The sequence below is a fragment of the Erinaceus europaeus genome, chromosome 3 (genome assembly GCF_950295315.1).
Source record: "Erinaceus europaeus chromosome 3, mEriEur2.1, whole genome shotgun sequence".
In the NCBI taxonomy this organism is placed as follows: Eukaryota; Metazoa; Chordata; class Mammalia; order Eulipotyphla; family Erinaceidae; genus Erinaceus; species Erinaceus europaeus.
The window spans coordinates 167,539,532-167,683,710 of NC_080164.1; the positions used below are offsets into that span (position 1 = coordinate 167,539,532).

Sequence of the window (144,179 nt, forward strand, 5' to 3'; positions counted from 1 at the left end):
CCTGAGGAAGATGGGTCCTGAAATTGGGGCAGCTTGGAAGGTTCCTACTCATGACCACAGAAGGTGAGCTCAGATCTACAGGGATGCAGAGATCACATAGGCTCCTAAGCTGAATATGGGCCTCAGATCACATCAAACTGATGGGGTTTACAATCAACAATATGTATACCCCTTTCCCATATTAGGGAGCTACTCTCTTCCCTGATCTAGCTTTCTGGTCCTTTTTCCAGTCATGACATCATCTCTCCAGACAGTAACTTCATTCTACACCCATATCAGATGTCAGGCTCAGGAAAAAAAAAAAAAAAAACTAGTATAGTCATGGGCTCTTTGGAATATAACTAAAATAGGACTACTAACTATCTATAAAATGGAGACCCCCCCCAACTCTTCATATGAACTATTCTAGCCTTTAGGTTCATGATTAGTAAACAATTTGCTTCTATATGTTAACCCTATTTTTTTAGCCACCAGGTTCCAGATGCTAACATGATGCCTGACTTCCCTAGACAGATGACCCCACCAATGTGTCCTGGAGTCCCGCTTCCCCAGAGCCTCTGCCCCACTAGGTAAACAGAGAGACAGGCTGGGAGTATGGACCTGCCAGCGTCCATGTTCAGTGAGAAGCCATTATAGAAGCCAGACCTTCCACCTTCTGCACCCCATAATGACCTTAGGTCCATACTCCCAGAGGGATAAAGAATAGGAAAGCTAACAGAGTAGGGGATGGGATATGGAGTTCTGGTGGTGGGAATTGTGTGGTACCCCTCTTATCCTATGGTTTTGTCAATGTTTCCTTTTTATAAATAAAAATTAAAAAAAATATTGTCAAGCTGCCTCCCCAAGCATATTTTTTCATTGTTTATTTTATAGAGAGTGGGAGGGGGAAGATGAGGGGAGAGAGTCACCACAGTATCACTCCACCACTTATGGAGCTGCTATGTGGCACGTAGACTTAAACCCAGGGCCCGTGCTTGGAAAAACATCTGCTCTACCATGTGAGCTAGCCCCAAGCTCTAAATTAAGGATTTCATGGTGGGGAGGTCACCCCAGTTTATCTGAGTGGGCCCAGTATAATCACAAGGAACTTTATGAAGGAGTCTGGGGGTGGGGGTTCAGAGACTAAAAAGGAAATGTAGAGATGGAAAGAAAAGATTAGAGGAATATGCTCTGAAGATAGGGGAAGGGACCACCGGCCAAAGAGATTAAGTGACTTCTAGAAATGGCAAAAGACAAGGAAAATGATTCTTCAGATCCTTCAGAATGGGAAAAGCCCTGCAAGCATCTGCTTTGAACTTGGTGAGACTTTGTGTGTGTGTGTGTGTGTGTGTGTGTGTGTGTTCCAGGGTTATTGCTGGGGTTCAGTACCAGCACTATGAACCCACCATTCCTGGTGGTCATTTTTTCCTTTTTCTTTCTATTTTTTTATTTGATAAGATAGAAATTGAGAGGGGATGGGGAGATAGAGAGGGAGAAAGACAGGCACCTGCAGGCCTGCTTCACTGATCATGAAGCATCTCCCTTGCAGGTGGTGAGTGGGAGCTGGAACCTGGGTCCTTGCACATGGTAATGCATGTACTTAACTAGGTGTGCCACCACCTGGCCCGTCCGTTATTTTTTAATATAGAGACAGAGAGAGAATGAAGGAGAAATCACAGCCTCGAAGCTTCTTTCATTGCAGTGGGGGCCAGGCTAGACCCTGGGTCCTGTACATGGCAAAATATTACACTATCCAACTGAGCTCTTTCACTGGTCCTGATGAGACCGAGTTTAAACTTAGAACTGTAAGATGATGAATTTATGTTGTCTTAAGCTGACACTGTCTTCTAGAAACAATAAAACCATCTTCCTTAAACGTTAAGATAAATCGTCCTCCATGATTATCCGTCCAGCTGACACAATGTGTAAACTCACTGACTTTTGCCATTCTCTCTTTATGACAAAAGTTCAGGGTCAAGTTGAAAAGTCCAAAACACAAGGGCAGGGATTTCACACAATATAAAGAATGACAAGCCACACTGTTTTCAAGGAACCGTGTGGCGATTAGTTAAGAGTTTGATTTGCAGCCATAGGCTATTATTTAACCCAACGCCAGCAGTCAGCAGCTTTTCAGGACTATAGCACAATGCAGTCACTTACTTCAACCATGGTTAGCATGACTTTGATGACATTTATCTCACCTATTAAATGCCTTCTGCTATTATGGGATGCCTGTATTAAATCAAGTAGGCGTGATTAGGATGAATTAGGTGTGAGAGGTTATTTTCTAAAACAGCAACTTTTTTTTTTTTTTTTTTTTTTTTTTACAACCGAATAGTAGAAGTTATGGTATCAACATTATTTTACTTTCTTCTTTCTCCCTTTTATGAACTCGGGGTTGAGGAGAGTGATGAGTAGGAAAGGAGGGGCAAAGAGAAAAGGAAATATAAGAAACCAGATTCTTTTTTAAAAATGAAATTTTTATTTGTTAGTCAAACAAGATTATAATCTACAAGATTTTACAAGATTTACAGGATTATAATCTGCAGTATCACACCACAACCAACACCAAAGTTCTGCATTCCCACCCTCTGACCTCCCAAAGAAACCACCAGAGTTCTCACAAGTCTTACAGTTTGACTGAAGAATCCAGATTCTTTTTTAGACCAAGGGCTAAAAAGCTGATGTGACAGTAGTAATAGTGACAATAATATCATCTTTTACTTATATAGACCCTGCTAGTGATTTTGCTTGCCCTTGTTATTTTGATTTTTAAAAATTTTCATTTAATCTTTTCATGAGAAGGAGACATACAGAAACCAGAGCACTACTCGGCTCAGGCTTATGGTGGTACTGGGGATTGAACCTGGGACTTGGCAGTCTCAGGTATGAGAGTTTTTTGCATAATCACTATGCTGTCTCCCTAGCCCTTTTATTTTGTTTTGGTTTTTTAAAAGAGACAGAGAGGCAGAGAGAGTGAAAGAGCCCACAGAACTGAAGCTTCCTTCAGTGTGGTGGAGGCAGGGATCGAACCTGGGTAACACTCATGGTAAAGCAGTGCACTCATTGAGCTATTTCACTAGTCCCATCATTTAATCCTCACAACCCAATAAAAGAAGTATGGTTGGTCACATTTCATAGTAAAAGAAGTTGAGTGTCATTAGATCAAGGCCATCTGGGAAGGAAACACCTAAACTAGAACTGAAAACAAATTAATGGAGACTGCAAAGGCTTTTTCTTTTTATGATAGAGACAAAGAGATTAGGAGGCAAAGCCGAGCTAGGAGAGAAGAAAGAGAGACAGCAGCAGACTTGCTTCACCACTTGTGAAGCTTCCCCACTGCACGTAGGGACCAGAGCCTTGAACCTGAGTCCTTGCACATAGTAATGTGTGAGCTTTAACAAGTGTGCCACTGTCCAGCCCCTGAACTAGAATTTTGGAATCAAACTTCTCCAGGTCTCCGCTATTCAGCTTTCCTTGCCCCCTCCCTACCCCAAGATTGGCTTTCTGGCAATTAGAATGGGGAGACTACCTCAACTCAACAATGATCTATATGCATTTATAACACTGGCCATTGACCACATTCACGTCTGAATAAATAAATGAAGGTTGTATATCCAGCCCCTGTCTCATAGGGAACCCTGTACAATCCTGTTCTACCTCCTCTGTGTAACCTGCTCTTCATAGGTCAGGCTTTAAAAATATCTTATGATTTTTTATTGGGGGGCTAGTTGTTTACAGTACAGCTGTTGACATACAAGTACAATTTCTCACCTCACCAAGATAGGTGTCTGCCAAACATCCTCACCCCCAGATTAGGTCTGTTATTGCATACCAGGATCTCAAAGATCACTGTATGTTTCCCTTTCTGTTCTTGTGTATCAAGTTCTACTCATGAGCAAGATTGTTCCATATTCATCCATCTCTTTCTGGTTTAGCTCACTTAACATGATTCCTTTAAGCTCCATCCAAGATGAGATGAAAGAGGTGAATTTATCATTCTTAATAGCTGAGTGGGATGCATTGGATCGACCTTCTCGTGGTACATCCCGTGAGTACCCATTCATTGGGGAAACTGACGATCCTTCCTAGCTGACTGAATCCACATGGATCCCAGTCACTTTCAAAGCCAGCAACAAGCAGCTCCTGACAGCTTTCAACCTGACGCTGTTGACTGGCTACGGAAGAAGGGCAAACGCTAGAAGAAGAATAGTTGAGTAGTATTTCATCACACACATACACCACACCACACCACACCACACCACACCACACCACACCACACCACACCACACCACACCACACCACACCACTCCACACCACACCACACCACTCCACACCACACCACACCACACCACTCCACACCACTTTCTTAGCCACTCATCTGTTGTTGGACATCTTGGTTTTAGGTCATGGGTTTGAGCCCAGGCAACACATGGGAGCTTCATGATACTAGTGAAAACTCCAGGTATGGTGGAATAATTCTGTGGGATTTTCTCCTTCTCTTCCTCCTTCTCTCTTTGAAATTTAAAAAAAAAGCATTAAACACCAGTCAGAGACTGGTGGGATGTTGCGCATGTGAGGACCTGGAACCACAAAATAAACAAAAAGAGGCACAGCATGTGTGACATTTGATATATACAAAGCCTGGGTTTGTCCCTTGATACTACATATACTAAGGGTGTGTGTGTGTGTGTGAAAACAGCTCACTATGATTGTGTGTTGCTTTGCTTTGCATGTGACCCAAGTTCAAGCCTGGCCCCCACCACACTGAAGGAAGATTCTGTGCTGTGGTCGGTTCCTTTTGCTCTCCCTCTCTACCTAAAAATTATATATCAATATGTCGATGTATTTGTGTAAATAATATTTAAAGAAAGAGATTTTATTTATTCTCCCTTTTCAGCCTTTTAAACAATTATTGTCCCTTCTTTTATTTCATTTCATTTCTTCAATTATTTGTCCCTTCTTTTATTTCATCGAACTATGAATTTAGAAAGAAAATTCTAGACAGAGAGACAAGGTGCCCGGACACTGCGAACTCACATGCGCACTTCAAATGGTTTCTTCTGATGCTTTCATCTTCTATAACCACAGTCTGGAGTGATCAGAATCAGGACACTTAGATTGATACGACGCTGTTAGCCAAACTGCAGACGTTACTAGCATTCCACCCAGTTTTCCACATGAATGTCCTGTCCCAGGTGTCAGGATCCGATCCATATTGCTTTTAGTTGTCTGTCTCTGTAGATTCCAACAATTTGACAGGCCCTCAGTCATTCCTTGCTTTCAGATCTTGGTTCAGCTTTTGTCTCTTAGATTTATGTTTTTTATATTTCTTTATTGAGGGATTGTTTTGCAGTCGACAGTAAACACAATAGTTCGTGCATGCATAACATTTCTCAGTTTTCCACATAACAATACAACCCCCACTAGGTCCTCTGTCAGCCTTTTCCAGGACCTGTACTCCCCACGCCTCCCCCCCACCCACCCAGAGTCTTTTACTTTGGTGCAATATACCAAGTTTTAAAATTTTTTTAAAATTTTTATATTTATTTATTTATTTTCCCCTTTTGTTGCCCTTGTTGTTTTTTATTGTTGTTACAGTTATTGCTGTTGTTATTGATGTTGTTGTTGTTAGATAGGACAGAGAGAAATGGAGAGAAGAGGGGAAGACAGAGAGGGGGAGAGAAAGATAGACATCTGTAAACCTGCTTCACGGCCTGTGAAGTGACTCCCCTGCAGGTGGGGAGCCGGCGGCTCAAACTGGGATCCTTAAGCCGGTCCTTGTGCTTTGCATCACATGTGCTTAATTCACTGTGCTACAGCCCAACTCCCAAGATTCATGTTTTTTAATTCTTGTACTTGAATATAATTAATTTACTTTTTTTTGGCAAAAAAGCAGCACTGAAGCTTCCTTCAAGGTAGTAGGGGTTGGGTTCGAACCTGGGCCTCATACATAGCAAAGCAACACACTACCCAAATGGGCTATCCTCTAGCAGTAACTTCCACTCTTTATTGTGCAAGATACAAAGCCCTTCCCTTACACGTGTCTGTATGTTTGGTGTCATTCTTTTCCAAAGTGTTTTACCATCATCTTGCTTCCTGCTTTAATTGTGTTTTGAAAACTTCAAATGGGTGAATTTACTTTTGCAACTGGAGATTTTATAAAGTCTCAGTACATATAAAATACTTCAGATGCCAATATAAACTCTCTTTTTAAAATTTATTTATTTATTTTCCCTTTTTGTTTCCCTTGTTGTTTTTCATTGTTGTTGTAGTTATTGTTGTTATTGATGTCGTTGTTGGATAGGACAGAGAGAAATGGAGAGAGGAGGGGAAGACAGAGAGGGGGAGAGAAAGATAGACACCTGCAGACCTGCTTCACCGCCTGTGAAGGGACTCCCCTGCAGGTGGGGAGCTGGGGGCTTGGACCAGGATCCTTATGCCGGTCCTTGCGCTTTGTGCTACGTGCGCTTAACCCGCTGTGCCACCGCCCGGCTCCCATAAACTCTCTTAAGTGTAAAAGCAGTTTGGGGGCTGGGCGGTAGTGCAGCGGGTTAAGCGCACATGGTGTGAAGCGCAAGGATCTGTGTTAGAGCCCCCGGCTCCCCATCTGCAAAGGGGTCACTTCGTAGTGAAGCAGGTCAGCAGGTGTTTATCTCTCTCACCCTCCTCTGTCTTCCCCTCCTCTCTCAATTTCTCTGTTTCCTGTCCAATAGCAATAACAACAAGCAAAACAAAATGGGAAAAATGGCCTCCAGGAGCGGTGGATTCATAATGCAGACACAACCCCAGCAATAACCCTGGAAACACAAATTAAATTAAATAAAAATAAAAATAAAATAAAACCAGCTTACACTATAATATAAAGGATTAGTATGAAGAAAGGTAGAATTATAGCAATTATTTCTGTTTTAGATTGGTTACATAGTGAACATCTTTATGTTATGGCTCGAATCATGCCCCTACAAATTCATCCATGAAGGCACAAACCCTAGATTCTTCAGCATGGGACTTTATTTGGAAATAGTGTCTTTGCAGGCACATTTAGTTAAGGTGAGATTAGATTGGTTCAGAGTGGGTTTCTAATCTGAAATACCTGATGTCTTTATGAAAAGTCTACCATGTGAAGAGAAAGGGACACAGAGAGGGAAGACAGCGTGACAGCCTGAGGAGAAGGCTAGGTAAAAGCCAGGGGTTTCCACCAAAACACCACAAAGAAGCCAGGAGAGAGGACTGGTATGGTCTGTTCTTCAGCTGCCCTCACATGTAAGCAGCCGCACCAACAAACTGATTTCCCACCTCTCACTTCCAGGACGGAGGCAAACACTTAAGTTACTCTGTCTCTAGGCCATTTCTCATAGCAGTCCTAAGACACTAATATACCTGGGCTAGGAAAAAAAAAAAGATATGTTTATATTTAACTTCACCTTAATTTTTTATTTTGTTTTATTTTATTTGGCCTCCAGGGTTATCGGGGCTTAGTGCCTGCACCACAAATCCACGGCTCCTGGAGGCCTTTCTCCTCTCCCCCTTTTGTTGCCCTTGCTGTTTTTATCATTGTTGTGGTTATTATTATTATTGTTGTCATTGATGATGTTGTTGTTGGACAGGACAGAGAGAAATGGAGAGAGTAGGGAAAGATGGGGTGGGGAGAGAGAAAGATAGACACCCGCAAACCTGCTTCATCGCTTGTGAAGTGACCCCCCTGCAGGTGGGGAGCCAGGGGCTCGAACCAGGATCCTTACGCCAGTCCTTGCACTTTGCACCACATGCACTACTGCCTGACCCCCAACTTTTAAATTTTATTTTAAAGACTGTGGTTACTGGAAAAATTTAAGATGACATGTGGCTTGCACTATTTCCATTGGATAGAACTTCTCTAGGGGAGAAGCAAGGGTTCTGGGAACACAGCAGTCAGGGAGACTTGACCTACTTAGGGTCATCAGGAGAAGCTTCCTTGAAGAGGTGGTGCTTTGATCGAGATCCAGAAAGTCATCAGAACATAAGTCAGTGTCTTAGGACTACTTTCACTTGGAAGAAGATCTATACTCTTTTCTCCTTCTTTTTTACATTTTTTATTTGTGATTACATATTGTTTTTCAAAGTGGTAGAAATTGCTGAACCCCCTGGGCTCCGTCAATGGTTATTTGAATGAATGAGTGAATGAATGAACGAATGATATTACTGCGGGAACTCTCCACTGGTGCAAACTTTCCACGGGCATAAAGGAGAATTCAATTGCATGAAAAATCTAATAGCCATAAAGAGGTTCTTCTAGTGCCTGCCATGCATATTTCCATTTTTCAAAGCGTGGAAGAAAGTTCTTCACAGGTCTAGAAATCAGATATTTAAAGGCAGCAAGGCAAGGCTAGGCGATACATGTAAGAATCTGATTCTCTCTCCCTTTCCTTTAATTCTCCTCCTCCTCAATCCTCCTCCTCCTCCTCCTTCTCTTCTTTCTCCTCTTCCTCCTCCTCCTTTTCTAAAAAAAAATTTAAGCTTAATTCTAATAGGTTAGAGAGGAATTGAGAAGGAAGGGGAAGATAGAGATGATGAGAAACAGAGAGACACCTGCAGCACTGTTTTGCTTCTTATGAAGCTTCCCCACCTCACAAGTGGGGACTGGGGCCTTGAACCCAGGTCCTGCACATGGTAATGTGTGTACACTTAATGAGGTGTGCCACCACCCAACCCCCTTCTGACATCTTCCCGAGTCAAGTTCTCAGCTTTTGCACATTTTCTGCTCAGCGTGTTGAGTGCATGCCCTGTGTTTGGAGGGGAGAGGGATTCCACTTTTAAGCACGGAGTAGAATCTGGTGGATCTTGTTGGCTTTCAAGTCAACTAAGTCCTCAGGGAGGTTGCTGTTGCCAATAACATTACAAAAGCCAAGCCTATCGCCTATTAGGAACACCTGGAAGTCAGCCTCCACACATGGGCACAGTGTAGTTGTTTGGCTTGAATGATGACTAGGGGAATAGTCTAGTAATTTGAAATCATTACTTTTGGTAGCCAGCTCATCTCATTTTCCAAGCGTGCCTGAAATGCTGTAAGTCTGTGTGTATAAGATTAGTTTATTTACTCTAAGCTTTCTGTTAACCTTCTCCCCACTCCACACCCACTCTTATGCTTTCCATAAACCGCTGTTTTCTTATTAACTATTCCATGTCCACGGTTTTGTATTACAGCGCCCCTCAGCTACCGGATGTGGAATTGCAGGGAATGATTTGCACCTTAGATATTGAATGACTTGTTCCCAGGAAAGGGTTTCCTTGAGCAACTTTTAGGATGCTATTACTGGGGAGGGTTATTTCCTGCCTAAGAGTTTGCACAAATAGTTCCCACTGCCTTCTCTACCCTTACACATTCACACTCCCACTTAAGCTGAAAAAATACATGGTAAATTTCACTTTAATGTTTTTATTTTTTTTAAGAGTGTTGTTACTGGAAACTTATAAAATGGCACGTGGCTTGCACTATGTTTCCATCGGATAGAACTTCTCCAGGGAAGAAGCAAGGCTTCTGGGAGCACAGCAGTCAGGGAGACTTGACCTACTTTGAGACATCAGGAGAAGCTTCCTTGAAGAAGTGATGCTTTGAGGCTGGGAAGTGGTGCACAGTTAAGCACATATTCCCATGTACAAGGACCTGGGTCTAATTCTTCCCAGTTCCCACCCAAAGCAGGGAGAATTTCATAAGTGGTGAAACCTTGCTTCAGATGCCTCTCTCTCTCTCTCCTTCCATTTCCACCCCCTCCCCCCTCAATTCTTCTTCTCCTTCTTCCTCTCCCTCTCCCTCTCCCTCTCCCTCTCCCTCTCCCTCTCCCTCTCCTTCTCCTTCTCCTTCTCCTTCTCCTTCTCCTTCTCCTTCTCCTCCTTCTCCTTCTCCTTCTTCTCCTTCTATTCCTCCTTCTCCTCCTTCTCCTTCTCCTCCTTCTCCTCCGTCTCCTCCTTCTCCTCCTCCTCCTCCTTCTTTTTTCCTCCAGGGTTATTGTTGGGGCTTGGTGCTAGCAGTACTGATCCTCTGCTCATGGTGGTCATTTTTTTCCATTTTATTGGATAGGACAGAGAGAAATTGAAAGGGAGGGGAGAGGGGGGAGGAAGAGAGAGAGAAAGATAGACACTTGCAGATCTGCTTCAACACTTGTGAAGCATCCCCCCTGCAGGTGGGGAGCTGGGGGCTTGAACCTACACTTAGTACTATGTGTGCTTAACTGGGTGTGTCACTGCTCAGCTCTTATTTCTCTCTGTCCTATCAAATAAATAGTAAAAAATTGTTAAAGAAGATAATGAGATACCACTTTACATGGTTAGAATGTCACAGATGAGAAAGAATGGAAACAACAGGCTTGGGTGAGGACGTGAGGGAAGAGGGGGCAGCTGTACACTGTTGGCAAGAATGCAGTTGGTTCAGCCCTTGTGGAAAACAGTGAAGGTTCTTCAGAACATTAGAAATGAATCTTCCCTATGACCCAGCAATTTATTTCCTGGGGCTTTATCCAAATAATAATAATAATAATAATAATAGCCTATCCACAGAGAGCTATACATGCTATTTTCATAGCAGCACAGTTTATAATAGCCCAAACATGGAAGCAACCCAGCTGCCCAATAACAGATGAATGACTAAAAAGCTGTAGCACAGACACATGCACACGCACATGCGCATGCGCGTGCACAAACACACACACACACACACACACACACACACACACACACACACGAAGCAGGGCTGAGCTGCTTCCACATGAGGGTGAGTGATAGGTGGAATTGACAAGAAGGAGTCTCAGTCCTTGGAGTGTCTAAGTGGGAGAAAGTGTATCCCTGAGGGGTGTGTGTGTGTGTGTGTGTGTGTGTGTGTGTGTGTGTGTGGTGGGGGTGTCTTCCAAGGACCCTCCACCTGATCCTCTGGGCTCTGGAATTTCTGTCTGAAGGTACCCAATGTCCTCTCTGCCTCCTCTGGAGATGGTGCAGTTGAGGACTGTGGTGAGCCAGCTGGAATAATCAAAGTCTGAGCGACAGAGCGGAGACTTCGCCATAGGAGACGGCAGCCTGCCCACCTGCCATCCAGCAAGCAGAAGGGAGCCCGTTTCCCAGAATGGCTGGATCACAGCCTCATCAGCCCTGGAGCCACACGGCTGAGAGGCAGGATTCCTGTTCCCTGGCCTTGTGCAAGGGGTCAGCAATCAGAACAGCATGTGTCACCCTGGCCAGATGGGCTGTGTGGCTGAGTGTGCATGGCAGGGCTGGCCTGATACTGGGCATAGAAACACCTTCCCAGCCAGGTATACCAGGCTTGGCATCTTATTAAAACAGGAAGCTGGGGGTAGTGGGTGGTGGCACACCCAATGGAACTCACACAATTCCAGAACTCTAGAGTGATGAAGGTTTGGGGTTCTACTGTGGTGACATGAGACCCAAAGGCTGGTTCATGCAAAGCCCTTGAGGAGAACCATGGTTCCCTCTCCATGCCAAATAAAGACGCCCGAAAGATCTCTGTCTCTGTATGGCTCCCAAGCCCCTTCCCATCTCAGCATCTTTGGGTGCCACATCTGATGCCCAGTGTCACCTCCTCCCACTTAGCCCACTAGACAGAGCAGCACCAGACCCACTGTTTTCCCCTGGAATCCCTCCTCTCCCTCTCCTCTTCCTGCTGTGTCCTTCTCCTGGCCAAAGGTGCAATCGATCTCAAATTCATCCACTCCGAGGGTGTGGAAGTAATGTACAGCCTTATTTCATTGAGGTAGGAAGACAAGAAGAGTCTCCACACACGCACAGTCAAATGCTATACATTCCTGAAGATGCTTGGTCACAACTGTTCTGCTTTTGTCAATGGATCAAACTCAAATGTCTTTCTTTTCAACTGTAGCCATTCTGTGATTTTTTTTTTGGCATGTCTTTAGCTATTTGTATTTTAGTATTTATCTGTTGCCTATGTGTCAGTTTTGTGAGAGTGGGGCTTAACTTTCAGGCATCTTTGTAACCTTCCTCCTCTGCCCAGGGTCTGTCATGTTCAAGGAGCTCAGCAGATACACATTGAAAGTGCTTCAAGTTAACCAGAGAACTATGGATGAATGCACTTACATAAACAGTAGTGGTCAGTGTTGCCAGCAATTAATTTCTGGAAGGGGATCATTGAGAATACTCTTAAATACAGAAAAGATTGGAGGTAGGAGGTATGTTATAGCTTTTAGCTCACTTTTTTTCAGTTCAAGTTGACCAGCCAACTCCAGACACCATTTTGGTCCCTGTGGTAAACCCAGAGAAACACAGCTTGGAATCCATCCATGAAAAAATGGCCTTTCCTGGAGCTAGAAGTGAGTAGAAGTGGGACTCCTTCCCCAGTCTCCTCAGCTTGCAAGTCAGGGGTCCTCTTCTCTCTAGGACTCCCTAGATTTGAGTGAGCAAGGCCATGGTGTGAGGGCTGCCCATTTCTGCTTACTACCGGGTTTCTTCTTCAGGTCTCTGGGAATCCTCAAGGGGTTTGGTAGATATTGTGGAGTCTGCCTCTCTTAGTCTTATGACTGTCCTGCCCTGCCTGGTGTCTCCTCCTTTTTGTTTGTAGTCTTTACTCCCTGGTAAGACTTGTGATTACCAGTTTCCACTTCCTAAGGGTCCCAAACAGCAAACCACTGCAGATCAGTGTCCCAAGGGTGCCTAGAAAGAGCTAGAAGGGAGATTGACCTCATTTTTCAGGAGTCACGCACATTTAGCAAGTGAGGAAATAGAGAATGTTGAGCTGGTCCGACTGTACCAATTCCCATCATGCTATGCCCGTCAGAAGTCCTTTTCCAGTGGCCTGCACTGCAGCAAGGAAAGGAAGGTCCCTTTGGTTTTTCATGAAGAAATTCAGCTGTAATTATACCTCCCAAAATATTATAGTTGGATCGATCTGAGAGAAGGTTATTCTCATGGCAAATTTTCTGATTTCCCTGATGACTCTCAAAACAAGACACTATTGATGAACCATATTATTCTTCTCAGAGGGTAAAAGATAAAAATAAATAGTGCTGTCTTGGATTGTACACCCCAGGGAACATGTGCAGCATGTGCTAGAATGAACTGGTGAGTGGAGATGGCTGGGGGGGGGCAGGTTTACCAGCTGGCCCTTTCGCGGTCTGGAAGCTCCAGGATTGTCCTCAGTCTTCAAGGGTGACTGTGCCTTTCTTTTCCCCAGCCCGCGTCACTCCTCAGCAACTCTCTCTTGGCTCCTGGGGATTTCTCCCTCCAGCTGGTGGAAATCTGTAGAAGGGTTTCATTCTGCAGTTCTTTCTGTTGCATTCAGGGGGTGATCCTGGGCTGGGCCATCTTGGAGGTCACATGTACCTGGAAAACCCCGAGACTCACCCCCCCCCCCAGACATTTAAAGAAGGACCCTGGTTAGTCCACTGCCGGATTATTTCCTTGTGGAAAGATACTTTGGTGTCTGGAGACAAGAGGTCGTTTCCATGCCTGAGTCGTTTTAAGTATGACTGGGATGAACATGGTAATTGGACGCTTTTTTTATAAGTACTCTTTGCTCATTCGCTTCAGATATATGTGCCACTGTAGACCTGCTGGATCTTATACTAACTTTCTTTTTGATTTCTTAATTTCTGTATCCTTTCTAAAATGTTATTTATTGCATGAGAGAGAAGGAAAGAGAAGGGGGGGCAGAGAGAGAGAGAACAAACCAGAGCACTGCTCAGCTCATGCATAAGATGGTACCAGGAACTAAGCCTGGAGTCTAAGTTGGTGCTCTGATAGGCTGACCTATCTCTCCAGCCTGTGTTTTTAATTCCTCTTGGAATTTTCCTATGACTTTCTGTAATGGCTGTATCGTTTAAAAAAATTTCTTTATTGGGAAATTAATGGTTTACAGTCGACAGTAGTTTGTACATGCATAACATTAACACATTACAATACAACCCCCAATGGATGTGCCAATTTCCATTCCCACCAGTAGTGGGGACAGAGGGGGAAAAGAAATATGCTATCAAATAACTTGGTGTGGGGAGGACTGGAGAGATAGTATAATGGTTATGCAAATGACTTTCCTGCCTGAGATTCTTGAGTTCTCAGGTTCATTCCCCAGCACCACCATAAGGCAGAGCTAAGCAGTGCTCTGATAACAACAGAAAACAAACAAATCAAAGAGCCAAAATAATAAGAACAAACTCCAGGGGAAAGTGGAAGGAGGGGGTAGTGGGACTTTGGCTTTCTAGAATCTCATGGAGGATGTCAATAGGCTCTACCCTAATTCATCTCTAACCCTCACCCCAATCCCTCTAAGCGCAGCTCTAGGTTGGGGTAGACAAGAATGGCTTCATCCAGTGCTGTCTTTGACCTCAGCTGCCTACTGCCGAGTCAGTCACTCAACTCATCTACACCTCCATGTCTCTCTCTGAAAACATGTTCTGACCAAGGTTACCCTGAGGCTGCAGCTGAGACGGGGGTGGGGGTGTGGGGGGCAAGCAAACCCTTGTTAACACACACTGCTGTATCAATGTCAGATTTCACCACCACATCCCTAAGAACTATGTTACTTCTCTTGCTGGGCAAGGTAGAAATGTCAACACACTTTTGTTTTGTTTTCTTTTATTTTGCTATCAGGGCTGTTGCTGGGGCTTGGGGCCTGCATGTCTATCACTCTTGGTGGATATTTTCTTTTCCCTTTTGTTTCTTTTTCTGATAGAGAATGAGAGGAGAGAAAGTAAGATACCTGCAGAACTGCTCCAATTCTCTTAACGCTTCCCTGCTTCAAGTAGGGGCTGGGGGCGTGTATACTCTGTGTACACTCTGCTGGGTGTGCCACACCATCCAGCCCCTCTGAAGCTTTTAAATGGAGTTAACATTTGCAGAACCTTATCTGTTTTAAGAGTATGGGTTCACACCTCTCGAAATGTGTGTTACCTGGGTGCTAGCATACCACACCAAGCCAACGTGCCAATGTCTCCCCAGCACAGTTCACTGGACTGACCCTCTGCAACTCTTCTCTGCCCCCTCAGCCCTGCCATCCCCCCCTGAACACCCTTTACAGAAGAGGGAATCAAGATGTCCAGAAGATAAGCTGTGCTAAGATCCTACTGGTGATCAACAGTGAAGCTAGCATTCAAATAAGCTTTCTGAGGACACATTCCATGGTCCTCATAAACTATGTCACTGAGAAGTGCAATCAAGAATTAAAACAAACAAACAAACAAACAAACAAACAAAACTACCTTCACCTCTCAGCCTACAGGCCTGGAAACTCGTATTTCCAGCCACCACACCTGAAAAGCTGATTGACGTGACACGAACTAACTAGCCTGTGGGTCTGAGGACTGGTGCTTCCAACCCCACCCAGGTACCTGGGACAATAGTAGGTGACTCACAGGAGAGGACCCCACCTGCTACTGCCCCTAGAAACAGACTTGAAATGAAAGAACTATAGGAGTGGTGGGCTCGGAAATATGCATTTGTAGAAAAAGAAGAGAAAAGAGATAAGGAAAGAAGAGTGGAGAGGAAATGAAAGGAAAGGGAAGGAGAGGAGAGGAGAGGAGAGAGAAGAGAGAGGTGAGGAGAGTAAAGGAGAGGGGAGGGGAGGGGAGGGGAGAGAAGAGAGGAGAGGAGAGGAGAAGAGAGAGGAGAGGAGAGAAGAGAGGAGAAGAGAGAGGAGAGGAGAGGAAAGGAGAGGGGAGGGGAGGGGAAGGGAGAGAAGAGAGAAGAGAGGAGAAGAGAGGAGAGGAGAGAAGAGAGGAGAAGAGAGAGGAGAGGAGAGGGGAGGGGAGGAGAGGGGAGGGGAGGGGAGGGGAGAGAAGAGGGGATAGGAGAGTGGAGGGGAGTGGAGAGGAGAGTGGAGGGGAGAGGGGAGGAGAGGGGAGGGGAGGGGAGAGGAGAAGCTCTGCCTTCAACTCCAAGACTTCTAACTCCAACCTCCACACCTGAGGACCATGAAAAGTGACTTACTGAGGGACATGGAATGGTCTTGCCTGGCCTGTGAGACTGCACAGGGGAAGGTCTGGAAATCCTTTAAAAGCGGGGGCGGGGGGGGGGGTTGACCAGCAAACATTGGGGAGGTAGATTTGGGATGAAATATCCCTGACCCCACATTGTACAATGTTTGTGTGCTTTTAAATTATTTTTCTTTTGTTTGAATAAAGCTTATTTTTTCCTAGCACAAAGGAAGTAGTGGGGCTCATACACAGCATGGGCAGGTGAACCCAAAGATATTTATACTTTGAGTCCATTTCACCCTGTCCTACATCTGAGGTGCTCAGAGAAAGGCAGGCTGAGGGTCAGCTCCAAAGACAAGTTCTTGGTCCTCCCCTTCAGAGAAACTCTCTTTAGGAGACACAGGTAGGTGAATAGGAGAGGCTCATGGCTGGGTCCGGAGTGAGCAGAGCTATTGCTAGTCCATTTCCTGGTTCTAGGGACTTTGTCTCAAACACCCTCCTTGGTTGTTGGGATAAGCCTGAGGGCTCTATCCAGATACCACCAGCAGCCCTGAGGAAGACTGGTCTATGAATAAACAGTCATGGTGTTAAACATGGATGTATTTCAGATAAATCTCTCCGAACACATTCTCAGGTGTCCTGTAAAGTCTGCTAAACCCCACTTATCTTGAATTGAGTCTAGATTAAAATTAAATTGAGAGTAGAGACCCAAAGACTTCAACGGCAGCCATCTTGAGAGATCCTATGCTCTTTGAGAGTGCAAAGCACTGACTTACCCATGGCTTACAGAGAAGGTCTTAGAGGCTATTTACAAACTCATCATTAAAAACGTAAATGTGCTCATCTTGTAACTTACCCTTCTAAAGTAGAATATCTGTCCAAGTCTACTAAGCAAAGCCAAAGGATTTCTCATTAGACTGTTCACAGAGTTGTCAGTCTGTGACTAGGAAGTTTTCTGATATCTGGTCTTAGGGGAGTGACTTCACTCACAGACCCACTGGCCTGTGACTCACAGATGAATTGCTAATCAATTCAATCCCCACTCACCCCCAGAGCACCCTCTCCCAGTGCTAGGAACATAGCTTAAGGCATTTCTTGTGATTAACAGAAATCAAGTGGTGTATTAGTCAGGGCTCCCCAAATTAACAGAGCCAATGAGATACAAGCTTATTGTTGTGACTCAATTATGGAGGCTCAGTTCCATGCTCTGCTGTCTGCAAGCTCAGGAAAGCTGAGGGTGAAATCCAGCTTAGTCTAGAGTTGGAAGGGGCCTAGGGAGAGGAAAGGGGTGTAGGTGGGATGGTGTGTCTCAGGTTGAGCCCAAAGTCTGAGAGGCAGATGCTCTAATAGAGCAAGGAAAGAAGATGGATGTCCTAACTAAAACAGAGAGGGAGTCTGGCTGTCCATCCATCACCGTTTTCTGTGAGACCTGCTGTCTCCCTGACCTGCCCCTGCACCCTCCAGCATTGGTGAGGACAATCTGCTTTATGCATTTTCCTTTACAAATGCTAATCTCTTCCTGAGCAGCTCTGGAAAACACATCTAGAAAAAGTATGTTTTAATAGTTTTTCTGGGCATCCTATAGTGCCGTTAACAAATGCATTAATCATCCTAAGTGACTCTTGTGAATTAAAGTGACTTCACTTAACATTTTATTGTAAAATGAAGTGATTCAGACTGATTTATTTGTTTATTTAATTTATTAGCGGAGTACTTCTCAGTCCTGATTTCTGGTGGTGGTGGTGGTGGTGGGAGGGGATGAACTTGGAACCTAGGAGCCTTGGGCATGAAAGTCGTTCCATTTGATTAACTTTTTAAAATTAATTTTTAAATATTTATTTATAAAAAGGAAACACTGACAAAAACCATCGGATAAGAGGGGTACGATTCCACACATTTCCCACCACCAGAATTCTGTATCCCATCCCCTCCTCTGATAGCTTTCCTGTTCTTTATCCCTCTGGGAGTATGGACCCAAGGTCATTGTGGGATGCAGAAGGTGGAAGGTCTGGCTGCTGCTGAACGTGGGCATTGACTGGTTGATCCATACTCCCAGCCTGCCTCTCTCTTTCCCTAGTGGTGTGGGGCTTTGGAGAAGCGGGGATCCAGGACATATTGGCGGGATCCTCTGCCCAGGGAAGTCTGGTTGGCATCATGGCAGCTTCTGGAACCTGGTGGCTGAAAGAAGAGTTAACATATAAAGCCAAACAAATTGTTGACTAATCATGAACCTAAAGGCTGGAATAGTTCAGATGAAGATTTGGGGGGGTCTCCGTTTTGTAAGATAGTTAGTAGGGAGGAAGGAGGCTGGACAACACACTCTATGATCCACCTGAGGAAGATGGGTTCTGAAATTGGGGCAGCTTGGAACGTTCCTACTCATGACCACAGAATGTGAGCTCAGATCTACAGGGATGCAGAGGTCACATAGGCTCTTAAGCTGAATATGGGCCCCAGATCACATCAAATTGATGGGGTTTACAGTCAACAATATTGATTAAATTTTTTAAAATATATCTTATTTATTTTCTTTTAATGAGAGACAGATACACAGAGAAAGACCAGATGACTACTCAACTCTGGTTTATGGTGGTGCTAGGGATTGAACCTAGGACTTCAGAGCCTCAGGCATGAAAGTCTTTTGTATAACCTCTATGCTGTCTTCCCCAGCTCCCACCTGACTAACTTTTAAAAAGTACATTTGGATCCGACTAGTGGCTCCCCTGGTAAAGCAGACACAGTATTATACCAAGGACCTGGGTTCAAGATGCAAGTGGGAAGGTTCATGAGTGGTGGGGTAATGTTGCAGGTGTCTCTTTCTCTCTCCCCCCTCAACTCTATTTCTTTTGGTCTCTTATTTATTTACTTATTGTTGGGTAGAGACAGAGAGAAATTGAGAGGAAAGGGAGAGGTTGAGAGGGAGACAGAAAGGTACCTGCAGTTCTGCTTCACCACTCATGAAGCTTTCTCCCTGTAGGTGAGGACCAGGGCTCAAACCTGGGTCCTTGCACACTGTAGTGTGTGCATTTGACCAGATGCACCACTGCCTGGCCCCTCTCTCTGTCTCTTTATGGTGGAGTTGTCATACAGGACAGAAAAATAAATGAACAGATAAGTAAATAAATAGATAAAATAAAACATTTCAGAATAAGCAGAAGAAAATATATATTAAAAAGAAAAGATATGAAAAAAGAGCAAGTAACAATGAAATTGAAAAATCAAATTGGAGTAGAGAAGGACAGCAAAGGCACAAGTTGGTTCCCTGAGAAAATTAACAAACTTCACCAGGAGAAAAACAATCCCCCTCCCCTGCCCCCACTGCCAAAGGTACAGAATCTCATAACTTTCTTAGCAGCTGGAGAAGAAAAGGACATTTAAACCTGGAAAAAGAGAGGAGAACAAATTAGGTCGAAGCTGGGGACACTCACTGAGTTTTTCCTGCTTCTCACTTCATCTTGATTTCTCTGCATATTGTTACTAATGTCTTCATGAACTGGCTAGGCCTCACTGAGTACACACACACACACACACACACACACACACACACACACACACCAAAAGATACATTCAGCCAGCAAAAAGGGGGGAATGTCTTCACATAAGAAGGATTTTGGTCCTTTTTCCAGTTATGACACCATATCCCCAGACAATGCCTTGGGCCCCACCTGCATCGTAGCTGTAAGACTCAGGCAAAAACTAATAAAGTCATGGGCCCCTTGGAATATACCTAAAATAGACCTACTAGCTTTTTCCAAAACGAAGATCCCAAATCTTCATCTGCAATATTCCAGCCTTTAGGTTGGTTCATGATTAGTCAACAATTTGTTTGGCTTTATATCTTAACTCTTCTTACAGCCACCAGGTTTCAGATAATACCATGATGCCAACCAGACATCCCTGGGCAGCTGAACTCACCAATGTGTCCTGGAGCCCCGCCTCCCCAGAGCCCTGCCCCACTAGTGAAAGAATGAGACAGGCTGGGAGTAGGGATCGAGCTGCCAACACCCATGTTCAGTGGGGAAGCAATTACAGAAGCCAGACCTTCCACCTTCTGCACCCCATAATGATCCTGGGTTCATACTCCCAGAGGGATAAAGAACAGGAAAGCTATCAGAGGAGGGGATGGGGTGCGGAGTTCTGGTGGTGGGAAATGTGTGGAATTGTACCCCTCTTATCCTATGGCCTTATTAATATTTCCATTTTATAAATAAAAATTAAAAAACCCTTAGCGGCCAGGTGGTGGTGCACCTGGTTAAGTGCATACATTACAGTGCGAAAGGACTGGGGTTTGAGCCCCTGGTCCCCACCTGCAGGGGGAAAGCTTCATGAGAGGTGAAGTAGGGCTGCAGGTGTCCTTCTGCCTCTCTCCCTCTCTATCTCCTCCTCCCCTCTCAGCTTCTCTCTGTCTCTATTCAATAAAATAAATAAAATAAATAAAATACCTTAGTTCTAAAAAAAAAAAGGAGGAAGAGAAGGAGGAGAAGGAGAAGGAGGAGGAGGAGGAGAAGGAGGAGGAGGAGGAGGAGGAGAAGGAGAAAGAGAAGGAGAAGGAGAAGGAGAAGAAGTGTTTTGGGTCTTTATTTAAAACATGATGCCTATATCACTGGAAATACGCTGCCAAGATTTAATTCCTGTTTATATCAATTAGTCTGTAGGAAAACTGGTCTTGTTATAGGTCACTTGACTTCAAGTTGCAGTTTCCAAGAAGACTTTAGGTGTGAACTCACTCAGTGGTGTCAGGTGCATGTTATCCTTGGTTGGTGGAGAAGTGAGGCGGTTTCCTGTGTTCCAGCCCTGATTGCTCTAGTTGACTGATGTGCTTGTCACTAACACCGTCACCTGTGGATGGGAGAATGGAATGCTTTGGAATATTCTAGTCTAGATGACCTGTGAAATGGGAGATGGTGGGCTGGGCAGCAATGGCCCTGGTTGAGCGCATATATTAACATGTGCAAGGGCCCAGGTTCAAGCCTCTCGTCCCTCCCTGTTTCAGGAGCAGTGAAGTCGTGCTATAGATATTTCTTTTTCTCTCTGTCTCTCCTTCCCCTCTCAATTTCTCTGTCCCATTAAAAGAAATACAATAAAATAAATTGGATATGGTAGTATTCATCACGTGAGCCACTTGGAACAAATGTTGGGGAGAAGTCAAACTGTGTCCTATGATCATGAGCAAGGTTCAGTGACAACACCCCACTGATGTCCTTTATACTGAAGGTGTGGGACAGGATCATGGAATACCTCAGCCATGGCCAGTGGGCTGAGTGCCTTCCTGTGATTTAGGAAGCTGTGTGAGGTGTCCACAGGCTTTTCAAGAATATGATCGAGTCCAAGAGCCATGCTGGGGCAGATTCAGCATGGGTTCCAGATTTGTGGCCTTCCACTGAGTTCATGGAGAAAGAAAATGAATTGAGAAACCAAAATCAATATCCCCACTGGATCAGCAGTTAATCTCAAGAGTGGCATCTTGGGGCTATGTGGCCAAAGAGGAGTTGGCACACTCTATTGGAAAACAGTGGGGGCATGGTAAATAGCATAATGGTTATGCAAAGAGACTATAAGGCCTGAGGTTCTGAAGTCCCAGGTTCAATCCCCCCCCCCCCCACACACACACCATCATAAATCAGAGCTGAGTAGTGCTCTGGTTAAAAACAAAAGACAAATCTGTTTTCTTTTCTTTTCCTTCCTTCCTTCCTTCCTCTCTCTCCCTTCTTTCTTTCTTTCTTTCTTTCTTTCTTTCTTTCTTTCTTTCTTTCTTTCTTTCTTTCTTTCTTTTTCTAACCCTAGGAATTCCAATTTGTAGCCACTCAAACCAAATGCCTTTGAGGTTTGGATGAATGAATATACATTTTCTCTGTCGGTGACAGCAAGCACCAGATCCAGACATGTTAAATGTTAGAAAGATGACCCTCACTACCACCCAGCAGACCCCCACCCCCAGCCCCCTCTACCCTTGCTCCAGCACCCCACTCCTTTTTCCTTGGAAACCTCAGTTTTATTGCCAATTTCTGCTGATGTGTCTTTGTCTTCTTTCATCTGTTCACTTGTTTTATCACCGTCAGTTGCACACACAGGTGAAACCATCCAATATTTATCCTTCTCCCTAAAGCTTATTTCATTTTTCATAATACCTCTGAGTTTCCAGAACTTGAAATATTATGAAGTCAAAAAATAGATCCCCAAAGTGAAATCTTCGTAGATGCAAACACTTCTGTGAGATTTCTCTTGTTTCTGGCTAATTATACCTGAGAGGTAGCTTCTCCTTATTGTCTATTTCCAAAATGTCATTCACTCATTCATTCATTCATTCATTCATTCAAGTAACCCACATCACACTGAGAGCTCACTGGGGTGGAATAAGGATTTTATACCCCGTTTCCTTCTTACTTTTCCCACTAGCTGACAGCTCAGTATTTGGTGTGGATGTCACGGGGACATTTTAGAATCAACATCTCCAGCACAAACTCCTGAGACTTTGCTCGCAGTCAAATCCACCTTTCATGTTGGCCATTTCTTCTGATGACATGGAGGCTCCATCCACCCACTGACTTAAGCCTGGGAGGCATCTTGACATCTTCTCCACTTTGCCCAAGTACAATGTAGCCCCTAGTCAACTTCAACTCAAAACTGGCTGAATGAGCTGACAGGTGGATGAATGAGGGTGAATGAATGGGCCACACTCTGAGCTGCCTACACGAGCCACTCCAGCTTTGCTCTGTTTTGTGCCCTGTAGGAAACATGCTGGCTATAGTAAGTGCATATCCGAACAAGGATTTCTGCATTCTGAAAACTCTTGCAATTTCCTGGAAACAGATTGTGTCTCTCTGATTGTCTATTAGATTTTTTTTTTTAACTGTAGAAGATCTTGGAAGCAAACCAAACTGATCTGCATTTCCATTTTTTTATATCTTGATTTATAAACTGTACCTTATAATTTATAAGCACTCACTTACTCAGTGTCTCTCACAGAGTTAAAACAAATACCAGCCCTGCCAACTCTGCACCGGGACTCTTTTTCCTGCATCCTTTTGCTCAAGAACACTCTAGTTTCTTTTAGGTTGGAGAGGAGATATGGGAACTAGTCTTAGCCTGGAGTGTGTGTGGGGTGGGGGGAGGGAAAGGATAGCTATAATGATAACATGCCACATTTTTTTTTAGAGGAGAGCTAAGACTCACCTCTTTGTTTCATAAATGAGGGAGGGATGAGAAGCTGGGGTTGGGGTGTCTGGCAAAGAAGGGGAGCCTGTGAGTGGGGAAGCCAGATGTAGACTTTGTACTTTGGAATTCCTCACACCAAGGATTATTCCAGAATTTCTTCACCTTGGTAGGAGTGACTTTTGGGGCTGGGTCATTCTTTGGAAGTGACTACAGGATGCCTGGCTGCCTCACCCACCTGGCACCAGTAGCATTTGCCCCACTGTGACCACCAAGAACGTACCCAGATTTTGCCAAGTGACATCACTGGTTGAGAACCACTGTAGTAGAAGGTGCCCTGGCTGAAACCAGACATACAAAGTCTGGGAAGACTGGTTTATTCCACAGCCCTTCTGTCATGCCTACCCCACCCCCCAACCACACAGCTTAGCTGAGAGCCACTCTGCCCACACGATCACATTATCTTCTGAACCAACACACTTCCATCTTTGTATGCCCATTGCAAGGCAAACATGCCAATTTAAAATGCTGACTTCTGCAGCTGCTCAGCATGAGGAGAAAGACCTTACTTCTGTTTCTGCTGGAAGCTTCTCACAGCTACACCACGGCAAAGAGGTCGACGATTCTTTTTTTTTTCCCCCATCATATTCCAGGACCTAAACCCTTCCCCCACCCCACCCCACCGCACCCCACCCCACCCCAGAGTCTTTTAGTTTGGTGCAATACACCAAACCCATTCCAAGTTCTGCTTTGTGTTTTCTTATTTTTCAACTGAAAAAAATTATTATTAGTGACTTAATAATGACTGACAAGATTGTGGGATAAGAGGGCTATAGTTTTACAGTTCCTACCACCACAAGTGCCATATTCCAGCCCCTCCACTGGGAAGCTTCTAAACCAAACTTTCTGATGTTGGGAAGCACCCTTGTGCAATACCTTCCAAGTGGCAATCAGTGTTTTACTTTCTTGCTTATGTTACCCAAAGGTAGGTGCTACTTTTCACAGATGAGAAGAGCAAGATTTGGAGACATCTGAATTTGCCCATGCCCCACAGCTAGTAGGCGGCAGGTTGGGATTCAGAGTCAGGGCTGTCCAGTTTGGGGTAGAGTTTGCCTTCCCTGCCCTTCCTCTGCTCTAACATAGCAGAGAGAAAGGCTACCTGGAGCAGGGGCTAGCCACCAAAAGGAGCCCTGGTCCATTTGGGAAACCCAACAACTCAGAAAGTTCTGCACAGCTGCCTGTCCTGGAGAGGACCCTCCTGACTATGTCTTGAGTGGCCTTGGGCAGGAAAAACACATCTCTGAACCCTGTTCCCTGTCTGTCCGTCCCATCTCTACTAAGGGAAGACTTGCTGCTTGGGACAGGTGGGAGCATCCAATGATGAATCTTTCATTAGGATGTTGGGTAGATAGTGCCTGCAATGAATGAGTAAATGACTACATGAATGAACTGCTTCCCCTCTAATTCCCTCCAGCAAAGTCACTTTCAGTTTCTGAGCCCCCTTTATGTCACTCTGTGACACCTCCCCCCCCCCCCCATGAAGCCATGTACAGCTGTGTGTCTAGCTAGACTTCTAGCTCCTTGAAGATAGACACAGAGCCCAGTCAAGAATGTTCTCAAACTATTGCAGAAGAAGCTGCAGCACGGAGAGTTCCTACAAGAATAGCCATTAGCAATGGAGTTCTGACTTCTCAGGGCTTATCTTGACATAGGGAACTGCTTTCCTTGCATAGTCATCTGATGAGAGAGCCCTTGGAGTCCCACTCTGAGCACCTGGAGCTGTCTGTCTTCATTCCAGTCCCCTTTGGGCCCTTGTCTTTGCTTTCCCAGTTTACACTTGGTGAGAATCAAATGCAGCCTGGGTAAAGTGGGTTCAGTGAGGCTTGATTTCCAGTTCCCATCTCCCCAGACACCAACTCCCACTTCCTTCACCCAGTCATTTCTGAGAGATCTATCAGTCATGGCACTTTCTGTGCCTCAGTTTCCTCATCAGTAAATGAGGAACATTGTCATGGGCACAGGACATTCTCATAAGTTTCTCAGCTCCATCAGAAAGCAGCTGGCAGACCCTGCAGTAGCCAGGTGGCTGCTTTTCTTGACTGTGTTCCCTCAGTGGGGGGTGGGGAGGGGTGTGGGGGACAGGCCCCCACTGACCATCTCAAAAGACAACTGCTCCAAATCAACTCTTTCTCCAAAAGCACCAAGTGTCTCCTTCCAGAAATCTGGCCAATTCCTCTGGCCTTACCCTCCGCTCCGTCCCCCCTACCTCACCCTCAATCTTTGGCCTCTCTAAAAGGAGCTCAGGACCTCCACCACCCCCCTAATTCTTTTAAACAGGAGGAGGGACTGCGGGTTAAGCGCACACATATTACCATGCAGAAGGACCCAGGTTCGAGCCCCTGCTCCACAGCTGCATGGGAACCGCTTCCTCACAAACCGTGAAACAGGTCTGTAGGTGTCTCTGTTTCTCTCGGTATCTCCCCATCTTCTTTCAATTTCTCTGTCCTATCCAATAAAAAAGAAAGAAAGAAAGAAAGAAAGAAAGAAAGAAAGAAAGAAAGAAAGAAAGAAAGAAAGAAAGAAAAGAGAAACAAAAGGAGGGACTGCGGATAGTCGCCACTACTCAGCCAGTCCCCCACCATCACCCCAAGTTCTTTTAAACTGGAGGAGGGACTGCAGGTAATGGCTCCCCACCGCTCAGCCAACCCCCACACCCCTGCAAGACCCCCACTTGGGTAGCGGGTTCCAATCCCAGCCCCTTCCCCAGGGTCACTCAACTTTCCCCGCAGTTCAGGGCAAGGTCCTGCGAGGTCTGCAAGGGGGCGGCGCGGCCCCAGGCCCCCAGGGCCCGGCGGGGCGCGGCGGGGGCGGCGCCAGGCTCCCGCGCCGGAGCTCCATTGGCCAGCGCGGGCTGCGGGCTGCGGGCGCTGTGCGGGAGTGAGGCGGGAGCCGGGCCGGGCTTTGGGGGTGGTGGCGGGGAGGGTTGCCGCCGAGTGGGGGTGGCGGGCAGCATGCTGCTCGGCTGCGGCTCGGCCTCCCACACCCGCGGCGCCCGCGTCCTCGGCGGCAGCGGCGGCCCCGCGTCTGCAGCGGCGGCGCAGGGTCCGAGCGGGCGGCATGGCGCTGCGGCGGGGCGGCGGCGGGGCGCGGGGGCTGCTGCTGCTTCTGCTGGGCTGCCTGCTCCCGCCGGGCGTGCAGGGGAGGCGGCTGGCGCGCTGCCCCGCCACTTGCAGCTGTACCAAGGAGTCCATCATCTGCGTGGGCTCCTCCTGGGTGCCCCGGACCGTGCCCGGCGACATCAGCTCCCTGTGAGTGAGCGAGCCCGCTAGAGAGCGGCGCCCCTGGGACCTTGCTCCCCAGCCTCTCTTTGGACTCTTGGGTGGGTGGGCGGGGCATCACGGTCCCTGGGGAAACTGGGGGGGGGGTGCTGGACCCCAAGAGTCGGGGGACCCAGGCCAGCTTGGGTGGTAGTGTTTCTTTCTCCAAGTGCGGTCCGCGGGGCCACCTGCTTCAGCCCCACCTGGGGGGTGCTGGTGGTGGTGGTGGGTGCGGGGTGGGCTTATGCCATGCACATTCCTTCCGTGCTCACCTTAGCGTGAAGTGGGGTGTGTGTATGTGCGTGTGTGTATGGGGGGTGTTTCTGGTGGAGCGGCGCCCTGGAGTCTGCATTTGGCGTCCTCCAAAGCTTCTGCGGCGCATTAAAGTTTGAGAGGATGGGTGCGGGTGGCGGTGAAGACGTGCGGGGGGGGGGGTGATACTCCGATGCAGAGAGAGGGACTGAGTGAGCGCCCCCTTCTACCCCTGGGGTGGGGGTGTAGGAGGCCTCACTGTCCCAGAGCAGCTCGGGGCTGTGGTCCCCAACCTCCTGCCCCCCTGCCACTCCCCCACCTCAGGACCAGGGAAGGTGGGTGAACAGTCTGGGGACAGGGGTGGGGGGGTGTCCATGTGGCCTAGGAAAAGGGGTGCAGGATGGTTTGTCAGAACCCTGGGGTCACCCCGAGTGAACAAGTGCAGGGGATCAGCCTGACTCTAAGACGGGCTTCTAGCATCCTCTTGCACTGCCCGCTTTTGCTGGGAGGGTTGGGGCATCACCGCGCAGGCAGGCAAGGGCCCCTTGTCTTGCCCAGTCTCCCCTGGCTAAAAGATGCTCTCAGCGGGCCCTTGGCCACGTGACCAGCTCTCCTGCTGGCAGAACCTGCACTTCTGGGAGCCGCATTCTGCTGAGACAACTGCCCATCATTCCAGGCCAAGTTGATGGGCGATACTCACTTCAGTCCTAAAGGAGGGAGTGAAGCCAGAGCCCAGATGAAGTTGCTGGTGGTCTCAGGAAGGGGGAGAGCTCCCACCTCCATTTCTAGAAAGTTCCGGGGTGTGAGTTGGTCTCTTTCTGATTCCTGACATTGCTAAGTCAGGTGACCTGGAGAGTTCCAATAATCAGAATCCCCTTGGCGAATCCTTTAGACCTGCAGTTGCTTAATTGATCTGGCGTGCTAATGGAAGTCTGGAATGATCTACCAAGGTCCTTGCGTGGTCTCTGAGGACAGGGGACCCGGTGGCAAAAAGCAGAGCTTAATCTCTTGCCCAAGTCTGGCAGATGGCCTGGCCTCCCTCCCCTTAGTGCTCCGTCAATGTCTAGAATCTTGAGCTTCCCCAAGGCTTTCCTGGTGCGTGGAATCAGAAGTGCCGTGAATGACTTTCAGACAGGAGCTGCTCTCAAGGTGGGTGGGATGTTTAGTCCTGAAGTTTCGAGGGCCCATATGAATGCAGTGTCTACACAAACAGAATCATGGGCAGAGGTGAAGCAGTCACCTGTTTTCAGCTGGGGCCCTCCTGGAGTTAAGGAAAGGATTGTCTTTAAGGGGCTGAGATAACATCTGAAAGAGGGGGAGCTAGGCCCGTGGTAAGGCTTCTATTCCACAGACTGGTTTTCACATGGATCCAGCTCATTGGAAACTGACTGATCTCTTCTTGTTCCTGGCACCTGAGAAGCTCCTGGCCAACTGTTAGAAGCCGCATTCCTGAACAGAGAGCTGGGACAACAGGTGGGGGCCGGATCGATTTTGCTAGCCTCTCCTGAAAGACACCAGCCTTGTTCCCCTTTTCTGTTGCCCACAGGAGCTTGGTGAATGGAACATTCTTGGAAATCAAAGACCGAATGTTTTCCCACCTGCCTTCCTTACAGCTGCTGTGAGTCTGGGGTGGGGGCTGGGGTGAAGGGCTTCTCTCAGAGCACAGAGGACCAAGAGCAAGCCCTGGTGGCTCTCAGTGTTCATGTGGCCTGTGGTGTCCCCACCAAGCTGGGTCCCAAGGCTCTTTGCTTGGTTCATAATTTCCGCCAGTAGTCAAAGGCCATAATCTGCCAACTGGGGACAGGATTACATTGAACTCTGACCATTGATTACACTGAATTATCACCTCATCAAACCGTTTCGTAAGCTCCTCACTCTAAAAGAAAATCTGCATTAGCGGTTTGGTGTTGGCATACCTGGTTGGGCATGCATACATGTTACCAAGCACAAGGACCTAAGTTCAAGCCCCTGCTCCCCAACTGCAAGGAAGCTTCATGAATGGTAAAGCAGTCCTGAAGGTATCTATCTTTCTCTCTCCTTCTCTATATCTTACTTCACTCTTAATTTTTCTGTTTGCCTTTTTCTAGATATACATACACACACACACACATGCACACACACACACACACACACACACACACACACACACACACATATATATATATGAAAAAGAAATAGAATAAAAAGTAAAGGAGAAGAAAATGGCTGCCAGGAGTGGTAGATTCATCATGCAGGCAGGCACCAAGAAGGCCCAGTGGTTACTTTGGTGGAAAACAAATAAAACTTCTAAGGCTACATTGGAAGTAGGAGTATTGCTACACTAAGTACTTATGCAGTCATGCAACCTATTGTGAATTTGTTATATGCACAATTTTATTTAATCCTATGAGGAGGGTATTTCAATTTGATAAGTAATGAATTAATGTTATTATGATAGAGAAAGAAAGAATTAGGGTAAGAGAAGGGGAGGTAGAGGGAGAGAGAGAGAGAGAGAGAGAAAGATACCTGCAGCCTGATCTACTGCTCATGAAGCTTCCCCCCTGCAGGTGAGGACCTGGGGCTCAAACCCAGGTCCTTATGCATGGTAGTGTGTGCACTTTACCAGTTGCACCACTGCCAGGCCCCCGAGAAGCGTATTTTTATTCCTTCACTTGATAAATCAGAGAATGGAGGCTTAGGGAAGTTAAGTAACTTGTCTTGACTCACAGCCAGAATTCTAACCCAGGGCTCACAGCTGACACTTGCAACTTTTGTATGTACCAGCCACCTCTTGGCGGGCACCCACGTGGTGCCTGGTAGCCCAGGGCAGGGAGTGTTTGCTGGTGACATGTCCCAAGAGCAGCTTCCCAAAGCATCTTGCTGACAGCCACGGCCTGAGGCCTGGCTTCATTCCCCTTACCTACGTTGGTCTCTTCAGTTTGAGATGAGATCAGATTTAAATAAGCAACGTGATACAGAAAACCATAGAGAAAGCGAACAGAGAGCGCTCCTCTCAAACTCGGCGTTGATATTTTGGTCTTTAAACCTTATGGACCTACTTAGATCACTGTACTTAAACTTTAAAAATTGGAAATTTCATGGAGATTGCAATCCCATTAAGACATACTGTCCAGATGATACTGATTTAACTTTAGGTACTTTGCCAAATAGATTTCCTTGGTGACTTTTAGTCTTTCTAAACTCTTATTAACCAATCAGCTTAAGTGATGCTCTCTAAAAAAGCTATGTGGTGATAAAGGGCCTCCTGAGTGTTTCTTAAACTTGGCAAATTTTGTCTTATGGGAGTACATGATACAGTAGAAAACATTTTTTGATATTTATTTATTTATTTATTTGTTTTCCCTTTTGTTGCCCTTGTTTTTTTTTATTGTTGTTATTGATGTTGTTGTTGTTGGATAGGACAGAGAGAAATGGAGAGAGGAGGGGAAGACAGAGGGGGGAGCGAACCATAGACACCTGCAGACCTGCTTCACCGCCTGTGAAGGGACTTCCCTGCAGGTGGGGAGCTGGGAGCTTGAACTGGCTTATGCAGGTCCTTGTGCTTTCTTTGCACCACGTGCACTTAACCCACTGAGCTGCCTCCTGACTCCTTATAGAAAACATTTTTTAAAAGTAATCTTGTCTATGCTGTGTGACTTTGTTCAAGCCACTTAACTTCTCTGGGCTCAATTTTTTTTTTTTAAAGAACTGAATTAGCACCTCCAGATTTCTTCTGTGATTGCTTGTGCATTAAAAAGCTTCCACTGGGGAGTTGATGGTAGCGTAGCGGGTTAAGTGCAGGTGGCGCAAAGCACAAGGACCAGCGTAAGGATCCCGGTTTGAGCCCCTGGCTCCCTACCTACAGGGGTGTCGCTTCATAAGCAGTGAAATGGGTCTGCAGGTGTGTATCTTTCTCTCCCCCTCTCTGTCTTCCCCTCCTCTCTCCGTTTCTCTCTGTCCTATCCAAGAATGACATCAATAACTACAACAATAAGAGGCAACAAGGGCAACAAAAGGGAATACATAAAAAAAATAGATATTTTTTAAAAAAGAAAGAAAGCTCGCACTGACTAGATGTACTGAGGATTTGAATCCAATCAGAGCCTCTGCTTACCCTCAGATCTTAGCAGAATAGAAGAAACAAACATGGCTTTGTATATAACATTGATTTGACACCTTTACATTGAAACCCATCCTTTCTTTTCAGGTTGCTGAATTCTAACTCATTTACAGTCATCCGGGACGATGCTTTTGCTGGACTCTTTCATCTTGAATACCTGTGAGTTGTACTTGGGTTATATGTTGAACATTTGTGTCAGTAGAATTGCTACATGGCTTTCAGGTGGCAGTGAGCAGGGGTGGAGGAAGTGGAGAAATGCCCATTCTTGTTTCAGCCCTGACGTCTTGTCGTTTCCTCTCATATCAGCATGCTGGGACAGGAGGAGGTTGGAGACAGAGGGGAAGGCCTCAAAGAAGGAAGGATACCCATTCATTCATTCTCCACTGCCATTTAATTTGTCATGTAGTAAGCACAATCAGAAATTGCTCTGGATAGTGTTTCCCCTTATAACTAGGCATGGGTTTACTGATCAGCCAGAAGTGAAGGAATCTGAGAATTACTAATTTTTTTTAAGGATTTTTTTAATTCCCTTTTTGTTGCCCTTGTTGTTTTAGTTATTATTGTTGTTGTTGGATAGGATCGAGAGAAATGGAGAGAGGAGGGGAAGACAGAGAGGGGCAGAGAAAGATAGACACCTGCAGACCTGCTTCACCGCTTGCGAAGCGGCTCCCCTGCAGGTGGGGAGCCAGGGGCTCGAACAGGGATCCTTAGGCCGGTCCTTGGACTTTGTGCCACATGTGCTTAACCTGCTGCGCTACCGCCCGACTCCTGGTTACTAATTTTTAAGTGAAGCCTCGCTCTCCAGGGGATACAATTTTATGTTAGGAATTCAGCTCCCTGCCACGCCTTCTGCAGTGTCTCCTGGGAGCTGCTGCTAGGCGCCTACTTTTATTATTTTTTCTCCTTTAGAAAAAAGTCTTTTTCTCTTTTCAGATGTGCAGCAATGAACTTTGCTCTGATTTCTCCCCTTTTTTTTTTTTAACTTTTGCATGGTCTTTTTTCATCTTAAGTTCTTTTCATCTTGTTTCTTTTGAAAGAGACAGAGATATTGAGAGAGCAGGGAGAGCTAGAGAAAGGGAGAAAAAGAGAGACGTCTGCATCTCATGAGGTTTTCTTCCTGCAGGTGCGGACTAGGGACTTCATCATGGTCCTTGTGCCTGGTACTGTGTGCACTCTACTGAGTACATCACTGCCTGTCCCTCTGGCCCTTGCATATGTTTTCCCTCCAGACTTTATTTACATATTTTATTTGACAAAACAGAAAGAAATTGGAGGGGGACGGAGGGAAGATAGAAAGAAACACTTACAGCACTGCTTCACCAACAGTGAAGCTTTTACAGTGCAGGGGGACTGACGGCTTGACCCTAAGTCCTTGCACATGATAAAGCGTGAACTCAACTGGGCATGCCACTGCCTGGTCCCACCCCCCCTTTTTTTTTTAGTTTAATAATAGTATCTTGATAGAAGATATGATTATCTGTCTTTCTCTGTTTCTGTCTCTCTCTTGTGTGCCTGAGCCTCATGCATATGAAATTTTATTATCCTGGGCCAACATTTTCAGATACAGAGATGGACATACAGAAAAAGACAAAGAGAGAGGGAGAGAGGCACGTTATCACTGAAGCTTCCCCTAGTGAGAACTTCCACGTGGTGTGCCTAGGGCTCGAACATGAGCTGTGCATGTGGCCTGGCAGGCACCCTCCGGGTGAGCTATCTCACTGGTCTCTGGATGGGATTTCCTTGCTTAGCATTCAGAGGGGTTGCAAAGTGGGTCTCTGCTTTCCTCTCTGAATTTTAGCAGGTCGATGTCTAGGCTCTGAACATATCCTGGTCTAAGGACACTCTGTCTTCAGGAAGGAGTGATGTGCATCCTCTCATGCACTCTGGAAGTAGAAAGCACAGCCCAGTCTAAGTGCTGAGTATTCCAGAGTGGATAGTAGAGTCCACTCATGCAGGCCAGATCTTATCAAAGCGCCTTAGTTCATCTCATAGTCAAGGTTATTGAAAGAGATGTCAACTTACCAGCTTATAGGAGAACAGGCTTATCATCACACTCCAGGTTCAGAAACCTGCTGCCTACTAGATCCCTGACTTTTAAAAAACAAACATCAGATGGAATAAGAATGGAGAACTGTCTCACCAACCAGGGCTGTAGGGGTGCAAGAGGCCGGTGGGGGGAGATGGTGAAGGTCTCTCTTAGACCATCTCATCAAAGGATACTCTTCCATCTGATGTAATGTGATGCCATGAACTACAGCTTAGTACTCTGGGGCCCTAGAGGGATACTCTTAGTGCATCCACCCCACGTATTTCCCACAGATATTTAAAGCATGGACAGAATTATTCCTCCAAGCTCCTGTGCACTTGAACTGAGACATCATTAGCACGGGGAAGCATGTTTGTCCAGTGCCAGCTCTATTGCGCTTCCCTTTCCCAACCATTTAGGCATCTTGAGAATGTCTCTGCCTTGTCAGCTTCTTGTTCAGACATTAGACTGCATGGGGCGTGCTGAACTCAAGTTTGCTGGAAGCCATAGCTTCATGGAACTGTTCCCCCAGCAAAAACTCACATGGAGATAAGACTGTGGTTTCCTTTGGAGGGACAGCAATATTAACAAGCTCTGTGAAAAACGTAAGCAAGTTGGAGTGTGGAAGATGGTTGGAAGCCTTCCAGTCTTGCAGAGATATGAGAATGTCTTGCCTTTGTGTGGTGCTTTCCTTAACCCTCTTTATCCCCCCAAGATGTTTTCCCCTCATTGCCAGCTCTGAATCTGAGGATTCCCAGACTGTTCTTGGAAGGCATGCAAAAAAAAACAAAAAAAAAAACACTTGTTTATACACACACACACACACACACACACAAACACACACACACACACACACACACACACACACACACACACACACACACACACACACACACACACCATACCATGCTTCAAGGGAAATCTCGTGTAGCTGTCCCAGTGTTGATGGGTGAATTCTTTCAGAGTTTAGTCCCGAAGCATACCACCACCATCTTTTTTTCAGAGACCTGAGGCAGAGAAGCTGCAGCTAAACTTTTCTGCTGCTCTCTGTAGGTTCATCGAAGGGAACAAAATAGAAACCATTTCAAGAAATGCCTTTCGTGGCCTCCGCGATCTCACTCACCTGTAAGTCCTATGAAGCTTGCCTTGAGTTCTTGAATGCAAAGAGTAAGACTTACTTCCCTTCTGTCTTGTCCAGATTGAAACATTCTCTGCAGGAAACCAATCACCAGATTTTCCAAGAAGCTGCCGGTTTGCCAGCCAGACACCAGTCCATGTGATTCTCACCATGCTTTGCCTAACAAAGAGGCTGCATTCTGCAGGATGCATATGTGAATGTCATAAGATGCAATTATGCAGACCTAGACAGTCGAGTCTACTACTTACCAGGCTACACATAGTGTTAGCTGTCCTTGACCCAGACATTATTCGGTGATGGCTGTAACTCACACATTTGACAATAGTCTTCCATCCTCCTGAATCGCCATGTGGACTCTATCTGTGTGTGAAGCAGAGAGTGCTCTGCTCTAGGAGGGGCTTATGTCAAGTGAGGGAGAAGGGAAGGAAATGGAGATGAGCGGGAGGACTAATGTGTGCAGGCAAGAGACTGTTTCTCTAGTGTTTCTTTCTTGGTAGTCTGTGAGTCCCCATAGAATAGATTAGGCCAGTGAGGGCTTCCATGACTCAAGAACATACTGAATGCAGGTTCAACGTTAGAACAAAATGGAATAGAGACATTATTTTTTTTGTGGTGCTGCTCATTTGAATGCAAATAGCTTTTTCTTTTATGTTGGATTAATCTGCAGCTTAAGCTAAGCTCTCTGGGTTCTGTAATAGCTTTCTGGAGAAAAAAATAGTTAAACAAATTGATTTGAATTGGCAGATGAGAATGAGGCAAGTACCTGCACTTTGCAGATTTAGAAAGCTGGGCAAGCGAGTGACTGTATTGATGAAGACGGGGAAGCAGGTGTTGTCTTAGATGAGCAATTTCTTAGGCAGGGACCAAGTCTCAGGTGTATGAGAGATGTTTTGTGATTGAGTAAGATAATATGTCTCTGTGGTCAGCCTATCTGCAGACACAGGAAGACTGTGAAAGCTGGGACGATGATGGGGAGGGCTCCGGATGGGATTGTGGATAGGGAGTGACGGTGTTTGCACTGTGTGCAGCCCTGACTGATCCAGCCTTTAGAGAGTCACATCAAACATTCACGTAGAAACCAGTCTGTCAGTGGGCTTGGCAAACATTGGATTCTAGAAGTGCATGAAGCAGAAGCTCTGCCTGAGGTGTAGATGTGAGGCTCCTAACATCTGGATGAGCACAGTTGACCCTGGAGAGCACCACTGTGTTACGTTTTCTCCTTCTGCCCCTCCGCTTCCTCCTCCTCCTCTTCTTCCGTCTCCTGTTTCTCTGTCTTCATCCATATATATATATGCCTCCAGAGTTATTGCTGGGGCTTGGTGCGGGCACTACAAAGCCAATAGCTACTAGTGGTCATTCTTTCCCCCTCTCCATTTTATTGGATAAGACAGAGAGAAATTGAGAGGAAAGGGGGAGGGAGAGAGGGAAAGAGACACCCACAGACCTACTTCACCACTCGTAAAATGTCCCCTCTGCAAGTGGGGGGAGTGAGGGGCTCAAACTTGGATCCTTGCATGGGTCCTTGAGCTTAGTCCTATGTACACCTAGTTATGCCTTTGCCGTGCCCCCCGCCCCGTATTTCTGCTTCTTATTAAAGACCTGAGGGGAGTTTCAAGCCTCAACCTAGATACCAGATTCTTGCGTTTCTTCAGAGGCTAAAGAGAGCTCTAGACTTGAGTTTGCGTCACAAGGCTGTTATGGTGAATATTGCTCAGCCCTTTCGAGATTCTGTTCTTTTATCCTTAAAATTGGGGTGATGATACTGAACTTGGGAGAGTGCAGCACAGAGGAGGTTATGTGCAAAAGGCTGTTCAGCCTGTAGCCCACTGCCCAGGGTAACCACCCAAGGTACGGCTGGTGGGTGCAGCCCTCGTGACCAGCAGTGACACCGAGGACACCATCAGCCTGCCCTCTGCTCACTGAGAAGCCTCCGTCATCTCCCCAGACGCTCAGTCGTTGTCTGGGCGGTTTGTGCTACCAGGCAGCATCTGCTAAGAAGACAGCTGGGTGTGTCTGGAGAACAGCAGCTGTGGCCAGACCTACCCAGAAGTCAGGAGTGAGGGTCTTTGTTTTTCAGTAGAAGCCCTGGGGTGGTTGTGACAGGTGACTTCACTGCACCAGTGCCCCACTTGAATATGGGTTGTGAGGATGGAGGGGCTGTGGACGTGTGTGTCTGCAGGTGCATGGGCCTCTGTGGTCATGCTGTGTGTTTGTGCATGCTTGTGTAGTGTGTGTGTGTGTGTCACTTCCTTTTCTGTATGATATGCAGAAAGCACAAACAAGACAAAAGAGTCTTCTGCTTAAGATATTGGTGTGGGGAGACTGAGGTTGGGGGAGTGAGTCTTTCCCAGACACCTAAACACCTGTCATGGGGAGATGAGAAGTTGCAATCAACTGCACTATAAACCATTAACTCCACTCCTCAATAAAGGAGAGCTAGTGAGAGAGACAGACAGATGGGGTGTGTTGAAGTGCGCATGTCTGCTCGATGCTCACACCTACAGGGTGTGCCCAGCTCCCCAGCCTCAGGTCCTTAAATGGCCTCAAAATGTCAGGCTCTCAGTGGATCCCTGTGCTGTTCTTTCAGTCCTTCCCAACACTGGGCTGATTCCCTTCACTCTAGGTGTTTCTCTTGCCCAGGGCCTCATGGAGTCTGCCAGTTTCCTTCAAAGTCCAAATTGAGTTCAGCCGCCTCCGTGGAGCCATCCCTGACCGCCCCCCTTCCCTTCTATTCCTCTCACCTCCCCAGAGCTTTCCTGTAGAATCTGGCCACGCTGGCTGGGCGGCTGCCTTTCAGGGCTGGGAATCTCACCTCCCAAGCCCTCTTCATTAGCTCTGCTCCTCCTCCCAACATCCAGCCCTGAGCGAAGCCAGCAAGACCTTTGTTTTCTGATGGCAGATTCTGATCAGGTGGGTTCCTCGCTGAGTTGGGTTTCCCACTAGCTCTCTACTTCTGGGCAAGTCATGTGACTTTTACTCTTGGCTGCTCTAGGTGGGAGATGTACAGCCACTGTTTATAGCAGGAACTCACCCGCCCACCTCCCCAGCTTGTGAAAATTAATCAGAGAGAGTGAGGATGTATCAGCTCTTTCAAGTTCACTCCTGTACTTAAGTAAGTCACATCGGGAAACTGCTTGTATTTGTTAGATACCTGACTCCTTCTTTCTGTGACATTTTCTGACCCCTGCAGACACATTCAGATGGCAGGACACACAGACTAGGTTTCAAAGCATGAAGGAGCTGCCCCCAGCTGTAAAATCTAGGACATGTGTTTTTCTCTCACTCTTCTAAAGCCCCAGGGACAGCTTGCCGTTAAGTAGTTTTAGAAATGAAGTAAGTGGCATGGATTTGCAGGGAAAATGAAGTGGAGAATGAAGCCTTACGCACAGAGCGTGAGTGAAGTGGACATAGCTCAGCTGAAATTTCAAGTGAGGACTGGCTGTCGTTCCTAAGCATTTTTCATGTCCGGCTCCAAATAATCTGTATCTTAGCACTTCAATACATGTAGATTGGCTGATCTTTTACTTAAATAGTTACCTTTTAATTAGTCCCCACTCTGGAAAGCTGACCATTAAAAAACTGCTTTATGTTTTCATTTCAGGAAGTGACTGCTGGACTATTTTCAGTCCAATATCTCTAAAAATGTACAAGTAAATCATTTAAGAAGGAAAATAAAATAACAGATGAAATGGAATGTTAAACCATCTGCAGTTACCTAGATGGAATGGGGTGTAATTCCCCAAATGTAGTTCTCTCCATATTCTGCTGCTATCTTTTTGGAATAAATAAATAAATAAATAAAAGCGGCCTAGGAGGTCATGCAATGGATAAAGTATTGGATTGTCAAGCATGAAGGCCTGAGTTTGATCCCTGGTAATGCATGTGCCGGAGTGATGCCCTGGCTCTCTCCTCTTAAGAAACAAATTAGAACAGGGCCTAGTCGATTCATTTTATACAGGGAACATTGGAGTGCACCACTGTACATGTTCAGGAATGCTTTTTCACACCTCTTTCAAAGCAAGTTGTCACACCCCATCCATCACCAAAATCCTATTGGTATCTGGAAGTGAAATCATATTTGGGTAAAAATGGGCTATGTTTTTTTTACTTTAGCTGACTCTAAAGAGGGACATCCACTTCTTGAATCTTCTTTCTAGGACGGGTCATCCCAATGCTACCAGAGGCTAATTTCATGTACATAGTTTTGAAGAGGTTGGTGCTGCATTGCCAATTTTTTTCATAGTCATTTATATGTCCTGCTGGTTGCCATCATGGATAAAAGAAAACAAAAGCAGGCTTGTGTTTCTTGGCTGGCTCACATTATCAGAGTGTGGGGCCTGGGGAAATCACGGGCTCAATGTACATTGTCTCTATGTCAACAGTCCTGCGCCCTGGACATTCATCATCAGTGGGGTGACAGGGCACGGCAGAATCCTGATTTACTGGAGAAAGACACAGTGCTGTCCATTCATGTCTCCCTCCTGGAGACTGGGGGTAAGGGGGGGTGGCTACTCTGGGGCATTTTCTGCAGCCATGTGGTCCGGGAGGTGATGCAGTGATAAAGCTTTGGACTCTGAAGCATGAGGTCCCAAATTCGATCCCTGGCAGCACCTGTGCCAGAGTGATACCTGGTTCTTTCTCTCTCCTCCTAGCTTTAAAAGAAAGAAAGAAAGATCTGTAGCCACTAACAGAAAAATAAAATAAAATAAAATAAAATAAAACAAAAAAAAAACAATGCAGCCTGGTTTCTGGTCAGCCTTCTAATGAGAAAATGCAATTGATCGTTATCAGTCATTCCCTACACGTTGTGGTTCACTGAGTTCTTATAGTATTGTTAGGGTCAGAGCTGAGCATTCTCGTGGAAGAGTATTTACTGAGTTCTTTTTATAAAACCACCAGTAACAATTCACGTAGATGAAATGTTAAAGACCTTCTTGAGCTAAGACTGCAACTCAACAAAGATGTACTGAAAGACTGGCAGGTGCCAGGCAGTGTTTTTGGAGCATCTAGATGGAAAACAAACTAAAATCTCTGTCCTCTTGATCTTGATGTAAAAGAGAGAGTGCAACCAGTAGACAAGTAGATGAATATACACGGCAGGCCAGGTGTCATCGCGCGGTGGAAATCAGCGGTCTACAGAAGGGCCATGAGTACAGGTCACGGAAGGTGGTGAGCATTGAAGACAGACTTTGAAATGGCGATGGAGTCCATCTGATGGGTGGGCATTTGGAGGAAGGACTTTCGGGCAGATGTACAGCAAGCTCAGAGACTTTGAGGAGGCTGTGTGCCTGGCGTGTCTGAGGAAGAGCAGAGAGGCTGGTGTGAGACGCAGCCCCATAGTGAGCAGGAGTGCGCGTAACTTGGCTACGGAGGGTCAGACACCATCACAGGGACTTTGGCTTCTTTCTTTCTTTCTTTCTTTCTTTCTTTCTTTCTTTCTTTCTTTCTTTCTTTCTTTCTTTCTTTTTTCCTTCCTTCCTTCCTTCCTTCCTTCCTTCCTTCCCCCCTCTCTCTCTTTCTCTCTCTCTCTCTCTTTCTTTCTTTCTTTCTTTCTTTCTTTCTTTCTTTCTTTCACCGCTGGGGCTTGGTGCCAGCACTATGAAACCATCACTCATAGTGGCCATTTTTTTTCTTTCTATTTTATTTGATAGAACAGAGAGAAATTAAGAAGGGAAGAGGTGTAATAGAGACACCTGCAGACCTGCTTCACTGTTCATGAAGCAGCCTCCCTGCAGGTGGGGAGCAGGGACTTGAACCTGGGTCCTTGTGCATGGTACTGGGTGCACTCAACTGGGTATGCACCTGTTTGCTCCCCCCTCCCAGACTTTGGCTTTTATCTTGAAACTTATCCGACACCATCGCAGGTATAACAAGTGCACAGAGCTTTATAAGTGCTGGTTGTAAGAACAAAACAGAGTCTCCGTTGTGCTGTAGCATCTCGGAGCTCATCTCCACAACCCCCTTGTTCAGCCCAGCTCAAGTCATTTCTTCATCTCGGCATCCTTGAGCAAAGCCCGAGACTGAACCAGCCCGAGACTGAATAGATAATAATTATTATTTAGTAATTATTGTTATTAAATCATTTGATTTATTTACGAGCATGAAGGTAATAACTGCATTAAAATGGGGCTTTCTCGTTCTAGTTCTTTGGCCAATAACCACATCAAAGCACTCCCTAGGGATGTCTTCAGTGATCTAGACTCTCTGATTGAACTGTGAGTAATGAAAATGGAGTGTCTGGGTGCTTGTCAGAGTATTACAGTGAATCCTTTGCTTTGTGGTCATGCTTCTTTTCTGCTTTGCCTGTGTGCCTGGTTCTGTTTGTTTTGCTATCAGGATATCTGTCACTGGGGCTCAGTACCTACATATGAATCCACTGCTCCTGGAAGCTATTTCTTTCTTACTTTCTTTTTTTATTGGATCAAGACAGATAGAAGTAGAGGGGGAGGAGACAGAGAAGGGACGCTTTATGAACCTGCAGGTGGGGACCAGGAACTTGAACCTGGCTTTTAAGGCATGGTCGGTGTGCTCTACTGGGTATGTCACCCTCAGCCTCAAATTTCACTGCAGGCCTTTAACGTTGCAGCATTATTATTATTATTATTATTATCATTGCCTTCAGAGTTATTGTTGGGGTTCGGTGCCTGCACTATGCATCCATTGTTCCTGGGCCATTTTTAAAAGTAATTAATTATTTTTTGGGGATAGGACAGAGAGAAATTGAGAGGGGGAAGACAGAGAGAGAGAGAGAGAAAGATAGACACCTGCAGATCTGCTTCACCGCTTGTGAGGTGACCCTGCCTCCCCCCACACACACACATGGGAAGCGGGGGCTCGAACTTGGATCCTTGTGTTTCACACTCCATGCGCTTAACCTGGTGCACCACCACCTGGTCCCCTTGCATCCCAATATTTAAGACAAAGTTGCACATCCTGGGAAGCAGTGTATAGTTCATATAGTGTTGTTTTTTGTCTCTTTAGAGTAGTCTCTCCCATCTACAGAACTGTCTAGTATAATACTTCAACTAGATCTTAGTGTTTTGGTATGTGAACACTATCTTCCTCTAATGGCCCATTTCTGTCCCTAAGAACCTTTGTGGGGTCCTGTTCTCCCCTGACTTTTCCCTATTTCCAGTATGGCCTGGTGACAGTCACCAGAGGACTTGGGGACACCCCACCTCTGAGATATCTCTGCCATACACTGAAAGTCTTGGGCCCTGAATGTGATTCATTCATGTCAGCTGTAAGTACAAGAAATGAGATACATGAGGTGTAATTTTTAACATTTCATTTTTTGGGGGGTGGGGTGGGGTGGGGGGTTCTGGGTCTGAAATTCACCAGGATGCTCTTAGTTCCAGAGTTAGAGATTACTGCCAACACCTGTCAAACACGTTTGCTTGTGTTTTCTTCTGTGTTCTGTAGTGACTTAAGGGGCAACAAATTTGAATGTGACTGCAAAGCCAAGTGGTTGTATCTGTGGTTGAAGATGACAAACTCCACTGTCTCTGATGTGCTGTGTATCGGGCCCCCTGAATATCAGGAAAAGAAGCTGAACGATGTGACCAGCTTTGACTATGAATGCACCACGACAGGTATTTGCAACCTCAGGCCAGAGGCCCAAGGGTCCCTTTGCTCTCCTTTTAGATTTCTAGACAAGGAGTGAGGAAAGTGAGTGTAAATGTTTTCCATCAAAATGAGCTTAAAAGAGTGGCTGGGCAGTAGTGTGCTGGATTGAGTGCTCACCGTACCGTGCACACAGACCTGAATTCATGTCCCACCTACACGGGGGAAGCCCCACCAACAGTGAAACAGGTCTGCAGGTGTCTCTCTCTCTCTCTGTATCTCCCCATCCCTCTCAATTTCTCTCTGTCGTATCAAAAAAAAAATCAAAGAAAGAAAAAAGATAAAAAAGAAAGAGAAAAATGATTTCAGAAGAGAATTAAGTATTCTAAAAAGAAAGAAATTGATGGATAAGAAAAATACCTCAATGGTTTGAAGGAGTTGTTTATTTTGAAGTACACTAACTTTAATTTGGATTATTTAGAAAATTCAAACTTCTCTAAAGATTTGTCTTTAAAATTCAAACTATAAATTAGTAGGTTTTCCATAACAAAATTTCTAAATTCGGCTAGGTTCTGCAGACAGTGGGTGCAGGGGTACCCTCATGACTACTTCTTTTTTAAAAAATCTTTTCCCCCCCTCTTGTTGCCCTCATTTTATCATTGTTGTAGTTATTATTGTTGTTGTTATTGATGTCATTATTGTTGGATAGGACAGAGAGAAATGGAGAGAGGAGAAGACAGTGAGGAGGAGAGAAATACAGACACCTGCAGATCTGCTTCACCACCTGTGAAGCGACTCCCCTGCAGGTGGGGAGCCGGGGACTCAAACTGGGATCCTTATGCTGGCCCTTTCACTTGGCGCCATGTGCGCTTAACCATCTGCGCTACCGCCTGGCCCCCCATGACTAATTCTTGATTCACTAGTGCTACTTTCTTTTAGCAAAGTACTGTGGTGTGTGGTGGAAAAGACAACTAATAAACTCCAAGATTTTTAAAAAATATATATAAGTTGCTTACATAGTTTCAAGAAAATGAAGTTAACTAGTTAAATTACAACTTAGTATATAGAAACATAGAAATACTACCTAACTAGTTATCAAAAGAAACAAAACAAACAAACAGATAAACTCCAGAACTGGGGGAAATAGCACAACATTTATGCAAAAAGCCTTTTGTGCCTGAGGTGCCAAAGGTCCCAGGTTTAATTTCCCTGGCATCACCATAAGCCAGAGCTGAGTAGTGCTATAGTTAAACAAATAAACATCCAAAACAAAGCAAAACAAACACCTCTCTCAGGAAAAAAAAAAAAGAAAAAAGAAAAAAAACCCCACAAAATACTTCCATTGAGGGGATAAATATGAACAAAGTTTGATTTTGCTTACCAGGGCTTAAAGGTTTTAGAATATATGTTGTCCCAGGGCACAAAGATAAAATTAAAACATTAATTAGAAAGGAGATCATCTGGGACCGCAACAAGACAAGAGTAGAACGACTTCAGGAACACACCAAATCACCGGTGAGTGTAAATACGTGTGGCTCATGGACAGAGAGGAGCCTAGGGAGAGATTAAGTGGCTAGTAACAGTCCGGCAGTTTACCAGATAAGACACCACCTCCAGTCTGTTTCACCAACAAAAAGATGGCTGAAGGGAGGAGAGGACTCCCCTAAGACTCACCAAATGCAACTGAGTCTCCATTGCTGCTGCCCTCAGAAGCTGGAGCATCATGGGGGAGGCCCTGTGCTGACACCAGGGGACAGAGAACTAACCAGGAACTCAGGAGAAGATCTATACCTCAGTGGCCTAGCAGTGGGACTGTGAGAGTCTCTTTGCATAACCACTGGATTATCTCTGCCACACCCTGCTTTGTCTCTTGGTCCAGGAGTGAGGGATTAAGCTAAAAAACCTACCTATAGTTTAAAAGCCCTGAGGCTCTCATAGCCTACAGGGAAGAAAAAGAACCAAAGAGGCTTTTAAACCACTGTGCTCCAACTCAGGGATTAAAATAATATTGAAACAACTGTCAATTTCTACAACTGTGAACCCTTTAATTAACTTACTTAGACACAACTCAATCCAGGCAAGAGTGATCAGTAATTTGAAAAGTACTGAGAGAGGCACTTCATAACATAATATATAGAATGGTTAAACCAACAAGAAGAAATATTGGAGAAATGAACCAGGACAAGAGTACAGCTAAAAGCCCACCAAAGGTTGAAGCACAAAATAGTGAGGTCAACATCCAAACACTAGTTAAGGAAATAATCACAGGGGTGAGTAAAGAGTTTGAAAGAATTGTCATCAGAAATGCAGAAACAACAAATGAGACCCTGGAAGAAAACACTAATTATCTCAAGGTGATTAGAGAAGCTGAAAGCTGAAATAGCTGAGCTAAGAACACAAGTAGCTGAACAAGCTAAAATAGTATCAGAACAGTGTAACAAAATAGATGAAATCCAGAAAACAGTAGAGGGGAGAGAGAATAGAATAAATGAGGCTAAAGACAGAATTAGCAAGATCGAGGATGAATTAGAGACAACTAAAAAAGTAAGGGATATCAAAAAGAGATTAAGAGATACTGAAAACAACAACAGAGACCTATGGGCTGACTTCAAAAGAAATAATACATGGATTATTAGATTACCAGAAGGAGAAAGAGAGGGAGGGGAAGAAAAAATTCTTCAGACCATAATAGCTGAGAACTTCTCTAGTCTAGACAGCATAAAAGACATAAAGGTTCAAGAAGCCTGGAGAGTCCCTAACAGAATTAACCCAGACTTAAAGATACCAAGACACATCATATTTAGAAGGGAAAGGAATAAGGATAAAGAAAGGATCCTGAAGGCTGCAAGAGGAAAACAAAGAGTCACCCACAGAGGAAAACCCTTATGATTAGCAGTAGACTTCTCCACACAAACACTACAGGTCAGAAGATGATGACAAGATCTATATTGAGTCCTCAATGAGAAAGGCTTTTAACCGAGACTACTGTATCCTGCTAGACTGTCTTTCAGACTTGACAGAGGCATAAAAGCCTTCTCAGACAAGCAACAGTTGAAAGAACCAACTATTACCAAGCCTGCCCTGAAAGAAGTTCTGAAAGGTCTCCTATAAACACTCAGACCACCATAATAATGCCATATATAAGAAAAAAAAGCTGTAAAAAGCTGTAAAAAGCTACAAGAATGGCATTAAAATATCTTCAATCTTTGATATCAATAAATGTCAGTGGCCTGAATTCACCTATTAAAAGGCACAGAGTAGGAAGATGTCACAACCCAACAATCTGCTGTCTACAGGAAACCCACCTAACTTGACAAGACAAACATAGACTCAAAGTGAAAGGATGGGAAACTATCATACAAGCCAATGGTCCACAAAAAAGGGCAGGAACAGCTATTCTCATATCTGACATGATAGAATTTAAAATAAATAAAATTTAAAAAGATAGGAATGGACATTACTTAATGCTCAGAGGATCAGTCAGCCAAGAGGATTTCACAATTATTAACATCTATGCATCCAATGAGAAGCCATCTAAATACATCAAACATCTACTGAAAGAGCTACAGCAATATATTAACAGCAACACAGTCATAGTAGGTGACTTGAACACTTTACTCTCTCAACTTGATAGATCACTCAGGCAGAAAATCAATAAAGAAATGAAGGAGCTAAGTGAAGATATGGATAAACTAGAACTATTGGACATTTTCAGAGTCATTCACCCCAAGAAACTGTAACACACATTCTACTCAAGTCCACATGGGTCATTCACAAGGATAGACCATATGTTAGGCCACAAAGACAGCATAAGCAAATTCAAGTACATTGAAATCATCCCAAGTATCTTCTGAGACCACAGTGGAATGAAACTAACATTTAACAATCAACAAAAGATTAGTGGTAGTCTCAAAATGTGGAAGCCCAACAGTATACTATTTAACAACTACTGGGTCAAAGAGGAAATAAAGGAATAAGTCAAAATGTTTCAAGAGTTCAATGAAAATGAAGACACAAGCTATCGAAATATTTGGGACACAGCTAAGGCAGTACTGAGAGGGAAGTTCATAGCCATATAAGCACACATTAAGAAAGAAGAAAAAGCACAAATAAACAGCCTGACTGCACATCTTAAAGACGAAGAAGAAGGAGAAGGAGAAGGAGAAGGAGAAGAAGAACAACAAAGGAACCCTAAAGCAATCAGAAATACAGAAATCACTAAAGTTAGGGCAGAAATCAATAACATTGAAAATAAGAAAAACATACAAAAGATCAATGAAAGTAAATGCTGTTCTTTGAAAGAGTGAACAAAATTGACAAACTTTTAGCCAGACTCAGAAAACAAAAAGGGGAGAAGACCCAAATAAATTCGATCCTAAATGTAGAGGAGACATCACAACAGACACCGCAGAAATTAAGCATACCCTGCGAGGCTTCTATGAACAACTTATATCCCACCAAGGCAGAGAAACTGGAAGAAATGGATGATTTTCTAGATACCTATGAACTTCCAAAATTAAGTAAAGAGGAACTAGATAATATGAACTGGCCCATCACAGCTAATAAAATTGAAACAGTTATCAAAAACTCCCCCCCCCAAAAAAAAAAAAGACCTGCACCAGATGGTTTTACAAATGAATTCTACAAAACCTTCAAAAAACAGCTAATACCTCTACTTTTAAAAGTCTTCCAGAGGATTGAAGACACTGGAATATTCCTTTCCAGCTTCTATGAAGCCAACATCACTTTGATACCAAAAGCAGACAGGGACACAACCAAAAAAGAAAACTACAGAACAACGTCTCTGATGAACATAGATGCTAAAATATAGAACAAAATTCTAGCCAACTGGATACAGCAGTATATCAAAAAGATTGTTCATCATGACCAAGTGGGGTTTATCCCAGGGATGCAAATTTGGTTTAATATACGTAAATCAATCAATGTGATCCACCACATCAGTAAAAGCAAGACCAAAAACCACATGGTCATATCAATAGATGCAAAGAAAGCCTTTCACAAAATACAACATCCCTTTATGATCAAAACACTACAAAAATGGGAATAGATGAAAATTCCTGAAGATAATGAAGTCTATATATAGCAAACCTACAGCCAACATCATACTCAATGGTGAAAAACTGAAAGCATTTCTCCTCAGATCAGGTACTAGACAGGGATATGCCCACAGTCACCATTACTATTCAGTATAGTGTTGGAAGTTCTTGTCATAGCTATCAGGCAGGAGCAAGTAATTAAAGGGATAAAGGTTAGAAGAGAAGAAGTCAAACTCTCCCTATATACAGACAACATGATAATATACATAGAAAAACCTAAATAATCCAGCAAGAAGATTTTGGAAATCCTCAGGCAATACAGTAAGGTGTCAGGCTACAAAATTAACATTCAAAAATCAGTGGCATTTCTCTATGCAAACACTAAGTTAGAAGATGATGAAACCCAGAAATCAGTTCCTTTTAGTGTAGCAACAAAAACAATAAAATATCTAGGAATAAACCTCACCAAAGAAGTGAAAGACTTGTATACTGAAAATTATGAGTCACTGCTCAAGGAAATTGAAAAAGACACAAAGAAGTGGAAAGATATTCCATGTTCATGGGTTGGAAGAATTAACATCATCAAAATGAATATATTACCCAGAGCCATCTACAAATTTAATGCTATCCCCATCAAGATCCCAAGCACATTTTTAGGAGAATAGAACAAATGCTACAATCGTTTATCTGGAACCAGAAAAGACCTAGAATTGCCAAATCTTGAGAAGAAAGAACAGAACTGGAGGCATCACACTCCCAGATCTCAAATTGTATTATAGGGCTATTGTCATCAAAACTGCTTGGTACTGGAACATGAATAGACTCACTGACCAGTGGAATAGAATTGAGAGCCCAGAAGTAAGCCGCCACACCTGTGGACATCTAATCTTTGACAAAGGTGCCTAGATTATTAAATGGGGAAAGCAACCAGGAACTATCAGATACTTACTATTGGCAGAACTATTTTTTGCATAAATTTTAAAGACATCTTCAATGAAATGAATCCAATTACAAAGTAGACTAAGGCAAGTATAAACCGATGAGACTACATCAAATTAAAAAGCTTCTGCACAGCAAAAGAAACCAATACCTAAACAAAGAGACCCCTGACAGAATTGGAGTTCTTTACATGCCATACATCAGATAAGAGTGGAATTAAACTAACACTTAACAATCAACAAAAGATTAGTAACGGTCCCAAAATGTGGAAGCTCAACAGTACACTTCTTAACAACTTCTGGGTCAAAGAGGAAATCAAGGAAGAAATCAAAATGTTTCGAGAGTTCAAGGAAAATGAAGACACAAGCTATCAAAATATTTGGGACACAGCTAAAGCAGTCCTAAGAGGGAAGTTCATAGCTATACAAGCACACATTAGGAAACAAGAAAAGGCACAAATAAACAGCCTGATTGCACATCTTAAAGACCTAGAAGAAGAACAACAAAGGAATCCTAAAGCAACCAGAAGGACAGAAATTACTAAAGTTAGGGCAGAAATAAATAACATTGAGAATAGGAAAACCATACAAAAGATCAATGAAAGTAAATGTTGGTTCTTCGAAAGAGTAAACAAAATCAACAAACCTTTAGCCAGACTCACAAAACAAAAAAGGGAGAAGACCCAAATAAATCGAATAGTAAATGAAAGAGGAGATATCACAACAGACACTGCAGAAATTCAACGTACCATGCGAGGCTTCTATGAACAACTATATGCCACCAAGCTAGAGAACCTGGAAGAAATGAATGATTTCCTAGATACCTACCAACTTCCAAAACTAAGTAAAGAGGAAGTGGATAACATGAACAGGCCCATCACAGCTAATGAAATTGAAACAGTTATCAAAAACCTTCCCAAAAATAAAAGCCCTGGACCAGATGGTTTTACAAATGAATTCTACAAAACTTTCAAAGAAGAACTAATACCTCTACTTTTAAAAGTCTTCCAGAAGATTGAAGACACTGGAATACTCCCTGCCAGCTTCTATGAAGCCAACATCACCCTGATACCAAAAGCAGACAGGGACACAACCAAAAAAGAAAACTACAGACCAATATCTCTGATGAACATAGATGCAAAAATATTGAACAAAATTCTAACCAACCGGATACAGCAGTATATCAAAAAGATTGTTCATCATGACCAAGTGGGGTTTATCCCAGGCATGCAAGGTTGGTTTACTATACGTAAATCCGTCAACGTGATCCACCACATCAGTAAAAGCAAGACCAAAAACCACATGGTTATATCAATAGATGAAGAGAAAGCCTTTGACAAAAAACAACATCCCTTCATGATCAAAACACTACAAAAAATGGGAAAAGTAATACAACAATAAAACAACAAGGGCAATAAAAGAGAATAAATTAAAAAAATGGGAAACGATGGAAAATTCCTCAAGATAGTGGAGTCTATATATAGCAAAACTATAGCCAACATCATATTCAATGGTGAAAAACTGGAAACATTTCCCCTCAGATCAGGTACTAGACAGGGATGCCCACTATCACCATTACTATTCAACATAGTGTTGCAAGTTCTTGCCACAGCAATTAGGCAGGAGCAAGGAATTAAAGGGATACAGACTGGAAGAGAAGAAGTCAAACTTTCCCTATTTGCAGATGACATGATATCATACATAGAAAAACCTAAGGAATCCAGCAAAAAACTTTTGAAAATCATCAAGCAGTACAGTAAGGTGTCAAGTTACAAAATTAACATTCAAAAGTCAGTGGCATTTCTCTATGCAAACACTAAGTTAGAAGAAGATGAAATCCAGAAATAAATTCCTTTTACTACAGCAACAAAAACAATAAAATATCTAGGAATAAACCTCACCAAAGAAGTGAAAGACTTGTATACTGAAAATTATGAGTCACTGCTCAAGGAAATTGAAAAAAACACAAAGAAGTGGAAAGATATTCCATGTTCACCAGAGCCATGTACAGATTTATGCTATCCCCATCAAGATCCCAACCACATTTTTTAGGAGAATAGAACAAGTTACTACAAATGTTTATCTGGAACCAGAAAAGACCTAGAATTGCCAAATCTTGAGAAGAAAGAACAGAACTGGAGGCATCACACTCCCAGATCTCAAATGGTATTATAGGGCCATTGTCATCAAAACTGTTTGGTACTGGAACATGAATAGACACATTGACCAGTGGAATAAAATTGAGAGCCCAGAAGTGAGCCCCCACACCTATGGACATCTAATCTTTGACAAAGGTGCTCAGACTATTAAATGGGGAAAGCAGAGTCTCTTTAACAAATGGTGTTGGAAATAATGGATTGAAACATGCAGAAGAATGAAATTGAACCACTATATTTCACCAAACACAAAATTAAATTCCAAGTGGGTCAAGGACTTGGATGTTAGAACAGAAACTGTCAGACACTTAGAGGAAAATATTGGCAGAACTCTTTTCTGCATAAAGTTTAAAGACATCTTCAATGAAATGAATCCAATTATGCCGTTCTTGTTGTGGAGAAGCCTCTTCTGGGCTCAGACTCCTGATGTGCCCACTCTGTTGCACACCAGATGCGGGGGTCTAGGAGAATTTCATCCGAGGCAGCAGGGGCTGAGTCTTACAGGACTCACTCTGTGTCTGTTGCTAGTGATGTGACAAGAGATGATCCTGAGACCAAGCTGATAGCAATGATCCGTTTACTGATCAGAGAGGCAAGACTTTTAAGGGGTTGCAGAAGAGGTAGCTTGTTTATACCATATATGGTTAAAGTGGAAAAGGGGCAGAGAGGGGTAAGGGGTTGGGAAAACTATCAGGTGAGTGATAGTCTAAGGAATGAGGAAGCTAGGCTTTGCGGTGCATGGGTGTAGGGGTTCTTGTATGTCAGGAAGGTGAGGTTTGGTTATAGTCTAATTCAGAAGGGCAAGAACAAAGAAGTGAGAAAAGGGGCCTCTGACACCCCCTGTGTAAGCAGGAAATCTGTTTTGGGAATGAGGCAGTAGGGTTATCAAATGGCTAGCAGACAGAGAGGTGTCCTGACTTCTGGTAGCTTTTGAATAAGTAGACTATTTGGTTTAAAAGCAAGGAAGTAAGCTGTTGTATTGGGAATGCCGAGTCCCTGTGTGGCATAGAGTCTGACATGTGAAGCTGAACATGAAGGTTGTTCTCTCCCATGCTCAGTCTCTGGTAGAGAGAGGCTGACAGGAAGACCGTGTTCCTCAGGAACCCATCTTTCAATGGGTGGTTCCATCACGCTCAACCATATCCTTACAGTTTCCCTACACAATTACAAAGAAGACTAAGGAAAACATAAATCTATGGGATTACATCAAATTAAAAAGCTTACACACAGCAAAAGAAACCAATACCCAAACCAAGAGAAGACCCCTCCCAGAATGGGAGAAGATCTTTACATGCCATACATCAGACAAAAGTTTAATAACCAAAATGTATAAAGAGCTTACAAACTCAACAAGAAGAAAACTAATAACCCCATCCAAAAATGGGGAGATGACATGGACAGAATATTCACCATAGAAGAGATCCAAAAGGCCGAGAAACACATGAAAAAATGCTCCAAGCCTTGATTGTCAGAGAAATGCAAATGAAGGCAACAATGAGATACCACTTCACTCTTGTGAGAATGTCATACATCAGAAAAGGTAACAGCAGCAAATGATGGAGAGGGTGTGGGGTCAAAGGAACCCTCCTGCACTGCTGGTGGGAATGTAAATTAGTCCAACCTCTGTGGAGAACAGTCTGGAGAAATCTCAGAAGGTTAGAAATGGACCTACCCTATGATCCTGCAATTCCTCTCCTGGGGATATATCCTAAGGAACCCAACACACCCATCCAATAAGATCTGTATACATATATGTTCTTAGCAGCACAATTTGTAATAGCCAACACCTGAACACCTGGAAGCAACCCAGGTGTCCAACAACAGATGAGTGGCTGAGCAAGTTGTGGTCTATATACACGATGTAAGACTACTCAGCTATCAAAAATGGTGACTTCACCATTTTCAGCAGATTTTGGATGGAGCTCGAAAAATCATATTAAGTGAAATATGTCAGAAAACAGATGGATGTATATAGGATGTTCTCACTGTCAGGCAGAAGTTGAAAAACAAGATCAGAAGAGAAAACACAAGTAGAACCTGAACTGGAATTGGCGTATTGCACCAAAGTAAAAGACTCTGGGGTCGGGATGTGGGGGATAATACAGATCCAAGAAGGATGACAGAGTACCTAGTGGGGATTGTATTGTTATATGGAAAACTGGGAAATGTTATGCATGTACAAACTATTGTATTTACTGTGACTGCAAAACATTAATTCCCCAATAAAGAAATTTAAAAACAAAACATATTAATTATTCCCACTTTAATATCTTACAAAGAGCAGGTGAAGGTCTTCATATGAAAGGCTTAGATGAACTTTCTAGAGCTTCTGAAGCCAGGTTTTTAGAGGAGAGAGAGGATCAAGCCACAGTGTGGAGCCTGCTCCCTGGACTTTTGAAAATAAACAGTTAGGCTCAGGGTTGGTATCTGCAAAGCCTCAAGGCATATCTGTGGCAGCAGCAGGAGTAGGAACAGAAAATAATGCAGCTTGGAAAGACAGCCACTGCCAAAAGAAAATGTCTCTTTTAGGTCTGTCCTACCCTGCCCTTCAAATAAATGACCCCAAACTTGTACAGTAAGGATTATTTTTAGACTCATAATGCACTGTAGGAACCCTGTGTGTCTCAGATAGAAGCCTGGACTCCTGTGAAAATGCCCTTGCCTCTCACCACTGAACAGGGTTATTCACCTGTGTAATTGGCAGGTGGCCTCTTGCCCGCTGAGGTCGCTGGGCGGCAATTTGTTGTGCTGTGGCGCTGTGCAGTAAATCAGAGGTCACTGTCAATGACATGTACGCCAGAAGGTGACACTCAAGGCCCTTGAGTCTGCAGTGCTGGACCAAAGCTCACTGGGCTCCTCTTCTTCTACCTCTTCCATTTTTTTCTTTCCTGGAGTCTTCTACAAAAGTGGTAGGAGAAGCTGTTTTTTGTTCTTATGTTCACACCTGGCTTTGGAGTGTGGGGAGACATTGCCGACCTTTGGGTTGCAAAGGACTTTGGGAACTGGGAGTCATTTATATGAACAGGAAAAGAAAAGTTTAATTTTTATTTTGGATAGAGGTGAAGAGAAATTAAAAGGGGTGGGGAGAGAATGAGAGAGAGAGAGAAAGAGGAAGTGAGAGAGAGTGAAGGATAGAGGGAGAGGGGGTGGGAGAGGGAGGGAGAGACACCCACAGCACTGTTCCACAGCTCATGAAGTGTTGGGGAACATCTAATACAATATATACTTACCTTGGTATTCTGGATTTATGCATGTTTTGGACTAGCATAAACTATGATTTAATCCATCACTTTGTAAGATTTGACAAGTCCATGGTTTTCCAGAGGTCAGTGGGTGTTGTGAGAGGCCAATGCCTCCCCCTCTGCCACAGTGACCACCCAAGGACTGATGAGAAACTGGCGACCTGTTAACCTTCAGATTACTGCCTATCTCAATATCCTATGGGATTAGTTAGTAAAATAGTAAAAATATTGTACTTGTCTTGAGATAACTGGTATGCCTTCCGTTTGATATTTACCCTGTGTAATCTGTATGTTTGCTGTGACCCTACACTCCTTTCCAGATGTGCTCCGAGAAGATAGATGTATGCTCCTTGCTGATGTAAGCTTTCTGTGGAGTTTCTTTGTTATAAACCTATCAAAAGACAAGACTGTTCTTTGTTAGTGCGTACTTCTTCTGTCTCCCTCAGACAGAAGGGTGTTTGCCACACAGGCCTTTCTTAGAATAAACTTTAGTCTTAGAATATTTTTTCTTGTTTGAGCTAGCCTGAGTGGAGATTTCAGTGTCGAGGCCCAGTGGAGTTTGCTCTTGCAATGAAGCTGTTCTCTACTGTAGGTGGGAACCAGAAGCTTCAACCTAGGTCCTTGCACACTGTAATGTGTGCACTTGACTAGGTGCACCACCAGCACACCCCCACCCAAAAAAAAAAATAAATAAAAGGATTTTTGACCTTCGAGCCCTGGGGCTGGGTGTGGGAATGACCCAGGCTCTGAGGATTAGCAGAGGAACGGAGGTTGCTAGGGACCAGAGTAGCCAGGTCCTGGAGCCCATTCTTTTATACATGTATTTGTCTTTGTTAACTGACTTCCCATTAAATTCAGTAAGTACTCCTCTCCAGAAGCAGGGGCATGGTGCCTTGGAGTCTTTCAGCCAAACTCTGTCGCACGGTTACTTGCGTCATGAACAAGTGGCCACTGCCCACTTGCCACTTGTCCTCAACTACGACCCTTGCAGTGGGTCATGATTGCAGTCGGTCGGCCCAGATCCCAGTCTCCTACAGCTGGTCATTTAGGAAAGGCCAGGAGGAAGTAGGAGAGTATGGAGAAGCGACAGAAAGGCAGAGCCCAGAGTCTCAGTACTCATCCTCCGAGCTCATTGTTTTCTTCTCAGCTTCCCAGATTTCCAGGGAAGGACAGGCTTCTCCCCCTCATCATTCTGTTCCTGGCTCAGGGGTGTAATTCACACCCCAAAGCCACTAGCAGGCTGCTTCAGCTCTCTCCATTAATCAGCCCTCCCGAAACTCTCGGCTTCAAGTCTATTTTTAATCACCCTCCAAATCCCTGTGACCCACTCATGATTCCCCGCGTTCGGTGGCTAATTCACTAGATTCCTCAAAGGGAGTGAGTTTTGCATCCTAATTGTCCTGTTAGCTCCTCCATTCCAGGGCTGATGAAAACGCTAAGGGGAAGAATGCATTAATGTGTGCTTTCTCTCCCAATAGGCTCTGTATCATGTATAATTGATGTTCTGCCAGGGCTATAAATAGCTATACAAAAGTCTGTTGATTCCAGTGTGTGTGTGTGGCGGGTATGGGGGGGCAGCCAGGCCTCAATTGTAAGAGTCCCACTGACTTCATGAACTTCAGCCAATATGAATGGGAACGGTGGTGCAGTCTGCAGAGAAGCCATGAATACTTTGACACTAGTAAATTGATGTCGTCTCAGTCTGTGTGTTCTGCGAGATCAAGATTTCCTCCGTGAATGCGCTTTTGCTGTTGCAGAAAGATAAATGAAAGTGAGCATGGGAAAAGATATACAACTTCCCCCAGAGGCTCCCTCATGGAATTCAGATACACTTAGAACCCATCCGTCATTTTGGCTCTCACTCTTTTCCGTCTCTCTCTCTTTTTTTCTCCTCCTTCCTCCTCTCCTCTTTCTATTTATTTAATTACTTATTTCATCTTTTAAATAACAGATTATTATTAGTAGTAGTAACTGAATAATGACTGACAAGATTGTGGGATCAGAGGGGTACAATTCCATATAATTCCCACCACCCAGTTCCGTATCCCACTCCCTCCATTGGAAGCTTCCCTATTCTTTATCCCTCTGGGAGTATAGACCAAAGATATTTATGGGGAGCAGAAGGTGGGAGGTCTGGCTTCTATAATTGTTTCTCCGCTGGACATGGGTATTGACAGGTCGATCCATACCTCCAGCCCATTTCTGTCTTTCCCTAGTGGGGCAGGGCTCTGGAGAGGGTGGGGTTCCAAGACACATTGGTGAGATCATCTGCCCAGGGAAGTCAGGTTGGCATCATGGCAGCATCTACAGCTTGGTGGCTGAAAAGCATTAAGGTATCAAGCAGAACAAGCTGTTTAATCATCAGGAACCTAAAGGGATGAACAGAGCAGATGAGATTTGGGGTCTTCATGTTGGAAGAAGCCAAGGAGTCTATTTTAGGTCTATCCCATAAGGCCTATGACTTTACCAATTTTTGCCTGAGCCCAACAGCTAACATGGAGGTGGGATAAAAGTATTGTCTGAGAAGATGGCATCAGAGTTATTAATTTATTTTTAAATTAGAGTAAGTGGACAGAGACTAGAGCTGAAGGAGTCTCCCATGCAGACTTAGATTTATAATTTGAAAAATTGAGGCCAGGTACCTAGCAGAGCAAGCACATGTTACAATACACAAGGACCCGGGTTCAAGCTCCTGGTCCCCCCACCTGTAGGGAATCTTCATGAACAGTGAAGCAGCGCTATAGGTCTCTCTCTTTCTCTCTCCCTCTCTGTGTCTCCCTTTCTTATCAATTTCTCTCTATCTCTATCCAAGGAATAAATATTTATTAAAATAACAATTGGGTTGGTTGGACAGTCTGCATTGGGCTTTATATAGTAAATACTATATACTGACTGAGGGGGCTGGGCTGTGGTGCACCTGGTTGAGGGCACACATCACAGAGTGTATAAGGACTTAGGTTCAAGCCCCTGGTCCCCACCTGCAGGGAAGAAGCTTTACAAGCAGTCAAGCAGTACTATAGGCCCTCTCTATCTCCCTCTACCTCCCTCCCCCTCTCAACTTCTTTCTGTCTCTGTCCAAAAATAATAAACATATAAATAAAATATTCTTAAAATGTTAGGAAAACAACATTTGGGGCAGTGTGCAAACAGGACCATGAAATGCTGGCCCCTCCCTCTGACACTCTATTCTGTCATCTCTCTTTCTGGGGTCCCTTAAGAAAAAGGGAAACTTTTTGGCCTGTACTTGAAAGAGGATCTGCTTTAGGTTTTTTTTTTTTTTTTTTTTTTTTACTATAAGTAAGGCTCAAGTTTCTGAGTATTAAGTGTGCAGTCAGGGGGATTAACTGGATGACAGGAATGTCTGGAGCCTTTGGCAGACATGTGTTAGACAAAAGCAATCGGAGTTGTAGAGAGAAGTTTTTTTTTTTTTTAGTTGCTCTCTCACTGAGAATGAAAGGAAGGCATTGAGTTCTGAGTCCTTTTGTCTCTCCAGAGCGAGAAGCAGGCTGAGCGCCACCCCGTCCCTCTCCCCACCTTCTTCACACGTGGACACAGGACCAGCATGGCCTGGCGTGACTCATGGGTGTCCGCTGGTCTCTGCTCTTGCTCTGCCCAAGCCAGTAGGAAGGAATGAAATGGGGGTGGTGTTTCCTGGTTTAATGCTTGAGCAAAACTGATATTTCAGGGACTTGGCTGATGGGCTGTTAGCAGAGCATTTGTGTCTTTCCATATCTTTACAGGGCAGTTAAATAGGCTGCTTGTCATATATATATATCAGAGACAGAGAGAAATTGGACTACAGAAAGAGAGAAATCGGACTACAGAAAGAGAAGAGAAGAGAAGGAGAGGGAGAGGGAGAGGGAGAGGCAGAGAGAGAGAGAGAGAGAGAGAGAGAGAGGAGCACTGCAAGGCTGCAAGCTGTGTTCCCCTGCTGTTAGGGACTAGGGGTTGAACCCAGGTCCTAGCATGTGGTAACCCATGAACCTTTATCAGTTGTGCCACCACTCAGCTCCTACCTGCATAAAACTACCAAGGGACTCCCGTGGATGAGAGGCTCTGTTGACACTTGTATGTCTGTTCTCACTTAATCTCTCAGCAACCTTAAGAATCTAGTTCACTTGGGTAGTGTGCTGTTTTGCCCTGTAAGGGAGCCAGGTTGCAACCTTCGCCCCCCTACCCCCCCCCACACACACTGCAGAGAGAAACTTGGGTGCTGTGGTCTCTAGCTCTGTCTAAAGCACAAAGAAATGAAACGGACATCTCCCTCACTTTACTGATGACGAGTCTGTGGCTGCTGTTCGTGTCCAAGGCCACGGAGCCACCTGTGCAGATGGGGACAGGAAACCCAGGCCTTCAGAACAGGTCCCCTTGATGGGGGAATGGAGTGTGTGTGTGTGTGTGTGTGGGGGGGGGCTTGGCTCACTGTTGCCACTTGCCTCCATTATCCCTCGGTTACCTCTGAAGATCGAATCACCCTCCTCTTGCTTTTCCCTCTTCTCTCTTGTTCCTGAATGCATCGTTCATTCAACTGCTGCCTTCTGCCTGCAGAATCTTCAGGGTAGGCCAGAAGGTGAGGCCCCCCTTCTGCACACACATCAAGCCAGCAAGCATTTATTAAGCACCTGCTGTATACTCAGCATGAGTAGAGTAGAGGAAGGCATCCTAAGATTAACTTGTATTATTATTGTTGTTGTTGTTATTTTCCACCAGTCAGTCCCTGACATTTTATTTTCATGGTCATTGCAACAGACATTTCCCCAAGTGAAGGCTCAGTAGCAGCTAGGACAGACTGTGTCTGTCCTTGGACTTCCATCCCATATTTATCAAGCTCATACTGTGTACCAAGCCTTGAGATTGGTGTTTCCACCAATATTACCCAGCCTGTGCGTTCCAGGCACTTTGAAGGGTGTCACTGTCCCCACACTGTGGTTAAGTCAACTGAGGTCTTATAAGGGTGAGTGCCAAGCATAGGATCTCAGGTGCAGGAAGTGGCTTTGTCTCCAGATTCATTATCGTTTTTTATTTTACTTTTTTTTTGTCATCAAGGTTATAACTGGGGCTTGGTGCCTGCATTGTTTTCCTTTATTTTTCAAAAATAATTTTTTAAATTTATTTATTTTCCCTTTTGTTGCCTTTGTTTTTCATTGTTGTAGTTGTTATTGTTGTTGTTATTGATATCGTCATTGTTGTACAGGACAGAGAGAAATGGAGAGAGGAAGGAAGACAGAGAGGGGGAGAGAAAGATAGACACCTGCAGACCTGATTCGCCACCTGTGAAGTGACTCCATTACAGGTAGGGAGCCGGGGGCTCGAACTGGGATCCTCATGCTGGTCCTTGCGCTTTGCGCCACGTGTGCTTAACCTGCTGTGCTACCGCCCTACTCCCTCCTTTATTTTTCAGAGATGTTAAGAGACAGATGGATAGAGAGGGAGAAAAACAGGAGAGATACCTACAGCACTGTTCCACTGCTCATGGAATCCCCCACCCCTTCAGGGGACCAGGGATTTGAACTTGGGTCTTTATACATGATAACACGTGTGTTTTACTGGGTGAGTTTCCACCTAGCCCCTTGACATCTTTTTTCCTCATTTTTTTTTCATTTGTAATTTAGTTTCATACCATACCCACCACCGAAGTTCTGTATCCCACCTCCCCAAAATCACCACTATAGTTCTCACAAAGTCTTAGAAACAGCTTGCTTGCTTCTGCTCCCCCCCGCCCCCGCAAGTTCATATGTATCCGTTCTCTAGATTCCATATATGAGTGGTTGTCCTTCATCTCTTTACTTATTTTGCTAAACACAATCACCTTCAGTTCTCTCCATTTTATCCCAGAGGATACAATATCATCTTCTTTGATGGCAGAGTAACATTACATGGATTATCTACCCCATAACTCCATTAGCCACTTATCTATCAATGGGCATTTAGGCTGTTTCCACTTCTTGGCTATTGAGGATAATGCAGCTGTGAACACAGTGGTGCATATGTCCCTTCAAGTTAGTGGCTGAGTGCTCATTGGATAAATGTCTAAGAGTGGTATTGCTGGGTCACACAGTAACTCCATTGTTATTTGTATAAGGACTCTCCATACAATCTTCCAAGGGGCTGCACCAGTTAGCCTCCTCACCAATAGGGTAGCAGTTAGATATCTTGTTTTAGGCTTCCATGTCAGAGTTGCGTCTTGAATGACTGTTGGGTGCCTGGGCTTTGAGAGGCTCTGGCATGTCCCTGGGTTCAAGAGACATACTCCATGCTGGCTGTGTGGCCGTGGCTGGATGCTCACCCTCTCTGGGCTTCGGCTTCTGTCTGTGTAGCAATGGCTCGAGGTGCTGCACTTCCTCCCATTTCTCCAAATCTGACTCTGCTGCCACTGAGATTTATGGTGGCAAAGATTACAGTGTGAGCAATAGCACCCGATTACAGATTTAACAAGTGAAGAAAGAGTCTGTGGATGGGACTGGTCAGAAAAAGCTTGGGGAGTGGGAACAGGAGGTGGCTGCACACATTACAGTGCACAAAGACCCAGGTTCAAGCCTCTGGTCCTCACCTGCAGGGGGAAAGATTGACAAGTGGTGAAGCAGGGCTGCAGATGACTCTCTGTCTCTTTTCCTCACTATCTCCCCTGCCTTCTCATATATATGACTTTGCAGAGAAGGTGGACTTGAGAGAGCTGGGAAAAGGGCTGGGTGGGTAAGAGATGGGGAAAAAAACAAACACCTAGAATTTCTTGTGGGAATAATTTTGAATATCAGATCATCACTCTCCTCTTAGCACTGCTAGCCTGCCGAGCAGCAGTGCTTACTAAATTATCTTGGGCCCATAATAGTAAGTCATATTACATTTTCATTTGTGTTTTTCCATTTTTTTTTATTCTGTTGAAGCTGAATATGGGCTCTTCTCAGTGCACTAGAAAGTCAAACTCTGGATGCTTTCAGTTCTCTCTTCCTCTCTGATACTAATAAATAAGTATGTGTTTTTAAAAGATAGTCAAACTGTCATGCTGGTGTTTGCAAGGAAGGATAGACTTGATTGCCAAGTGGAAAGAGAGGAGACAGAAGCAAAGCTCAGATCTGCCTCCCTGTCTCTGCTTCAGGGAATATTTATACAGTTGAGGGAGAGGTGGAAACTTCTGTCTTGTCTATTTCTTGAAAAACAGGAGGTGGATTTCAGAATAAACAGGATGCCTTTTCTGTGCAGTTCTTCTTAATGGCAGGTGTTCAGCTTTGTAGCATTCCCTGAAGGCAAAAGATAAACAGGAACAAAGGGGGGAGGTTGTCTAAGTTTTAGCTTATGGTTCTTTGCAAATTCAGTTTTTAGAGTATTTGCTGCCAGCCAAGTGCAAGAGTGTTGTTATTGTTTGCTTAACCCAATTTATCTTGGCCAGGTCACCTCTCGCCTTGAGGGCCATAGCAGGTAACGCTGGCCCTTTGGGGGTGGAGGGTGCACTTTCCCCCCCAAGAGTTCTAGAGACACTCCTGTCTCAGAAGGTTGGACCCTGGGCCTAAGAGGAGGCCTCAGAGCCAGTTCCCTCCTGGGAGAAGTTGGAACCACTCATGGATGTTGCTTGGGAAGGATTGCAAATAAGTCTGTGATCACATGTGTGAAGTTGAAACTTGTATTAAAAAAATTAGTAGAAGGTATGCAGATATGCAGAAACAGAATTGTTGGGTAGTTGCCATCTCCCCCTGGCTTCTTCTTATCCATATGGCTATATAGGGATTTACTGATCCAAAGGTTTGGTCTATTTACATAAATCACTTTTACATAAAGCACTCCAGGGCATTGGTTCAGTTATAGGATTCTCGCCTGTTCCGCCCCCTCCTTGTCACACTCTGATTTTCACCAGTCACTTTTCTCTCCACCCTCTCTATATCACATCCTGTTTCCACCCTACTTGGAGAGTATAAAAACAGCTGCTCTTCTGATTAAAGACACTTGGAAATTGCTTTCCGGCTCCGAGAGTTCCAGAGTGTATCTCCTGCGGAAGTTGGTGCAGCACGCGTTCCTGATCCCTCTCCCACACAGCAGCCTAGATCAGCTCCAGTTGAGTTCTCTCCAACCCAGAGAGCACTAGCTCGGGAAGAAGTACCCTCAGGCTATCCCGGCATCTGGCGCCCGGAACAGGGACCCGTAAGCAGCAGATTTACAAGAAGACATCTTAGATAAGTACACACCTTTTGGGTATCTGCAATATTGTGTTAAGGCACTGTGATTTTTTTTCTTTTTTATTGTTTTCCGGAGATCTTTCCACCATGGAAAATCTTTTCCAAATCCTGCATTCTTTTTCCAGTATACAATTTTTATATATCTGGGACATTTTTCTCGGGGCTTCACCTTATATCCTGTTGATCATCATAGCAGCTTTTAAGGGATATATAGGGCAACCTCTCAAAAGGCTTAAGAAACTAGAGGCTGAGGTCCAAGAGATAAAGGAAGTAATCATAGAACTTAACCAGCACCTTAAAAACAAGAAGAAGCAAAGGCCTGTTGTGATCTTGACCCACCCTAATTCCTCTGCATCTTGCCCTGAGGCCCCTATTTTGGCATCTTGCCCTGAGGCCCCTATTTTGGCAGACACGTGTCCGAATTCTCCTTTGGACTCCACAGCCACTTCTTCGGCCACCCCCATTTTGGCAGACACATGTCCGGAACCTCCTGCCGCCTCCACGGCTGCTTCTTCACCCCACCCTGTTTTGATAGACACATGTCCGAATTCTCCTGTAGCCTCCAAAACCACTTCTTCGGCCACTTGTCCAGAAGCTTCCACTTCAGTGACTCCTCCTACCACTACACACTTATCAGAGGAAGTCCACACATTTCCGGTCAATGTTGCCCCCAATAGACAAAAACCTCAGGCCTGGTATCCATATTCCGCCACAGACCTGAAGGAACTACGCCAGGCTATCAAAGATGACGGTGTTCATGCCCCATGGACCAGGTCCATTTTACAAGGCCTGCTTCAGAACCTTAATACCCCTCAAGATTGGAGAGATGTGACTCGTGCTACGCTCCCAGGCCCCCTCTTCCTGCAATGGGAGGCATTCTTTCGCGATGAATGTTTACAACAATCGCGGAAAAATATTCAAAATCAGCCAGAGGGTAATTTTGATGCATTGTTTGGAACAGGCCAATTAGAAACAGGGATTCAACAGGCGGAAGCCAAGTTTCCAGCGGGGTATTTTGATCAAGTACGCCTGTGTGCATTAAAAGCATGGGAGCGATTAACACCACCCATGGGAGCAGCCTCAGCCCCCATTCTCTCCCTGCAACAAGAACCTGATGAATCCCTCGCTAAATTCATTGCCAGGGTCCAGTCGAGTTTGGAAAGGAAGATTTATAATCCTGACGCTCGTTTTCTCCTTCTGCGATCCATAGTCTGGGATGGAATGCTTCTGCATTTTCGACAGGCCTGTATCACTCTTAAAAATGAACACCCAGATACTTGGATTCTAGCTACACAGGATCTCAGATCAAGCTCTTTTCAAGGACCTATGTTACAGGCCTATGCAGCTACCTTACATAAGCAAAAAGGAGCTTGCTTTCAGTGCGGTCGCCAAGGGCATTGGCGTAACCAATGTCCAGAAAATAGACCGCGACCCCGCCTCCAGTCAGGGCGACCCCACCTCCAGTCAGGGCAACCCCGCCTCCAATCAGGGCAACCCCGCCTCCAGACAGGGAATCAGAGACCATGAATGCCTTGTCCCAGATGCCAGAAAGGATTTCACTGGAGGAGAGATTGTTGGTCAAGGTTCCATAGGAACGGCACGCCTCTGCCAAATGTAAACAGGGATTTAAACTAGGTATGGGGCTTCCCTTAGCCCCGCCCCCAAGAGGGAAGGAAGCAGGTCGCCCGCTTGGTGCTGTGCCCTTCTTCCACAAACAGAAGCCCAGCTTGGGACCCAATCCGTCGCTATACCCACCACGCCAAGTAACAATAACAGAGGGTGAGCAGAAGGAGGAACCCGTGGTATGTGGGAACTTCCAGCATAGAAATAACCGGCTGGAGGAAGAGAACAGCTCGAATTCAGAGCCTGAGATTTTATGGACCACCCCTGTTTTAGAAAGGGGTCACCCAACTATGACAGTAAAGATTGGTAATATTCCTTTTAAGTGTTTGATTGACACGGGAGCAGATAAGACAATATTAAGACAAGCAGAGGTTCCCCAGAGTTGGGAACTCCTCCCAGGACCACGCTTACATGGTGTTGGAGGATTGACTCAGGCATTCCGCACACGAGATTCCCTTGTGTGGGAAGATCCAGAAGGGACTACCGGACGCTTTCAGCCTTTAATAGCTGATATAAGCACCAATTTATTGGGAAGAGACTTGCTGGAATCTTTAGATGTAGTGATATCCTCAGACACCTCTGCAGGACACCACACTCACTCCTGTGAGACTGCTAGACCCAACCAGCACCCCCAATACTAACTGCCACTGTTCGTAACAGAACTCCCCGCTTAGATTGGCTTTCTAATGAGCCTGTCTGGGTGGAACAGTGGCCTTTGCCTAGGGAGAAGCTAGAAATTTAAAAAAAACTCGTCCAAGAGCAGTTATCGTTGGGACACATTCGTCATTCTCGGAGCCCATGGAATACTCCAGTCTTTGTAATTAAAAAGCGCTCAGGAAAATGGCGCCTCCTCCAAGATCTTCGTGCAGTTAATAAAACCATGCAGGTTTGGGGCTCCCCCCAAAGGGGTTTGCCTCTTGCTTCCGCAATTCCCACAGGAATTCCAATCATAGCTATTGATATACAGGATTGTTTTTTCTCTATTCCCTTACACCCACAAGATTGTAAACGTTTTGCTTTCTCTGTTCCTTCTATTAATAATGCCAGCCCTGCCGATAGATTTGAATGGGTGGTACTGCCCCAGGGCATGGCTAATAGTCCTACTATTTGTCAAGAGGTTGTTAAATCTGCCCTTTTTCCATATATTCATAAGGGCCTTAAGGTTTTTCATTATATGGATGACGTGTTAATATGGGGAGAATTAGATACAGATCTCTCCGCCCTACGTGATTTTCTAATCCCTGCCTTAAAGAGAAGTGGACTTAATGTAGCTCCTGAGAAGATACAGCTAATCCCTCCAATATCTTTCTTAGGCTCAGAGATTTCCCTAACGCAGATTCGTCCTTTAAAACCTTGTGTTACTTTTCCTTCTAATCTCACTCTTGCTTCTTTACAAAGTTTTCTTGGAAATTTGAATTGGCTTAGGCAGTATCTTTATCTGCCTACGAGCTGCCTGCAACCACTGTTCGATCTGTTAAAAGGAAACAAACAGCCCTCCTCAAAGCGTATGTTAACCCCCGAAGCATCCTTGGCTCTGGAAAAAGTTAACCAGGCTCTCCAGGACATGCACCTCGTTCGATTCTCCCCCTCCTCTCCAGTAAATCTTCTAATCTTTAACTCCACCCCCACGGTAGTGGGGGCATTGTGGCAGAAACATGGCGTTCTCGAATGGCTTCATACGCCAGTAGGCGGAGCTCCAAGACTCCTTACCGAGATTGATGCCTTAGCATTTGTGGTTCGCCAAGGAAGAAACAGATCAGTTCAGGTCTTAGGAAGGGAACCAGATTCAATCATTCTTCCCTTTTCTCTCACTGATACAGAATGGCTCATACGCCACCATTCTCGTTTTGCCATAAGTTTAATGGGTTTTCCAGGACAATTAGATAATCATTTTCCCTCTAATAATTTGATAGCTTCTTTACCTCTGTTGCCTCTACTAGTACCTAAACTTTTCTCTCGAGATCCCATCCCCTCTGCTCCTACAGTGTTCACTGATGGTGGAAAAAAGGGAGCTGCTGCCCTTATATATTATCCAGACCAGCAATACCCCAAACCTCTCTTTACTGAACTTCCTGATAATTCCCCTCAGTACAAAGAACTTTATGCTGTTTTCCTTGCATTAAAAGCTGTACCAGAATCCTTCAACCTTTTTTCTGACAGTGTGTATACTGTTAACTTACTTCCATGGCTTGCTCGATCTTATGTAAGAATTGATGACAACCCACTTTCTCCTCTTTTAATTCAAATTGCCTCTATGCTCTGTTCTCGAACCCATCCACTGTATGTTCAGCACCTACGTTCCCACAGCCCTCTTCCTGGTCCCCTGTCCGAAGGGAATGCTGCAGCTGACCGCCTTGCCTCCACAGGAATTCTCCTAGCCTCTGTCTCTAATCCTGCTGACTTTCATTCCCTAACCCATGTTAATCTTAAAGGTCTTCGAGCTCGATTTCCTGATATTCCTCTGCCACAGTTAAAACGTATTCTTGCTACATGTTCCTCCTGTGCAGGTCTAATCAAAACACCTGCTATTCAGACTCTGGGGGTTAATCCTCGAGGTTTAAAAGCCAACGCTCTTTGGCAAATTGATGTTACCCACATACCTAACTTTGGCAAACAAAAATATGTGTTCGTCTCAATTGATACCTTCTCTAAGTTTATGTGGGCTACAGCTCAAACTGGAGAAAACTCAAAAAAGCTTATAAGCCATATGCTCTCCTGTTTTGTTGTAATGGGCTTACCTCTTCAACTTAAAACGGATAATGGACCTGCTTTTACCAGCAAACAATTTAAAGATTTTTGTTCCCTCTGGAACATTACTCATACTACAGGCATTCCGTATAATCCACAGGGACAAGGCATTGTTGAGAGGGCCCATCAAACTCTTAAGGCTCAATTAAATAAAGAAAAAGGGGAAATTTACCCCCCTAATATCCAGCTGGCAAAAGCCTTAACTACATTAAATCTCTTTAATATTTACAAAAACTCCGACCAACCTCCTATAATTCTTCATTGGCAAACACCACCCACCCTCCCAGCTATTAAAGTCAAATGGAAAGACCCACTTGATAAAATTTGGAAAGGACCTGACCCCCTGTTGACTATGGGGAGGGGTTTCGCATGTATTTTTCCACAAAATTACTCCAAGCCTGTTTGGGTTCCTGCCCGCCATGTCCGGCAATACCCACATGATGGTGCTGATATCCCTGAAGAACAAGAAACACTGCAAGAAGACTGGCTGCAAGAGGACTCGCTACAGGATGCACCCCAGGATCCATAATACAGCATGGCAGAATCAAAAAAAAAAAAAATCTGATTCACAGAACTCTCCCCCCCCCCCGAATGAATGTCTTATGCTATGACTGGCCAGTTGTGTTTTGTGAGTGAGTGAGTGAAAAAAAAAAAATTGAGTGAGTTGAGTGACCAAAATTTTTGTATGACCCATTGTGCTCAGAGTACTCTGAAAGTTAACTGACTTTATATCAAACGGCTGGACGCAGCCATGGTTTCTGGAGACGTCCAGAAACAGTCCAAAAATTGTTCATTCCCCCTTTTGATTTCTTTTTTAAGTCTTGATATCAATATGAAATGTTTAGTCTTAAACTGTGTGAGTAAAGATGGTTCAACTATGACAGTAGTTCTAAATTCACATTTGAAATGATATATCTTATTTACAAGTTTTTCTCCTCCTGTGTGTTATAAACTATATGTTTAATATGCGTGTTTCAAGTTTGGTAAACATTAACTTGACAGTTAAATCGTAACTTCGAAGTTACATTTTTACGAGAAGAGGTAAAATCAATTCATTTAAGTAACTGAGTGTTTAAGGTAAAACTCTAAATATTCAATGTGACAATTCATCATCTCCTAAGTTAAAATACAAATTCTCTATACAGGACATTTTTGGAGGGCCCCCAAAAATGTCCTGTAAGCTATCTTGTGGAAATTAATCCACAACAAATTTGGCATCAATCTGATATTGTAAATGTACCAAAAAAAAAAAAATTTGTCACTAAAATGTGTTAACTCTAGTAACCTGAGTTTGCTTAAAAACCCAATGTAAAAATAGTCAAGAATCAATATATGTAACTTAAACTCGGTATGAAAACTTTGCTATATAAAGACTTCTACATGAGGTCACGTAAGATGACCTTTACACAAAATTATAAAGATACCTAAACCAGTTATAATCATTGAGTTATCAATTGTAGTAAACTTCTAATTTGTTACAAAGTTTTTTCATAAGTAATTGACTACAGCTATGACAAGCCTTCGCATAAAGAAGCATCTGCTCATATAGAATCCCCAGAAATCCATCTTGGACCCCTGACCTCTGACATCACCCACAATTACAGCCATCCCCAGAAACCCATGATGTGACCTGACACGATCTGGAGAACCTGATTCACAGACTCCGAAGGACAAGACTTTCCTACTGCCTTTCTCTCAACCATCGGTGTCTGCTCTTCCTGCTTCTGTTTCGCCCATCATGTTTTGGCGGTTCCAGGTCACTCTCTACAGAGAAGAAAAGTTCCGGTGGCCGTCCTCCTCCATCAAGATAGACGTGTGGCATTTATTTCCTGGCCGTTGACATTGGACTGATGCTTCTATAGAACTTGCTGGACACTCCTTTTATACTCCTGGACTTCTTGAAGAATGACTGTAGCAGGCTGACTCGGGATTTTGCAATGCCAGATCACCCCTCTAGCCCCTCGGCTTATCAGGCCCCCACTCCTCCACCCATCAGGCTCACTCTGTCTCTTGCTACTCTTACTTATCCCTCCCTGTCTTGTGCTAGTTATTTTTGAAGACACTTACACACTATCATTCTGCTTTCTTCCCAACAGGTTTCCGTTCACCCCTACACTGCTATTCCCCTGACAGAGATGAAGCCTTTTACAGACATTGACCCAGTTATATATGGCCATTAAGTAAGAGGAAGATGTTGGGGAATTGTGAGGATATGGTTGAGCTTGGAAGGGCTTGAGCCTGAGGGGTGTGTCAATCCTGTTAGTCTCTCTCTCCACGGAGAGGTTGAGCAAGGAGGGACAGTAGAACCCCAAAAAAGGTGTGCCTCTTATCAGTCTCCCTGCCTCACAAAGTGCCCCACACTCCTGATACTATGGCAAAAAGTTAAAAAGAAAGGGGGAGATGTTGGGTAGTTGCCATCTCCCCCTGGCTTCTTCTTATCCATATGGCTATATAGGGATTTACTGATCCAAAGGTTTGGTCTATTTACATAAATCACTTTTACATAAAGCACTCCAGGGCATTGGTTCAGTTATAGGATTCTCGCCTGTTCCGCCCCCTCCTTGTCACACTCTGATTTTCACCAGTCACTTTTCTCTCCACCCTCTCTATATCACATCCTGTTTCCACCCTACTTGGAGAGTATAAAAACAGCTGCTCTTCTGATTAAAGACACTTGGAAATTGCTTTCCGGCTCCGAGAGTTCCAGAGTGTATCTCCTGCGGAAGTTGGTGCAGCACGCGTTCCTGATCCCTCTCCCACACAGCAGCCTAGATCAGCTCCAGTTGAGTTCTCTCCAACCCAGAGAGCACTAGCTCGGGAAGAAGTACCCTCAGGCTATCCCGGCACAGAATTGTAGTGCAGAACAGCTCATGTAGTAGCTACACAAGGGCCACGAAGAGAAATGGCACCTCTGTGTGACCTTCTCTCTCATATAGCCCTAATTCCAGCCCTATCTGGATCCAACTTCCCATTGGTCCCCTGAGATCACCTGTCATTTCTATTGGGCTTCTGTCTTCCAGGTGTGGTTACCTTTCTAAAACTCCTCCCACAGAGTCAAGTGCTTCCCCTTGTGTTCTTGAACACTTATCCTACTCTTTCCTCAGTGCTACCTTAAAGTTCTTCCCCACTCACAGGGGAAGCAAGTGAAAAAAACAAAACAAAACAAAACAGCCATGGTCTCAGACTGTCCTGAGTAACTGGGTTTCCAGGCCTCTGATCCCTCAGAACCCTCCCCCCCGACACCCTACACACCAACTCTCCTTGCATTTGAGGGCATACTGCCCCTATTACTTGGGGGAAATAGCATATTTCTTACTGAGCATTGATATAGGGTCACTTGTACTGGGCTAGCGTGGGGGTGCCTCTTTCCAGGTGCGTACACTCTGGGTTGGAGAGAATGCAACCAGAGCCAGCCTGGGCTGCTACTCTCTCAGCTACATGAGGGAGATGACTCATGAACAGAGCTTGTGGTGACAAGTCGATTCAATTCTTTATTGATCAGAGAGCCAAGGCTTTTAAGAGTCGGACCCGGAAGTGGCAAGTCGGAAACGGAAATGGCTTGACATGGTTTGGAAAGGGGCGGAGAAAGGCAAAAGGGACTGGGAAAGGTAGGAACTTCCTTAGCAACTGTTTCAAAGGTTTTAACTGGTAGGATTAATAATACCCTGCAGGCAGGGGGGGTCTTGAGGGTAGAAAGAAGATAGATCAGAGGAATGGAATGGATGGGGATCTTTCAAGCAAAACTATGATTATGCAGATAATAAGGGAGCAGGCCATAGTATCAGGAATGCAGGGTGCTTTGTGAGACAGGGAGTCTGATAAGATGAGGCAAACCTTGGGGGTTTTGTCCCTCCTTGCTCAACCTCTCAGTAGAGAGAGAGAGAGACTGACAGACAGGATGGATGTCCCCTCAAGTCAAGCCCTGCCAAGCTCAACCACATCCTCACAATTTCCCGACACACTTGTAGCTCATGAAGCAATTAGAATGTGGCATATTGACTTACCACCACATGATAGTATAGCATGTCTGCTCCAATAGTCTGGACTCCATGTTGCCTGGACATCCAGTAGATCTCCGAAGACAACAGTTGGAGCTAGAACATCATTCAGACAGCAGGTATAGCCCGCACAGGCCACTCACTGAGTCCTGTATGCAGTAAGCACACTCAGGTTAACTCCTTTGCACTGACGGCATTAGAGGGTTGGCTTTTGTGTCTACACAGGCCATTGTGTGCCCACTGGGGACTTTTGTGCAGTTTTCAATCTGTGGTTTTCCCCATGGGAACACAATCAGATGAAAGGACCCCATTGCTGCTGGAGCTTCAGAAACACAAAGGCAAACTAGAGGAAATAGGTATCTACTCTCAGGGCTATTCTGAGCAGGGTAGCTCACAGCTGCTCTTCTTCCCAGTGCACCACTTGGAAATCATCACAGGTTCACTCTGGTATCTTTCTGTCTGGATTTTGGAAAAGTCAGGTCTTTATCTAGCTCTTTGAGAACCCTGTTCCAACATGTGAACAGTTCATCTCCAAGCAGCTGTATCAGAAGCTGTGCCTTCAGGCTGACAGTCTCATAGCCAGCTAAACCCTGTCTGGAATCTTCTAGAGAGAATCTTCTAGAATCTCTCCAGAAAGAGCTCTGGTGCTTATGTCCCTCCCTTCCTGCTCCCTCATCCTTTTTGGAACTGACGATGGAGAAGCTGGATGGGTAATTGTGGTGGAACATTCCTGTAATGAGATCTCAACAAGGCTTTTTGTTTTTAATCCCATTCCCAGATTTTGTTGTTCATCAGACTCTGCCCTACCAGTCAGTATCGGTGGACACGTTCAACTCCAAGAATGATGTATATGTGGCCATTGCCCAGCCCAGCATGGAGAACTGCATGGTCCTGGAGTGGGACCACATCGAGATGAACTTCCGAAGTTACGACAATATCACAGGTGTGGGGTTGGGGGGTGTTGCTCAGGGCTGCGGGTCATACTGCAATGTGGCCTCAGCATATGAAGGGTAGAACTTCCCGAGTTTACCTCTCTGACTCATACTTAGGGGACACGTGCCCACCCTCATCTCTCTGATATTTTTCTCAACTTGGGGAGTGGTTGGTAAGACCAGAAGCTGAAGATGATGTCTTCTGTGTTTTTTTTAAATTAAATTAATTTTATTTTTTGTTTTATTATTAGATAGAGTCCGAGAGAAATTGAGAGGGGAGAGGGGAGATAGAGGGGGAAAAAAGACAGAGAGAGGCACCCGCAGCTTTACTTCACCACTTGTGAAGATTTTCCCCTGCAAGTGGATACCAAGGGCTTTGAATGCACTTTGGGTCCTTGTGCACAGTAGTGTGTGCGCTTAACCAGGTGTGTCACCACCACCTGGCCCCCTGCTGGTGATTCTTTTGATGAAAGAGAAGGGGTGGGGTGGCTTGTAGGAGGAGGCATTTTCCAGAAAGGGTGGGAAGACTGTCCCTTGTTCCTGAGCAGTGACAGCCTTCCAGGTTTGCACTAGCTCTGTGGCAGCCAAATGGTGCCCTTGACTTTTGCTAAACTGGCGGGTGACTAAATTGCAAGCACATGCATGTGTGCCCATAAGCACACAGGCATGCACACACTTCACAGGCATGGGCATGCACACACACACTTATATACTCACACATGTGCACACACATGGACACACATGGATGGACTCATGCACATAAATGCATGAAATATGCACTCACATGAAAATAGACAAGTGTTCAAGTGTGTACACGTGTACACACACACACAAACCTGTGTGCATGCATGGGCACACATGCATACATGCACACATGAATACACACAGACAGTCTGTGGTTTGTCCCTCTGGCCTCCGTTTCCTGTTCCGGTGGCCATTTTGGAGTTTAGTTAGTACATGCAAAACAAGAATAAAGGACCCGCTCGATTCAGCCCTTTGGAGTGAGATCTAGTCAGTGCTCTGTTCATTTCTGTCGAGGCATTCCATCTTAACTCAACACAAATGGGTCATTTGCTTTTTAAATAAGTGGATAATATCACGGTAGCATTTTAGAGACTCCTCACTGACCAAACACAGTCTGATGATCATCTCACTTTATAGACAGTGGCCCAGTCACCTGAGGGTACCCCACTGGAGGGGGTCCTCAGGTGCTGCCCGATTCGGAGTCTGAGCTGGGTTTTGCTGTGGCGACAAGAAGCTGGTGGAGGTAGAATTTCCAGTTGGGGAGGCCCCGCCAAATCTCGGCGCCAAGTGTGCTAAGTGTCCTGGCAGCAGGTGCAGGCGCACGGGGAGGCAGGGAGCAGGGTGGCTAATGAGTGTCATCTGGCAGCAGGAGCAGCAGAGTCGCACATCTGGAGGCTCCAAAGATGCCCTTTCAGGGAATGTGCGTTTGCGGGAGGGCCACCTGGCTACCTGGTGCTGAGCTCACATTCCTGAGAGTGGCCCTGCAGCTTTAACTGCAGACTCAGCTCAGAGCAGGGCAGTAGGTGGAGGAAAAGGCAGCCTTAACCCAGCCTGTTCATGAGGAGGCTTTTGCTCTCCCTCCACCTGCTGAATTGCATCCATCTTTTTTTCTGACTTGGAGGATAGGTGAGAAGGGAAGGAGGTGATTCCTCTGCCTTCTTTGCACACCTCCCCCAACCCCCAAACAGAAAAGGAGGCTCTTTCCCCCTCCTTCCCTCTCACCTTACCTATCTACCTACCTACCTACTTCCTCCCTCCCTCCCTTCCTCCCTCCCTTCTTTTGCCACCAGGGTCATCACTGGAGCTTGGAGCCAACATGCTTCTACCATTCCCAGCAGCCTCTCTGCATAACCATTATCTCCTCAGTCTCCTTACCTTTCTCCTTATGTCCTCTTGCAGCTGGGTCTCCAGGCTCCGATGCAGCCCTTGTCTGAGAATCATTTTTCAGTCATATGTCACATAAGGTTAATGATAGAATTATTTAAGTATATTTGGATAACTGGGCAACCAGCACTGGAGTTCTTATCATTCTGAATTGCCAAATGACTTTATACCCATCAAACAACAGCTCCCCTTCCCTCTTCTCCCAGGTTCTGGCAGCCACCATTCTACTTTCTGTTTCTGTAAATTTGATCATTTTCCATTCCTCACTTAAGTGGAATTGCACATTACTTGCTTCCTGGTGGCCAGGTTATTTCCTTTAGTGTAAAGTTTCTTTGTGTTATAGTATTGGTCAGAATTTCCTTTAGTAGCTAAAGAATATTCTGATTTTGTGGGAATATTTTCAGGCATTTGTGTCTATGTCTATAGACCACACTTTGCTTACTCACTCATCTGCTGTGAACATGGGAGTTGCTTATACCTTCTGACTACGATGTATGATATTACTATGAATATGAAGATACAAATATTTCTTTGAGAACTTGCTTCCAATTCTTTGGGGGGGTACATATCCAGAGGTAGAATGTCTGATCTTAGGATAGTTCTATGTTTAATTTTTTTATTTATAAAATGGAAATATTGACAAGACCATAATCTTATCAAGGATAAAAGGGGTACATTTCCACACATTGGCCACCTCCAGAACTCAATATCCAATCCGCTCCCTTGATAGCTTCCCTATTCTTTATCCCTCTGGGAGTATGGACCCAGAATCATTGTGAGGTGAAGAAGGTGGAAGGTCTGGCTTCTGTAATTGCTTCTGCACTGAACATGGGTGTTGGCAGGTTGATCTATACTCCCATCCTGTCTCTCTCTTTCTCTAGTGGGTCAGGGAACTGGGGGAGGTGGGCCTCCAGGACATATGGTAGGGTCCTCTGCCCAAGGAAGTCGGGTTGGCATCATGGTATCATCTGAAACCTGGTGGCTGAAAAGAGTTAAGATATAGTGCAGAACAAATTGTTGACTAACCATGAAACTAAAGGCAATAATATTGCAGATGAAGATTGGGGTCTCTGTTTTGGAAAAAGCTAGTATGTCTGTTTTAGGTATATTCCAGAGGGCCCATGACTTTACTAGTTTTTGCCTGAGCCTGACATCTGATATGCAGGTGGACCCAGGGTATTATCTGGGGAGATGGTGTCACAGTTGGAAAAAGGACTAGAAAGCTGGATCAGGGAAGAGAGTAGCTCCCAAATATGGGCAAAGTATATAAATATTGTTAACTGTAAATCCCACCAATTTGATCTGGGGACCATATTTAGCACAGAAGCCTATGTAACCTCTGCATCCCTGTAGGTCTGAGCTCACATTCTGTGGTCATGGCTAGGAATATTCCAGGTTGCACTAATTTCAGGACACACTTCCTCGGGTAGTAGATAGAGTATGTTGTCCAACCTCCCTTTGGAGAGTAGAACATTCCCTACCATTGTTGATCCACATTGAGGGCAAGGTCCTATAGGGGCCTACAAAGGGGTCCATTATGTTGTTCCTGATGGAGATGGCCAGTGACAGTGGTGAGAGGGATCTGTTAGCGGTCTAGGCCCATCATGTCTGTGTGGGAACCCAGGGCTCCCTGACTAAGGCTCCAGGTGATGGGATGGCCTGGTTGTGACCTATGTTCAATTTTTTCCATAGGAGCACCATACTGGTTTTCAAAGTGGTTGAACCAATTGGCATTTCTCCTAACTGTGGTTCCCCTACCCCCCTCTTGTCTCTTACGGGGTGCAGGTCAGTCCATCGTGGGCTGCAAGGCCATCCTCATTGAAGACCAGGTCTTTGTGGTGGTAGCCCAGCTCTTTGGTGGCTCACACATTTATAAGTATGATGAGAACTGGACCAAGTTTGTCAAGTTCCAGGACATTGAGGTCTCTCGCATCTCCAAGCCCAATGACATCGAGCTGTTCCAGATCGAGGATGAGACCTTCTTCATCATCGCAGACAGCTCGAAGGCTGGCCTGTCAACGGTGTACAAGTGGAACAGCAAGGGCTTCTACTCCTACCAGTCTCTGCATGAGTGGTTCCGGGACACGGACGCCGAGTTTGTGGACATTGACGGCAAGTCACATCTGATCCTGTCCAGTCGCTCCCAGGTCCCCATCATCCTCCAGTGGAACAAGAGCTCCAAGAAGTTTGTCCCCCACAGTGACATCCCCAACATGGAGGATGTGCTGGCAGTGAAGAGCTTCCGCATGCAGAATGCGCTCTACCTGTCCCTCACCCGCTTCATTGGCGACTCCCGTGTCATGAGGTGGAACAGTAAGCAGTTTGTGGAGATCCAGGCCCTGCCGTCTCGGGGAGCCATGACCTTGCAGCCCTTCTCTTTCAAGGAGAATCACTACCTGGCTCTGGGCAGTGACTACACCTTCTCCCAGATCTACCAGTGGGATAGAGAGAAGCAGCTCTTCAAGAAGTTTAAGGAGATCTACGTGCAAGCGCCTCGGTCCTTCACAGCTGTGTCCACTGACAGGAGAGATTTCTTCTTTGCTTCTAGCTTCAAAGGGAAGACAAAGATTTTTGAACATATCATTGTGGACTTAAGTTTGTGAAGGTGGAGCTGGCAAATGGAGCATTCATGTAGCGGTGGTTCTGTCATGAGAGAGAACTATTGTGTGTGTGTGTGTGTGGAGGGTGTGAATTGTAAATCAGGGCAGGTTCAGAGCTCTGAGATACAGTAAGGAAGGAAGGAAAGGTGGGAGGAGGGAAGGGAGGGAAGGAGGAAAAATGTAGCGGGAAATAGATCTTTTCAGACTTTTAGAACTCACATTTATATCAGGGATGGCATTTATTGATTCACTGCATGGCACGCCCATTCCACCCTGTAAAAAAAAAAAAAAGCCATCTTAAAGCCTGTAATCCCTGAGGGGGAGAAAATAAGAGCACAGCATTAACTCTTACCATCTAGGAAAGTCATGTGCTGTTTTTAATTTTTATGTGTTTTATCTTAATGAAGAAGAAAATCGAGTAAGATGGGAAAGCTCTTCCAATGAAATAATAATCATACATAACAAATGATAACAATAAAGAGACCAAATAAGCGATGGGTCCCTTTCGCATTCCATTTGTCTAGTCTTCTTGGTTAAGAACATGTAAAGCCAGTGTTAGCTGGAAAGATCAGCTGGCGATTAAACAGCCTGCTCCTTTCTAGGGATGCTGAGCCTCCCCCTGACTTCTGACCTCTGACCTCTGACCTCTGGCCTCCCAGCCTGGCGGTCTTGAGCTGCCTTTGGCTTCTGTGCTTGCTCCCTCTGCCACAGAGTGCTTTGCAGTCACGTGTCTGCCCAGATAACAAAGAGGTTCCGCCTCTTCCTCATGGCTCAGAGCTGCTCCCAGTAGGAGGGTGGCAGGGGCATCAACACCTGTGTGATGCTTCCTTTGACTCATCTGTGTCTCTGAACACTGCCATGGAGTTTGTGGGTGACAGCAGGCGGGCGAAAAACCAAATGGTACTTTGATTCTTTCCTTTAGATTCAAAGAGCAGGCATTCCACTGGGATGAACATTTGCGAGTGGTTTTAGAAGGAGATTTTGTGATGTCCAGGGGACTCGACCCAGGTGTGACTCTGGTGTGCTTTGAGATCTAGAGATGACCCTTTGCTTGTGCGTGTCTTTGTCCTCTTCACCAATAGGTGCATATGTATTTATGTATGTTTTTTCCCTGCCACCAGGGCTATTGCTGGAGGCTCAGTGCCTGCAGTATGAACCCACTGCTCCTGACGGCCTTCTCCCTCTTTTATTTTGATAGGACAGAGAAATTAAGAGGGAGGGAGGGATAAAGAGAGGGAGAGACAGAGAAACACCTGCAGAACTTGCCTCGCTGCTTGTGAATCTTTCTTCCTGCAGGTGGGGAGCAGGAGTTCCAACCGGAGTCCTTGCACATGGTAATGTGTATACCCAGCCAGTTTCCTGGCCCCCATATGTGCCCCCCCCACTTTATTGTGGATTATTGCTGCATCTCTGTGCCTGCTTGGCTCTGCTGTTTCCAGTGACTATTTATTCCTCATTCTATCTTTTTGATAGAGGGTAGAAGACAGAAATAGAAAGGGGAACAGAGAAAGAGAGAGAGAGAGAGGAGAGAGAGAGAGAGAGAGAGAGATGTGCAGCACTACCCCACTGCTTCTGAAGCTTCCTCACTACATGAGGGGACCAGGGGCTTGAACCCTGGCTCCTAGAGCACGATAACATGTGCTTTTTGCAGGGTATATCACCCCTGGCCATGCCACTTAATATTTCAAATACTCAGTTACCCATCTACTCACCCCTCCACCCCTGCCCAACACAGACAGCTCCCAGCTGGGCTCCCCTAGTGGTTCTGCATGTGGTTTCACAGATCACATGCTACCAACACAGCCCTAGTGAAGGTACTCATGGCAGTGCTCCTTCCTCTTCCGGTGCTTTATTGAAGGGTCCCCTTATCCTTGATCCTGTTCATCCATATGCTCACACAGGCCACTGACTGGTAAACGACTCACCCCGTGCAGCCTGGGCCCCTCAGGCTCCTCAGAAGGACACACTAGGAAGCCAGACACACCGAACCCCACAACCCAGTGCCCCTTCGCTCAGTGCACTCCTGTGAAGTGCCCATCTGGATCCTCCTGGGGGGGTCTAGCTTTGTGGAAGATTCCAGATGGACGTTGGGCTTGGTTCTGGACTGTGAAGAGTGGCCTGGTGAGACCAACCCGAGGACTTCTCTCTATCGGAAATAGCATAATCACATTGTATCATGGGATTTTTTTTTTTAAGGTCTATCTGCCAAGACATGAGCTGGTAGATGCTTTGCAGCAAATAAGAATACGTGTGTTGTTTCTGGCCTCGAATCAATGTGGGCTGAGACAATATAGAGCACTCAGAGAAGGGGGCATTGATGTCCCAGCAGTATTCAAGGGTGCATAGTGGGGCTGTGGGCTCAGGGCTTCCAGCCTGGGCAGCTGGGGACAGTAAGGACTGAACACAACCACACAGAGTAGCCTCACTGCCTAAAACTTTCCTACGTGGTTTGTTCTCCTTTTACTGAGCACACATCAATCTCTTCAGCATCCTTTTGCCATTGGGGGGAGGGGAGAGTGTTCAAATGGCCTCCAAATGCCAGGAACCTCATGCCAGAAGTTACTCCTCGAGTTGTCAATTTCTGGCACTCGAAACCCCTCAGACAAGCCTGGGCAGTGAAACAGGCACTTGGCAAACAATGAAAGATGTTTAAGTGGTTCCAGTACTTGTGCCAGGAAAGGATGGCATTCCTGACTCCAGCCTTTTGTAGAGAAGATAACTGGAGCATCCTTCCCTGGCTGCTTCTGCTGGTCATTGCACCTGCTCACCAGCCTCAGGTCCTGGGGTAAAGGTACAGTCACCAGGTTGGTAACCATTGCTAGAATCTGGGAAACCGGGGAGTGCTGGGCTGGGGAGGCGTGAGAAGGTGAGAGAAAGATGGCAACATCTGGGTTGGGAGAATAGGATGAGGATAAAGTCATGGGGAATCCACTCCGCTTCTTAACACATTTATTTATTATTGGATAGAGACAGAGAAATTGAGAGGGAAGGGAGAGAGACAGAGAGATACCTGCAGCTCTGTTTTACCACACTTGTGAATCTTTCCCATTGCAGGTTGGGGCCAGAGGCTTGAATCTGGGTCCTTGTACACTGTAATGTGAGCACTTATCCAGGTGTGACACCTCCTGGCCCCCTATTTATTTATTTATTTGCCACCACGGTTATTGCTGGGCCTTGGTGCAGACACTATAAATTCCCCACACAGGGCAATCTTTTATTTTATTTTTACTGTTTTATTTATTTATTATTGGATAGAGACAGAGAGAAATTGAGGGGGAAGAGGAGATAGAGAGGAAGAGAAACAGATATCTGCAGCACTGCTTCACCACTCATGAAGCTTTCCTCCTGAAGGTGGGGACCAGGGACTTGAACTGGGGTCCTTGTGCACTGTAATGTGTGCACTTAACCAGGTGCGCCACTGCCTGGTCCCAAATCTTTTTTTCCCCCTATTTTATTTGATAGGACAAAAGGAAATTGAGAGGGGAGAGAGAGAGATAGGGAAAGGGAGAGAAAGATCGACACCTGCAGACCTGCTTCAACACTCTTGAAGTTTTCCCACCTATAAGTGGGAAGAGGGGGCTCAAACCTGTGTCCTTGCAGATGGTAATGTGTGTGCTCGACCTCTCAACACTACTTTAAAACCTGTTTTAAGCAAGATCTGAGTGGGCAGTCCTTGTACTGAAAGGAGGAAGCGTTTGTTCTGGCTCACTTACTTAAGGAACAGAGATGTTATTGGAGTGAAGCACAGGAAGCTTGGCTTTAGTCATCTTAACTGTGCCTTCCTGAGAGTCTCTCAAGCTTTAAACAGATTCCAGAGGAAGCTTCCAGTTGTGGGTTGAGCAAGAAACCAGACAACAGCAAAAATCCACAGCAGAGAGACATGTGGGCCCAGCATGGGTGGAGAGAACTTGGAGGGGCTGTTCTTTCTTCTTCCTCCCCCCTCATTCACGGGCCGACCCCCTTCTCAGTTTGGTTTTTCTTTGAGATCTGTGTGGTCAGGCTCCCAGACTGAGTCCCTCCACATCGCCATGTGAACAAGACACACAGCATTACGGTGAGGACTTGTTCCCAGTTTCACAGGGCGTGCTAGGAAGAAATAGGAAACTTGGAGGGAATGCAAAGTGGTCTTATAGCTATTGCCCAAGAGTATGTTAAGACTAACGATTATGCTATCTCCCCCACCTAGGGCACACTTATTCTCACTCAGTCTTCTTGCTTACATCAGAATCTACCTTCTTCCTAGTGGGAGACAATGCATTTCCCATCAATCCCTTTGACTCTCAGGATTGCATGAGAACTGTGATAAAGTGGGCCAGTATGCCATTTGGGGCCAGGTTTATGGATTTCACATGCATAACTTGGCTAATAATAATATACATTCCTTTTTCATGGACTTAACAGATGACGCACCTCTTAATATATCCGGCAAGCCTCTGAATAAAAAGTAGTTTGTGCCTAAAAGGGTTTTGATCTCTGTTCTGCTCCATAGACGGCAGAGGGGCTGAGACTGCTGAGATGGGACGGGGTGTGCCCATTTACGCTAGTAGCTTGCTCACTTCCTATTGAAGGGCAGTGGTACACCCTGCTGAGTGTACACTTCACCATGTGCAAGGACCCAGGTTCAAGCCCCCAGTCCCTACCTGTAGGGTGGAAGCTTCATAAGGGATAAAACAGTGCTACAGGTGTCTTTCTTGCTCCCTCTCTATTACCCCCTCCCCTCTCAATTTCTCTCTGCCTCTATCAAATAAAAAGAAAAAAAAAAGAAGGGGTGGGGGATGGCCACTGGGCATGCTGAATTTGTTGTAGAGGCATTGAGCCCCGGCAATAGCCCTTGTGGCTCTGTTCTTACCTTTTGGTTCCTGTTCATTAACCATTTTGTCTCACTTTATGTCCTGCTACCTTTCAGACCCCAAGTTGCAGATGCTACCATGATTCCATCCTGACTTCTCTGGGCAGACAACCTCACCAGTGTGTCCTGGAATCTCGCCTCTCTAGAGCTCTAGAGCTCTTTCCCTAGGGAAAGATAGAAACAGGCTGTGGGTATGGATCCACCTGCCAACACCCATGTCCAGAGAAGCAATTACAGAAGCTGAAACCCCTACCTTCTGCACCTCAAAAAGAATTTTGATTCATACTCTCAGTGGGGGAGAAGTGATAGGAGGGAGAGGATTAAAGGGCTCTGAACTCCAGCTCCCATCAGGACCTGGAGAAAGAAGAGGAGAAAGATAGGGACATTTGGATGTAGTAATAGAGTTATGTGTAGCTTGGAAAGGAAGAGAACATGGCACCTTAAAAAATAATAATAAGGGAGTCAGGCGGTAGCGCATTGGGTTATGCACAGGTGGCACAAAGCACAAGGGCCGGCATAAGGACCCCGTTTCGAGCCCCCGGCTCCCCACCTGCAGGGGAGTCGCTTCACAGGTGGTGAAGCAGGTCTGCAGGTGTCTGTCTTTCTCTCCCCCTCTGTCTTCCCCTCCTCTCTCCATTTCTCTCTGTCCTATCCAATAACAATGACATCAATAACAACAATAATACCTACAACAATAAAATAACAAGGACAACAAAAGGGAATAAATAAAGTATTTCAATAATAAGAAGAAGAATAAGGGAAATTATATACAAACATAAATAGATAGTTATAGAAATAATAGTTAACCATATGTGTAACCTTAGGAAAGCTGCTATAGCTTACAATAGGGGGATTGGGGATTCAGAACTCTGGTGGTGGGAACAGTATAAAATTGCTGACATGTCATTTTGTAAATCAATACTAAATCATTCATAAAATTAAAAAAATTTTTTTTTAATTTATTTTATTTATTCCCTTTTGTTGCCCTTGTTGTTTTATTGTTGTAGTTATTATTGTTGTTGTCATTGTTGGATAGGACAGAGAGAAATGGAGAGAGGAGGGGAAGACAGAGAGGAGGAGAGAAAGATAGACACCTGCAGACCTGCTTCACAGCCTGTGAAGCGACTCCCCTACAGGTGGGGAGCCGGGGTTCGAACCGGGATCCTTATGCCGGTCCTTGTGCTTTGCGCCACCTGCGCTTAACCCACTGCGCTACAGCCCGACTCCCCCATAAAATTTTTAAAAAGAAAAGAAATAGAAGATAGGATCCTCAGAAGCCTTTTGTGGGTACTTGCAAATTAAAAGAGTCACTGAAAGGGGTCTGGGTGGTGGCACTATGCACAAGGACGTGGGTTCAAGCCCTCACTCCCCACCTGCAGAGAGGAAGTTTCACGAACAATGAAGCAGGTCTTCAGGTGTCTCTCTTTTCTCTCTCTTCTCTCTCTCTCTCTATTTCTTTATCCCATCTTAATCTCTCTCTGTCCTATCTTAAAAAAAAAGGAAAGTAAAAAAAATAGGGGGTGGTTTGGGGAGGAATGACTGCCTGGAGCAGTGGATTTGTAGTGCTGGCACTGAGCCCCAGCAATAACCCTGGTGGCAATAAATAAATAAATAAATAAATAAATAAATAAATAAATAAATGACCTATGGAGTCACTGAAGAACTTTACAAGAACACCTCCACCTGGTCTGCAGAATCACCCTCTTAGCAAGATTGACCAAGAGCTCTCGGGATCTTTGACTGCCTTCTCAGCTCTTCTGATTCTGCATGAATCAGGTGAGGAAATAGAATTTCAAGTCCTGGGAGTCGGGTGGTAGCATAGGGGGGTTAAGCGCATGTGGCTCAAAGCACAAGGACCGTCGTAAGGATCCTGGTTCAAGCCCCCAGCTCCCCACCTGCAGGGGAGTCCCTTTGCAAGCAGTGAAGCAGGTCTGCAAGGTGTCTACCTTTCTCTCCCCTTCTCTGTCTCCATTTCTCTCTGTCCTATCCAACAACGACGACATCAATAACTACAACAATAAAACAACAAGGGCAATAAAAGGCAATAAATAAATAAATAAATAAATAAATAGAATTTCAAGTCTTTATTGCTTGGGTTAAAGTGTGGGTCTGTATATCTCTATCTTCCCAGCAATAACCCTGGTGGCAATAAAACATAAATAAAGATGGCCATGGACGTAGTATGTGTCAGGTACTTTGCTAATCTGTGTAATTCTTAAAAAATGTACAAGAGCAAGAGGCCAGGTGGTGGTGCACCAGGTTGAGCATACATGCCACAGTGCACAAGGATCCAGGTTCAAAGTCCCAGTCCCCACCTGTGAGGGGGCGGGAGAAGCTTCATAAATGGTGAAGCAGTGCTGCAGATGTCTCTCTTCCTCTCTACTTCCCTCCCTTCCCTCTTGATTTTCCCTATCTCCAGTCAGTAAATAAATATTTTAAAAAATGGACAATAGAATTCTTCCTCTTCCAGGGCAGATAGTCCAGTTAAGGGAAAGTCACAGTTGCACGAGGATAGTCACTAGGCAGGATCCAGCTAAGTGCCGAGTAGTATTCTATATGTATATAGTAGAAATATATACATAGTGTATATAATTCGTGACTTCCTTAGCTTGCTGATGGGTATTTAGGCTGCTTCCACTCTCTGGCTATTGTGAATAATGCAGCTATGAACACAGGAGTGCATATGTCTCTTTGAAAGGTGCTTGTATGTTCTTTGGATAAATGCCCAAGAGTAGAATTGTTAGATTCTAAGGTGATTCCATTATTATTTGTTTAAGGACCGTCCATACCGTCTTCCAAAGGGGCTGCACCAGTTTGCATTCCCATCAGCTGTGTAATGAAGCCCATTTTTCTCCACAACCTTGCCAGCACCTGTCATTTGATCTTGTCCAATTTCTTGACTTTACCTCACAAGTCACATTAGTTTTTTCTGCTTCTTCTTGGATGGAAAGAGGAAGGCAATGATGGTTTCCAGGACCCTTACTTTCCTGGGGGCCCCTCCCATGCAAAAGGGGAAAAGAAAGGGAATCTTCCAATGGAGGGGACGGGACAAGAACTCTGGTGGTGGGAATTGTATAGAACTGTATCTCTCTTGTCCCACAATCTTGTCAATCATTATTAAATCACTAATAAAAAGGAAATAAAGAAAGGAAGGAAGGAAGGAAGAAAGAAAGATAAAAAGAAAGAAACCTCTTCTCCACTAATAACAACTCAAGACAAAAAAAAATTCCTTATTCTTGAGCAGGTTTGGAGTAGCTCAGGTTCTTTATTCTCTCTCTCTCTCTCTTTCTGTCTGTCTCTTTCTCTATGACTCATCCATAGAGACTAAGGGAATGTATTTTTAACCACCTGGCAAAAACCTTTTCTGCTATGAAATAGACCAGAAAGAAGGGAAGAGTTTGCCTGTACCGAGAGAGAATCTCTTCTTGTAGGCAGTGGGAGTTTATGTGGCTCAAAAACTCTCTGTTCTCCCCCCCCCCCAGTTTTTTCTAGTTGTTTTTTCTTTTCTGTTTTATCAGCTTTATCATAGGAATTGCACTAGATATAGTGAACTATAATGCCATTCCAGGGTCCAGGAAAGAAGGAGGTCAATGAGATTTCTTTCAGTAACATAGAAAGTCAGAAAAATTTTCTGGCATTTCATATTTCCAACAAAGTGAAGTATCTGCTCTACTTACTAAAAATGACACCTGAGCATGGTTTCCATCTGCATTTACGTCCTGCCTGTACTGCTGAAGTGGCTTTCCCCCCTGATGTTTACTGCCAATGCATTTGCATTCTCTGTCACAATAAATAACCTGGTAAAACCCTCCAGTGAGTAGGCGCTAGCTCTGGCTGCTTCTAAGGCTGGAACTCTAGACAGTGATTTATAGTCAGGATAGCCCAGAGGAAGGGAAAATGGACATTTGCGAAGAAAAAATAAATAAATAAATAAATAAATAAATAAGTGAATTCAAATAAATGCACACTGAGCTGCCAGGAAATTAATGTGGTGGAATTTCTGTGACTATTCATGGTGTGGGCAGGGAAAGGGGGATCACAGGGAGGGGGGAGCCTTCACTCCAGAGGCTGTTTGTGGGCTACCTTTTGTACTGGATTTCTGTTTTCCAGGTGTGCCTACCTTCTTTTCCCTCCCTCCATCCTCCCTCCCCCTTTCTCTCCCTCCTTCCTTCCTCCCTTCCTTCCTCCCTCCCTTCCTTCCTCTCTCCCTTCCTTCCCTTCCTCTCTCCCTTCCTTCCTCTCTCCCTTCCTTCCTTCCTTCCTCTCTCCTTTCCTTCCTTCCTTCCTTCCTTCCTTCCTTCCTTCCTTCCTTCCTCCCTCCCTCCCTCCCTCCCTTCCTTCCTTCCTTCCTTCCTTCCTTCCTTCCTTCCTTCTTCCCTTCCCCCCACCCCCAGGGTTATTGCTGGGGCTTGGTGTGGCACTATGAATCCACTGCTCCTGGCAGCCATTCCCCCCCCTGTTTTATTGGATAGGGCAGAGAAAAAAATGAAAGGAGAGGGGAAGATGGAGAGGGGGAGAGAAGACTAGTCACCTGTAGACCTGCTTCACCATTGTGAAGTGACCCCTCTACAGGTGGGGAGCAGGGACTCTACCTGGGATCCTTGCGTGGCCTTCCTTCCTTCCTTCCTTCCTTCCTTCCTTCCTTCCTTCCTTCCTTCCTTCCTTTCTGTTTTACCAGAGCTCTGACTTACTGTAGTGCTGGGGACTGAACCTGAGACCATTGGTGCCTCATGCCTCGAAGTCTTTTTGCAGAACCCTTATGCTGTTTCCTCAGCCCATTGTGGTTACCTTTCTAAAACTCCTCTCATAGTGAATGGTGCTTCCTGGTGCTCTCTTAAAAGTCCTCCTGTTATAGGGGAAAGGGGAGGCTGGTGTTTGTTCCCTCAACATTAAAAAGTTCGTCGCCCATTATCTCAACAAAGAATTGAGGAGAGAGCATGATTCAGGTATTTCAAACTTTATTTGGAAAATTGAGAACATTTACATGTTGGGGCATAAGAGGAAGAGAGAGAGAGAAAGAAAGAAAGAAAGAAAGAAAGACCAAGTTATCACTTAAATGATGGTCTGCACATAGAGAGAGAGAGAGAACTCACAGATTCTAGCTTTTAGAACCCAAGCCCCGCCTCCACCTTTCCAAGCCACACCTGTAACCACTCCTGTTTTCTGGACAGTACTCTTCAGGTACTTGTCCCCTCAACAGTCCCCTCTCATAGGAGAAACAGGTGGCAGAAGAAAAATAAGATGGCCACGGTCTCAGATAATTCTGGCTAACAAGGGTTCAAGGGTCCCTAACCCTCAGCTTCCCCTAACAAGGGCTCCTTGGTAGCCTTGTAGGTCATACTGGCCGTCAGCACTTCTGGGTCATCTTACCAGGGCACTTAGACATTCAAGCTTGCTGGGACTAGGCCTCCCAGAGGCCCTCATTGCAATGAACGGGGAAGTGGACCCCTAGATCTTAGACCTTCACCTTCTCCTTGACCTCCAGGCATCCATGTCAGGAACTTGGACCATTTTTCTGCATCCCCTGAGAGTTTCCTCTTCCTCTTTGACTGTCTTGGGAAGTCATTCCCATTTCCCTCTTCTCCACTATGGCCGCTCTCTCCTCAGGCTTAAGGAAGACTGTGATCTAGTCAATCAAACTCATATCTGTAATAAAATTGCAGGAATTTCAGAAGCCCTTTTCTTTTGATTCAGCCTGGCCATCAAGGCTGTTGTCTTGCTAAAGAGGTCAAGGGAGGCAGCTCAGAGGCTCCAGCTGGTGAATGGCCTCTTTCTTCTGCAGAGAACCTGCCTTTCCCCTCCCTGGGGCAGTTGGGAGTTATTAGTATCCCCACTGGAGAAGCATGCTGGCAGGTCCACTAGGTGGGGATGTTGTAGAAGGGAACTGAGCCCCAGCATTTTGGTTGCCCTAAATGTCCTCCGAAGTCCTCCCTCCTGGGCTAGCAGGCAATGTGAGAGACAGTGTCCTCACAGATGGAGAGCCTAGGGCACCTAGAGATTACAAGTGGGGTCAAGACTCTGGTCTCTGGTTATCTCATAAACCAGCTGCAGCTGGAAGGGGGTGGGGGTTCTCACAGCAGGTACACCCCTATTTCAGGGGCCACTTTTCTAAGTCTCATCCCTAGACACACACACACACACACACACACACACACACACACACACACACACACACACACACACACACACACACACTTCCAGTCACCTAACCAAGCTCCTGCCTTTCCAGGCTTGACCAATGGAACCAGCCAGCAGGAGGAGCAGCAGAGGCAGAATAAAGGGAAATTGATAAAAACAAATAGGAGGAAACATTTGACTGAAACACCAGCAAATGTGGCAATGTGTCTGGGAAAGTCCCTTTGAGAATATCTGCTGCTTAGGGCTGCTGAAGCGGTTCACTTGGCTGTCGTGGTGCTGTGCCGTGTGCGTGACACACGTTGGAGCTCCCTTGGAGGAAGCTTCAGGTCTGTGGTATCTTTCTCTGCCTTTCAGTATAGAATAAGAAGGAGGAGAAGGAGAAGGAGAAATGCTGATGTTGTGCATGTGGGGGCTTTCTCAAATGGCCAGACAGACATCCTTCAGAGGGACTCAAAGCATGGAAGCTTTATGAGGACCAGCGTAACATGCTGTGTAAATTAGAAGGACGTTGATGCAAATGGTCCTTTCAATTATGAACTATAAAGTAAAGTTGGCCAGGTACTGCAGGCTGAAATATCCACATCTGACCACAGCAATGCCTTCTGTACAGGCGTTTAAATCTTGGGGTCGGGGCTTACCCAGTAAGCTGAGGTAGAAGAGGTGCCATGGCTGCCAAGCTGTGAGATGGGTCAGGGTTCTTTGTTTCATAGCAATTTACCACAGACTTGGAGGCCTACCTTGATATTGATTACCTCAGATTTTTCTGGTTCAACAAACTAGACGTGGTTTGTGGGATTCTCTGCTGCGGGTCTCCCAAGGACCGAAACCAAGATATTGTTTGGGCTGTGTTCTTCTCTGGAGACTCGACTAGGGAAGGATCTACTTGCGAGCTTCCATGGGTTTGGGGCAGCCTTCATTTCCTCATGACAGCAGAATTCATGACAGTTGACTTATTTAATTCAATTGTTATTAGTTTGTGAGGGCTACCATAACAAAATACTATCGATTAGGGGTTTAAGCGGTAGAAATATACTTTTTCTCACAATTTTGACAGCTGGACATCTGAGCTTGAGGGCTAGGTTTCTTCTGGAAAATCCTCTCTTCTGGTCCTTCTCATTGGTATACATATGCCCACCTTCTTCCTAGGCCCCTCAGTGGTCCTTTCTCCATGCACACATACCCCAATTGTCTCTGTGCCTTAATATTCTCTTCTCATACAGTTACCACTTGGGCTGACTAAAGATTCATCTTAACGGTTTCATGTTTACTTAGTCATCTCTTTACAACGTTGTCTCCAAGGGGCCGGGTGGTAGCATACTAGGTTAAGCGCACATAGTGCAAAGCACAAGGACTGGTGCAAGGATCCCGGTTCAAGCCCGTCTCCCCATCTGTAGGGGCGGTCGCTTCACAAGTGGTCAAGCAGGTCTGCAGGTGTGTCTATCTTTTTCTTCCCCTCTCTGTCTTTCCCTCCTCTCTCAATTTCTCTCTACCCTATCCAACAGCTGCAACAACAGCAACAATAACAACAATTATGGGGAAAAAAAAGCCTCCAGGAGCAGTGGACTCATAGTGCAGACACTGAGTCCCAGCGATAAACTTGAAGGCAGAAACAAACACCTTGTCTCCAAGTAGTCAGAGTCTACAGTATTTAGAATTTCCGTAGACGAGTTTGGGGGGGTGGTGGAGATGGGATAGGGGCCAGAGTCTAGCTCATAACAGTAAGTCATGGACAGAGAAGATCTTTGCTTGTTGGTGCCTCTCACTTCAGGGGAGCTTCTTATACAGGACTCAAAGGATTGGGTCAACCCAAATCAAGTCCTTTTGGATGAGTTAAAAATCAACAGATTAGGGACCTTCTTAGTAACGGTAATGTCCTTACACTTTTGCCATGAAATGCAGCCTATTCATGGGAGTCCTAAATGCATCTGTTGGTCAGGATCGGGTGACAGTCCTTGCTATCTTCATTGGAGGGGGCTAAACAGGATGCGGACATTTGGGTTCAAGAATCATGGCGAGTTGGTGTATCGCACCAAAGTCAAAGACTCTGGGCTGAGGGGGGAGGGTTCAGGTCCTGGAACATGATGGTAGAGGAGGACAGAGTAGGGGTTGAATTGTTATGTGGTAAATTGGGAAATGTGACACATGTCCGAACTATTATATTTTATTGTCAACTGTAAGCCGCTAATCCCCCAATAAAGAAATTAAAAAAAAAAGAATTATGGTAGCTTTCTTTGAGAAATTCTACCACTGAAGGAATTACAACTTCTGCCTGGACTTCAAGGATACTCATCTGGAGTTCTGTAGCATCCTATAATCTGATTATAGTGAGACCTCCATACTCTAAGGGAGCTCCAGTTTACCCACCTAGAGATCACAGAGGAGCTGTGAGCCCACAGGTTGAAAGCCAAACATTTCCTGGACTTGCCAACCTCCTGTTTGTGCAGCTCCAGACCCTGCCTGACTCCTCCTCTGAGTTAAAACCGCCTTGCCAAGCACCTCTCAGGGTTCTCACTGGAAACAACATGAAAGGATAAAAGTATTAATATAAATAATTTTTGTTTTGGATAGAGACAGATAATAAAGAGATAATAAAGAGAGAAAAAGTTAGAGAGAGAAAGAGAGAGAGAGAGAAGAGAGAGAGGAGAGAGAGAGAGACTTGCAGCACTGCTTCACTGCTTATGAAGCCTCACCCTGCAGGTGGGGGCCTGAGGTCTTGCACATGGCGATGGGTCTGTTCAACTGGGTGCACCACCACCTGGCCCCCTAAAAAGCACACTTTTTTCATTCTTGTGTTTATATATAGAGAGAAACAGAGAGAGGTAGAGAGAGACAGAGGGAAAGGAGAGACACCACAGAACCACTGAAGCACCCGTGAAACATGGCATTGTCTAAGGTGTCCCCATGTGGAACTGGGATTTGAACTCAGGGCCTTGCACATGGTGAGATGCATGTTACACTAGGTAACTAGTTACAAGGTAACTTGTAAAGCACCACTTTAATACACGAAAATATGCACAGTGGTGCCTGGCACTCAAGGCATGCACCATCACCACCCGCTATCATCACTGAAGTCCAGACTTTATCTCCTGGCATAGCAAACACTTTTGGATGAGTTAAAAATCAACAGATTAGGGGCCTTCATAGTGATGTAATGTCCTCATACTTTTGCCATGAAATGCAACATAGTCATGGGAGTCCTAAATGTATTTTCTTGGTCAGTAATCCCTAACCCCTAATCACTGTGAGGAGATTGAACGCAGACATAGAATACCCATAATAATATATGAGATAGCTGGAGAAGTCATGACATACTTTGTATATGTTTCCCTACGCAAAAAGGCATCATGACTTTTTCCAACAGCCTAATAGGTGGGTGTCGACTAGGGAGAGAGCACAGTGGTTCTGCAAATGAATCTCAGGCCAGAGGCTCTACAGTCTCATGTTCAATCCCCAGCAACACCATGCACCAGCACTGAGCAGTGTTCTAGCTTTACTCTCGACACCTCTCCTCTCTTATTAAAAATAAATAGATTGGGTTGGGGAGACAGCATAATGGCTCTGCAAGAGACTTCCATGGCTGATGCTCTGAGGTCCCGGGTTCAATTCCTAGCACCACCATAAGCCAGAGATGAACAGTGCTCTGGTCTTTCTCTTCTCTCTCATTAAATAAATAAAACATAAATAAATAGATAAATACATGGGTAGTCACAATAGCTACTACATCTACATGTGTATTTGTATCTGGACAGACAACTGTCTCTCTGTCTCTAAATTTATACCTATATTCCCCAGGCTCTCATATTTCATCTCTATGGTCATCAGATCTGTCTTGGCAATAGGAGAGTAAGTGGCCTTTTGTCCCATTCTATAGAAGAGGAAACTAAGCCCAGAGATGTTCAGCTGGGTGTTACAGTTCACACAGCAAGTGAGGGCAGAGTCACAGGGATCATGGGACCTGGCTCCCTCCAGTTTCCCTCCTGCCCAGGAAATGAGCTTGCAGCAAGCATGCAACCAGGAGCCGCATCTTGGCGTCATTTTGCAGCCGCGACAATGACCATGATAAAAGGGGCTGATAATCGGCCTCCAACGAGGCCGGGTGCCTCAGGTATGGGTGTTGGGGTTCTGCTCTCCCCTTGCTGGAGAGACCCAGGGCATGACCTCAACTCCTCTCCCCCTCCTGCTCTGCATCAGAAGGCACCTTGCAGAAAAGGGGTGTTCAATGTGCTGGTTTACCTGAAATTCAAGTTGAGATTGGCATACTGTATTTTCATTTGAAAAATCTGACCAATCTTCATACTTACCTATTAAGGGCCTACATCTTTGTAAACTTTAATAGAGAATTCCTTCTAAGTGATATTATCAAGAATACTTTCTTTTATGTGACTTGCCCTATTTTTAATAAAGAGATATCCATGAAACAATGAAAAGAAAGAAAAGAAAAGGGGTGTTCAGGCACTCCAGAGCCACTGCTACTGCCAATTCTCCTTGCTCCTAAAAGAAAAATCTCTTCCCAGCTTAATCATAGTCTGTCATAACCCACAATCTTGCAATAACCCCCAAATTCCTGGAATAATAATAATAATAATACAGGTAAGGGAGAGCTAATGCGAGAGAAAATTGCAATTCAAATAGGAATTGGTCAGACCCAGACAAGTGCAGGAAAGGCAGTTGCTGGTGGTATTTTTTTTATTTTTATTTTTATTCCCTTTTGTTGCCTCTGTTGTCTTATTGTTGTAGTTATTAGTGATGTCGTTGTTAGATAGGACAGAGAGAAATGGAGAGAGGAGGGAAAGACAGAGAGGGGGAGAGAAAGATAGACACCTGCAGACCTGCTTCACCGCTTGTGAAGAGATTCCTCTGCAGGTGGGGAGCCAGGGGCTTGAACCAAGCTCCTTACGCTGGTCCTTGCGCTTTGCGCCACGTGCGCTTAACCTGCTGCGCTACCGCCTGACTCCCGGTATTTTTTTTTTCAGACACTGCTGTGAAATGAGAATCGAAGCCTTAGAAGGGCACTTGACAATTTGACAGACCAGAAGGTTCAGGATCAATTTTGTCTACTTTCTGAATTTCTTTCTCTCCCTCCCTCCCTCCCTCTCTCTCTCTCTCTCTCTCTCCCCCTTCCCCTCCCCCTCTCCCTCTCCCTCCTTCCCTCTCCCTCTCTCCATTAATTTTTAATGAGAGAGACATATTGAGAAAGAGATTACAGAACACTGCTCAGCTCTGGCTTATGATGGTGCTGGGGATTGAACCTGGGACCACAGAGCCTCAGGCATGAACATCATTTGCAGAACCATTATGCTGTCTTCCCAGCCCTGAATCTTGAATCTTATTGCTCCAGAATTCACCTCATAGAAGATAGGAACAGCTCCCAAGATAAACCAAAGCCCAGATTTAATAAGATAATACATCTGAGATCCCCCGAAGATTCAGTGAACAGACTTAAAGTGTCTGGTGAAATCAAGTCTTCTTTGTTAGTTTCCATGGTCTGGACTGTAATTTCAAGTACAGTCAATTGTTGGGAGCACCCTCTTGTGGCCATATCAAAAATGAAACTGTATCTCTTTCCCATCATCCCAATCAGACTTCAAAGGGAAAGCAAAGACCAACTGACCAAAGCGAGTGGGTTCCAGATTGGATATGGGGATGATTTAGGGTGAATCTCTGATTTATGCTAAATCTTCCTGGAGTTTGGATACTCTTCCTGAATTTATGAAGCCTTGTAAAAATGATGCTAACTCCAGGAGAAAGTTCGTTCTCTTTTCCTGTTTAACTTCTTCCTGAGTTATCACACACAGATTATTAGTGGGGATAATTATTTCTATATCACATGTAAAAATAGTCTCTGGGTTGTTTTCCATGTTTCCCTCTATGAGAATTCCCGGAGCAGCAATGAAACCTTCTTAGCCAATGTGCTTCCACTGTGAGATTCTTGGTGAGAGTTCAGTTTCAGGAAAAGGTATCGGTACAAGGATGATGGAATTCATTCTGTCCATGATGCTGACTCTGTGTGTGTGTGTGTGTGTGTGTGTGTGTGTGTGAAGAGAGAGAGAGAGAGAGAGAGAGAGGACACAATGCATTCCCCAGTTAGACCCCATTTACTAGAAAGACCACTGGGTCAAAAGCAGAACTTGGTCAACGTGACCTCAAGAGGCGAAGTTGTTTATCCATCACCCTTGCTTCCTGGCTTTGAAGCTCTAGGGAGTCTTCTCCGTTGTGGTGCTAAAAGCTAGAAACATGTTAGGAATCAATATACTGTCAACGACAGAAAACCCAAACCGGCTTAAGCCATCGTTTTAAAAAAATAATATTTGTCTTATTTGCTGGGGGCAAGGGGGTGTGCAAATAAGAACTCTGGTGTAGGTTTCAGGCAAAGTTTGATCCAGCGAATCAGAAACATCCCTGAGGACCCCATGTTTCACCCCTCTGTGTTCTAGGATGGAGAGGACTCTCCACTCCTCCCTGACCGCTCCCCCTCACCCCGTTTATCTCGCACATTCTTGCCTGTCAGCGTTCTCTTCCTTCTTTTCTTTCAGAAAATTGGAAACACTGGAGACAGAGCCAACACCCCAAGCTATAGCCTCATCATAAGGGAACAAAAGTCAGCGCATGAGCCTCTCAGCCTACTCATTTGCAGTAGAACCATTATTAGAAATACAAAGTCTACAGAAGTTGGGGTCCATTTGACACTCACAGAACCTTTCAATTTAGAGGAAGCTTTATTTATTTATTTATTTATTTATTTATTTATTTATTTATTTATTTATTTATTTTTGCCTCCAGGGTTACTGCTGGGGCTTGGTGCCTGCACTAGGAATCCACTGCTCCTAGAGGCTATTTTTTTTTCCCATTTTATTGGACAGGATAGAGAGAAATTGAGACGGGAGGAGAAGATTGAGAGGGGGAGAGAAAGACAGACATCTGCAGACCTGCTTTACCACTTGTGAAGTGACCCCCCTGCAGGTGGGGAGCCTGGGGCTTGAACCAGGAACCTTGTGCTACATACTATATGTACTTAACCCAGTGTGTTACCATCTGGTCCCCCGAGGAAGCTCTTTTATTTAAGAGTTCAGTAGCTGGGGGGCCACTGCATTGATGGCACAGGGTTTTTTATTTCAATGTCAGATGTTTCATTTCTTTTCTTGTTTAATGACAGTCAAGCCTTGAATGACATGCTTCAGGTGTGCTACACTGAGATCAACATGTGTGTCCTTTTTGTCCTAGTTCCTCTCCCTTTTCCTTCTCATGGTCATTAACATGCTTTCAAGATTTCCTTAACCCTGACATCATCTTCCCAGAGAATTTTTTTTCATTTTTTAATATTTATTTATTTTCCCTTTTGTTGCCCTTGTTTTTCATTGTTGTTGTAGGTATTATTGTTATTGTTACTGATGTCATTGTTGTTAGATAGGGCAGAGAGAAATGGAGAGAGAAGGAGAACACAGAGAGGAGAAGAGAAAGATAGACATCTGCAGACCTGCTTCACTGCCTGTGAAACGACTCCCCTGCAGGTGGGGAAGCGGGGGCTCAAACCGGGACCCTTAAGCCAGTCCTTGACCTTTGCACCACCTGTGCTTAACCCGCTGCACTATTGCCCGACTCCCCACAGAGAATATTTTTAGTCTACCTGCGTGTTAGCTATCAGGCTCAGGCAAAACTTTCTAAGGTCATAGGCCCCTTGGAACATGCCTAAAATAGACCTCCTAGCTTCTTCCAACACAAAGACTCCTAATTTCATCTGCTCTATTCCTACCTTTGGTCCTGTTTAGTATACAGTTTGCCCTGCTTTATATCTTATTGACTTTAGCCACCAAGCTGCAGATGCTACCATGATCCCATCCTGACTTTGCTGGGCAGACGACCTTACCAATGTGACTTGGAACCCCACCTCTCCAGAGCCCTGCTCCACTAGGAAAAGATACAAACAGGCTTGGGGTATGGATTGACCTGCCAATGTCCATGTACAGTAGAGAAGCAATTACAGAAGCCAGACCTTTAACCTTCTGCACCCCATACAAATCTTTGGTCCATATTCCCAGAGGGATAAAAAATAAGGAAGTTTCCAGTAAAGGGGATGGAACATGGAACTCTAGTGGTGAGAAATGTATGGATTCATACCCCTGCTATCATACAAGCTGTTGATCATGATTTAATCACTAGTATGAAAAGATTTCCTTACTTGTTAATTATGAGAATGAGAATGGGCTGGCACAATAGCTCACTTGGATAGTATACAGCTTTGTTGTGTGTGACCCGGGTTCAAGCCTGGACCCCACCACACAGAAAGAAGCTTCAGTGCTATGATGGTCCCCTTCAGTCCTTCTCTAACTCTCTTCCTGTCTGTCTCTGAGAGGGAGAAAAAACAAGAGAGGAGAGAGAAAGAGAGATCTATCAGAGGGCTGCTCAGCTCTGGCATCTGGGAATTAGGCATATAAGGTGATGCTCTGAGAAGACTGAACTATTTTCCCCAGATCTATTTATTTAATGAGGGAGAGACAGAGACAGAGACCAGAGCACTATGTAGCTCTGGCTCATGGCAGCATTGGGGCTTGAGCCTGGGATCTCAGGCTTGCCAGTCTTGTGTTCTACCTCTGATCTGTCTACCTGACTCAACCATTAATTGGCCTCATCACTTAGCAATTTGGTTTGGTTCATCTACACACATAGGAATAAAACCATATGGTATTTGGGTGGGGCAGATTTAGAACATAATTTTCTGCTATGCTATGTCTGGGCTTCTGAGTTGCCAAATGTCTCCCTCTGCTATTTATCCTTTGTTCAGTGCTCCTGAGAGGCAGACCTTGTGGTACTGTCACCCACACTCTCGTCAGGCCTTAGTGGGTGCTGTGATCTGGGCGAGGGTATGCTATTGTATATCCTTTGAGGGTGGAAGGGCTGGGCACGCCAGTCTCAAGTGCCGTCCACCACACAGCAGAGATGCACCTGGGTGATGGTACACTCTCATCCAAAGATCTTCCAAACACACACAAATAGGAAAAATGAAATCTCAGTGAATCACAGTTTCAGGCACAGCTGCACCCAGGTGCCCTCTGGACCTCCACATTCTGAGCTCTTTCTGTGTGCCGCAACCCCCCCCCACACACACACACACTCTGGATTCTAAGCAGGGCTTCTTCTCACAGAAATTAGCAGCAGTACTAGACTTTTCCCATTTCATTCAGTTCTAAATGCTTTTCTTAAATTAGACTGCTCTTTCCTGCTTTGATCTATGTCATTCAGAATTAAATAATTTCATTTCAAATATTCTGATATTCCAAGAGATATTTCTGTTATTGACCCCAAATTTATTTTCACTGTGTTTAGAGAATATACTTGGTATGCCTTGGATATTTTAATAGTTCTGTATTGGTGATTCTAGGAGTTATAACATATACAGGTAACTTACACGGTTCACTGATACAGATGTTTTGTCATTACTTCCACTCTTCTACTTTTTCTGCTTTTTAAATAGAATTGTCTTAAGTATTCCCTTTCCATATACTGACTGCTGCAGGAAAGGCATTGTAAGTTTTCTTTCACATGCCAAGTATAACTTAGGAAATTTCATTAAAGTTTGTCTGTTGTTTCTTTATGTTGGATTAATATTGTACTCTTCTCCATTCCAGTGCTCTTTCAAAGTTTCCAACTCTTCTCTGCTGTAATTTTCATTCTGCTTTAGAATGAAGCTTCTATTTGCCATTTTTTAAGGATAAGTTTGCAGCAACAAATTCTTTCATTTGACAATACCAGAGCTTTCTTTTTTTTAATTTCTTTATTGGGGGATTAATGGTTTACAGTAAACAGTAAAATATAATAGCTTGTACATGCATAACATTTCCACATTACAATACAATCCCCACTAGGTCCTCCTCTGCCATATGTTTAAGGACCTGACCCCCCTCCACTCCCCCTACCTTAGATTCCTTTACTTTGGTGCAATATCTTTTTTTTTTTTTTTCCAGCTGGTGGGTAATTTTGTCCACCCAGCACAGAATTTTCTTTTAGTCTTTGAAGGAGATATATTTTTCTGGAACCCATAATTTCAGATGAGAAGTTTTAATGGAAAGTTTGAATTGACATTATATTAGTATTGTGTCATTTCTTTCTAGTGGTTTCCAATACTTTTTTCCCCCCAGAAGTTTAGGTATGCTGTGACTGGTCATGGATTTGTTTGAGTTTGTCCTATTTGGTATTCACTTAGCTAATGGAATGTATAGGTATATGTCTTTTGCTCTTTTGGGGAAGTTTTCTTCTATTGTTCTTTGAAATATTTTTTCCAGGTCCAAAAAGCTTCTTCTACCTTTTGGGGACTCTTGAAAATATGAATATCAACATTTTTGGTTGTTGTTCTGTGCCCCTTTTCAGTCTATATTTTATCTGTTTTTGGATTGGGTAACTTCCATTCTTAACTTCACTGATTCTTTCCTCTGTCATCTCTGCTCTCCTACTGAACCCATCCAACAAACTTTCTATTTGGGCTACTATATTTATAACTCCACAATTTCTACTGGTACTTTTAAAGCTGTATATCTTTGCTGAAATTTTCTCTTTTTAAAGTTTATTTCAAGATAAATTATAATTAAATTATTTTAAAAAGTTCTGTGATAACTTTTAAATTTTTATTTTATATTTAATTTTTATAAGTACATTAAAATCCTTGTCAGGGAACTCTTAACACCTCATCATCTTGGAGTTAGCATCTGTTTATAAACTGTCTTTGTACTGTGATTTTCTTGGTACTTGATGTGAGGAATGGTTTCTTATTGTGCCTTGGGCATTTTGGATGTTGCATTATGAGACTCTGGATCCTATTTAAACTTCATGTAGCAGAAAATACTCTTTTTGTGATATAGTTCATCCACTGAGGAGAGTGGTAGGGGTGTTTAACTTCCTGTTGACATCTTCCCAGAAGAAAGCGAGGCACCAACTTGTATTACCTTGTTATTTTTGAGTGGGGGGTGGGGGTGGGGGCTGTAAACTCAACTCCCTGTTGGCTCCACTGATAACAGGAGAAGGGGGGTCAAGTAGAATGTCAATTACCTTTTTCATCTTGGGTATTGTAGTTTTAATCTCTAGAGGTTAGATTGTGGTTTTAATCTCTAGAACATATATATATATATATATATATATATATATGTCTTCCAACATATGAAATATAGTTGCAATGCCTGATTTAATATCCTTGCCTGATGTCAGATCTGGATGGCATGATAGAGGACAGGCTTAGTGGATCTCAAGGTCAAAGATCTATTTCTTTTGTTTGGACCAGTGAGGGAGTCACAATGCTAATAACCAGATGTTCTGTGGACCTTTTAAAGAGGTCTGGGGGAAGGACCACAGGCAGGAAAGATAAGCCCATACTGAGATACACATCTGTCCTCCTTGGAGGAGTATCATCCTTTCCAATGAGGGTATCTCTGACCAGTAGGATTTTCATCAGTTTGAATCAGAATGGCTTATTGGACTCCTCAAGGACTAGCGCCATATGCAAGGGACATGGTTATTATCTGTTGCTGGCAGTTCACATATTCATCAGCATTAGTAGTTGGATGAACCTTGATGAGAGAGAGCTTCTTTGTCTGTCCAGAAAGCTACTCCATCTGCCAACCCATTGTGTAAGAGACAAGATGGCTAAAGACAAGCATTTGTCAATATCTACTGGCCAAGTTCACTTGGCTATGTAATGTCTCTTCTGCAGAGATATTACATTCCCTGGTGAGCTATTCAAGGACACTCCTCTTTATGTCCCATTCATGCATTTTCACCCACATATCTCTTCCTCACACCTTCTGTTTTGTTCCTTCCTTTTTTTTTTCAGGTTTACTTTTTTTTTTTTTAATTTAAGAAAGGAGACATTAACAAGACCATAGAATAAGAGGGGTACAATTCCGCACAATTCCCATAACCCGATCTCCACATCCCACCTCTCCCCCTGATAGCCTTCCCATTCTCTATCTCTCTGGGCATATGGATCCAGGGTCATTGTGGGTTGCAGAGGGTGGAAGGTCTGGCTTCTGTAATTGCTTCCCCGCTGAACATGGGCGTTGGCTAGTCGATCCATACTCCCAATCTGTCTCTCTCTTTCCCTAGTAGGGTGGGGCTCTGAGGAAGTGGAGCTCCAGTACACATTGATGGGGTTGTCTGTCCAGGGAAGTCTGGTTAGCATCTCGCTGGCATCCGGAACCTGGTGGCTGAAAAGAGAGTTAACATGCAAAGCCAAACAAATTGTTGAACAACATGGACCTAAGGACTGTAATAGTGCAGATGAAGTTTTAGGGGTATTTCCTGCATGCTCTGTGTACTTCTGCTTTCAGGTATATATATTTTCCCCTAGTGTATGGGCACGGGTGAACCTATGCTCTATCTCAGGAGACCTGGACTATATCTAGGTATGGGGACTTTATTGGGGAGTGGAACACCTGGAATGGCATTAGAGAATACTATGAAAGGAAAGGTCTCACCCGAGTGATGAAGCTGAAGGGTTGTCATTCCACACCTGAAGTCTCTGGTCACAGTCTGAAGTGAAGCATGCTGGGGTGGCACTCGTTGTGTTGATCAGGTTGCGATCCACGGATGCAATATTATTTGATTTGAATTGAGAGCAGCATGCAGAAAAGTGGCCCTCACCCTAAGGTTCCAGGACTGGGGGAAATATAGGCTCTATAGTGGAAATGTGAGGTTCCTGTTGTCTTAGGGTTCAAGAAGACAATGGATAGTTATTGTTATCATCACATTATTTGGTGATAGGGTTAACTTTGGAAAGTCCCTTTGATAGGGTTTGGGGTATAGTACCCAGCATCTTGTATATACCTGTGCTACCAGTTGCTTCTGTTCTCCCTGGTCTAGGCTTTTGGGAGAGAAAACATCTCAAAGACAGCCTATGTATTAAAAAGATTCAGTCTGTGTTTTAAGAAGTTCTAGACATATCATCAGTTTTTCGCCTCTCATATTAATTAAATAGTGATTTTTATAATGTTTACACTTTAATAGGATTGTACATAAACAGTCTTTTGGTGGTGGGAGTGGTGTTTATGTTTTGTTCCTTCCTTTTGTTCCTTCATTGTTCCTTTTGGCTTTCTTATCAACCACCTAAGTCAGGAGTGAGCTTTTTTTTTCTTTTCTTTTCTTTTCTTTTTTTTTTTTTTAATAAAGGGTCAGATAGTAAATAACATTATCAGGTCACACATGCGCTTTTGTGACAACTACTCAAGTCCCTCCTAGTAGTACAAATAAAACTAGGAATTATGATGCTGGCATGGCTTCACTGCTCCTGGTAACCACCTCAACCCCACCACCACCTGTCTGTGAGAGACGGGGGTGGGGGGAAATAGAGGGACAGAAAGACAGAGAAAGAGACACCATCAGCACTGCTCTGTCACTCATGAATCCCCCTGGCAGATGAGGACCAAAGACATAAGCCTGGGCACTCACGTATGGTAGCATGTGCATTCTACCTGACATGCCATCACCAGACCCAAGATTTTTTTTCTTAACTCTGTTCTTCAGGGTCATGCTGAGTAGGTGCTATACCATGGGTGTAAAGTCCATTTAAGATACATCTCTACAAATCATATCACTGAATCAATGGCCTGAGCTGGGGGCTGAGGTCTCTTTCTTCACAGAGTTGGAGGAGACCCCACCTGAGATTTGAGATATGAGCCACGAGAGAAGAATAAATGAACCAGATTTGGTTTCTCCAAGTCACCAAAATGAATAGACAAAGATCAGTGGGGAAGAACTGAAAGAATCCCTGGTATCATAGGCTTCATTCTCACAAGGACTCTAATCAACAAGTTTTTAATTCATGATGAAACTCAGGTCTGGAAATGTGGCAGGAAATTGTGCATTTCCACTGGGTTGACTTCTTCTCTTCATCTACCCTTGAACTTTGGTCAGCGTATATGGAACAATCTCTTGTTGCTGCCTTCCCACCCTGTCCTTTAAACAACACCAGCTGAGATAAAGGCAAAAGACTGGCATACTTTGATGATAGCCCTTTTGGTCATTACCAGGCCACCCCATTCATCCAGGGCACTAGTCAGGGAGTCCTGGGATTCCCACATAGATATGATGGACCTAGACCTCTAACAGATCCTGCTCTCCACCATCGCTGGTCATCTCCATCAGGAATAATCTCTTCTGTGGGCCTCTACAGAACCTTGCCCTCAATGTAGAACAACAATGGTAGAAATTGCCCCACTCTCCAAAGGGAGGATGGGTCAACATACTCAGCTACTTGAGGAAGACTGATCTGAAATAAGTGCAGTCTAGAATATTCCTAGCTGTGACTATGGAATGCGAGCTCAGACTGACAGGGACATAGAGGTTACACAGGTTCCTGTGCTAAATATGGATAGACATGGGCCCTAGGTCCGATTGATGGGGTTTACAGTTAATGGTATTTATATACTTTTCCCATATTTGGGAGCTAGTCTCTGCCCTGATCCAGCTTTATAGTTCTATTCCAAACTCTGGCACCGTCTTCCCGGATGACACTTTTAGCTCACCTGAATGCTATCTTTGGGGGTCAGGCAAAAATTAGTAAAGTCATGGGACCCTTGGAATATACTTAAAATAGACTTCCTAGCTTCTTGCAACACGAAAACCACAAATCTCTTCTGCTATATCCTTACCTTTAGGTTCCTGGTTATTAAACAGTTTGTTCTGCTTTGATGTTAACACTTTTTTAGTCACCAAGTTGCAGATGCTACTGTAATTCCATCCTCATTTCTCTGGGCAGATGTTCTTACCACTGTGTCCTAGAAACTCACCTCCCCAGAGCCCTACCCCACTAGGGAAAAATAGAAATAGGCTGGGGGTATGGATCGACCTGCCAATGTCCAAGTTCAGTAGAGAAGCAATTACAGAAGCCACACCTTCCACCTTCTGCAACCCATAAAGATCTTGACTAGCCTCGATCTGGCTCTGTCCATCTGCTAGAAGCTGGAAGGAGAAAGTAGAGTCAGAAGACTGTCAGCAGCCTCTAGACAAGGCAGGGCAGCTGCAGAAGTCACATTGAAAGTCCTTCCATGTGTTAATAGGGGGTCACCAAGAGAGTGAACTGGGGCCATCAGCCTGGGAGCAAGTTGAGAGAAATCCTTATCTTGGGGTCAGGTTCGGTCAACTAGAGTTTCTGTCATTCTGTCATCCTGCAAAAACCACTTTGACTTCTGCCTGGGCAGAGACAATGATGACTCAGCAACCTTCTAATTCATTTGGTAGCAAATACTCATAAACCTTTAAGTTCCTATTTTTGCCTTTAAATGTTCTAACCATCCTGTCCAGTGTGTTTTTGAAAGAATTAGAGTCCTAGAGTATAATGTCTTCATTAAGCTGTCTGCCATCTTCCTGGGTCAAGATTAATACACAGACTGCTCTACTTCCTCATTATTTTCCTTAGAGGGGGAAATAGTTAACTGAAGTCTCTAGAACAAGAATTTAACCTAGCTTCTTTTATGTTTTTATGAAAGAGAACAACAGCTTCATTCCGGCATACGCAGTATGGGGGACTGAACTCAGGGCCTTCTGCTTGAAGGTCTAACACTTCCATTTCCAGGGCCTCTTGTTTACCTTCTAAAAGACTCCTGTTAATATAACCCAAGTCTACCTCTTCTTTTTCTTCCCTCAAGGGGAACTGGGTCATACTGTTTCTCAAGTCTGGAAAAAGTTACCTGGGCCACTCTGAGCCATAGGGTCTGCCACGGACGCCCTCACCAGGGACAGAGATTCAGGTGTCCAAGCAGTGGGGCAGAGCTTCGATCACAGCAACCCCTTGCCTCAGCTCTGCCAGGACTCACTGTGGCCTGAGACAGAAGGGGTCTGCACTCCTTACTCTCCAGTTGCCCACTGCTTGCAGGTCCCCTCGAGAACCAGCAGACAACGGGAAGGGGAGGAAGTTCTGTGATCGTGGGGAGGGAAACAAGTGCTTTGGTTTTGGAGACTCCAGTGGGTCTCAAGGGACAGTGACATCAGGGCCACCTCCTAACACATTCTCAAGTCCAGCCTTCTCATAGTCATTCAAAAAAAAAAAGATAAGCATTTAAAAAAAATTTTTTAATTATCTTTATTTACTGACTAGAAACAGAAATCAAGAGGGAAGAGAGACACCTACAGTCCTGCTTCACCACTTGCAAAGCTTTCCCCCTGCCAGTAGGGGCTGGGGGCTCAAACCTGGGTCCTTGTGCATTGTAACATGTGCACCGCCACCCTGCCTAGACAAGAGCTCTGTGCATCTATTTCAGTGAAGCCTCCCGGTCCCATGGATAGAAAGAGCAAGTAGAGCTCCATCCTTGTCACTGCATACCATGTGCTAGCATGGTGCTCTGGTTCCTCTCTCTTATTAATGAATAAATCTTAAAAATATTTCCAGGGGCTGGGCAGTGGTACACATTACCATGTACAAGGACCACGGTTCAAGCCCGTGGACCCCACCTTTAAGGGGGAAGCTTCATGAGTGCTGAAGCACATCTGTAGAGGACTCTCTTTCTCTCTCTACCTCCCCCTACCTTCTCAATTTTCTCTCTGTTCTATCAAATAGAAAGACCCCCCCCAAAAAAAAGTCCACCAGGACAGGTAGATTCAACATGTAGGCACTGAGCCCCAGTGATAACCCTGGTGGCAATACAAAAATAAATAAATATAAAAGTAGTGGTCTGGTGGTTTGGGAGGATAAAGCATCGGACTCTCAAGCCTGAGGTCCTGAGTTCAATGCCCAGCAGCACATGTACCAGTTATGTCTGGTTCTCTCTCTCTCCTCCTATGTTTCTCATTAATAAATAAATAAAATCTTTTTAAAAAATAGTGGTCTTAGAGGTGGGGCAGTGGGTAAAGCATTGGGATTTCAAGTATGAGGTCCTGAGTCCAATCTCTGGCAGCACATGTACCAGAGTGATGTCTGGTACACACACACACACACACACACACACACACACACGTCTACCTTCCTCATGATAAAATCTTAAATAAATAAAAGTGAAGATTTTCAGGGTCAGAAATACAGTTCACTGGGTAGGCCATGTACCATAGCCTGTTCAGACAACCCAGGCTCAAACCCTGACACCACAATGAGGGTACCATAACACCAGAGGAAGCTCTAGTAATCTGATATCTCTCCTTCTCTGAGTGAAAAGGTGGACCAGAATGGTGAAAAGCTACTTAAGCTCCCCTATTTCCGAAATCAGATGACTCCAAGCAAGAAAACGTACACATATAGAAATAAAGCCCACATGTCACTCACATAGTGACTATGTGTCTCCCTAATATTTCTGGGATTGTGGAGCTGTGGGTATCCTAAAGCCAAATCAAGAAACAAAAACCCAGAAAAATGGAAAACAGGGGAGAGTGGGACTCAGAGAGCAGATGGGGCAGGGCTGTGCAGTGAGCTGAGGTGTGTGGGGCAGAGACTGAGGAGGCTTAGAGTTGTAAGGTCAGGGTCTTGCTCTTCAGAGCTCCCAGCCCTCTGGGAAGCAGCGAGCCCCATTCAGCAGCCCTGACCCTCTGCAGAGTCTTTGAGGCGTGTCAGCACCATGCTTGCAGGCTTTTGTGGAGACCTGGACTGCTAAGTTGCAAACGAATAACCATAATTCCTGCCTCTGAAATGGGACCTCTTGCTGAAAGGCCTCAAGGAGGTCTGCACAGACTTTGTGCACAGACAGCTGTGTTCTCATTGACACAGTGCCCGAGCAGCGGCCTGGACCCCCACAGAACAAGAGCACGTCCTGAACACTGGCCCTATAACAGGTGCACTGTGAACGGGCAATGTATCTGGTAGGCTATATTGTTATCACATAGGATTTTCCCCTTCTTTGCTCCTTTTATAAGCCACCATAAAAGAAAAAAAAAAAAGCCAGAGTAAGTTACCATGAAAAGCTATAATAATGCTAATTTTGTTCCCATTTCCTGGCTTTTTTCACTAGACTTGAGGCTCTTCAGTATGTCTTAATTTTTTTTTCTGCCTGTCCCATTAATCATGCCCTTTCTTTGGCACGCTGCTCTTTTGAAGTCATGTTATTATTTCCCTCTCTGTTTCTGGCTGCAGTGTCTTTGCTGTTGAAAACCAGTTCCTGATGCATGAAAGCACATTCCTGGGGGGCCACGCTGTCCACCCTGGAGTTCAGATGTTTCCAAGGAGGAATAGGGGTGCAGCACCCTGAATGGTGGCCTGAAGCCTTCTTGAGAACAGGCAGATTCAGAGGTGGGGGAGGAACCTGTGGGATCTGTCAGAGGCTGCCTGCAGATATGCTAACAGCTTCAGCTCCCTAGTGTACTGGAACTCACACTCACTCTCATGGGGCAGTGATTTCCTGCACTCTCCTACCCCTGCCCTCCTGCCCTCCTGCCCAGCAGAGCACCTGCTTTTTCTGCAGACTGGATCCACGAGGGCACACAGGAGCTGAGCTGGCAGTGCAGGGAGTCTGAGTCTCTGAATGCTGGATGTGAAACCCACAGGACAGATCCAGCTTACAAGTGAGCTGTGGCCATTTTGAAATGTTCCCTGATCTTCAGTGGTTTTGAGGGACCCTTACTCATGCCTTAGCCAACTCCTGTCCCGTCCCTTGTACTTGTTACATTAATAAATATAGCATGCTTGATGGGGAGACGTGAATAAATCAATGAATGGGTGAACAAGAAAGAGAAGAACGAGTCACATTAAGCCCTACTATCACCCTAAGAGGTAGAAACTATCATGATTCCTGGGTGATAGATGAAGAGACCGAGAATTGCAGAGGACAACACTTGTTTTTTGTTTTTTTTTTAATTTCTTTATTGGGGGATTAATGTTTTACAGTTGACAATAAATATAATAGTTTGTATATGCATAACATTTCTGTTTTTCATATAACAATACAACCCCCACTAGGTCCTCTGTCATCCTTTTTGGACCTTTATTCTCCCCCCACCCACCCCACAGTCTTTTACTTTGATACAATATGCCAATTCCAGTTCAAGTTCTACTTGTGTTTTCACTTTTGATCTTGTTTTTCAGCTTCTGTTTGAGAGTGAGATCATCCCGTATTCATCCTTCTGTTTCTGATTTATTTCACTTAACATGAATTTTTCAAGGTCCATCCAGATCCGCTGAAAACGGCGAAGTCACCGTTTTTAATAGCTGAGTAGTATTCCACTGTGTTTGTAGACCACAACTTGCTCAGCCATGTCAGGTGTGCGTTGCGGGAGAAAGAAGAGACCAGGAACTCATGGTGGAGTGGGAACGCAAATCTTTATTCACACGGACATCTTAGAATTGGGTGCAGGCACAGTGAGTTTAGGCCACGTGGAGCTAGCAAAATGTCCGCCTCCCGCTATGCTCATCAGCCCTTCTCCAGGTTGGGACGTGGAAGTGAAAGAGGGCGAAACTGGAACAGTGGCTGGCTTTATAGGGTAAAAACCAGAAGTGGCAAGTCGGGAACAGGATTGGCTAGGAAAGGGGGTAGAGAAAACAAGGCACTCTGGGAAGGTAGAAAGCTTCTGTAGCAATGGTTGCTAGGGTTTTAGCTGGCAGAAGGGCATTACCCTGAGGGGGTAATATGGTGGCGGAGGAGTCATTTTAAAACAAGGCAGAAGATTGATATGTAAATAATAATACTTGCATGAAAGTATGGTGGTTTGTGGGCTCTGCCAATGTTCAACCACATCTGTACAATATCCCAACACAGCCACTCATCTGTTGTTGGACATCTGGGTTGCTTCCAGGTTTGGCTATTACAAATTATGCTGCTAAGAACATATGTGTACACAGATCTTTTTGGATGGGTGTGTTGGGTTTCTAAAGATATATCCCCAGGAGAGGAATTGCAGGATCATAGGGTAGGTCCATTTCTAGCCTTCTGAGAGTTCTCCAGATTATTCTCCATAGAGGCTGGACCAATTTACATTCCCATCAGCAGTGCAGAAGGGTTCCTTTGACCCCACAACCCGGTCTGCAGCATTTGTTGCTGCTACGTTTTCTGATGTATGACATTCTCACAGGGGTGAAGTGGTATCTCACTGTTGTCTTGATTTGCATTTCTCTGACAATTAAAGACTTGGAGAATCTTTTCATGTGTCTCTCGGCCTTTTGGATCTCTTCTGTGGTGAATATTCTGTCCATGTCCTCTCCCCATTTTTGGATGGGGTTATTTTTTTTCTTGTTGTTGAGTTTGGCAAGCTCTTTATATATTTTGGTTATTAGCCTCTTGTCTGATGTATGCCATGTAAAGATCTCCCATTCTGTGAGGAGTCTCTTGGTTTGGGTAGTGGTTTCTTTTGCTGTGCAGAAACTTTTTAATTTGATGTAGTCCCATAGGTTTGTATTTGCCTTAGTTTTCTTTGTAATTGAATTTGTTTCATTGAAGATGTCTTTAAAATTTGTGCAGAAAAGATTTCTGCCAATATTTTCCTCTACATATCTGATAGTTTCTGTTCTAACGTCCAAGTCCTTGACCCACTTGGAATTTACTTTTGTATTTGGTGAAATATAGTGGTTCAGTTTCATTCTTCTGCTTGTTTCAACCCATTTTTTCCAACACCATTTGTTGAAGAGACTTCCCTTTCCCCATTTAGTAGTCTGGACATCTTTGTCAAAGATTAGCTGTCCATAGGTGTGGGACTTACTCTGGGCTCTCAATTCTATTCCACTGGTCAGATGTATTTTCATGTTCCAGTACCAAGCAGTTTTGATGACAATGGCCCTATAATACAGTTTGAGAGCAGGGAGTGTGATGCCTCCATTTCTGTTCTTTCTTCTTGAGATTGTTTTGGCAATTCTAGGTCTTTTCTGTTTCCAGATAAACATTTGTAGCACTTGTTCTATTCTCCTAAAAATGTGTTTGGTATATTGATTGGGATATCATTAAATTCGTATATGGCTCTGGGTAGTATATTCATTTTGATGACGTTAATTCTTCCAACCCATGAACATGGAATATCTTTTCACTTCTTTGTGTCTTTTTCAATTTCCTTCAGTAGTGACTCATAATTTTTGTATACGAGTCCTTCAAACCTAACTTTGGTTAGGTTTATTCCTAGATATTTTGTTGTTTTTCTTGCTATAGTAAAAGGAATTGATTTCTGGATTTCATCTTCTTCTAACTTAGTGTTTGCATAGAGGGATGCCACTGACTTTTGAATGTTAATTTTGTAGACTAACACCTTACTGTATTGCCTGACAATTTCCAAAAGCTTCTTGCTAGATTCCTTAGGTTTTTCTATGTATACTATCATGTCATATGCAAATAGGGAGAGTTTGACTTCTTCTTTTCCAATCTGTATCCCTTTAATTTCTTACTCCTTCCTGATAGGTATGGCAAGAACTTCCAACACTATGTTGAATAGTAATGATGATAGTGGGCATCCCTGTCTAGTACCTGGTCTGAGGGGAAATGCTTCCAGTTTTTCACCATTGAGTATGATGTTGGCTGTAGGCTTGCTATATATAGACTGCACTATCTTGAGGAATTTTCTATCTATTTCCATTTTTTTGTAGCACTTTCTCACTGAGTACTCGATAAATATCTTGCTATTCTCTTCTGGACTGTAGTGTTTGTATGAAGAAGTCTGCTGCTAATCATATGGGTTTTCCTCTGTGGGTGACTCTTTGTTTTACTCTTGCAGCCTTCAGGATCCTTTCTTTATCCTTATTCCTTTCCATTCCAAACATGACGTGTCTTAGTGTCTTTAAGTCTGGGTTAATTTTGTTTTGGACCCTCTGAGCTTCTTGAAACTTTATGTCTTTTATGCTGTCTAGACCTCAGAAGTTCTCAGCTATGGTGTCCTGAAAAATGTTTTCTTCCCTTCCCTCTCTGTCTTCCTCTGGTAAGCCAATAATGCATATATTATTTCCTTTGCAGTCATCCCATAGGTCTCTGTTGTTGTTTTCAGTATCTCTTAATCTTCTTATGAGATCTCTTACTTCTTTTTTAGTTGTCTCTAATTTGCCCTCGATCTTGCTAATTCTGTCTTCAGCCTCATTTATTCTATTCTCTCTCCTCTCTACTGTTTTCTGGAGTTCATCTACGTTGTTCCCCTGTTCTGATACTGTTTTAGCTTGTTAAGCTAGTTGTGTTCTTAGTTCAGCTATTTCAGCTTTCAGCTCTCTAATAACCTTAAGATAACTAGTGTTTTCTTCCAGAGTCTCATTTGTTGTTTCTGCATTTCTGATGACAATTCTTTCAAACTCTTTACTCACTCCTGTTACTATTTCCTTAACTACTGTTTGGATGTTGACGTCATTATTTTGTGCTTCAATCTTTGGGGGGCTATTAGCTGGACTCTTGTCCTGGTTCATTTCTCCAATATTTCTTCTTGTTGGTTTAACCATTTTATATAGTATGTTATGAGTTCCCTCTCTCAGTACTTTTCAAATTACTGATCAGTATTGCCTGGATTGAGTTGTGTCTAAGTAAGGTAATTAAAGGGTTCACAGTTGTGGAAATTGACAGTTATTTCAATATTATTTTAATACCTGAGTTGGAGTACAGTGGCTTAAAAGCCCCTTTTATCCTTTTTTTTCCCTGTAGGCTATTGGAGCCTGAGGGCTTTTAAACTATTTAGTAGGCTTCTTAGCTTAATAACTCACTCCAGTGGCTTGGTGGGTTCCTGAAGTCGTTCTAGTCCAGCCTTGTTGTGGTTCCAGGTGGTCTCCTCTGATATTCCTAGCTGACCCAGGAGAAGAGAAGAGAGAAACACAGCTGCTGCTGCTCTGTAGCCTTGACCCCGGAAGTCCTTGAGAAGAACACTTCTTGCCAAGATCACAGAACTAAGACACTAAGATCTCTGTCTCATTCCAAAACCTGACTCCACATTCCATTTAGTTCCTTTCAACCTCAAACTCCTGTCTACCAGCCAAACTTTCATCTCTAACCTGCTTTATTTGAGTCACTTTGAAGTATGCATACAATTTGGCCATCAGTAAAAGAGAAAGGTAAGTAAGCACAGAGAATCAACAACTAACATCTCATATAGCACTGTCTTTGCTCTAGACTCTGTTCTACATCCTTTGTATAAATTAATTGTGTCCAATTAATTGAGTACAATTCTATGAGGTTGGGGTTCTAACCTGCTTTCACAGACAAGGTCCCTAAATGGTTAAACACATTGCTTGTGAGTAAGAAGCAAAAACTGGATTGCAGTCCGGTCATGAACTCTGGAGGTCATGCTCAGAAGCCTTGTGTTGCCAGCTGTGTTGATGGCAAACAGAAATCCACCAATTATTTCACTAACAAGATGGGTTAATTCAGAAACAGCAACAAAAAGGCAATTAGGAAAGAGCAACTTTCAGTGCAATTACATGTGCACTTCCTCAGGCTAAATACCAGCAGCCCTTTATATAACCGGTAGTGGGGTTGCCCAGTGTACAGAGGCACCTTTTCCTTCCTCTGTGTCACAGAAACCAATGTCACTTCCTATTGAAGATGCAAGGCATGCTGGGTCTTGTAGTTTACTGTTTGTATAGGCATGGACACTCTCCTCTAGCTTCCTGGCTTCACTTAAATAGGGGTCTATTTATTGATTTTTGCAGCTGTTAGAGAGGTAAGTGATCTCATACATTCCCTATCCCCTCTTTTGGGGCTGTTTCTGTCAGTTCCCACCTGACAAATGTTCTTCCATTTCACTCCCTATGTGGAGAGATATTAGGGTAGAGGAATGACCCTCGTGTGCAGATTGTGTTTCCAGACATATGCCTCTAGCCTGAGCCTGGTTAACTGAACCTTAGCATAATCCACTGACTTTCACACTCAGCCTTCTGTTCACCATTACCTCTGTGAGTCTCACCAGAAATTCCTGAAGCAACTTCACACCTGTAGTAAGATTCTAAGAACCGATGTTGGATTTACTGATAGCATTTAGAAGGAAAGTCTCATCTGCCCCATCCTTTTACCCACTGCTCTCTTCCCTCAGAGAGAGTCAGTTTTTAACCTCACAATTCATGGGTCTTAGTGGGAAGCTAGCTTCTCTTCTTCCACTTGGGGTTGACAAAGCAATGATCCTCTTTTCTTGACATTATTGCAGTCAGAGATGAGAACTGCCCATAGGTTGACTTTCCTGGGATTGGAATTTTTAATATCTAAGCTGAGTGTCTGCAGAATGAATGTGTGTGAGACTCTGGAGAGTAGGTAACATGTTATGTTTATTTCATAACCCCAGAACCTGCACAGATTCTGGCTGTGTATCCTCTTGATGGGAGTTGAATAAGGGCTTGAGGGCATTGTGTTAAGTGAATTAAGCCAAAAAGAGAAGATCATCAATATGAGATGATCTCACTCATAGACAGAATTTAAGAAAGAACAGAAAGGGAAAGCACAAAGTAAAAACTTGGAGTGGATTTGGTGTATTGCACCAAAGCAAAGGTCTCTGGGGAGGGAGGAAAGGGAGGATCTTGTGTGAGGGGGGCTTGGGTGTCCTAGTACATCATTGTGGAGGGGGACCTAGGTTGGGGGTGAGAGTGTTTTTCAGACAACTATCACAGAGAGATGAGAAATTTTACGCTTGTGTCCACAACTTTACTGTAAACCACTAACTCCCAATAAAATGATAAAAAAGAAAGAAAATAAACACAGATACTCAATGTATCACCACTACACTAGATGAGAGCCCCCCCCCCACTCCTATGAAGATTTCTAGGCTGTTTCTGGTCTCAAAAGCTTCACCAGATTCATCCAAGATTTCAAGGCATGTACAAAAGCTGAATTGTTTATTTGTATTGGCTGTTATAACAAAAATACCCATAGACTGGGTGATTTCTACAACAAATATTTATTTCCCACAGATCTGAATATTGAGACATCCAAGATCAAAGTGCTGAAAGATTTGATGTCTAGTGAAAAATAGTTTTCATGGTTCATAACTGACCATGTTTTCCATTTGTCCTTAGTTGGTCAAAAGGAGCAAGGGAGCTCTCTCAGGTCCCTTTAATAAAGACACTAATTCCACCCATATGAATGAAAGAGAGTAAGGATAGGGCTTGGATTCCTCCCTCCTAACTGTGAACACTTGTAGGTTAAGAGAGGGAGATTTTTCAGCATAGAAGCCTTACCCAGAGTTCCCAACAGCTCTGCACACCATGTGAAGAGTGACTGCAGAATGCTGACCTCAGCTTGGAGTGTCAGCCTTCAGATTTGCCATTCGCAATGCTTCCCTTATTCTCTCCTCCTTTCCAGCCTATGTGTGCCCCTCATAAGCCTTGTCTGGGTATTAATATATCAGCCTCTTGTCAATTGCTATGACCCGAGAGGCTGAGAACCTGAGTCAGTAACAAGATCTCCACTCATGATTTAATCATCTTCCCAAAGCCCTACTTCCTCAGAATGACACATTGGACATTGCATTTCAACATGAAAATGTTGGAAGATTGTGGGGAGCCACATGTGCCCTCAAGGTTGCTATTGGCATGACCACATAGCCATTGTTCACAGAAGGCCTTGCTTAAAAGATAAGTTTCTGTTTCCCAACTCCTTAGAGTCTTGACAAAGAAAAGTTTCTGTTTGCTACCACTGTACCGTTTCTCGTAAGTCAGGTAACTTGCCCACCTCCCTGTGAATCACCCAGGACCTTCCAGATAACGGCTGATCACCATGACAACATGCCACATCAACCAAGTACCCCCAACTGCTAACCTCCCCCTTACCCCGGCCTTAAAAACAGCACCTTTTGTGCTAATAAACAGACTTGATCAGAATCCTGTCTTGTCTCATGTCTCTCTTGCATCTCTTGTCCTTATTCCCTCTCCCTCTTGTCCTTGTCCTCACTCCCTCTCCTAGGTTTACCCACGTTGATGGTCCCGCGGGACGGGACAGAAAATCAAACATTCAGTCTACTCAAGTTATGGCATGGGTCTGAAGGAACAGTTCAACTATTTAGCACAGTAAGATGAATAAACTCATCAAAAGTTACCTACCATTAAAAGGGGGGGGCAGAACTGAGACTAGACAGTGGTACATCCTGTTGAGTGAACATGTTACCCTGTGTGCAAAGACCCAACTTCCTGGCCCTGGTTCCGACCTGCAGGGGAAGCTTCATGAGCATTGAGGCAGTGCTAGCAGTAGGTGTCTCTCTTTCTCTCTCCCTCTTTCTCCTTACCTCTTGATTTCCCTCTCTCATAAACAACAACAACAAAATACATACATACATATATACACACACATATATATATATATATATATATTTTAAAAAAACTGTTAGAGGGAAACAAAAAAGAACAGAACTTTGAAAACCACTTCTCTGAATCAACCCCCTTGTTGTACGAGTGAGAAAACTAAACTAGAGCACAGGGAAACAGGATGACGGGGCCAGGCTGTAGCACACCCGGTTAAGTTCACACATTGCAGTGCACCCAGGTTCAAGACCCGGTCCCTATCTGCAGGGAGAAAGCTTCAGGAGTGACGAAACAGGGCTGAAGATGTCTCTCTGTCTGTCACCTTCTCTATTTTATTCCCCCCTTAATTTCTCTCTGTCTCTATCCAATTACATATATATATATATATATATATATATATATATATATATATATATATATGTATATGGAGAGAGAGAGAATTAACTTTAAAAAAAGAAAAGAAAACAGGGTCACGAGTTATTCCAACTGCAAATCTAGAGACCCTTCCACGTTTTTGCAAATCTCAAGTTCACCGAACCATTTCCTCAGGGACATACCTGGGACTCACAAAACTCCTCTGTGCCCAAGAGTTCACACCACTTGGAGAGTTTTGGTGAGAGACATCTTAAATCACCTGCTGTAACCCATTGCCTGGTTACTTCTCTGCCTCTGAATTTACAGTTTCAGTTAAAGGAATGTCCATGAAAGGGGAGGGAACGAATGCCTCACTCCATCCCTCCATGCCCCCAAATTGATTTGGCACTCGAAGCCACTGTTATATTTTATGCCGAGTCTTCTGAATCAGTTCATTGAATTTTAGCTGTAGCTATATAAAATCCTCTCCAGTGAAATTATTTGGCCATATTGAAGACGGCTCTGCCATGATCTATCAAAGTCACTAACTATCAGCAATAAAGAAAAAAAAATTCCCCTTCTTCCCTTTTCATTGTAATGAATTTTCTAAACTCAGATTGAACCTTTGGAAGGCATTTTTGCTGGCATGTTAATTTTTAAAAGGCAGTGTTTTGGATTTTCGTATGAAATGTGCATGCCCGTGAGACGGGGAACACTGGATATTTCCCATTAAATGTTCCCTGGGCGGTAGAGAGGTTGCTGGGGAGAGTGAGGAAAGCTTGGCTTGGGTTCCCTGGAGGGAATCCTGTGTTAATCGAAGGGCAGGTGTGAAAACCCAGCTGGGGTTATTTCAGTGCATTAGTGCATTGATAAAGGGGACAGTGGCTGGTGTAACATTTCCAGTGGTTACAGAGATGTATAACATGGGTGGGCATAGGACTCTGGTCTCCAGGTTAGAGAGGGAAATATTAGGGCCATGCGGTGGCACCTGGTTAAGTGCATATACTATGGAGCACAAGGACCTGTGCAAGGCCCTGGGTTTCAGCCCCCGCCCCCCACCTGCAGGGGTGGGGGTGGGGGACACTTCACAAGCGGTGAAGCAGGTCTGCAGGTGTCTATCTTTCTATCTGATCATCCTCTCTCAATTTCTCTCTGTCTTATCCAATAAAATGGAAAACATGGCCTTCAGGACTAGTGGATTCGCAGTGCCAGCACTGAGTGCCAGCGATAAGCTTGGAGGCAAAAAAAAAAAAGGAACTATTGAAGCTGATTTTAGAATAAAGCATGACAAAGTGACTTAAGGTGCAGTGGGGATGGCAAGACAAAAACAATTCTTAGATCTGGGGGAGAAGACTGAATACAGGTGAAGACTTAGATGTCACAAATAACTACATTTTCAACACCTGAATTTTAAACTCTAAAGCACACCTGGAGTTAATGTTAATGAGTTCACTGTGTCTGGAATGTAACCTACCACCGCCTCTACCTTTGAGCTCAAGCTCAGCCTCTCTCCTCATCTATGTATTTGTTCAAATGTCATTTTATAGGATTCTTGTATCTACTGAGGCCAAATGATGTCTCACATTCTAGTCAGACTCCATAGCAGGCTGTTTCCAAGATGGCTGCCATCATTGAGTTGATTTCTACACCTTTAAATCTGGGCTAGTATTGTGGTCTGATTTGCTCAAAAGAACACAGAAGAGGCAGCTCTAGGACTACCTTGGAAATCTTTGTGGGGGGCTGGAGGGGAGCCCCCAAATATTGAGAGCAGCTGTTGGCCCAAGGCCAATTGTTCCTTATTTCGTGTGGATATTTCCACCTGTTCCCACCCTGTGATAACTATAAAAAGGTGAGACAAGAAGTGACTGTGGTTGTAGACTCTCCCTTTGCTTGGAAGGGTGTTGGCGGCCCAAGCTTAAGCTTGATAATAAAGGCTCTTGCATGTGATTCTGGTCTTTGTGTGAGATCAGGACTTGAACTTCTGGGCACAACATATGGGGGCTTTTCCGGGATCCCCATCTCACTAGAAGAATGCCAGCTTCACTGAGCCTTCAGGACCAGTCTATCTGTAGTGAGAGACCCTTGATGTTGAAGGTGGATGTGCTGGGCAGCTCCGGGTCCAGGGTCCTGGGAGATGTCTTAGGCCCTGCTGTAGGGGATTGGATCACCCTCGCAAATTTGGAAGGGGAATAGTGGGTCGCTCCCACGAAGCAGCAAAGACTGTTCTCCCATCTGTAAGGAAGCAACATGAGAGGCCATTCTCCCATCTGTAGGGAAGGAGCAGTGAGAGGCTGTCCTCTCATCTGTAGGGAAGCGGCAAGAGGCCATCCTCCCATCTGTAGGGAAGTGGTGTGAGAGGCCGTCCTCTCATCTGTTGGTTCAGAGAGTTGGCGGTTGGGCTGCTGGAGTTTTCTTTGAGTATGTTGTCTTTCTGTGTGTGTTGCTTCTGCATATTACTTGTGGGTGTTATCTCTGTCAGTTTTGTGTTTAATTCCAAAATCAGGAGTCAGGCTATTTCGACTCCTCTGACTATGGTCTTGGGTCATTTTGGAAAATCTAGATACGGAGCTCATGAGTGGGATCTACAGGTGAAACAGAACTGGATGATCACTTGTTGCCAAGGTGGGTGGCCAGCCTTCTCTGCTGATTGGCCCCCAGAGGGAGCCTGGGACCTGCCTGCTATCTGTGCCACCAAGGACAAGGACGTCATCTTGGGACATCCAAGACACTCTTGTATCCTTGCTTGGTAGGATCTGGTGGAGAGCCCCCCCCCCCTCTTGGCTAGAGCTTTTTCTTCTTCCACAGAGTTCGAGACCCACCGTTTTTGCTTTATATTGGCCATTTTCCACTAGTGACCTTTATAATTGGAAAATGCAGAACCCTAGGTTTTCAGAAAAACCAGCAGCACTCATTAATTTATTAGATTCTGTTGTTTTTACCCATCAGCCATCCTGGGACGACTGCCAACAGCTTTTACTTGTGCCTGGGGCAGATGGGAACCCTACCTTAAACCCAGCCCTGATAGATGCTGGTTTTCCTTTGATAGGACCCACCTGGGATTTTAACTCACCTGAAGATAAGGAGAAGCTACGGGTCTATCGCCAGACTCTGATGAGTGGTCTTTGGGTGGCGGTGCACTGGCCCAGTAATTTGGCCAAGAAAAAGATAGAAACCTCAGCTGCTTTCTTAGAAAGAATTATGGAGGCATATCAAATGTTCACTACCCTAGATCCAGAAGCTCCAGGGAATAAGTCAGTAATTATGGCCTTTGTAAACCAAGCTACCCCTGATATAGCAGATAAGTCTTTACAGGAACTATTGGCAGTAGCAGAGAAAGTTGTTAACTGAGAAACACCTGAGGAACGCTAATTATGGACAATGACAGCAGCTAATGAGTGACAGACTCACAACCTCACTGAGGTATTGTTGGCACCTGCTGCAGAAGGCCCTTGATGGAAAGGCTGAGAGGTCCATCCTCCCCAAAGGTTTGAAAAAAGCAGAGGTCCATATGGGGAGGTATAAAAGCTCCTTGAAAATCAGTGTGCATATTGCAGGGAAATGGGACACTGGGCCAGAGAGTGTCTGAGAAGAAAAGGGAGACAAGAAGACACTGAGACAAAAATCCTAGAACTGGGTGATTAGGGACGACGGGGTTCGGGTCCTCTCCCTGAACCCAGGGTAACTTTAATAGAGGGGAAACCTGTTGGCTTTTTGGTGGATGTGGTGGCTTGGCATTCGGTGTTGGCCCAGTCCATGGAAAACTATCCAAACAAAAGACCTGGGTACAGGGAGCGACTGGCATGAAACAATATTCCTGGACTAATCAGAGGGACAGGTATCTCATTCTTATATGCTTGTTCCTGAATGCCCCTGCCCCCTTCTTGGGAGAGAGCTGCTTTCAGGGATGGGAGCAACCATTGCTTTCTGGTCTCGAGGACCAGTGGTTGTGACCACCAGCTCCATGCCAGTTCTTATCCTTGCCTTGAATTTGACTGATGAAGCTTCCTTGAACCCAGCTGCCTTGCTCCCTGACCCCAAATTGGACGCTCCCTTGCATGGCTGCTCTGGGATTCTGAGCCGTGCATCTATCCTCTGGGAAGACCTGAGGGACCAGCCTTTGGAGGAAGCAGGGGTGAACTGGTATCTGAACGGGAGCAGCCTCATCAGGGATGGAGTAAGGTATCATGTTTGGTTGTCCCCCTCCCATAATCCCAGCCTTGAGATCAGACTTGCTTGCTCATATTAATGATCAGAACCTGTTTACATCCTTACAGATAATAGCTCAAGTCCAAAAGCGTGTGTGGTCAAGGCTGAGAGCAATATACGAAACTGTATCCCCTCCAAACCCTCATCCCTTCCAGCCCGGAGACTCAGTCCTGGCAAGATGCCACCAAAAAGACACTTGAGCCCTGGCTGTCATCTTAGCCACCCCCACGGCCCTGAAGGTGGATGGTATCGGCTCATGGATCCATCACTCCCACGTCCGTGCAGCAGAGACAGAAGAGTTCAAGACCAGACGGCAACTCAAGTCTGTTCCCAAACACCCGCTCAAGCTCTAGTTGGTCTGCTCATGACTGTAGACTCTTTCTCTCCTGGTGACTTTAATCTTTGTTCCTGCTACTACTGCTCCTCATGGACTAGGGCAGTAGTCAGAAACAGAGATTGGCCCAATATTGGGCCCTAAAAGTTACAAAAAGACAAGGGGGGGAATGTGGGGTTGGAGGGGAGCCCGAAATATTGAGAGCAGCTGTTGGCCCAAGGCCAATTGTTCCTTGTTTCGTGTGGATATTTCCACCTGTGCCCATCCTGTGATACCTATAAAAAGGTGGGACGAGAAGTGAACAGGGTCACAGACTCTCCCTTTGTATGGAAGGGTGTTGGCGGCCCAAGCTTAAGCTTGATAATAAAGTCTCTTGCTATTGCATGTGATTCTGGTCGTCTTTGTGTGAGATTGGGACTCGAACTTCTGGGCACAATATTTGCTTTTGCTTTTTTGGGGAAGACCAGTTCCCATGCTATTAAGAAGATTAACATATTGCTGAATGATGAAACACACACACACATACACACACACACACACACACACACACACACACACACGGAGAGAGGGAGAGGGGGAGGGGGAGGGGGAGAGGGAGAGAGGGAGAGAAAGAGAGGACACACAGACAAGCTCTGAGGCACCAAATGTATTAATAAATTCTTGAACCTTTCCATTTAATCCAGTGTCAGATGAATGTGACCAAGTGATTCACTCCAGCTGATGCTATATGGAGCAGAAAAACTAGCCAGCTGAGCCCTCCCCAAATGTCTGACCCACAAAATCATGAAAGTTAAGTTATTGTTAAGTCACTAAATTTGAGGATATCTTGTTATAAGGCACTAGATAACACAGAAACTAAATTTGAGGATATCTTGTTATAAGGCACTAGATAACACAAACTAAATTTGAGGATATCTTGTTATAAGGCACTAGATAACACAGAAACTTTCTAGTTCTTCACTCTATCTTGTACATGAACTGCATTCTCCTAGGAGCTCCTAATGTAAAGCTTAGTCCCCAGTGTAATGGGGAGGTGGAGCCTTTGGGAGGGGAAGAGGTGAAGGGGCAGCTCTCTTGACTAGAGACGACTATCTTGTTCCCTTGTGGTTATTGTCAAGATTTAAGAAGAAAACACTCATCTACAATTCAGAAAGTGGAGCCTCAACTGATACTGAGTGCACCTTGTACCTTAATCTGGGACTTCCTATGCTCCGGAGAGAAATACATTTTATTGTCTGTAAGCTATCTGGTCTGTAATATGTTGCTATACCATTTGTTTTCAGTTTTAAATGTTTGCTACCAGGATTAGCACTGGGACTCAGTGCTCGCACAATTCTACTGCTCGAAGTGGCCAATATTTTGCTCCTTTTTCTCCTCCTCCTCCTTTTTGCTTTCTGTTTCTTGTGACAGAGATAGAATAAACAGAGAGGGTGGGAGATGGGAGAAAGAAAACACCTGCAGCGCTGCTCCAAGCTTGTGAGTTTCTTCTGGAAGTGAGGACTAGGGGCTTGAGTCTGGTCCTCACACATGGTAGTATGTGTGCTCTACCAGGTGCACCGCCACCCAGTCCCTTTAGACCATAGCTTGTAGTGTTTTGTTGTCATTGCCTGAACAGATAAAGACGATGTTTGTTTTCTTCATAGCAATTATCTCAGTAAGAAATTACACGATCATTACTTTATCTGTCTAATGTGTATTATCTGTCTCTCCCTCTAGAATAATACACTCTCTTAGAAAAATAACTTTGTCTTGTTCATCATGCATTGCCAGTACTGGGAGAAATCCCTAGACTATTCCAGGACTCAGTAAATATTTGGTGACTCAATTAGTGGAGCAAGAACCCTAACCACAATAGAAGTCTTACTTCTCTACAAAAATCTTATCTATCATCATAAAAAACAAGTCTCCTTTATATCCCAGCATTGAATTACATTTCCCTTTTAAGCCAGGTTGCTAGCAAAGCATGTTAAGCATACTTTAAAATTTTCTCTCTCTCTCTGTCTCTGTCTCTGTCTCTCTCTCTTTCCCCCTCTCTATCTCCAGGGTTATTACTGGGGCTTGGTGCCTGCACTACAAATCCACTGCTCCTAAAGGTTATTGTTTTCCCTTTTGTTACCCTTGTTGTTTATCATTGTTGTTATTGTTACTGGACAGTACAAAAAGAAATCGAGAGAGATGGGGAAGACAGGGGGGGGGAGAGAAAGATAGACACCTGCAGATCAGCTCACCACTTGTGAAGCGACCCCCCTGCAGGTGGGGAGCCAGGGCTCCAACCAGAATCCTTATGTGGGTCCTTGTGCCTTGTGCCATATGCACTTGACCCACTACACTACTGCTCGCCTCTTCCTTCCTTCCTTCCTTCCTTCCTTTTTAATTTTTTTAAATTTCTTTATTGGGGAATTAATGTTTTACATTCAACATAGATACAATAGTTTGTACGTGTATAACATTTCCCAGTTTACCACATACAATACAACCCCCACTAGGTCCTCTGTCATCCTTCTTGGACCTGTAATCCCCCCTACCACCACCACCCCAGAGTACACTTTGGTGTACGGCAATTCAAGTTCTCTCTTTCTTTCTCTCTTCCTTCCTTCCTTCCTTCCTTCCTTCCTTCCTTCCTTTCTTTCTTTCTTTCTTTCTTTCTTTCTTTCTCCCCTTATTTATTTGATAGAACAAAGAGGAATTGAGAGGGGAGAGGGAGAGAGGGAAGAGGGAGAGAGGGAGAGAGAGACAACCTGCTGGGGAAGCTTCCCCATTGTGGGTAGGGAGTGGGGGCTCAAACCCAGGTCATTGTGCATAGTAACCTGTGCACTTAACCAGGTGCATCACTCCTTGGTCCCTCAAGCATTTTTTTTTTCAATTCAGGAAATACTTGGGGTCAAGGACGGGCTGTGGTGCACATTCAGGGGACATGAACACTATTACAGTTCCCTGGCTCGCTGAGAACAGCTCTGTGGGTAGATTTAATGACAAGGTACCACTTACTCCTTTATCATCACAGGATAGATTTCGTGTGTGTGCCACCCTGCACCTCCCACTTAAATACAGCCAAGTCCCCCGTTTTAGGAGAGAACACCCAAGCAGGAGCTGTGAGTTCCTTATTAATTCCTGCGATCCCACCAATTTTTCCATCAGGGCAACATAAGAACAGCCCCCTCTTTCTTAGTCATCGAAGAAGATTCTTTTCTAGTGTTTTTCCTCCTCCCTGACTCATTGGACCTAGCCATGGAGAAGACACAGGGATCATCACAGACACATCACACTGGGGACAGTGGGCCTTGCTTGCTCTGAAATGGCTTCACTTGTGACTCCCTTGCAGCCTGGTTGGAATAGAGAGTCAGAATTAGAACAGGGCTCCTCTCCCAGATCACTGCGCCGTCTCTTCTAAGTGGGCTGAGGCCATCTCAGCTCTCAGTAAGTGGGCTGGACTTGGTCTTTCTGACTGTGGGCAAGTGAGATGCCCTGCCAGCTTTCTGACCTGTTTCCCCTGCCTGATGGTTTTTCCTGGCGTTTTCAGGTGCTCTGCCTGATCCGTTTCATTCAGGGAGCTTCATGGGCAGCGAATAATTTGATTTGTCTAAATTTAGTCTGTGGAAGGCTCCCGACCACCGAAAAGGGATTACAGCTTACCAGGTAGCCACATTTAAGCAGAGGAAAGGCCTCCCTGGGGAGCTGGCTTTATTTACCAGGTTGGAGGACTCAAATGAAGGCCAAGTAGGCTCCAGCAGGCACACTGCCTTCCAGCAATTTAACAGTCTCTTAAACACAAAATCAAACACAATGTAAATAAAGTGGCCTGTGTCTTTCCTGAGTGTCTTACCTTAACTCATGCTGTCGTCCATGCTGCTGTCCCCTAGATGTCCCCAAAGACCCCCTTTCTATCTTCTTGAAGACCTGTAGCTTTTCAAGGAGAAACAATGGCATTTTTAAAAATTATTTATTTATTTATTTATTTATTTATTACAATGGCATCTCTTATGCTTCCTGAGACCTAGGGAACAAGACAATAATGCAGAACAACAAATTGACTGGAAGGCCAAATCCAGTGAAGGTCTCAACTGGAAATTTTAGGTATTGTGTGTAGTATGTTCCAGAAATTTTGTTATGTGTCCAAGAATGTGGGAATTATGATGGAAGATAAAAATGAATCAATATTAGATCTTAATCTCTACTAGTAAGAGAGTGAAAGGAAAAAAATATAGTAGAGAGGCTAGGTGATGGTGCACTGGGTTGAGTGCACACATTACAAAGTGCAAAGAACCAGGTTCGAGTCCCTGCTCCCTCCCTGCAGAGGGGGAGCTTCATGAGTGGTGAAGCAATGCTGCAAGTGTTTCTCGTTCTCTCTCATTTTTAATCTCCTCCCCTTTCAATTTCTTTCTCTTTTCTATCACTGGCCACTGGGAAAGAGGTTCAGGTACTGAGTTCTAGCAATAGGTTCATCTAGAAGGAGATAATTAGAGGAACTACCTTTTGGGGTTGTTGTAGGAATTTAAATGAATTGATTCATGTAAACAAGGGACTATTTATCCTGTAGTAAGTGATTTCTATTTTATGTCACTATGGATATACATATGCAGAGGCAGGAAACAAGGTTTGCCATTGGAGGAAGAAGGTCAAAGACAGCAATACTCACAAAGCATGACTGCATTTGTTTTGTCTCCTCTCTGGTTCCTTTGCCAGATGACATGCTCTGGTCACTGAGATGGGCATGCACTGCTGGGCCTATGTGATCTCTCCTCTTATGCTGCAGTGATTGAATAAGAAAGTCACCTATTCCAGAAATTGCAGCAGCAAATGCAAAAAAAAAAAAAAAGCCATTGGCTGAGGGTCCCTGAGTATTAGTTTGGAGTGAAGACACTTCCTCTGACCCACTAAACACATATAATCTCCTCGCTCTTCCCCCACCATAGGAAGCATGAGCAAAATAAATATTTTTCATAGACTAAACCACCGGGACCGTAGTCTTACTTGTCATTGAGTGTAATCTGGTCCATCTCAACTAAGATTATATTGTGTATAATATACTTGAAATATATTAGATATATTTAATATCTATGTGTTGTGGTAGGACCCAAGAAAAGGAGGAGGAAGCAGACACAAGTACAGCACCTCAGATAAATACTGGCTTTACTGGAAAAAAAAATGGAGGCCAGATCATGGAGGATCTTGACTTGTGGTCTAAAGTGTTCTGACTTTAATTTACATGCCAACAGGAAGCCATTAGGTATGTTTCCTGGGACAATCACACCAGGCAGGTAGCTCTATGCAAAGCAAGAGACTTCTCTGTAGCCCGAAAATTTCAGATGACACCTACTTGAACCCGAAGGCCCCTCCCACAGCTCAGAATACTTATTTGTTTTGTAAATCAATGCCAAGAAGAAATGAGTTTTATGATCATTCAGATGGAAATTTCTCATCATAACTCCTAATCTAATCTATAAACTCTGCTGAGAATAGCCAGACTTCTCAGGAATTATAATAATGTCCCAGTATGACAGCTTCTAGAAGCAGCTACCCCAAAACTTTCATGCTTCCCATCACTGAGTGGGAGGCTTTTACTGTGAGCTTTTCTGGAAATGGAACAGTCTTTAAATTTCTCCACAACCATAATTAAAACTTAAAAGGGGACATAATTGTATCTAAAGTGGAAAAGAATCACTTGCCTAGAAAACACTCCAGGAACCACAGTTTTGAACCCCCCTCCGCCCTGAAAAACTAAAAACCTGATAGATTGGCTACATTTGTTAAGGTAACACTGTCTACTGTGACAGAACAGCTAGTACTTAAAGATGGTGGACGTTTATTTCTTATAAACGCTGAATTCCAAAACGGTGCTCCTCACTGATAAATGACTTCTCTCCATTTGGGGACCCAGTTTTCTTCTCTCTCAGGACTTTGTTCTCTTCCAGGTTGCTTTCCAAAGTCGCCATGCTAATGCACATCAGGTTCCTAGGAGAGAGAAGACAAAGGAAGGTCATGCAGAAAGTTGGCTAACTCTGAAGTGGTCCACACTCTTTCTGCTCAATGGAAATTACTCTGTGTTAGTATCATGGCTGTGTGAAAAATAGGCAGGTAAATGGCATTACTGACGGGTCCAAAAGGGAGAAGAACAGTGTTTGGAGAATGCTAGCTGGCACTGTCACTCCAGATATTGCTTTCCCTTGATATGTCTACTTAAATGAATGAGTCTGAAGCAAGAGTGTCATCAGAGCAGAGGACTTGCATGCCCGAGGCATCTGGTTTAATCTCTGGCACCACAAGTACCGGAATGCTGTCTCTTCTTTCTTACATCTATCTTTTTTGGATAAAAGAGGGGTGCTGTGTGCTGACAGATCTGGTTAAGCGGACATAGGACTATGCCCAAGGACCCACACAAAGATCCAGGTTCAAGAGCCCTCTCCTTACCTGCAGAGGGGATGCTTCACAAGCTGTGAAGCAGGTCTGCAAGTCTGTCTTTCTCTCTCCCTCTCTCCCTCCATTCTCAATTTCTTTCTGTCCTAGCCAATAAAATGAAAAAAAAAAAGTTGACAAATTTCTAGTTTCTTATACTTTCTATACACAGTGACTAACCACCTACTCTGTTTAAACTGTGTGTGTTTTTCTGGGACTTTGGAAAACAAAGACACATGCGATGGAAAGTCTCCTTCAGGGGGGTTCAAAATCTAGGAGAAGAAAAAAATATATTCTCAACCTAAGGCAGAAAATAACAGTAGTTCAAATAAGAGAGGTTCAGATAAAGCTTTCCTTGTTTGTTATAGGAACTGAGAAGAGGAAAGAGGTGGAAGGTTCTGTGATGGGAATATGGGATTGCAGGCAAAATGGGAGTAAAGGGACAGAGGTAGGTCATGGGTCTTTGTCACAGGAAGCCTGATTCATCCTGACTGGAGTGAAGGGTGTGAGAAGAGTAGCCAGTGGGTTTCTGTTGGTTAAGTGTTGGCGTCTGAGGCCCTCAAATTCTCATTAATTGCCTATGAGGTATGCATTTCTGAGAGGCTATTCAATCACCTAACTCCACACTTTCTATTTTTCTCCCCTGTCTCTTCTTCATTAAGCAGGGACCCTGTTCCTATCCCACTTCAAATAATTAGAAAGATGATTACGGAAATGATAACACAGTGGTGCTAATGACTAGGAGGGAGAAGAGATTTCACACAATGTCCTGACTCAGAAATATCACCATCTCCCTTTGAGGTGGATCCTTGAGAACATCCTTCCTGAGCCTCCCTCAGGAGTCCACAAGAGAGTAAGTGAATGTCAGTCAGGCCGGAGAACACAGAAGTCACAAAGCAGCCCCCCCATACAGCCACTCTATATCAGACCATGACACCAAAAACCAGTTGCACTGAGATGGATTTTTTTCTGCCTTTCACTTTTCAGGAAAATGCCAAAAGATAAGATCTAGAGTTCTATGATAATAAAGTTGCTTATTCTTTTTTTAAAAAAAGTATTTATTTTCCCTTTTGTTGCCCCTGTTGTTTTTCATTGTTGTAGTTATTATTGTTGTTATTACTGATGTTGTTGTTGTTGGACAGGACAGAGAGAAATGGAGATAGGAGGGGAAGACAGAGAGTGGGAGATAAAGATAGACACCTGCAGACCTGCTTCACCACCTGTGAAGGGACTCCCCTGCAGGTGGGGAGCCGGGGGCTCGAACCGGGATCCTTACGCTGGTCCTTGCGCTCTGCGCCACCTGTGCTTAACCCACTGCACTACCGGCCGACTCCCTATTCTTTTTTTAAAGATACACCAGGTCAGTGCATGAGCATGAAGCTACAGCAATACCCCCATGTCTGCATCCAGGGGTATACTCCAAGACCTCCCCTCCCACTACCCATTGAATGTCTGAATCCTTCATCAACTTTTTTTTTTTTCTGGACACATAGCAAGTCCTTATACACATTTTAAAATATTTTCATGAGTGAGACAGATAAAAAGTACCACTGCATCATCCATGGAAATCAACTTGTCTCTGTCCTTGATGCTGTCCGTAGTGCTACCATCTGAAGCCAGAATCAAACCCCGAGTTCAAGGCAAGGAACTCTGTTGACCAGGACACTGCTCTGATCTTTGAAAGAACATCGTTTTTGCTCTACGTCATTTCATTATAGCATTGATGAAAAAGAAAAAGAAAACCCGACTAATATTGAACTGTGTTATTTTATTTGAGAACCTGCTTTCACTACACATTGAATTGCTTGAAGTCATAGTTACTAAGCACCCATGAGGACTTGAAAGGTGAGTATGTATCACAGGGATCCTCTGAAAAGTTAATATATGAGTGAGGCGTTGTAAAAGACATTTACAGTAAAGTAGGATAATTACAACAACAGACTGTAATAAAAGTTATGTGAAAGGGGCTCTCCCTTAAAAATATCTTGTTGTATACACCTTTGGGCCATATTTGATTGTGAATAATAGAAATGTAGAACATTGAAACCATGGATAGGGAGGTTACTATAGTTAAAGATGGTTTCAATTGTCAGTGATTGTCACCCCCCCCCCCAAATAAACAAGCAACACAGTGAGACCAGAAAGATGGTACAGCAATGTAGGCAACGGAATTTCATTCCTGAAGTTCTGAGTTCCCAGGTTCAGTCCCTGGCATGACCATAAGTTAGATCTGAGCAGTGCTCTGGTAAAGATGAAATGAAAGAACAGAGAAAGAGAGAGAGAGAAGGAGGAGGAGGAGAAAGAGAGGAAGGAGGAGAAGATGGAGGAGGAGGAGGCAGAGGGAGCTGGCCAGTCTGTCCCATGAGAATGATTTGCTCCTTGTTCCTCTTCTCTTCTCTTCTCTTCTCTTCTCTTCTCTTCTCTTCTCTTCTCTTCTCTTCTCTTCTCTTCTCTTCTCTTCTCTTCTCTCCTCTCCTCTCCTCTCCTCTCCTCTCCTCTCCTCTCCTCTCCTCTCCTCTCCTCTCCTCTCCTCTCCTCTCCTCTCTCTCCTCTTCTCTCTCTCTCTCTCTCTCTCTCTCTTTCTTTCTTTTTTTTCTCACTAGTGTACTGACTGCTCAGCTTTGACTTACGGTGGTGTTGAGGACTGAACCTGGGAGTTTTACTGCCTCAAGCATACAAGTCTTTTTACGTAACCATTATGCTATCTACCTAGCCCTGACCTCCTCCTCATGAAATCTTTCCCACTTTAAGACCTGGTCTAACTAAACTCCTCCTCTCAGACACAGGAACACACTTCCACTCTGAGCAGACTATGACACAGCTGTGTTCTCTTCCTAGGGTGACCACAACCAAGGACCAAGAACCTGATGGCAGAAAACAGTGGCCTTTTTATTCTCTCATGGTTTATGAAGAGCATTCACAGCAGCAGGCACAGCCACTGCTGAACTTCTGAGGTGCGGGTGTGCTGGCCTGTGTGGTGGTTGGAGCAGAGACAAGATTGAGAGGAAGAGTCCTGGATCACTAAGTGAATGTCAAGGTCACACACTGGCAGTGAGGAGGAGACAGCAGGTTCATTGAGAAAGTGAGACTTGTGGGAGGTCACTGCCGTGCCTTCTTCCTTTACACACCATCCTCTGGGCTGACATTCCCAGGTATTCTTTAGAGCCTGCATCCACTTTCCCTGATTCTGCCCTCTTCTCTGTTCTCCTCCTCCTTGGGAACCTGTCCCATCTACTCTCAGACTTGACCTCTTTTCTGCTACTACCATCCATAGAATTTCTAGCCATGGAGTTGTCTTCCTGCTTTGAACACAGCAATCTCTGATTGGTGTTTCCCTTATTTTTAAAGTCATCTTAAATATTTGTTTGTTTGTTCTCATTTGATAGTATAGATAGAAATAGAAAGGGGAAAGGGATATATATGGAGAGAGAAAAAGAGAGAGAGAGAGAGACCTATAGAACTCCGTCACCACTCATGAAGCTTCCTCCCACCCTGCAGAGGGAGAGCAGGGACTCAAACCTGAGTCCTTGTGCATTGTAATATGTGTGCTCAGCTAGGTGCACCAGTGCTCAGCCCCTGTGTTTTCCTTCTTTATCTTCTAAAATTTTTACTACAACTTTTGGGACTTACACTGCAAATCAAATTTGAACTGAGTTTTTCGAGAAGACCTGGTTTATGTGCAAAGGCATAAAGATGTAATAGGATCCTTTCAAAGAGCTCTCTTGCTAATGCTAAATCACAGAGAACAATGCATTTCCTGACAGGTTCGGATTCCCAGACGAGAGATAGACTATGACAGAGGGAGGGAATGGGGTGAGCAGCTTAAGGCCCTCTGGCTTCTTTCTTCTTCTAGACTGTATCTTTATTCGTGGGGTGAAAGGAATATATTCATTTAGAGTAAGACAGATTTCATGGTTGTGCCTAGTTATGTGTGCTCTGACTTTTATCCAAGCCAAATCTTAGAGATAGAAACCATTCTTGTCCTACAAAGAAATTTGTGGAACAGGTGCTGGGCAGTAGTGCACTGGGTTAAGTGTACATAGTACAAATCGCAAGGACTCATGCAAGGATCCAGGTTCGAGGCCCAGGCTCCCCATCTGCAGGGGGGTTGCCTCACAAGTGGTAAAGCAGGTCTGCAGGTTGCTCTCTCTCTCCCTTTATCTCTCTCTGTTTCTGTCTCTGTCTCTGTCTCTCTCTCTTGCTCCCTCTTATCTCAATTTCTCTCTGTCCTGTCCAATTTAAAAATGGAAAAAAAAAAATGGCCTCCAGGAGCAGTGGATTCCTAGAGCTGGCACCAAGCCCCTGTGATAACTCTGGAGGCAAAAAAAAAAAAAAGGAGAAATCTATAGAACTATAAAGAATTCCACTATGATATAAGAAAGAACATGTGGGGAGTCGGGCGGTAGTGCAGTGGGTTAAGCGCATGTGGCGCAAAGCACAAGGACTGGTGTAAAGATCCCGGTTTGAGCCCCCGGCTCCCCACCTGCAGGGGAGTTGCTTCACAAGCAGTGAAGCAGGTCTGCAGGTGTCTGTCTCTCTCTCCCTCCTCTGTCTTCTCCTCTTCTCTCCATTTCTCTCTGTCTTATCCAACAACAATGACAACATCAATAATAATAATGACTACAACAATAAAACAACAAGGGCAATGAAAGGGAATAAATAAATATTTTAAAAAAGAAAGAACATGTGTGTGTATGTATTTGTGTGTACATGAGTATGCATGTATCTGCAAGGGGGAGGGAGGGGCAAGAGGACAGTGAAGAGAAAATGTGGAGGAGAGATTGCATTTATTATGGGATGGCAGGGGGTGGTAGATGCAGCCAACAGAAGGAGGCTTAATAGGTATCTGACTGCCTCACCGAATATGGAATTAGTACCCAGAGAACTCCATCGTTCTATGGTAAGTGGAGCACTTCAGGCTAAGAGTGGGTTTCAACACCTGCTTTAATCAACCTTACAACTCTTTTATTTTTTTCATGAAGATTTACACTTAGAGAAGTTTGAGTTATTTTCTTGAGTTCTTTCCCTTTGCTTCTAGTTTGGAACTTTTCCATGTTTTTGGACGCAAATAAATGCAGCTGTTTGCTCTGTGAGAGCTATGGAAAACATATATTTATACCACATTTGAAATACAGAGAATGTTCAATTGGGACCAAATTTGGCTCCTTCCCTTATGTTTCAACATTTCTTTTTAATAACATAAGGTCTCTCATTCATGAAGAGGATGCTATTGACTCATCAGCGTGGTAATAGCAGAAGAACAGGGGTCTGGTCCTGGAAACAACTGAGCTTCAGTTCTGCTTCATCAGTAATGGCTTTCCTGCATGTGGCAGATGAGAATTTCCAAATATGCTTCCACAGTGTCACAGTCTCCAGCCCCTTAGCCATGTGACCTTAGTCTTCTCCCACCAAGAGGAGGTATTTGTGTTCACACCTCCGGAATCCAAATGGGATCAGGATTTCCTTGTAAGCAGCGAATGGGGGCTGAAATAACCACATCTGACTTTAGAGCTTGGGTCTGAAGAGGCTGTGGAGTGTCTGCTTCATTTGCTAGAATATTTACACAAAGGGGTCAGGGCGCCATGTTAGGAAGTGGATTCTTAAGGTTGCCATGCTGGAAGGAGGCTGGAGCACCATGGCACAGCCATGTATGGGCACTCCAGTCATAGCGGTGTGGTGGAAGAAGCCATCTGGTAGACTAGGGGTGGGTGGTGACACAATGCATAGAGTATTAAATACTCAAGCATAATGTCTAAGTTCAATACCTGGCATGCCAATGTGTCAGACTGATGCTCTGGTTCTCTTGCTCCTTCTCTCTTTCTCAAAATAAGTAAATAAATCTAAGGAAGAAGAGGAAGAAGTAAAAGAAGAAAACAGAAAGAAAGAGGAGATTGAGGAACAGGAGAGAAGGAAGAAGAGGAAAAGGAGAAGAGGAGGAAGAAGAAGGGAAAGAAGAGGGATAAAAGGAAGAAGGAGAAGAAGAATGAGGAGGAGGAGGAGAGGAAAAAGCTGTAGCACTCAAAACAGAAGCTAGAGGAGGAATGAGGTGTGAGGTGGAGGAGAGAAGTCATTTGAAAAGCCAGGTTCCCAGTTGTGGAGTCAATTCCAGCCTTCAAAAATTTCCAGCTTGGGGAGCTGGGGAGATAGCATAATGGTTATGCAAAAGACTTTCATGCCTGAGCCACCAAAGTTCCAAGGTTCAATCCCTTCAGCACTACCAAAAACCAGAGCTGAACATTGATCTAATAAAAATAAAATAAAATAAAATAAAATGAAATTCTAGCTTGGGCTCCAGACAGGACTCTGAAGACATTTGAAGAATGGGGCTTCCATGCCTGCCTGTCATATGTAGGAGAAATTAAATTCTTTCTTACCCAGCTACTGTATCTGCAGCCAAAGTGTCACTCTAATACTTTTGTTTATTTTTCTTTTTCCTTTCATCTGATAGGATACACACAAAGAGAGAGACAGAGAGACAGACATGTGGAGAGAGAGAGAGAGAGATAGATAGGAGGGGGAGAGAAACCTGCACTACTGCTTCACCATTTGTGAAGGTATCCCCTACCCCAGAAAGTAGGGTCTGGGGCTTGAACCAGGATCTTTCTGCATGGTAAAATGTACACTCAATCAGATGGGCTACCATCCAACCTCTACTTTAATCTTTTTTAAAATTTTATTTATTTGATAGAGACAGGGACAAATTGAGAGGGGAAGGAGAGATAGGAAGAGACAGATAGATACCTGCAGCCCTGCTTCACCTCTTCTGAAGCTTTCCCCCTGTAGGTGGGGACCAGGGACTTAACATGGGACCTTGTGCATTGTAATTTGTGTGCTTAACCAGGTGCGTCACCACCTGGCCCACTTTAATCTTAATTTTCAGTTCAAAGGCTCCTAGTGTTTGCATTATAGGTTTCACTTCCTTTGTAGGCTCGGGCTCTGGTCCTTCCTCCAGTGGGACCTCCGGTCTCTTCCTACCCTCTGTGCCGAAGCTGAGCCCACCTTCACGACGCTCTTTGATGCTCTGCTCTTCTCTCTGGCTGGGGAGGTGGGGGGCTTCCCCTTCGCAGCCCAGTCTCTCCCCCATCTAACTTGGACACATCTGGTGGGTCTTCCTTAAAAGACAAGTTTCGATTCCTCTTACAGATTCTCCTCACAACCCTGTATTTTCAGAGAAATTATCTTTTTTCTAACAAAGTCACCATTTAGGGGGACAGGTGGAGGTACACTCTGTTAAGTGCACATACATATGCACAAGGACCTGGGTTCAAACCCCTGCTCCCCACCAGCATGGAAAATGCTTCATGAATGGTGAAGCAGGTCTGCAGATGTCTATCTTTCCCTCCTCCTCTCAATCTCCCCATCCCTCTCAATTTCTCTGTTCTATCAAATAAAAAAATAGAAAAGGTCTGAGCGGTGATGAATTCATTGAGAGTACATGTTACAATGCAAAAGGACCCAGGTTTGAGTCTCCAGTTCCCACCTAAAGGGGGAAAGCTTTGCAAGTGGTGAAACAGTGCTGGAGGTGTCTCTCTGTCTCTCTTCCTCTTTTTCTCCCCTTTCCCTATCAATTTCTGACTATCTCTATCTATTAAATAAAGGTAATAAAAGTTAAAATAAAATAAAAATAGAAAGAAAATATATGGATAAAATGGACACTGAAAAAATATGAAAAAAAAAAATGTGAACACTGCTGGGAGCAGAGGACTCACAGTGTTAGCACTGAGCCCCAGCAATAACCCTGTTGAGGAAAAAAAAAGCCATTGCTTGGCTATTAGAGTTCAGGTCTCATGGGGGAAAGGACTGTGCCCCTGTTCCTCCTTATTTCATTCTCTTTCTTTTTTTCTTTTTTTAAAATTTCTTTATTGGGGAATTAATGTTTTACATCCAACAGTAAATATAATAGTTTGTACATGCATAACATTTCTCAGTTTTCCATATAACAATCCAATCCCCACTAGGCCCTCTGTCATCCTTTTTGGACCTGTATTCTCTGCCCCCCCCCCCCACCCACACAGCCACCCCAGAGTCTTTTAATTTGGTGCAATACGCCAGTTCCAGTTCAGGTTCTACTTGTGCTTTCTCTTCTGACTTGTTTTTCAACTTCTTCCTGAGAGTGAGATCATCCCATATTCATCCTTCTGTTTCTGACTTATTTCACTCAACATGAATTTTTCAAGGTCCATCCAAGATTGGCTGAAAACGGTGAAGTCACCATTTTTTATAGTTGAGTAGTATTCCATTGTGTATATAGACCACAACTTGCTCAGCCACTCACCTGTTGTTGGACATCTGGGTTGCATCCAGATTTTGGCTATTACAAATTGTGCTGCCAAGAACATATGTATACACAGATCTTTTTGGATAGGATATATCACCAGGAGAGGAATTACAGGATCATAGGGTAAGTCCATTTCTAGCCTTCTGAGAGTTCTCCAGACTGTTCTCCTGAGAGGTTGGACCAATTTACCTTCCCACCAGCAGTGTAGGAGGTTCCTTTGACCCCACAACCTGGTCTCCAGCATTTGCTGCTATTACCTTTTCTGATGTATGGCATTCTCACAGGAGTGAAGTGGTATCTCATTGTTGTCTTTATTTGAATTTCTCTGACAAAGACTTGGAGCATTTTTTAATGTGTTTCTCAGCCTTTGGATCTCTTCTGTGGTGATGTGTCTTGGTGTCTATAAGTCTGGGTTAATTCAGTTTGGGACCCTATGGACTTCTTTAGCCTTAATGTTTTTTATGTTGTCTATACTAGACAAGTTCTCAGCTATTATGTCCTGAAGAATGCTTTCTTCCCCTCCCTCTCTTTCTTCTCTGGTAAGCCAATAATGTGTATATTATTTCTTTTGAAGTCATTCCATAGGTCTCTGTTGTTGTTTTCAGTATCTCTTAATATTCTTATGAGACCTCTTACTTCTTTTTTAGTTGTCTCTAATTCATCCTCAATCTTGCTAATTCTGTCTTTAGCCTAATTTATTCTGTTCTCTCTCCTCTCTAATGTTTTCTGGAGTTCATCTACTTTGTTACCCTGTTCTGATACTGTTTTAGCTCGTTAAGCTAGCTGTGTTCTTAGATCAGGAAGCTAGCTGTGTTCTTAGATCAGGTATTTCAGCTTTCAGCTCTCTAATAACCTTGAGATAATTAGTGTTTTCTTCCAGAGTCTCATTTGTTGTTTCTGCATTTCTGATGACAATTCTTTCAAACTCTTTACTCATTCCTGTTACTATTTCCTTAACTAGTGTTTGGATGTTGACCTCATTATTTTGTGCTTCAACCTTTGGGGGGGCTTTTCAGCTGGACTCTTGTCCTGGTCCATTTCTCCAATATTTCTTCTTTTTGGCTTAACCATTTTATATAGTATGTTATGAGGTCCCTCTCTCAGTACTTTTCAAATTACTAATCAGTATTGCCTGGATTGAGTTGTGTCTAAGTAAGGTAATTAAAGGGTTCACAGTTGTGGAAATTGACAGTTGTTTCAATATTATTTTAATACCTGAGTTGGAGCTCAGTGGCTTAAAAGCCTCTTTTGTTCTTTTTTTCCCTGTAGGCTATTGGAGTGTGAGCACTTTTGAATTATAAGTAGGCTTCTTAGCTTAATCACTGAGTCCTGACCAAGACATAAAGCAGGGTGTGGCAGAGATAATCCAGTGGTTATGCAAAGAGACTTTCACAGCCCCACTGCTAGGCCACTGAAGTATAGATATTCTCTTAAGTTTCCTCATTAGTTCTCTGTCCCCTGGTGTCAGCACAAGGTCTCCCTGCCTCTGCTCCAGATTCTGAGGGCAGTAGCAATGGAGACTTGCAGTTTCATTTGGTGAGTCTCAGGGGAGTCCTCACCTCCCTTCAGCCGACCCCTTGTTGGTGAAACAGACTGGAGGTGGTGTCTCAACTGGTAAACTGCTGGACTGTTAGCAGCCACTTAATCTCTCCCTCGGCTCCTCTCTGTCCAGGAGCCACATGTGTTTGCACTGACCTGTGATTTGGTGTGTTCCTGAAGTTGTTCTAGTCCTGTCTTGTTGCAGTCTCAGATGGTCTCCCCTTTATTCCATTTTCAATACCCAAGCAGTGCCTGGCACACGACAGTCATTCAAAGGGGATCTGATGAATATTATTGAATGAACTTGTAAATGAGCTGACCAAGCTTTGCAGTTTCAGCTGGTGGTCATAGAAATAAGCAAAAAGATGATCCTGCCGAGATGGGTCTCACTGCATGACCTTGACTTCATGGTCATTTTGCTCATGAGTCAGCTGAGCTCCTCTCATGGGGCTGTGGGCCTCTGACGTTTGTTCCCTACAGACCATCTAGAGTGTCATCAGGGACACTTCTGATAATAGAATCCCTTTCCCTTTAAAAAATTGGTTTATGGATGAAAAAGTCCCCAAGTATATAGGATGCTGAGTTTAGCAGAATCTGTATGTAAATTGGTATTTTGCTGGTGATCAATCTTGTGCTAAAAATGGAAGATCGATAACAAAAAAAAAATCTTAACAGAAAAATAAGTTGTAGACATTTTTGGTCCAATGAGTTTCTTCTGAGTCTGAGGACACTGCATCTGAGGCCAAGGTTACTGTCTGCTTTCCAGGGAGTGTGCAAGAAATTCAGAAAGCCTCCACATAGTCAGTTCCAGGGGAGGAGACATCCACAGGCAATGCTTTCTTATGACAGGTGACTGAAAGGGCCTCGTGGGACCTCCTTGGACTAAGGGAGGAGTCATCCTATGGAAACACTAGCTCCAGATCTCCAGAGCTGCACAGTTCACCAGACTTCCAGAAGCAAAGTACTGAGCATGATTGTGGAACATGAGTATTAATATGAGTTAGTGTAGCTGAAGAAAATGGACAGATGTTGCTGAGTCAGCAATTATTCAGCACACAGGGTCGACATGGGAAAGATTTTACATTTCATTTTATTTTTTGCATTTTATTTTATGCAAAGCTCATAGTCCTACAAATTGTGAACTATCTCCAGGTAATCTATGGAGAAGTCTAATTAACTTTATCACACAGAGATGGGGTGAAGACTTCTCCTCCTCCTCCTTTCCCTTCTCCTTCTTTTTCTTTTTTGCCTCTAGGGTTATTGCTGGGGCTCAGCGCCTGCACCACAAATCCACTGCTCCTGGAGGCCATTCTTTCCCCATTTTGTTGCCCTTGTTGTTGTCATTATTGTTATTGTTGCCATTGATGGTGTTGTTGTTGGATAGAACAGAGAGAAATCGAGAGAGATGGGGAGATAGAGAATGGAAGAGAAAGATAGACACCTGCATATTTACTTCACCACTTGTGAAGTGACCCTCCTGCAGGTGGGGAGCCAGAGGCTTGAACCAGGGTCCTTACACAGGTCTTTTTGAGCTTCACGCCATGTATGCTTAACCCGCTGTGCTACCGCCTGAACCTGAGTGAAGACTTATTAAAAAGAAAGTCTCTGCTACGGGTTAAAGTGGGTGAATCCCCCCTCCCCATTTGTGTATTAAAATCATAATACAGGGACCCTCACATGTGAGCTTAACTAGAAATAACATTATCGGGGGTGGAACTAGCTAAGCTAAAATAAGGTCATTCATAGAGCTGGGTGTCCGATCCAGTGTGACTGAGGAGGCCATTATGAAAAGGAGAAATCTGAATATGGAGGAAGACAAATACAACAGGAAGATAATGTTAAGAGGCATGGAGAGAAGTTGGTCATCTCTAAGCAGAGCAGAGAAGCTTGGGGTAGATCTTTCCCTCAAGATTATCAGGAGAATCCAATATGGTGGACTTTGATTTCACACTTCTGGTCTTCAGAACTGGAAGCCTATACATTTCTGTTGTTAAAACCAACAATTTTGTTACAGGAGCCCTAGTAATTAATAAATGCTCAGTGTTATTTTTTCAAACAGGATTATTTGTGAAGAAAAAATAAAATTGCTACTATGGGAGTTAGTTTCCAAAGATGGCAGCCATATTCTTGTGTGCATTTACCTCCCCCCCCCCCACACACACACACATTTAGAGAGTCTTCACTCTTGAAGCTGGACTGAATTGAGATGACTTTGACTGATAAGACATGGTGGAGAAGTTTCTACATATAGTTGCCTTGTAGAGGACTGGCAACTTCCACTTTGCTATTGTTCTTTAAACAAATAGAGTAGTAACTACAAAGAAGGCATATAGGGTATGTTTGTCTACTTTATGTTCAGGGCACTTTATAGTATCCACCACACACAGTATACATAGTATATGGAGTAGGCTAGATGGTAACTATAGATGTGTATCCACTATATATAGCAATTATGTACATATTATGTGTGTATACTATGTATATAGTATGTGGTAACTAATAGGGTAGATATCATAGATATCACATAGCAGAATGCCTGGATCTTGGAGCCATCTCTTTTAGTTACATGACTTTGGTCAAGTCATTCTAAAACTCTTAATGATTCTCAGCTTCATGCTCTCTGAAATACAGATAATCAGGAAGGGCATTCATTCATTGAGCAGCAGACAGGAGGCTGCAAGTCCCACACATGGCCACAAAAGAGTGATTTTGGTACGTTCATTCTTCAATACTCCTGTTAGTCTTGTGGGGTTGGTAAGGCATCAGCACTTACTCTGCACCAGGCACTCTCTATCCATCTCCAAAAGGGTTGGACAGAAAGATTATGTCAGACCTGGTTGCATCAGGCTGTGGAGACTCATGAGAATGGGAACCACTGTGGAGGGCAGGTGGGGACTCTCAGGATAAAGGACTCCCTGGCAGTGCTCACCCGGGTCCCACCTGGGCTGGCATATTTTGTAGGAGAGAGGTATGAGTGTTAGAGGCTTAGTCAAGGGGTACAGATCAGCTGGTATTTACCAGTGCAGATAAGTCTTTGAGTGTTTACACTGCCAGTAGGGCCTTCTTTGCTTTTTACCTGCTGAATAGCAGGCTCCTATGTGAATTCCAGGGCCTTTCAGAGGCCTTTCAAGCAACTTCTGCTTTGCTAGGGTCTGAAGATTTGTATCCTCTAAAATTACCCATGTTGATTAACCCAACACAGTGATATTAGAAGTTGGAACAATTGGAAAGTGAGTAAGTCATGAAATGTTCTACCTTACAACTGAAATTAATATCCTCATAAAATACACCCCAGAGAACTATTTCACTTTGGCCAAGTAAGGAAGTGGGTCTTCAGAAGACACCAAATCTGCTTGCCCCATGATTTTGGACTTCTCAACCTCCAAGACAGTGAGAAATAAATGTCTGATGTTTACCCAGTTTATGTTATTTTGTTATAGTAGGTCACAAAGGTCTCAGGTATACTTCTCTCCCTAGAAATGCCTGCTCTTGGGACACTTGTGCTGGGAACCCAGCCTCCATATTGTGGCAAGTCCAACGTGGAGAAACATGAGTATTGCTTCAGTTCTAGGCTTAGTAGGTTTCCCCACAGATAGCCAGCACTGACTTCCACTAGTGTGAATGAGTCCTCTTAGGTGCCAATCTAGTTGAGCCTTCAGAGAACTATGGCCCCAGCTTCCACTTAATCTCCACCTGAGGGTCTCCATATGAAAGCTTCCCAGCTGAACATGGTTAACCCATGAAACCACAACAGATGATCCTAAATTGATATTTACGTTGCTGCCTTTCAGATGATTTGTTACCTAACAACAGAGAACCAGAATCAAGTCTCCATAAACCTCAAGTAATCTCAAATTCTAAGCAGTGTGAGAGAGCCAGGGCATGAGAATTAAAAGTTGATGGCTTTCATCACAGCTTTATAATGTTGCTTTATTACTCTGGATCTCTCTTTGTTTTTGTACAATAAAAGGCCCAAGTTTCTGAGATGTCTCACATTTCTGATGTCACCTGTTATTATCATTCCTGGGTGATGTTAATAGCACCTACACAATTCCACCCATTTGTAGATGTCTGCCTTAATCTCGGTCAGAGCCTTTCAAGGTCACCTGGCCCATTGCTCAGTGTATGGGTGAGGACACTGGGTCACAGACTACTGATGGTGTTACACTAGCTTCCACACTCACAGTTCCAACCTGTATTGGGGGAATTACATGCTCAGTTTGTTCTCCATTTATTTAAAGGTTCATCAAACATAATCCTAACAAAGAACTGAAGAGAAAGCATAATTTTCAGGAATTTTAAGCTTTATTCAGGAAAATTGAAAACATTCACATATTAGACCAGAAAAGAAGTCACTCAGAGCCCTTACTCACATGTTGACTGGCTCACCTAGGCAGAGAGAGAGATGAAGAGAGAGAGAGAGAGAGAAGAGAGAGAAACGAGAAAAGAGGAAAGAGAAGAGAGAGGAGAGAGGGAGAGAGAGCAAGCCAGCATGCTCACAGGACTAGCTTACAAACATCCAAACCCCACTTTACCTCCTTGCTAAGCCACACCCACACCTGTTACCACTCCCATTTCCTGTCCAACAATTTCCAGAGGACCATGTGTTTTGGTGTGGTGCAGCAGTCTTTGTGTTCCCCTAGATACTTCCTGTCACTTTAACCTCAACAAACCCACCACTATATATATATTGTAGAATTACATGTCAACAGGGATTTGAATCCACACCATTCCCACCACCAGAGTTCTGAATCTTCAGGCTCCCCACTATAATCCACCACAGTTCACCTAAGGTTGTAGACATGAGCCAACCATCATCTCTACAACTATCTGTCCACATTTATACATAGTTGCCCCTTCTTTTCCTGATTCAATCCTCTCTTCCACTCCAAGCCATTCATGACAACATAACTACCTCCATATGTCCATCTCCTTTTCCTTCTCTCTCTTTGGGTGCTGATGGAGCTGAGTTCAGAGCCCTCTTACCTTCATCCTATCACTTCTCCCCCACTGGGAGTATGGATGAAGGTTGTCTTTGGGGTGCAGAAGGTAGGAGCTCTGGCTTCTGTAGTTGCTTCTCCACTGAGCATGGGTCATCCATACCCCCAGCCTCTTTCTATCTTTCCCTAGTGGGCCAGAGATCTGGAGATGCGAGGGCCCAGGACACATTGGTGAGGTCTTCTGCCCAAAGAAGTAAGAATGGAGTCACAGTAGCATCTATAACTTGGTGTCGGGAAGATGGTATGACCTTAGTTAAGATAAAATGGTTAATGAACAGGAACCAAAAATTAGGATTAGAGTAGATGAGATTAGGGATTTGGGGGTAGAAGAAAGCTAGAAAATCCATTTTAGGCATGCTCTTAGGGGCACACAATTATGGTAGTTTTGCTTGAGTTTGGAAGCTAGTTTAAAATTGCATAAGAATATTGTCTGAAAGACTGGTGTCAGAGTAGAGAAAAAGGACTAGAAAGTTGTATTAAGGCAGAGAATAGCTCCCATTCTTGAAAAAAAAAATTAACTATTTACCTCCATCCACCTGCTCCAGGGCCCATATATACTTATATTTAACACCAGAGCCTGTGTAACCTCTAAGTCCCTATTAGTCTGAGCTTACAGCTAACCCATCACTTTTTCATTTGTCAAGTTTTTGTCCGGTGACTGCTTCCTTCACTTTGTCTCTTTCCAAAAGGAGCTGGGTTTTGTTTTGTTTTTTGTTATAGTAATACATAGGAAACAAATACTGGAACTATTTATACCACTTTAAGTGTACCGAGGATCTCATTTTCAGGGTTCATGCTTAGTTCCTAGAACTCACATCATGACATGGCTGCAGGGGCCAGTTGTAGGTCCCTGTCACATGTTTCTGCAGTGGTCAGCTGCTGAGGGATATAATCTCCTAGAGTAGGAGCCTCAAGGACAGAGGACTAAGTCTTAGCTTGGTTAGCACCCTTGTGACCTAGCTAGTGTATAAGAATAGCTCAGAAAGACTTCTCACCAGATCGCCCACCTTCTGCATCCCAAAAGAATTCCGGTCCGTACTCTTGGGGGGTGGGGGAAGATGATGGGGGGAATGTGACCAGAGGCCTCTGAACTTCAACCCCATTAGAGAGAGAAGAGGAAAAAGGGGAGTGACATTTAGAAGTAGTAATAGGTGCAGGCATGACTTGGACAGGAAGAGAAGACAGGACCATGGAAAAATGAACGGGCAAATATATACGAATAAAGACAGGTAGTTGTAGAAACAAGAGTCAGTCCGTATCTGTAAACTCGGGAGAAATGCTGTAGCTTCCAGTAGAGGAAATGGGAATACAGAACTCTGGTGGTAGGAATGGTGTGAAATTATACCTCGGTTATCATTTAATTTTGTAAATCAATATGAAACTAATATATATATATATTTAGCAAGGCCTCTCAAGTGAATCAACAAGCTTGCCAATTAAACGTGTCCCACCTAAAACTCTCTTTATCACCTAGAGATGTTCTTCCTGTCCCATAGAAATACCCAGGGTTAGTTATTAGCAATTCCTGGGCCACGTGTGGGTATCCCATGGTTGCATTTCTGTGGTTCTTTCCTCAAGGGTCAGCTGCTCCGTGCTATCCCATTAAGCTCATAAACACCCTGGTTGATGGTGCCTCTTTAGAAATCATGTTTACTTGTCATTTTTTGTGCTTCTCTTAGAGAACAAAGAGGACTTTGCTAGCTTGGTGACTGAATGAGGTCAAAGCATTATCATGGAGATCCCCAGGAACTGACAATTTCCTAGTAAAAAGGGGCAGACCACACCCACCCTCTGAAACCTTTGCTCCAAGTCATCACCCACTCTGGCCTTGCTAGGGGCTGCAGCTCCAGGTCTCTTGGTCTGCCCCCACCCAGGTGAGCAACAGAGGGGGTAGCTGTATAGGCACTGATAGGAGTCTTATTACTGGTGGTGTTGTCACCAGGGTCATTGCCGGGGCTTAGTGCCCGCACTACAAATCCAATTCTCCCAGTCTGTTATTATTATTATTGTTTGATAGGACAGAGAGAAATTGAGAGGGGGAGGAGAAGATAGAGAGGAAGAGATAGAAATAACTGCAGACCTGCTTTACCACTCTTAAAGTGATCCCCCCACACACAAGATGGGGAGTGAACCCTGGTCCTTGTGCATGTACTCTGTCTGCTCAACCAGGTGCACTGTCACGTGGCCCCTAGGAATCCCAGTTCTTGATGGAAGGAGAGAATCAGTGCCAGTCAGCTGTATCGTAAGAGAACGGGCAAAACAGGAAACCCCCTTTGGCCTGGTTTTCTGCGCTGCTGTCTTGAATTCTCCTCTTCCTGCAATCACACACAAGTTGCAGAGGAAGGTCTGGCTACTTCTGGGCTGTGAAAAGCTCTCTCTCTGTCAAGGTCACAGTTACAGTCGCATGCCATGGCCATGACCGTGTGTGTGTGTGTGTGTGTGTGTGTGTGTGTGTGTGTGTAGGGGGAGGGGTGGGGGGAATGGGTGGGGGGAGGAGCCAACATCTTGAGTTCTGACGGACGACTTTAAATGTACAAGAAAAATTCCACCAGATCCAGCCGTTACCTTTTCACCTTCTCCATCAAATTGTTTCTTCTTCCTGCTGTGTGTCCTCTTGGGCCTCATTCTTCTTCCACAGTGCTGAGGAGAGCTAGCACTTCTGATACTTCATCAGGGAGGTTGAGCACACAGTAGGTCCTCAACAGGTCGATTCTCTCACCCTCTTCACTGGCAGAAGCTGGCTCAGTGATGACCCTATGAAAACTCTTCCCATACCCGTAGCAGAAATCAGACAAGAGGTGATCCAATTTTAGACACTCACCAGAATTTTTTCCCCTCCTTTAAATAAGCCTGTGAGAGTGACAGGGGCAGCCCCTCTCCTGGCCTGTAGGACAGGCCAACAGATCCCCAAGTCAGACATTTCTATTTTCAGCTCCCCAAGTCCAGAAATCATAACCTCCTTGGAGCTGTGGGGCCAGGCAGCCAGTCTGCAGAGGCAGGGCCCTGCGGTCTCTCTGAACCTCTATTTCCATAAATTTACATCAAATTTGTGCTGAATCATATCCCCCCCCCCCCAGGCAGGAGGGATGAAATAACATTATCAATAAGTACAACACATTTGAATAATCTGGGAGCGGGTGTGACTTTGCCTGTCTCTTGGCCATTCAAGGTTTTCTGCTGTGGCCCCACTGCCAATTTTGATTTTTCTGGCATGTTCTGGGGAAACCCCAGGCTCTGTTCCTCCTGCTGCTCCTCCAGCTTAGCCTCCTTTGCAGCTGAGGAGCTTTGAGGGGAAGGGGTGTCCCACTTCTCAGGATGCTTCCACCAGCCTAAGGATCTGCTCTGCTTGTCTCCACCCCTGCCCCCCAACCCCCTGGCCAATCACGCCCACCTCAGAGTGGCAGTTGTGGGCAGGCCTGTCAGACCTTCATCAGCCCTACTCTGTCATTTGGAGCACCTTGTTGGTTCAGCAGGGAGTGGAACTTCCTTCCACCCCCTGTGGCCTGGCTGATTGGCAGCCAGCAGGGCTGGGGCTGGGGGAAGGGCTATCTGGTGGGGGGGGGCATGAGAGAGCCCTGTGCCACTGACTGTTTGCCGCTGGGCAGGGAGGGCCCGTAGAGGTGGTGCTGGACTAGCTTTGCGGGCGGGCGGGAGAGAGATGACCAGGGACTCATGGCTGAGTGGGACACAGTTCAATCTTTATTGATGAGGAATGCAGTGCAAGCTATCTAATCTAATTTCTCTTCATTAGAAAGCCCTGTCCTTTATATCTCCTGAGGCGGAAGTGTCAGGTTGGAAGAGGATGTAGATAGGTAGGATAGGGGGTGGGGAGAAGGAAAAAGTGCGTGAACCAATGGGGATTAAACCAATGCGAACAAAACAATGATTACGTAAATAGACTACAGTGTCAAGCAATGCAACAGAAGGGGTCTTAGAAGCAGAATTTAGAAGCAGACCAACAAGGTGGGGGGCTGGGTGCACAGGCACTCAGAGGACTAAGAAAAGAAGGTCTAAGCCAGGAGGCGCCTCAGAATCGACCTGTCTATCAGGTGTTTGTCTGTCTGGCCCAAGAGGAACGATGATGCATGAGGGTATTGTATTGGCAGAGCATCCCCAGGCAGAGGGAAGACAGGGAGCTTTGTTTCTTGGTGTTCTAAGACTGTGGCTGAGCGCAGGGATTCAATAACCACCTGGACTTGCTTAAGATCCAGAAGAAAGAAAGGATCTAGCAAGTAGGCCATGGGGGGGGTGTCCTGGCAGGACCTGTCCAAATGGCCTTCCTTTGGGGAGGGGAATAAAAAAAGAAGTGGGAGCCCTAGCTCAAACAAACTATGAAGCAGACAGACAGACAAGCAGACAGAAACAGAGACATAGAAACAGAGCCACATCGACCTGCTAGACCATCATAAACCACAGTCCTGATGAATCATTTTCTTTGGAGCCTCGTCAGGCTGGGGTTTTTCCCCCTCCTTTATTTGGGGAGGGTGGGGTTAACGGTTCACAGTATAGTTGTTGACACATAGGTAACTTACATAGGCACAACCTCTCATCTCCCCATGATAGGTGTCTGGAAGACCCTCTCGCCCCCAACCGAGACCCTTTCCCACCATCATCCACCAGGACTCTAGCTCCTCTGGATAGATCCCTCTCCCTCCATTCCCAGAGTCCTTTGTTTTCATGCAATACCCCACAATCAGTCCAAGTTTCACTTTATTTTTTTCCCTTACTGTTCTCACATTTTACATTTTGCCTAGGAGTGAGTTTATTTGGTATGTGTTCTTCTCTTTCTGGCTTATCTCACTCAGACTGGAATTCCTCATTCAAGCAGGAGAAAAGTGATTAAGGGAACGAGTAGCCACCGGGAATATTGCCCCAGTTGTAGAGTTCAGAGAAAAATGGAGCCAAAAATCTCTACTGGAGGTTTGCTGAGCTTTTTTAAACAAGAACGCTAGGGTTTTTGCTGGGGCAGGCAGAATTCAGCCTGCAAATAGCTGTCTCCAGAAGCTGTGTCAAAAGTGTGAGGGCTCACCCTTATGTCTGGGGCTGATGGGACTTGGCAAAAATTAGCCTGCAAACTTGTAAGGAGAGGCGAGGCTTGGAGTTTTCTAACAAGAAGTTCAAGCTATTCTTTCTTTTTCCCTCTCCAGAGATTTTCTTTTTAATCTTCTTTTCATCAGTAGCTATTTTGCAGTTTCCACATGTAAGACCCTCTCAAACTTAAAAAAAAAAAAAAGAAAAGAAAAGCATCACTCAAAAGCATCTGAGAAATTTCTTCTAACACTAGATGCATATAAATAAATAAACACAACTAGCCCTGGAGCTACGAATATATGTGGTAAAATTGGGTCTCTAGAGTTTATTTTGAGAGCTGAGTGGATGTGGAAATAGAGGTGAAAGCCAGGATTTCAGGACTTCATGTTAGGGTGGCACATTTAAGGCAAGAGCACCTGGGCTTGAAATGGTCTGGGGCAAATGACCGGTCACCTGGATTACGATCATCTACGATTCTGATCAGGGGTAAGGACAATTGGTGAGCAGCTGTTTTTTTTCCCCCAATGGAAAAAGTTAACCACAGTATAATTAGCTTTGTTTTTGTCAGCAAGGGCTGTTGATGAGGTATCAAGAGGCCTTCTGGTGGTATAGGTGTCTTCCAGCTTCAACCCTATTTAATTATTATTATTACTCAGTGTCAGATTACATAAATGAGAAGAGATAAAAAAAAAAAGCATCGCTAGCGGCCACATCGCCTTGGTTTGTGATTTCATCACATCTCACAAGCTAAGCAGATGCCAACTAGCACTTGGGGCTTGGAGCCTCTGAGGAGAATCCCAGCAATCGGGATTCAACTCAACTGAAGGTTTGTCCGTTTGCTGAGATGGAGAGGAAAGACTTGCTGCTCTACGATGTTCTTCCCCAGTTTTATTTTAAGATATTTATTCATTTATGAAGGGAGATACAGGAATGGGGGGACAGCATAATGGTTCTGCAAAAGACTTTCATGCCTGAGGCTCTGAGGTCCCAGGTTCAGTCCCTAGCACCACCACACGCCAGAGCTGAGCAGTGTTCTCATCTGTCTCTCTGTCTTTTTCTCTGCATCTCTCTCAAATAAAATCAAATTAAAAAGAGAAAAAGAGGAACTAGAAGGGGTTGAATTGTTATGTTAAAAAACTGAGAAATGTTACATATATACAAACTACTGTATTTTACTGTAGA

General features: G+C 44.5%; 1 protein-coding gene across 1 annotated transcript; it reads left to right on the forward strand.

The window, feature by feature from the left end:
* The first annotated feature begins 26,004 nt into the window (after positions 1-26,004).
* Positions 26,005-75,302, forward strand: LGI2 (leucine rich repeat LGI family member 2). The gene is made up of 8 exons (XM_007535120.3): positions 26,005-26,350; positions 28,158-28,229; positions 30,798-30,869; positions 33,790-33,861; positions 40,018-40,089; positions 41,297-41,466; positions 70,146-70,310; positions 73,993-75,302. Exons 1-8 carry the CDS (start codon positions 26,160-26,162, stop codon positions 74,808-74,810), a joined length of 1,632 nt encoding a protein of 543 aa, XP_007535182.3. The 5' UTR covers positions 26,005-26,159; the 3' UTR covers positions 74,811-75,302.
* The last annotated feature ends 68,877 nt before the right edge of the window (positions 75,303-144,179 follow it).

Coding starts and splice junctions, on each gene's coding strand:
- LGI2 (XM_007535120.3), top strand. CDS start 26,160: ATGGCGCTGCGGCGGGGCGGCGGCGGGGCGCGGGGGCTGCTGCTGCTT. Junction 26,351..28,157: donor CCCGGCGACATCAGCTCCCT/GTGAGTGAGCGA, acceptor TGTTGCCCACAG/GAGCTTGGTGAATGGAACAT. Junction 70,311..73,992: donor AAGTTACGACAATATCACAG/GTGTGGGGTTGG, acceptor TACGGGGTGCAG/GTCAGTCCATCGTGGGCTGC.